Below are 144,179 nucleotides of genomic sequence, written 5' to 3' on the forward strand. Positions count from 1 at the left end.
TGGTTAACCCTTCTTAATAGGGAAAGCTTCACTGCCCTAGCTAGGCCTAGTATCAAGGTGTGTTCGAGATGTAGCTTCGTAATGATGTTCAGACATGTTTGCGATGAATACACTGCGTTTTCGTCGTTCTGTTTCCCATCAGGCTATTTCTAAGACTCGCCCTTGTACGAGCGACTAGAGCTGCATATTCTTCTTCCTGAAACGCACATGGCTCCGCTGAGCACGTAGCCTCCTGGCCTGTCTTTGTGGCGCGCGCTTATCGTGCGGCGGTGGCATCTTCGCCTTCCTCCACCAGGTGGCGACACGCGTGCCCCGCACGTGTCTTTTCCCTCCTGGCATATCTCTCCCCTGCCGCCTATCCTCCCCGCCATTGGGCCGCTGCTCCGTGCCCAGTGCTCCGACAGGTGGCGACATGGGTCCAGCGCACCTCTCCGTTCCCTCCTCGCCTATCTCTTCACCAGAAGGGTTGCAAGCTGGGTTAGTTGGAAAGACGTATTCTTGGATGATATAAGTGAGAATATTAACAACGATAAAAAATGTAGAAGGCAAGTTGTATTATTGTTCATTTGAGATGGCACGAATTGTCATTGAAGTGCTCCCATCCCATCTTTTTCACGGTGTGCTAGGCGCCGTGCATGTAAACGTAATTTTCCTGCCACTGACGTTGTATTTAGGCACCGTGAACAAACGCCAAGCGAAATTAGGGAACTGTTTCACATAGCAGAAAGAGTGGACAATTGTGTCAGCCAAGCAAGCGTGTGTCTTCATCCAAAAGAGATTGCATATCAGCGTGGACCTTGACTGTAGCAGGTGTCTATCTAGTTGCCTTATCACCATGGCTTTTGTAAACTTGTTTTGCTCAAGCTCAGTGTTTTTTATTGTTTTTTGTTAAGTGTTGATATTCACTCCCCTTTATATTAAACTTCAGTTTTTAGAATAGCGGCTCTCCTTGCGTTCCACTTCCTTTTTCTGAAAGCTCAAGCTGTTTTCATCCCACCATAAGCGCATCTCTTCCCTACCACCTTCTCTCCCAGCTGTGACGGGCACTGACGGCTCGTGCTCACCGAAAAGACTTCAGCAGCTAGTTGGCCTCAAGAAACTGCGCGTGGTGCCAAACTGGTATGGCCTCATACCACATTACCACCAATCCCGGGAACCGGCGCTAAAAGAGTATACCCTGGTTCTAATCTTGTGTAGGGCCAGTGTATGTGTGTGCGTGTGTGGGCATTGAAATTCTAAGAATCGGCGACAGGACACCCGTCTGTGACCCTTCGGAAAAAGGGTTCAGCGCGCCCCACGGTGACCATGTCGCAGGGCCAGCAATAGGAATTTCGAGAAGCGGCGGAGAGGTGAGTGCGTTGCGAAGCGCCAATGACTCACAGTGCAAAGGGCATCTTGGTACCGTCTTGGCGACTCCACTCCAACCCCCCGATAAGAACTCCTTTTGTGACAGCCTAAGTGGTTCGACATGTCCCAGCCGGACACGAGGGGACAGCGGTCCTTGACTGTGTGTGAGGAGGAGTGGAAGAACAACGAAAGGTATGAACACCGGAGGATGACCGCAGGGAGGGGGACTGAGGTCCGGGGGCGGACGAGACGAGTCGAGAGATGCGTTAGGCCGAATACAGGGGGGCGTCGGGCCCCGGTGTCTGGCCATTTCTCGGGTGCCACATCTGATGGGAGAGCCATCTGGGGACCGGACGAGACGAAGTCTGGACGAGACCGGACGAGACGAAAGAAGCGGTAGGCAGAAGGCAGGGGAGCTTTGGACTCCGTAGACTAGCCATCGCCTGAGTGCGACGTCTGACTACTTGTCTCCACACTTAGCCAACCGACATTCAGCCATCGTACGAGACCGAGTCAAAGCAGCCATCCTTTGTTCGAGCCCGAGCCGGAGAAGCCTCATCGCTGCCTACGCAGCCTCTTCGTTCGAGGCCGAGCCACCGCGGCGAACGTCAGGCCCTTCGTACAAGCCCGTGCCGCATCTAGCCGAAGCTGCCCAGCGACGGCAAACCGTAAGCGAGATCGAGCCTGTTGATTCTATTAAATTCCGTGTAAAAAAATCCCGCCATCTCAACGAAGTGAATGATGGTTAGAGGGGCGAAGCTAAAATGCTTATCGGTAAAACCGTGAAACATTCGCCCACATATCATATAAAGACTTCACATGTCAAGCTTACCACCACGCCGCTTACAAGCGCGTCCACGACGTCGATGTTTGTGGTGATTATGTAGGGCTTGTTTGGGACGATGAGAATCTCCATGGGTAAGTTGGCGAATTTAGTGTGCGACATTTTAGCCACCATGGCCGTCTCCTACTGCAGAGCGTCTTGTGTCGCGTACCCCTGTTACGTGTTTTCAGCTTGCAGGCGGCGAACGACAACCTCTTCTTCTTCCTCTCCTCCTGTTGGGTAGCTACGAACGCATTGAACGTTTTGACCTCTTCGGCCAATTTTTGGCTGGCAAATCCCTAGGGGGATCCTGCCACAATCATCATGATTCTGCCGTGTATATCACCAACGAGGGACGGGACAGGGCCCGAGCAAGAGCCTTCAGCTCGCAGGCGACGAACGACAACCCATTTTTCTTCCTCTCCTCCTTGTTGGGTAGATACGAACGCGTTAAACGTTTTGACCTCCTCGGCCAATCTTTGTTCGGCCAATCCCTATCGGATCCTCCCACCATCATCATTTATGTGCCGTGTACAGCAGCCACGAGAGACGGGACCGGGCCCGAGCAAGAGGAGCTTCGCCCCTAAATCTTCCCTGTGTCTGTGGCTCCATCTCCTCTTGCCCAGTGTGAATCAAGGGTCACGTTGAGAATCCCGACCATCACATTCGTGTCAGAAGTGGGGGTTTACACCTAATTATTGGGCAAAAGCTGTACTATACCAACAGCGAGAGGAGGTTGAGGCATTGACTAGGTTCTAATGTGGAAGGAGCCCGTTCGTCTTCACATCCCTTTGGGGCGGCAGTATTTGCAAAAGCCTGCACTACACCAGAACTAGTGCGGTTCAATTTAGAGTAGGGGACCACGCTTACCTAGAGTGCGTGCAGATAATGGCAGGACTAGCCCTTAAATTGACTTCCAAATGAAGAGGACCGTACCGCGTTGTAGGGCAGCTTTGACTGCTTAGTTTTCGAACGGGAAGGAAATACGTTGTTGGAATTCGTACAGCAGATGAGCGGAAGCCGAATGGCTAAGACAGAAGGAATGGTTCGAGCGGGAGATAGAGAAATATAAGGTGGAGATATACATAGTGAACAGTGCAGTAGGTTGGGACAGCTGGAACGAAAAGGACAGAGGAGGGAGGATGAGGCAGTAATAGAATGTGAGGTGCAGGCAAGGAGCCAAAAAGAGTTTCAGCTGGGGATCGACAGAAACGACTACGAGGCGCAGTTAAACAGCCAATGAGAGTTTGGGCAGAAATGTCGATTTCTTTTGTTTTTCTTTCCACATTGCCGTCGCTGTTGCAAATATGGAAATTTATTTTTTCTTGTTTGTTTGAAAAGTACATAGTGTGAATAATCCCAACATGTGCACTGGAGGAGTATTAACATTGATGAATCCTTTTGAAATTCTACCTCGGCTCGATGCTCGTGAGAAGCAATGGTGACATTCGTAAGATGCGTTTCTGGGCGGGCGGGGCGAGTGTGTGCGTGTATGTGAACAGACTAAACCCTAATGTTCGGTGAACATTCTTTTTAAGGAAGGAGCGGATGTGAGGGCTCGTGTTCGCCGAAAAGACTTCGGCAGGTGGTTAGCCTCAAGAAACCGGCGCTAAATGAGACTATTCCTTGTTCTAATCCTGTATAGGGCCAGTGTATGTGTGTGCGATTGCGTGCATTGAACTTCGAAGGATCGGCGACGGGACACCCGCCTGTGAACCTTCAGAAAAAGGGTCCAGCACGCCCCACGGTGACCGCGTCACAGTGCCAGAAATAGGAATTTCGAGAAGCGGCGGAGAGGTGAGTGTGTTTGGAAGCGCCAATGACTCACAATGCAAAGGGCATCTTGGTACGGTCTTGGAGACGCCACTCGAACCCGCCAAAAAAACTCCTTTTGTGACAGCCTAATACCTGTGACACACGGCAACCCCAGATCTTCTTTAAACTAAACCCTTTTTGCCACGTCAAAAGTCATTTTGTGTAAAGGAGTGGCGCTCCTGACACACATCAACCCACGGTCTCCGTTACGTAGCTCCGGTTACTGACGCACCAATAAAGTGGATCTTGCAGTCTATGGAAAAAGCATATACAAAAGCAAAAACAAGGTGCGGCTAATAGGTCCTCTTTATTATTTTAGAGAGGAACCGTGCGTTTTATTGTTGTTTATAAAAATAAATGAGTAATTTCACATATTTGTAATACACAGCAATGAGGTAGTGCTTTTATAGCCTATATTCCGTGCCTAATGTGGCAACAGTGGGCAGATGTTTACAAAAATACATTACGATGGGGCTTGCTTGGTGCAGTTATTTTATTGCGATTTGAACAATTTATGAAAGTATAATGAAATCGCATTTGGTCTCATTAAGTTCTTAGAAGCTTATGACTTGCAAGCGCCTACTTACGAGGCTGCGCCGCTAGCTGGTCCTTTTCGTCCGGGAAAAGACATAGGCGAGCACCCCTTACGGAAAATGCCCGCTGCGGTAAAAGAGATTACGCAGTTTTAGGATATCGTTACCGTGTTTGCGTTACCGTTTACCGGGTTTCCAGGAGTCGACTGCGCATGCGCGACAGTTACCGTGAACGGTAACTTACCGGCATGGAATTTTGCGTCGAAACGACTTTACCGTGGTCACACGATATCCCGGGACGTCGAGAACGCGCGAGAAGAGCCAGTAGCCAAGCAAAGTCATTTTTCCCAGCGGAGGTTGAGGAGAAAAGAGCAATGGCGGCTGCGCACATCCACAACCACGATACGAACATGCAGCGGCGTTACAAAATCCGCTACTCTGTGGCGGACGACATTGCGCTTTTGCAAGAGGTCGTGAACCTGAACCCATTCACTGACCAGCATTTATGGGCTGAGGTCACCGAAAATCTCGTCGCGCTCACGGGTAAGCCATTCACCCATTCACGGAGAGAAGCGCTAAGGAGCGCGTTGACTTGGTCCTCACCCGCTTCCTGAACGAAGAACGGGCGTGCATCAGGAGGTAAGTGTTTTTTATTGCACATTTTTTGTGCGAAAAGCATTCAGGCTCCTTGCAAAATATACGTCTTGTAACCAGGTCGGGGACCGAAGAGGACTTTTCGGCAATGGATCAGCTCCTGCAGCAGGTTGCCGACCTCTGCAAGGAGTTTGGACATAAACTTTGCCGGGTTGCACTCCGCCAGAGCCGCGGGAGGATGGAGAACAGTAGGCGGGTTGGGGCTACAGCCCGTTGTACCGCTCGAGACCCTGCGACAGACGGCACGGTCTTGGTAGCCCTGGACGGTCATGCCGAGTGGCTAGCAGCGGGGCTCAGCCAAAGTAGGGATGAAGGTAGGCAGCTAGCAGGGCCTCGTGTATACTCCTTTGCAGACTGTGTGCGAGCTGTTGATTTTGTTCGTGTGTTTGTTCAGTGCTGCCCATCATGGTCCTGTGTCGGGCTACAGCCACTGACATCACGTGCACGCTACGTGGAATGGTTTTTATGCGACGCCGTACATGTTGCGAATTGGACAAGAGAGTATGATTATCTCGTTCATTTCCTTGGGTGGAAACCGCTAGTTGCCTCTTGCAGTACACAACATTAGTTTCTGTGGCCCTGCATCGAGCCAGAACTGTAGTTGAGACTTGCTGCTGATTACACTGAGGATATGAAGTTAGTCCCTGCTATTCAGCTACAGCTGACATTGTTTGGACTTGACCCTAAATGCTTACTTTCTTACACAAATCAAATAAGTGGGTACACTGCTGGCATTCCACATTTCCACACAGCTTGCCGACACTGCTGCACACTCCCTACTTGCTGAATGTGTCGTTACTTTCTCAGTGGGACCAGTACGTACTTTTACACAGACACTTGGCTTCACCATTGTGGCACAGTGTGCCGTGTAATATTTTGTGTATTTTAAACAGGGGAATCAAAGTCATAATTGGTGTTCCAAGATCATTTAATGCATTGTAACTTTGTTGTGTACAAAAATCACAAATTGTCAGCCAATACACACAAGAAGTTAAAATTGCTTGGCTACTGTGATGCTTTTGAACAGCCATAACCTTTCTACTCGTTCTTTCGGGTTTGTCAAAGATGCGCAGGCACTGTCACCAGCGGAAATTCTGCTCGAAGGCGTTTACGTGGATGCCGAGACGCCTCCTGGCTGTTCGAGCGACCAGCAGAGCCCACCGCCCCCACAGAGTTCTGACGGCAGCACTCCTGGCTGTTCGAGCGACCAGCGGAGCCCACCGCCGCCAAAGAGTTTTGCCGGCTGCACTCGCAGTCCTGATGGCGAAACAAGCCTGGTTTTAACCGGCATGAGCTGTCAGGAAGCACGTGTGGTGCACAGCCGCTGTAGCCCACAAAAAACTCCTCGACAAAGGCCACCTCTGCAGGTCATCCACCCGGGCAACAGCCGAACCACTCCAGCACGAGGTGAGGAGGAAGGATGTCAGCCCCTTGACTCTCTGCAGTTAGCTTTGTTCACATAACTCCTAGCAGATAACATTTGCACCCAGCACAAGTATTGTAAACTGCGGGTGAAAAAAGAAGGTACTGACTACAGTGACGGGGCCCGTCGCTTTAAAATCTGCACTACAGTGACGGGGCCCCCTCAATATAACAAAATCAAAACCAGTCGATTAGCCGCTCATTTTCGTTCTGGAATTTGGTGTAGTGGTTCAGCCGCTGAAGAAGGACGTATTAGTCCGTTGTTTCGATTCTGGCACCGTATTTTTTTTCTTTTGTGTGTGTGTGTGTGTGTGGCCGCATGGTTAGCGTTTTTTAACAGCAAAACAATTCACGCGGTGAGAGCAGTCGGTCGTGGTTTTTTACTCAAGCGGCCGAACCGCTCCTACTCCCTGGAGCCAAGGCCGACGTAGCCATCGCCAGTTACGCCCGATCTTCTGTAATTATTACCAGTGAATAATAATTAACACTCACTCTGGCTAGTCAGTGAGCGGAAGCGGTTCGGCCGGTTAGGTAAAAATCAAGACCGACTGCTCTCGCTGAAATATTGTGAAGCGGGCGTCGGGTTGCAGCTTGGAGATCTCTTCGGATAGAGCTAGAGTTAGTCCGACCATCTGTAATTATTGATAATGATTAATAATTATCAGTGATTCTGGCTAGTCAGTGAGCGGTAGTGGTTTGTCTGGTTGGGTAAAAATCAAGAGAGACTGCTCTTAACGCGAGTTGTGTTTCCTCTGGATGGAACTTTAGGGGGCCCCGTCACTGTAGTGCAGATTTTAAAGTGACGGGGCCCCGTTACTGTAGTCAGTACCAAAAAAGAAATGGTACGAAGCATAGTGTAACTGCGTGGTGATGCACGTACCGCGCTGTCACAGTCCACGTGTGCGGGTTTTACAAAGTCCAGCGAAAGCAAATCACGACGGCCTCATCTGCCAATCGTAATGAGGTTCTCTCCACGTGTCACCAGTTTACACAGCCCACCATACGGAGGCTGGAGTAGATGAATTCTTATTTCTTAGGCACTGGCGTGTGCTTTGGAATGCATTGTAGCACCAGATTGTTGACATGCCCTGGTGCTTCCCAGTCACTATGCTGTTCTGCACTTCCGTTCAAACTTTCAGTAATTTGCACTTAGGTTCCCCTTGTGGCTCACATTAGTTAGCATGTACTATTTTTTAATTTTTTTTATTCTACAGCTGACTTTTGTTTACTTTTCAGTTGAAAAATACTCATTGCATGTATGAGTATTTATTCTTGTCTATTCTGCTCAGGTATGCAAAGGCACGGTACCACCCGCGACTTTCTGGATGAACGAGACAAGAGAGAGCAGGAGACCAAATGCAGGCGGCTCGCGCTGGAGGAGCGCCGACTTGACTTGGAGATGTTGAAACACTCAGAAAACATGCGTGAACGCGAAAAGGAGTGGGAAGCACTAGCGGAGGAGCGCCGCCTTAGTGCTGAAGAGCGGCGCTCGCACATCGCGTACCAAGAAGCGCAGCTGAGGCTCATCGAGAGCCTTATTGGAAAGATTCAAAAGTAAACGCCTAAACAACTATAGCTCTGTATTCCATCTCGTGCTTGCTTGCCACCATGACAAGATGCAGGCTAAGATTTGGTGAAGAAGGCCCCTCTACAGGTGTTTAAGATGATGCCGGGAGGGGGACGGGGTTAATCAGCCGTGGCCAGACTTTATTTCGCTAAAATTGGCAGAACGACGATGGTTAAAGTGCGATGCAGCTGCACTGATGTAATTATGCCGTGTCACTGGCACGTTGAGTGCATGTTCCGCTATCCCATACTCGCTTGTCATTAAGTCTGGCCTGCATGGCCTGGAACAAGTAGGGTGCTCTAGAAGTGCCAAATTCTTGTGGCTAGTGGTGAGCAATGTTGATCAGCTATGAACATTTTAGTGGGCAAAATAGAAAAAAAAGATTCAAAACGAGGTACGAGCAATTTTATTTTTTGCTGATACACAATACAGCACACATAGAAAGAGCATAAGAAAAAAACAAGCACAATGTCACAGAATTGCTGTGTAAAGGAGTACAGAAGGTATTTTCAAAATGCCCTTGTAAATGCTTAAAGGGGCCTTGTAGACAAAACAAGACTTGTCCACTCAAAAAATTGCCTCGTTAAAATCCTACTAACACCACTTCGCACAAATAAGCTCTGTGATTAGGAAAAAAAACCTTGGGCCATCTCCACTAACGTCAAATTTGGTGATGGGCGAAGCATGCAGTGGGAGTAAGAGGTATACAGCTTTGCTGGAAAAGTCTTTGAAGACGGATCGTATTTAGCGCGAGGCATTAGAAAACAAGTGTCCCGGTGTTTTAGTACCATGACTACATGAGACGACGCTGCTAAGAGGCTTCGCTCCTACAAGGGAAGGGCCCACTCGCTCATTTCCCACGAGAACCTGTGATGTCATTTGTGCCAGCTCTGCAATTGGCTTAGAGTATCAAAAGCAAACGTAAATTAGGCAGGGCTTTTTATAAGTTTGCCGAACGAGCTATTTGCGCTTAAAATTAGGACACATTCTTTTTACAGCAATAAGAATGGTGGGGTAAACAGCGGAAGGTACGAAATTACATGTAAACCCAGCAGTACTGATTCCTACTGCTGTTGGTACCGCGCGCACCATGCATGTTTTAGCTGCAGAGCACTGTGGCTATTTGGGGTTGTCTCAGATGACACTCGCCGAGTGGCGTAAGCAACTGTGTCTTACGTGACCGTATTTGTCGAGTGAACACCATGTTTCATGAAACGATTATGTTCTACCTTAACAAAAACAAGGCAGGTACAAATACGGTCAAAATAAAGCAAAGGCACAAAACGGCAACCGTTTTGTTCCTTCTGCCTAGATGGTAGTGGTATCTAGGTTGACTAACGGGAAGCAAAAAAACAGTAACTTGAAGACCAATGCACGTGATGTCATTACAGATGTCATGAAAACGCATGATTTGCAGGGAGAATAAAAATTTTCACCTAAATTGGCTAACTTCTCTGTGAATAAATCATTGTTTGCTTACGGACAAGCACTGGGGCCACGGTAAAACATAAAATCTTTCAAATAAACAAAAACTATTATTTTTCAGCATGGCCCCTTCATGTCCTTTTATAAGGAAGATGTTGAAACGCGCTGAGCTTGGGACCCCTTGACAACCTACACGGAGCTCTGGTACGGGCAACTACACATTTGAAGGCGAGAATGGAACAAGGTATTCGTCAAGGGCAGGTGGGCCCAAATTAAAGTACATGCTAACTTGGCTGTCGTACAAGCATGTATGTGCATTTTCCAGGGGCGTGGCGACCTTGTACAAGCGCCCCACATTTTGCCTGCTCATTTTTTGATTCTTGTGAAAATCAACAAATGCAAACTCTGCTGCCACCTTCCCAAATCCCCATTTCACCGCCAGGCGCACAGCACTCATGCTCCTATTAAACCAGGCTTCATGGGGCTCCAGCCTGGCACCTCCAAAGGGCTTGTACAGCAGCTGTCGGAGAGGTTATGCGGGATCCCCATAAATGACATATGGGTGACCCATCGTCACCTGTTCCAGTTTATCATAGAGGCGGGTCTCCCTAAAGATTCCTGAAATACAGAAGCAACTCACACAAAGGCGAGTAACACAAACGCAAGCACAATGCAAAATCGTGTTAAGATGTAGTTTGGTCGGCTTGTACCTGTCCTGAATGGCTTTATGAACGGTGCGTATTAACGTTTGTATCTAAAATGCTTTTCTTGTCACAACTTGCATCTTAAGGTACCTAACACACGGGCTCAGACAAAATGTGGAGCTGTTTTTTTTTTTTGCCTTTACCAATAAACTTGGTCGAAGCCTGCTTTCTGTTTTTCATGAACTAGTGCATGTGCAGTGTATTGGCCCGAAATGAACAGCTCTTATATTTTTTCACTACCTGAATGGCGTAGCTGCTCACTGCCAGACTTCACGAAGTAGTACTTATCATTCGTTGATGCACCTTTCGGCTACTGACAAGCCTTCCCGACTTCAAGCCTGCCACGCAGGAATTTTTTTCCTTAGCAAAAGCTGCAATAAGGAGGGGTAGCTTTAATCTTAAAAGTAAACTAAAATGGAGCGTCGAGCTAGTTGGTGAACATGCATCGTTGAAAATTAAGTACGTGCTTAATTTTCAACGATGCATGTACACCAAGTAGCAAACATTGCTTAGCCCCCCCCCCCATCTGCTTGCCAGCTAGTGGAAACAGCAGTACTGTGCAAATTGGGAGGAGGAAATACTGATTTTGTACGGTTGAAAATATGTATCTTGTAGGTGTATTGGAGATAAGTGAGTTACTAAAGGCTAGTAAGATGAACAAAGTTAGTTTGTTTTCATGGTCCCTGTAACGAAAGTCCCAACCATGCTCACCCACGTCATGTCACCGCCCCCTGACGGGTCCATCCAGTTGACAAATTATGCCGTTCGGGCACATCACTACCTGGTACTTGTGCACATGGCACCTCTTCTGGCCTAAAAAGCGTTCTTGTTGCTCCTCCGTTGGCCCACAAATTCGGTGGGCTGTTCCCTCGACAAATCCCCAGCAGTTCTTGAGGGGGGCACCTTTGGCATGCCCAGCCTGGAAATAGCAATGATAGCGATTGTCTGAGGCGCCCCATTTTCAATCACAATAATTCTTGCATCTGCTCGCCTGGGTGTGGATCCGCAACTTGCCAGTTCATTTTAAGCAGAATAAGCCATGAGCACGCTTGCAGTAATTTCATCTAAAATGCATGCATATCGGCTGGCAAAGCGTGGCACTTTGGTAAAAGCACTTGGTACTTTGGTAAAGTTACTCTGTTGTAATGGGGGTTTACTCTAGCTTCTGTTGTCTCAAAGGCTTTCCTACGCAGGAGCCTGAGAAAACTCTAACAGATTTCACAAAATTTAGTGCATAAATTTGTTAGATCAGTATTTTGTGTGATCTACCAACAAGCATTGCGTGAAGTGAAATTAGACAAGATGGTAAACTATCTGTGCCATATGCTTTTGAAAGTAATACAAGACGACAAATCATGCTTAGTTTAGAACAGCAATTAGGCTGGCACACGCTACAGCCAAGAAAAAAAAATTATGGAGAATACTGTTCGACAATATTTACTTACAAATTATGCTACGTCGTGACAAATATTTGTTTTGTCACATTACATGCCACTGTGACCCGACCACAATCACAAAGTGCATGGATATAGCTCCACTGATTTGCTAGAGTTATCTTTTATCGCAAGACGTCCAGAATAGAACGGTCAAGCTTCTTCTTTGGCTTTTGGGGTTCGTGAAGACATTGTAAAAACTGTCCAGGTGGAGATTGAAAAGTGCTGTCTAGTTTGTGCGGGCACTATATTTTTTTTATGCACCTCTCTACTGTAATGCCACAGACAGTGATGTAATTGTAATGCACGTTTCTCTTTGCACTCCTTGTTTTTTTTATATGCGCTCCTCTTTTATATGCAATATATATATTCTTACCTCAGAAAATCTCTCCACGCTGTCAAAAAGCAACCACGTGTGTGTAGTCAGGTCGTAAAGCAGGTGCCCGAAGTGGTATTCCACGTGTGCCAGAACTTGGTTCACCACACTCGAAATGACAGAAAGATGCCGGTTAAACATCATCTCCAGGTCGGCCAGTCGGTTCGGGTAGGCAAGACGTCTCAATGTCATACACAACGCCTCGCGTCCTGGCACCAGCACACGCTGCGCGCTCAAGACCTTGTCAGGCATCATGAGGCAGGAATATAAATACTCAAAGTCCACTTTCTTAAACCTGAACATGCGTTCAAATTCGGGGCTGTCTAGCCTTGCTACGTTGAGCAGTCTACGTGCTGCTAGATTGCGGCGCGGCTCCGGTTCCAGTTCCCACAAGTACGCATCCTCGATATGGCGCCAAGATACGCACCGCATCAACAGCGGATCTGAAAGGACGCTGCTGTATTGAACCATAGCAGAAGGTGAACTCTAAACTGGAGCACAGCAGCTTAGCTAAAACACTCTGCTACAAGGCACTGCCATGACGTACTCGACGGCAGGAGATTGGCTTGGCTTGTGATAGGCTAGTCTGGCCTAATCAGGAAACCGCCAACGGCTTCCTGGGCCTCAATTCACTATAAATAATGACGGAAAAAGCAAGCACTGCGAGAAATAAATGCTATTGATGAAATTCAACATATATTCGACAAAAAAATGCTGCTATCATCATCATTTTGTGTATGTTACGTTAAACTTTCCGCACGCTAACCAGCGAAAAACAGTACGCTAAAATGCGTCTTACCGTTTTCACTGGTAAACGGAAACTCCCGCTCCCGGTAACACGGTAAACGGTAACGCAAACACGGTAACGATATGTTAAAACTGCCTAATATGTGAGTATGCGTATGGAGGGCGGTAGAGGTGGGTCACAGTCAAAGGCGATGGCTGACACTACTTTGTTAATAGCGTACAGCTCTGCAAAAATACGGAAGACCTGTCGCCAACTATACGGGCGGCGTCTTTCGGAACAAACGAGTTTTTTGAAACGTCACAATGACATAGCGGGGCTTTTGGAGCATTTTTTTCGCGTAAAATAATTCTGAATTTACACGCTTGAGATTCTCGCGCGCTGAACTTTGGATGAGTCGATTAAACACCATGCCTTTGTTCCCTGTCGCTCACCTTGTCCTGCAGGTGTAAGGAGCACTGCGCAGCAGAAATAGACTGACAGACGGTAATACGCTTGTCAAAACTGCGGAAGGGCGAAAACGAAAGGATTTTAACTGGCGAGCACGGGTCCGCTACGGGCTATTCTAATTCGGAGGCTTAATCACGAAAAAACGTTGCGTCGCAACAGTGTTGTCTAAGGAATTTCAAACGCAATCTCTGAGCCGAGTATGTTACAGCATTCAGAATGTAAATTTACGGGTATATATCTGAACAACGCTACCAAAACCCAATATTGCTCAGGACAGGGTTTAATGCTGTTAATGTAGAGATGCAATCACCGGCAAAAGTGCGAGCGACTCGAAGGGGCTCTAAAAGTTGAAAGATCCTACATTTTACCCATCCCCTGGCACCCTATACCACCTGGTATGGGAATGCCACCAATCCCCGTCTTTATCTCCAATCCCCAACCCTACTTACGAGCAGTGGGCGGACCGGCTGACCAGCTCGGACCTTGCGGCGCAACATGAAGTCGTCGCTAGAGCCCGGGCAGCCAGCCAGGACCAGGGCATCCCGGACTAAGGTTGCCCCCCACAGGGCTGGTGCCCCTGCCATCTAGCACCAAATTTGCTCGTTTTTATTAAACGTTTATTTCTCTCTCTCTCCTACATTTTATTAGTGCTCCGGGATAATTACTGAAAATATTATAGGGGTAACCGCAAGACGCGATGAGAACACCCACTGTTCTTGACTGCTCTCTAAAGATTGCTTGGTCGTACTAGTAATACGATGATGTAAAGGATTCGTAAGGTTTTGGCAAACTCGAGCTACGTTACCCTTAGTTAACAAGTTGTGCTGCATTTTGGATTGTCATGTGCACACGCACTTCCTACAGTAAATTATAAATTGTGGAAGACCGACCATTTCCACAAATAAAAACAACATGTACAAAGCGAGGTTCATATGACAAAAAAGAACGGTTATTTATTCATTCACATATAATTTTGCAGGATCTGTGCCTTTTTACAAACAGCTTCATTACGGAGTTCAGTTCCTCCAGCGACTTCTGACGACAGAAAGAGGAAAGAATCTTCGAAGGGTTCTGAAAGCCCCTGCATACACATGCCTGAAGGAACTCTCGATTGTAATAAATAAAGGAAGAGCAACAAACTCGATTCTTTTTCTCTGTAAGGTGTATCTTTTAGGGGCGAAGCTCCTTTTTCTCGGGCCCTGTCCCATCCCTTGTTGCTGCTCTACGCGGCACCACGATGACCATTGTGGCGGGATCCCCCTAGGGATTGGCCAACCAAAGATTGACCGAAGAGGTCAAAACGTTCAGCGCATTGGTTGCTACTCAACAAGGAGGAGTGGAAGAAGAGGTTGTCGTTCGTCGCGTGTTTGCGTGCGGGCGTGTGTGTTTGCGTGTGTGCACGCGCGCATGTGTGTGCGTGTATGTGTGTGTGCGTGCATGCGTTCGCGCACGCCGTGCATGTATGGGCGTATTTGTCTGTATGAGAGACGGAACTATTTTTACATTGTGGCGAGGTGGAGACGGCAGGCGATCTGTATTTACACTATGTTAACCGGCTGCGGAGCAGCCGGAACAAGGCGAGGACGATTTGTTTCCGAGGCCACTTGGAACCGTCTTCTTCCCACATCGCATGTCATCATGCGACCCAGTTACCCGACAGGAACCGGCGCAAAGAACGCCGGCACGGCGCCTGTTCAAGTGCGTTTGGAGGCGTGTTGTTGCCAAGATTGGGTCAACACGCGTGCGCAATGTCGCTGGCGGGGAGAGCCGTGGATGTGTTACCCAAATTTGTGACATGAGTCACCTGGCGCAGCACACAATAAGAAGTGGCATGGAGGAGCACCAGTAAATTTGGCCGACAAACCAACGCATCCATTTTGGAGACGGGCGCAAGATCTAGAGGTTGGTGACGGTCATCGTGGCAAATTTTGTTGTGAGCTTGAGGGGCATTGATCCACATACGGGCAAGTTGGCTTGCGTAGTCAGCGCCTGCAATAGCTTTGTCAGCACATTCCGTGGACGCTTTCGAATGATGTGCGTCGAGAGGAGAACTTCGTACTGTAGAAAAGGTCCTCGACGAATCGCTAGTACCTTTGAATGGCCCCTAATAGGCATGGGCTGTGGGTCCGAGTGTTGAGGAGGGACTAGTGGTGCCAAGGCTTCTTAGATTTCATTTGTCTGTGAAGGTATATTCTCAGCAAGCAGCTCCTGTGTGAGCTGTAACAACGTTGCAGGGGCCGTACAATTGCCATATTGGCATAATCGGTAGCCGTAACTGAAGTGAGAGATCAGGCCTGAAAAAAAATCAGATACTCTTAGATTAGAACAAACACCCAGAGTCCCCATTACCTTCCCTTTTCCATAGCCCATTCTCTTCTCGGTCTTCCGTTTAACCCAACCCTTTCTCTTACATCTTAGAGGAGATCAGGAGGGTCGCTTCCACGTCCACAATCGGGTAGTCACAATTCGACTTGCCATTTCGTCTACTCCTTTGGTTTACCACTCCATAGTAAGCTCTTATACTTGCGTGGTACCGCGAACCGATTGCCTAGTTTACTCCATGTAGGATGGGGTTGCGGCCATAGAAAAGGTAAAATTCGGCCTGGGACATTGTTTCGGAAGCAGTTATAGCGATTGTCACAAATTGCGGAATAGCGTACAAGTCTAGGTAGATGGGAGAAACTTGCACTGAGAACATACCGGTCACCGTTCATTTAAGTCTCTCCGTAAGCCCATTCAGTTACCGATGATAAGACGTTGTGAAGTGGAGCTTCTTTGAACAAGGATGAAAGATGTCAATGACACTACCCAAGAAACGAGGGTCCCATGGTGAAGGTTTGTATCACGTAGGAGGGAGCCAGCGGGGTCAGTTGTGCATCTTGTTTGTGGGGACGCGCGGGATTGCGTGGCAAGTCGCATAGCCGTTGGTGATGGCGACCCATTTGTTGCCAGATCTGAACGTCTCAAATGGTCCGAGTAGATCCAACACAAGGAGGTAGATTACTTTTATAGATAAGCTGACTCCTTTCAGTTAGACAGGAGCAGGTAAACTGGCTTCTTGGTACGTTAACAGGAATCACAGGCAGACGTGGTCATACATACGGGCTCGGCCGAGGCGACCGGCAGTTGGTGATTATGCGACGTTGGAGAACATGGGTGCGCAGGTGCTTTGCCATGATAACCAGAAGCCCCTTGCCGTCAGGATAAAGTTGTTGGCAGTACAAAAAGAAAATCCCGGGACATCTCCCTTAAAGTGAAACCAGGGGAGAAGCGAAGCATGCACGGTATCCGTGTATTCAAGCATAGCAAGTCGCTCTCTTACCACACGGCGCGCGCTGGTTGGGGGCCGGAGGAGCGTCGGTGGGAGGAACATTCGCGCGCTTGCTTATGTGGTTGCGCCTTCTCTTACGTTGAACCGGCTTTAAGCAATTTGCATGCCCCATCTGCCCCAGATTTGGGTAGGGGCAGGGGTCAACACGAGCGCAGTGCAATGCCAGCGACTCGCCTTGGGGGTTCGCCTTCGGTGATGATCGTGGCCCGGCACCTGGTAAGCATTTCTATTCTCGCTTCGACCGACCGTTCGACTCAATCAGGCTTAGCGTCGACAGCCGGTGGGGATTTGCTGGGTAACACAAATTGTAACACAAATTGTAGTACGTCCATAAAATAGCTTCTACGTGGGCTTTAGATTTGGTGAAGAGGACACGGAGCGTGCTACAAATCTTTAAATCATGTTAGTTTATATTGGACACCTTTATTTATTATACGCTTTTCTTTTATTACGCGTTAGGATTACCACGAGGCATTAGAAAACTAGTGTCCTGGTGTTTTAGTACGGGCAATACATGGGACGACGACGACAGGAGAATCCGATAGCTCAAGCTCATAAGGTGCTTCACCCCAGAAACCCTCCTGAAGAGGGATTTAGGTAACCGAAGGATCATTGGAGCCGGACTCAATACTGTTCATGATGGTGTCTGATGTTCATGGCATAAATTCTGATGGTGGGAGACAGGATACAAGCAATTATCGACATCATGGCAGGTCGCAATGTGGCCTTCCGCAGGATAACAGAACAGGCGGTGGGCATCATGGTTCGGGCAGCCAGATGTCTACGCAATCGCGAATGTGTAGTCTTGTAGTGAGCACGCCTACGTGTCAGGTCGTTTATAGTAGACAGCCAGCAGAGGCCTGGATGGTCGGTAACAGCTACAAAATGGTTTATTGAACGGTTAGGACGCAATTTGGCTACAGTAAAAGGAAGGATTCACGCTCAGTAATCTCCAAAATCTGCTCAGCAGGAGAAAAAACATGGCTTGCCTACGCAGTTAATTTGTCGTGAGTGCCTTCACTAAGAGGTCACACAGCGCCAATTCAGTGACAACTAGCAGCCATGGGTATTGATGTAGAGGCTGTTAAGCCGGATAAACGCTCTCGCGTGGTTTGTGCAAGAGTTTCTTTAATTTCGCGCTTTGCTAACGTTACTACGAAAAGTGAAGACTTTTTCCAGCTCTTTAAGCGGACCGGCCATGTCGGCAAATGCTTTCACAAAGTGAGCGAAGTAGAAACATAGGTCAATGAGGCTTAGGACTTTCTTTTGGGAGCATGGCACAGAAAAGTGTGTGACAATTCGAATTTCCAGTTAAACGCCGTTGGCATCGCTACGAAACCCCAGTATGGGGGTTTGACAGCGGCAAATGTCGCATGTCAATGAATTCAGCTTCCGGCCGACTCTAGCAAAAACAGCAACTACCAATGAAAGACGCTGGTGGTGATTCTCGAAGACAGAATAGAAAAAAATTACGCCGGCCACCAAATCAAGTCAAGTGGATCATTTGATTCCGTGCAGCAGGAAATAAATCGTACCCTCAAACCTGTGCGGAGCACTACACAACCCAAATGACATCACTTTAAATTGGGAAAAGCATCCGCTGTTAGACAAGCTGTTTTCTTCCTGTCCGTGTTGTTAACATCAATCTCGGAATATCATCAGCGCAGGAAAATCCAAGAAAAAAATTTCACAGCATATTCACGGGGTGAATGATGATGAGTGGGCGAAGCTCCTGAGGGGAAATCATCGGTAAAACCGTGACTCTTCAGTGAAAGTTCGCCCACTACATCTGTGTCCGAACGTAACGTCTAAAAAGTCTCGCTTAAACCGCGCGTCGGCACCTTGGGGCTGAGCTCGCCTGATGCGTTTTGCAGACGCCTCACGAGCTCTCACTGCATCGGGGTCTGCCTGGCTATACGCGCTCTTTCTCGCAGCTTCCCGTTCTCTGACGTTTTCGAGATCCTCTTCGCGCCGCAGCCGTGCCGCTTCGCGTACGGCAGGGTCCTCGCGCCGTTGCCGTGACGCTTGGGCCTCTCGTTTTCGAACGCTGGGATCTTGGCGGCGTCGTCGCGCAGCCAGACGACACGCTTCGGCCTCCCGCTCTCGTACGGCAGGATCTTGGCGGCGGCGTCGCGCAGCTTCACGGAGCGCTTCTGCCTCGCGGGCTCGCACGTCTGCAGCCTTATCCATCGGGCGACTCCGAGCGCGAGCCAACAGCGAACGGATTTTATTACAACGCTTCCCGCCATCTAGTAAACAATCCAAGAACTAAACTAGAGGTAGCCATGCCATCTAGTAAACAATCCAAGCGCATCTTTTCATCATATACAAGTACCGCCATCTAGTAAACAATCCAAGAACTAAACTAGAGGTAGCCCCGCCATCTAGTAAACAATTCAAGAACTAAACTAGAGATGGCTACATACATACGTCGAGGATGGACAGACCCAAGACCTAAGCAGCTTCGCCCCTAATACTGAGCACCTCGGGTACAGCGTGGGGAATCATCAATGCGCGGCCACAGATATACATCTTCTTTGGTGACTAAGCTGAGGTCCCGATAGGTAGAAGGAGATGCTAAGGAAAGGGCAAATTATAAAAGAAGGTTAAGGTGTCGAGGTATATTAGAAGAGGGGAGAGAAAGATCGGTCGCGGTTAATCCAGCGCTACGTCCGCTTCCGCAGTGAAATTATCGAAACGCTAGTTCTTTCTGATGGGAGAAGTGTGGAGAGAGACTCAGGAAAAGCGTAAGGGCGCCCGCCATCCCTAAAAATGCCGACGTGATCCGTGAATTTTACTTCAGATTGAAAAAATTCCCGTGGGACATTGTGGCCTCTGGCTTCCTGTTTTTACGCCTTAGCACGCTCCTATCACCGGCTGCCCGTTTATGCATGAGCAGGTTGTGGGTGGAATTAACTGGTCGTGCATGCACTGCTAGGCTTCATGTCGCTGCCGATAACATCACCGTTGCGATTGGGGGAGATTTAAAGCGTAGAATTCTGACGGCTCATTGCGGTTTATACTCTGTCCTCCATGGTCGAGGGCTTTGGATTCGGATGGATGTTTCACACAGAGTGTAAGATGCTTATGAAACGAAGGGAAACCCACAGCCACGTTTTCGTCCGCTAAAATAGAGCTCTAGTACTTACAAGTTTTATTTCGCTGTGTGACGTACGCATGTTATTTCTTCGGAGGAAAAAAAATGGGAAATGAAGGAGCATCGGGCCGAACAGGAGCTCGAATGAGTGCGAAAGAACCGAAAGACGCTGCCAACGCGGTTGCCGCAGCTAGTTTCGGCTCGTCCAGTAGCTACGATTTCCTGCCTGTTGAACAGCAACTTTTTCGTTCGGAACGCCGATGGGAACCGCTATTTCTTTTTCATCTTGAGGGTCTTTCAGAGCGGCCATTTCTAAAGTACTTTTCACTTAAGCACGTGCACATCACCGGTCGCCCCGTGATGCATGCTCGAGTGGGGAGGGAAGTGAAGGGAGTGGGGGCGTGCACGTGCAGTCTAGGTTTGACACATGTCCATTGTGCTGGCGGGAGTTTTAAACGTAGAAGTCTAGTGGCCCACTGCGGCCTGTCCGGTATTGTCAGTGGTCGAACGGTTTGGGTCGGTTTGTCCAGAAACATTAAGATTCCTACGACACGGGAGCGAAACAGATGTATGGTTCGGGCAGCTGGTCAACCAGCGCCTCGAAGTAAGAGCTCGAAAGTGAAATATCAGGAGGAATGTATATGGAGCATACCATTATCAACCTATTAAATATTATTCTTCGAATTGCTACAGCCTCAAGGACAGTGTTCAAAGTGACAGGGTGGCATGCTAAGGATTTCCGGGCGATTATGGCCACACCCCCAGAAGAGTGTGTGCAGCCATCGCTGTCCTTTCTGCATACCAGGTAACTATTCAAGAAATTTGTGTGTTTAGAATTCAAATGTGTTTCCTGAACACACATTACACTTGGATGATTGGCATTCAGTATTTTGTTTACATTGTCAAGATTTTTAAAGAGGCCTCTGCAGTTTTATTGTACTATGTTTTCTCTTCCCATTATGAAGTGTTCGGAGCTACTGGACTGTGTTGTTTATGTGTCGTCTTTCGGGGCTGTGACTCTCGTCTTTTATGGCTTGTCGGGAGGCTTTGGCGTCTAGACGCGCTGCTTGCGGTGCACCGCAGACAAGAACGAACCGACGACGATTTCATCCTCGGATGTCCTCGGAGCGCCTGAGGGATCAGGCTCCTTGGACCGCAAACCCTTTCGAGCGCGCTTTTCCTTGCCCGCAACCGCCGAGGGCTTCAAAAGCGCCTCAGGTGGCTCTGCCGGTGCGGTGGGGATGGGAGCTGCCGCTGGCTCCCCCATTTCTATCTCCGGGCCCTCGCATGTGGTTTGGGACGGTGAAGAGGAAGTGGAGGATGCAGCATCACTCCCACCAGACGTGATTGCCACCACAGCCGCTGCTGGCTCAGCGAGCTATGCGGAGGCGGGTTGGGCCGCCAGAGGCAACCCAGAGGGGAAAGGAGGGGGGGCGGGCGCGGGAACAAATCGCACTCGCGGTACTGGGTCCACGCTGAAACCAGACGCCACTCCGCCCCCCGGCGAGCTGCGTCGGCGTACCTCGCCAGAGGGAAAGAGGCGAACCTCTTCCGCGCCTCTGGGAAGGTGATGTTTTCTGTTACCTTGAGATTGATTATTTTCTTTTCTATTTGGAACTTTTCGCATTTCCTGGAGAAGGTCGCATGTGGGCCCCTGCAGTTTGCACAAGTGAGGATGTCAGAATTACAGTTTTCGGTGGGGTGGTCCTGCGCGGCGCATTTCGAACACGTTGTTTTGCCGCGGGAAGAGGTTGTACTGTGCCCGAACCGCTGGCACTTGAAAGGAGCCATGAAGAGAAATTGCAAGTTGGTTTTATTCGAAAGATTTCGTGTTTTATAGTGCCCCCAGCGCTTGTCCGGATACAAACGGTGCTTTATTCACTGAGAAATTAAACACTTTAGGTTAAAATTTTGATTTTCCCGCTCAATCGTGCGTTTTCGTGGTCCCAAGTGACATCACGGGAACCGACCGCTCTGCAGCCTAGAGTACCTTCATTCACGCATCCGCCGTACAGGGTAGAGACACGTAACGCTGGCGCCGCCATGTTCGGTTGCTCGCTCGCCGCCGAAGCAAGTCATTGTGTCAAAACCACGCTAAAATTATCGCCGCAACGCGGTTTACTGAAGAAGTTTGAATCATATTGTCTGTTTCGCGTTGCTAGGTCTCGTGGGAAACGAAAAGAATAACGCGTTGAGCCCGTTGGCCCAATTGCGGTGGCACGGGACCGTTCAAAGGTTGTCTCCACCCTGTAGCGGTGTTGGTTTGTTCCCGCGTTTCTTTACGTTCCGTAACCTAGATGGCACCACCATACCGTGGCAAGCGTTTGGTTTGTTTTTGCCCGCATTTAAACCTGGCTTGTTTTTGTTCTGGGAAAAAATATTCGTTCCCTGAAACAGTGCTCGCTCGACAAATGGGGTCACGTAAGACACCGTTGCTTGCGTCAATCGGCCAGTGTCGTCTGAGACAACCCCAAGCCCCATAGTGCTGTGCAGCTAAACCAAAGCAAGCTGTGCGCAGTACGAACAGCAGAACGCATCAGTACTTCTATGTTTACATGTGCTTTCGTAACTTCCACTGTGTGTCCCATCATTCCTATTGCTTTGTAAAGAATGTGCCCTAAATTTAAGCGCAAATCGCTCGTTCGTCTAGTTTGTAAGCTCTACCTAATTTGCGTCTGCTTCTGCCAGCCTCCGCCAATCGCAGAGCTTAGCCCATGTGTCATCACAGGTTCTGTTGCGGGAAATTAGCTGGTGGGTCGCATGCCCATTCCCGTTTTTCCGAATTATGTAGCTTATTTGAGCGAAGTTTACGTTAAAAGTGGTGTCAGTATGATTCTAACGAGACAATCTTTTGAATGAACCAAACTTTTGTTTTCTCTTCATGGCTCCTTGAAGCAACGGCGCGGGTTCGGAATGTAAGGACGAAGGGAGCATCGAATGAAGCCTGCGTTGATATGTTCAGGAAGTGAGGACCGGTTAAAGGTCAGGATAATATGTTTCGTGGGGATTATGTTATCATCCCTGCGTATCGTGATGCGGCGCACAGCTCTGACACCCTGATCCTTTAAACCTTCAAGCAGGTCGGCATCTGTTTCCGTAAGAAGATCTGCCTCAGAAATCACACCCTGGGAGCTGTTGAGGCTCCTGTGGGGTGTGACACTGATGTCCCGATCTTGGATGCGGGTTTGTTCAAGAAGAGTGCGGGCTTGTTGTTCGGAATGGAGTTCTATAAGCATTTCTCCCGTCCTAAACTTTTTAGCTTGATATTTTCCACCTATTGGGTTTTGCAGGAATTTCAAAACCAGGAATACAGACAGGGAAGCTACAGGTCTTGCTGAGTCAGCTGACTCTATCACAAGAAAACGAGCATAGTTATTCACAGTTGTTGGAAGAGGTGGGAATGAAACTTCGGTGCGGCCCCTTTTCAGGGACCGATCACGTTTTGGGGGGGGGGTTGAAAATGTCATATAGCATAGTATAATAGCAGGGAGACGGGGGTACTTTCTCCTTTGACCTTACCCTGGTAGTCAAAGAGGTCCCGGAGCTCCCTGCGTGGTAGACAGGCAGGGAGCCCATCGGCCGGAGCTTGACTAAGGCTCCGACGACCACCGTTTACGACTTCTACCCTTCACCTTTAAACATCTCGCCACGGTTCGACACGGCTTATGTATGGGAGCTCGGGGTCCGCGGTGTCGCTGCTCACCGTCACCATGAATACTCAAGGTGCCCCGTGCGCGGCTATGGTTATCCTTCTTATTATCTCTGCCGCTTGTTGGGATCCGGTGTCAGAAACTGGCCTAAGTAGATTTATTCGTTTACAACTTCCGCTGCCTCGTTACCTATCTCAAACCGCTGTGCTGTCCCGGGGTTGTTGTTCATTACTTTGGTTTTCTGCATATTAATTTTTGCCCCATGGTTCTACTCTGTTTGTTCAGTGAGGATAGCATGCTTTGGTATTTGTCCCACGAATTAGCAAGGAAGCATCAGCAGCAAATCTGAGGTTACTGAGGTATTCTCCATTAGCCCTTACTCCCACCTGTGCCAATTCAATGGTATGAATACTTCTTGTAAACATTCTTTGAATAAAATTGGAGAGAGCGTGTCTTCTTGTCTGACGCGCTTCCTTGTAGGTATCTTACGGCTCTCTTTAGGGAAGATGATAGTAGCTGTGGGCCCATTGTAGATACCCTCTACCATTGTTACATAATGCTCATCTACCCCCTGGTTTCGAAATGCCAGAATGACTGCTGAGATTTCCACCGAGTCAAATGCTTTCTCATAATATATGAAGGAATTCTCTATCACCTGATTGATGAAGATGTATCGCCAATCTAGGTTAGGTATCGCCAACGGGGCCTCCACAATTCCTTTCTCCCGATCTAGTGAAGCGAATGTGCCACCAAGGTTTGTTGTCAGCTTTTCTGCCGGCGACTCCCCTTGGTACAAGCATTGGATGGAGCTGCGTTATTAATTTGCTTCCCCGCTATGCCTAAGTTCCTTGCATTGTGCTTCCGTCCGCTGCATCGTGAATATGATCGGTGGGCGTTATCCTTTTCCTCGCTTGCTTTTAACTACTGAAGGGGAAGCGTCGCCGTGATGCTTTTGTCGGTGAATGGTCAGCCGCCACCACTTCACACCGGAAACAGGTCATCGCGGCTCGCCGATACACGCAAGGTTATTTTGCAGCGCAGAAAGTCGGGGCATGAAAGAAAGCGCATATAAGAGTCGTCGAAAGAATGCGCATATAAGCGTGCAGGTATTTACCGCCCGTGACTCCTTCTCGCCAAACGCGCAACGCCGAAGGCGGAATGAAACAGGTTTTTCAAATCCGGTGGAAGCGGAAATAGTAGGCGGCACTCTTCCAAGAATCGTGCAATCTAAGAATGTGACCGTGGCCGTCCCGAAGCGGGCACGTCACTGCAGCCGGCGCTGTCACGCGGAATGCTAGGATGGCTGCCCCCAGCGAGACGAGAGATGCTTCGAACCCCCTTGCTTTAGTGAAGAGATAAAAGCAGAAGGTTCTTTTCAATAGGCAAAAATATCACACAACTCCACAAGGTTTAGAACGCTAGCAGAAAAAGTCACCGGAAGTGTGAACCTACGTATGTTACTCACAGGAAACAGGCTTTGCCATGGCTATTCCAACGTGCGGAAGCGTCTCGTAAAATAATTATGCCTATTATAACGTTCCAGCGACTGCATAGCATAAAAGGGAGATATAATAAAATAAACACAGCATTTTGTTTCATTTAGAAACCAAAATATCAATTTTTATTTGTCCTTTAGACAAAGTTCTTGGTTACATAGGCAAAGGGCACCACCACAGAATTGAGTACTTTCCGTTCGAGGGAAATACATGAATCACGTGCTATGAACTTTTTCCGTTCCTCAAGCTCCATTTGAGCGTTGCGGCCTGCCGGGAAATGAGCGGACCATCAAAACAGCCACGTAAAACTCCTCAGGGAGTTAAACCTTTTAAGAAACGTCAAGCATATAAGTTTTGAGCAACATGCATTGAAACCAAGTGACGCGGAGTGGAACTTGCAAATGAAAGACGAATTGACATTTGGTCGTCCTCATCAGTACAATAAGTACAATTTAAAATGGCCTCATGAAATGTTTGTGCAGCGTTCCCAGGTTCAAAGAGCGTTATAAAGGAAACTTTCTCATAAGAACGGTGTATATCAAACTCAAGAAGAAATAATTTTATTGTTCTGGATATCATATAGATCACACAATGTGAATGTCGAATTTCGTAGAATATAAGCAAGGTTACAGGTAAACTTTCTGCTTCATCTACCTATCAAAGCCTCCTGCTGATCTGGTGGCAAATCTCGTTGTGGTAATTCTGGGGCACATCTTTCAGCCTTTACTTACGGATATTTAATCCGTAAATATTTAATTTAATATTTACGGATATTTTTATAACGTCGGTAAATCAGACATCGTTTTTGGGGAATAACGGTTTCAGGTGGCAGTTCTGACACATATGGGCTAACATCACGCGAAATTGTTCTAGCCTTTTCTTGGATTATCTGACCATTTACAGAAGAGGCGAAAATGCCTGGCACGGTGTTTGTCAGCAAAATATTTCTAGACGCTATTCTCTGAGAACTCTGCATCCGACTATTGTAATGGAGTGAGATAGTGCCTGCTGTGCATGTGTCTTTAAACAGAGAGCTCGAGTTCTGGGCAGTTAAAGTTGAACGGTATCACGCTTTTACAGCGTTTCCTCTCCCTACTATAACAACAAAAACCTTCCGTGTAACTGTCGCTTTAAAATAATTCTAAATTAGAAACCTGTTTTCGGTAAACTGTCTTTGTATCATGTACCTAGTGTGGCAAAAGGAATGCTGAATTGATTTACTGGTATACGATAGAATAAATGCGTAAATTAGGCTGGACCTTTTGCTGTATTCTCCTCCAAGATCATGCATACATTTTGTCAATGGAGCTTTTATTGAATACTGGCTTTAAATTTTGAGTAGGAAATATATTTGACAACATACATCCGGTGAACACCTTTGCCCATAGTTCGGATTCTAGTTCGCCATGACGTTCGACGGCATTGCCTATAATTACTGAACCAAAAACGATAATATTACGTCCAGCGCATCATCATCATGACCAGCCTATCTACGCCCACTGCAGGGTAATGACCTCTCCCAGTTTGGATTCTAGTTCGCCATGACGTTTGACAGCATTGCCTATAATTACTGAACCAAAAACGATATTATTACGTCCAGCGCATCATCATCATGACCAGCCTATCTACGCCCACTGCAGGTAATGACCTCTCCCATTTATCTCGAATTATCCCGGTCCCGTGATAACTGCGACCAATTTATCCTTGAGAACTTCTTGATCTCATCTGCCCATCTAACGTTATGCCACCCCCCGCCACGATTGCCTTCTATAGGTATCCACTCTATCACCTTTCCTGACCAACGGTTATCTTGCCTTCGCATTACATGCCGTTCCCACGTCTATTTCCTCTCCTTAATTTCTACTAATATGTCCTTAACACGCATTGGTTCCCTGACCCACTCCGCTCACTTCGACTGTCCCTAAACGTTGCACCTATAATATTCCGTTTCATTGCTCGCTGAGTTGTCCTCAATTTGAGTTGAACCCTTTTAGTGACCCTCCAAGTTTCAGCCCCGTAGGTTAATACCCATAACATACAGCTTTCATACACTTTCATCTTCAGGGACAATGGTAGGCTGCCATTCATGATCTGGGAATGCCGGCCAAATGCACTCCACTCCATCCTTTTCCTTCTAATTAGCTCTACCTAATGGTTGGGATCCAGGTTCAAAACTTGACCTAAGTAGATATATTCGTTTACCAATTCCACTGCCTTGCCACCTATCTCAAACCACTGTGCTGTGACAAGGGTGTTGATCATTGCTTTAGTTTTCTGCATATTAATTTCAGGTCCACGGTTCTGCTCTGCTTGTCCAGTGCGTAAGCATGCTTTGAATTTCGTCCCCCGAGTTACTAAAAAATGCAACGTCATCAGCACATATGATGTTATTTATGTATCCTTTATTAACCCTTACTCCCACCTGTTCCCAATTCAATGCTCTGAATACTTCTGGTAAACATGCAGTGAATATTATTGGAGAGATTCAGTCTCCTTGCCTTGCGCCCTTTTTGAAGGCATTTTACTCCTCTCCTTATGAAGGATGAACGTAGCTGTGGACCAATTGCAAATATTTTTACGAAATTCTCGTCTAAACCCTGGTTCCGTAATGCCTGAATAACTCCTGATGTTTGACCGAGTCAAATGCTTTCTCATAATCTGTGGAGGCTATATTTAGGGGTTCAGTATACTTCGCGCACTTGGTTATCACCTGGTTGATCCTGTGAATATGTTTCATTGTTCAATAGAATTTACGAAATCCTGCCTGTTCTTGAGGTTGACGGAAATCTAAGGTGGCAGAAATTCTGTTAGCGATTACCTTCGTAACTGCCATGTAGAAGACGACGTAAACTAATCGGCTTGTAATTTTTCAAGTCCTTCATGTCACCTTTCTTATGTATGAGGATGATGTTCACGTTCTTGCAAGATTCCGGTACATTCGCGGTGATTAGGCATTGCGTATACAGGTTTGCCAGTTTTGCAAGTACAATTTTTCCGCCATTCTGCAAGAGGTCTGCTGCTATCTGATCTTCTCCAGGTGCTTTTCTCCCGTTGATTTCTTTCAAAGCATTCCTTACTTCTTCTGTCGTTACTGGTGGGATGTCTATCTCCTCTGAACTACTTTCTCGATCGGCATTATCCTGGATGTCCCGGCTACTGTAGATATCTCTATGTAACTCCTCACTACTATGAATATTTTATCCCTATTTGTGATGACATGGCCTGTTTTGTCTTTAGGTGCACATAAATAATTTTTCCGTACGCCTAAACACCTCCTCACGGCTTTCCCGTTGCATACGTTCTTTACAGCATATTCGAACCTCTCCATATTATACTTCCGTATGTCAGCTGTCTTACGCTTATTGAATATGTTCGAAAGCTCCGCTAGTTCTATTCTGTCAGCTGAGGCGCGGATTGTCATGGCTTGCAGTTTCCTGATTAGATCTTTTGTCTCCTGGGAAAGTTTACCAGTATCCTGTCTAGCCATCCTGCCCCCGACTTCTACTGCACACTCTGTGATAATGCGTGTAAGATTGTTGCTGGCTTCCTGTGTCGTAAACTCTGCTGCCTCAGTAAGAGCTGAATATCTGTTTTGCAGCGCGATCCTGCATTCTTCAATTTACGTCTTAGAGTTATGTATTTGATCGGCTTCTTTCATACAAGCTTGCTACGGTCCCTCCTCAATTACAGCCTAATTTGAGAGCTTAACATACGATGGTCACTACACCTTACCCTTCCGAGCACTTCCGCATACTGCACGACGCCAGGGTTATTGCATAATATGAAGTCTATTTCATTTTTATGCTACCCTATCGAGCTCCTCCACGTCCACTTTCGGCTCCCCCGTTTGCTGAAGAAGGCGTTCATAATGCTTAGATAATTCCGTTCTGCGAACTCGACTAGTAGGCCCCCACTGCTATTTCTACAGCCTAGACCATATTTTCCAAATTCCTTGCCTCCAGCCTCATTCTTGCCTACTTTAGCATTGAAGTCTTCCATAACTACGCAATACTGTGTTTTTACATTAGCCATAGCCGCTTCCAAATATCTTCGTAGAAGCGATCAACTAGCTTGTCGTCGTGACTGGATGTATGCGCGTAGCCCTCTGCTACCTTGAGTGTACATTTCAACGCCGGCGGCTCGTCCCAGACCAAAGGTTACCACCTATATTTACCATACCTTGACCAAGAGCGACAAAAATATGAACGAAAAGAATGCAAAATGTACTTACGGCAATGTAACGTGCGGTCAGTTTGACGTGTTAACGGCCGCTATCGCCATCTCGAGGATGCATGCAAGGTGGCGACAGCCGTAGCCTTAGGCTGCGACCGGCGGTGAGCACACTTCCATATTCTAGTCACTGTACTACTACCATTGTTTTTGTTACAAGCCATGGGGGCAACTGGTTTATAGATGGGTGCACCATGTTTGAGTGCGCCGCTGGTGACGCCTCTGTGCGTCACCAGAAAGGCCGTCCATCGCGACTGATTAAGCGGTCCAAGCCATAAAATTTCTTAATATATAAAGTAGAGAGGAATTTTGCGCTAGTGTCTCTGCGCCTCATATGAAGGCCGTTTATGTCATCATGGGCCGCCATTGTACCGTGCGCTCATCCTTAGATTGTTCATTTGATTGGATTGAAACGTTTTAGTCGCGTTTATTCAAACACAGTGCCACACAAGCGCAAACAATGGTGAGGTATTGTGTACGCAAAAAATAAAACAGGCTGTTTTAAAGCTAAGCAAAAGGAAGTGAAGCGTATTTTTGGCCGGAACGGTTGTTCGTACACTTCTGCAGGTCAAGGAGGTAGTTAACAGTTATAGACTCTTATTTTATGAATTGTAGCATCACTTCAAATAATGAGTTGTTTGAAAACCTTGGAAATGTTTTAGGTTGCCTATGAAAACGTCGCTTTTGTGGTGAACCGGTGCACTGACCGCCAGCTACAGTTTAACAAAAGTTGGTTCAGAGCGAGTGAATTCCTACTTTAAGAACAAAGAAAACGTGTCGTTAAACAGTCGTGGTCGAAGACAGGACATACAGGCACCCCTAACTGTCATATCTTGTCTTCGTCGAAGTACATTTGGTTTTTTTATTCGTCAGATACAATTTTCGGGGCGCCGTATTACCCGCTTAGTTATTCATTCTTTCGACTCCGGCATGACCAGCGCTAGTTACGATCACGCACTGCCTTCTCTTTCATCAAACACGCGGTTGCCACGGCTCACGATGACCACATAAGAAGGAGGACACTGGGTATTTCATAGCTCGTAGGCGTTGATTGATTGATTGTAGGGTTTAACGCGCCAACGCAAAGCAGGCGATGAGGCACGTCGTAGTGGATGGCTCCGGAATAGTTTTGAACACCTGGGGATCTTTAACGTACGCCGAAATCTCGTACGCATGGGCGTTTTTGCTTTTCGCCTCCATCAGAAAAGCGGCCGCCGCGGCCGGGAATCGAACTTGCGTAGTCGTGCACAGCAAGCTCGTAGGTATGTTAATGCAAGTGATGAAAGCAAACCCCAAAAAAACCGCTTAACAATTCAATTGTCATGACAAGCCCAAGCCAGAAGCTGTGGTCTTTCCGTAACCCCCCACGGCGACATGAATCCCCACGAGCAGTTTCCTCTTCAGTATACTTACTAAGAAACTCTGTGTTCCAAAGCAGCGTGTTTCGACCATGGTGGCTCTACCGCTTTCAAATGTATTTTTGATATGCCGCAGGCAGGAATTCCCCCACCACCACAAAATCAGGGCTGCATCGGCGGGGCGGTAAGCGAGACGGCGCTTTTAAGATAAACACGGCGCGCGTTGTGGGAGAGAGAAGAAGACACGATAGATCCTCCCCAGCACGGCTGTTAATGCATTCCTAGCCGCTGCATTCGTCGTCATCGCTTTAAAACGTCGTTTCGAATTGCCGCCTGTAGCAGCAACGGCGGACATGGAGTCAGCGGAGTACAAAATTGGAAATTGCTGCAGACGCGACCTCTGTAGAGCGAAGCATTATGGGGGGGAACGCTTGAGTGACGTCAGTAGCGCTGACAGCTATGTGAAGAGAAGTAAACGTGACGTGGTGACAACGGGCACTTTTAAAGACGGTAGTGTTTCTTGAGCTGCTTAAACGCAGAAATTTTGGTCTGTCGGTATGTCTGTCTGTCTCTCTGTGACTCGATTCAGGATGCCGTCCAAAGCGAAAGAGAAACTGCGCAATAGTCTTAAATACCCACAGCCAAATCTAAACGTATTAGTCAGGTGTTTCGGTTCATACTTGCCAACATTGTCGAAAAAGAACAAGACATTAAGCAAATATTAGGCGGAAAATCAATACATGACTGATATTTACTGTGTCCCTTTATTAAAAAAAACACAGATGTTTCGTTTTATGCGACAGGACATACAATACCACATCACAGCAGAAAACCGTCGCCTGCTGTTTCCCGTGCTACTTAGCGGTATTTAAAAAATAAAAGGTGACCGTAACGAAAAGTTCTACTAGGTGGGTTACATGCTCTGCTTTGAATGCTCATGGAGTTGAAGAACGTTTTTCTATAAACGTTTTAGTAGAGTGTCTCGGTTCACGCACGTCTCCGCCGCACGGCAAAGCTGTTATCTGAGCACCCGACTTGAAAAAATGAAACTCGGTAATTTTAAATTGACTTGAGCAAAACTCTAGCGTGTTATCTTGGGCGGAACGAGACGGGACATTTACAGCATGATAGGTGAGCGGGAAACAGAAAGAAGGCATTTACTGGACAGGGGGGCGAGTTGACTATCGTCTTTCGTAGGCATTTCCAACATAAGGAGTAGATACACGGCCATTTTTAATTTACAAATATTTAGCTAATACTCATCACTCCCACAATATTTTTGCAAGACATGATTGCTAATAGAGTGCTCCATTTGGTTATATGTACGTCCATGTATTGGCGGAGAGCATTTTAGGACCTTCTGTACTATAAGCGGCTTTGTTCTCCATTTCCGCGAACGAAAGCCCGAACGCGCGTGTACCATTTGTCGGAAGCATATACACTTTTTTGCAATGACATTCCTCCAGGTGTCAGTGTTGGTTGAGTTTTGGGCTATACAGATGCGATGCGGACAAGAGTTTTTTTTTGTTTCGAACATTCGCCCGCTGCAGGTATCTAACATAATTGAGGCCTGAAAACCCAACATGTTAGAATCCACCTGCGGCCATATGTCCCAGCAAGCTATTTTTTTCGTAAGTATTTATGCGCTTTTTTCTTTGGGTCCCGAGACCGCAGCTGTTACCCTTGACGCAGTGAGTTCTACAACATCGAATATTCGTGGCATCGGTGTACTTGTCTGTTCGGCGAGCGGTGCTCATGGTGACACAAACATTTCTGTCATCGCAGCCAGGTGAGTGAAGCTTGTTTAGTGCAACGTGGATTGAGTTCTTTTATAGTCGAAGCAACAGAACACGTTCCTTGAAAGCTACGGGTAACAATGTGTTTTGGGTAAGTTGTCGTTCCAGCTCAAGTTCTAGTTTTTACAAATCAACGCCTACATTGCCGAAAGATCATTCGAGAATATTGAGCACAGATTAAACAGAAACAAAATGTGACAACACGCGCCGCATCATTACCGCTGTTTTAAATTTCGAGCAAGTGGAGATTCTTGCACATATCTTCAACTAAGTCTTGCTTGAAGACCCATTGAAGACTCCTAAAAATTAACTTCATAATGCTAGCAACTGAGGCTCATAGTGGGATTTAAACTGGGTCTGCTTTTGGAACTAAGGCTGGGTACTTTATTGATTCGTCATACCAAGGAGTGGTAACTTGAGAACAATATATATGCGCACCTCATTTTCAGATGGAAGGTTACTAAATAAAACGCGAAAGCATTGACCGTAATAAAGGGTAACAGCCATATAAGACAATCTATCTTATGTCCGAGCTCCCTCAACATCCCCATTCTTCTCGCTACGTAACTGAGGCTCTTCGTATAACCGAGTGGCAGGAGTAGGATGCCAGATTTGGGGCGAAAACGCCGGAATGAGGGTAAATTAAATTACGACGCCTTGGAACCAGATGGATCAGATTCATGGAAGAACGGATAGGAACAAAGATCATAGTGGCTCAGAGATTCATCCAGGATGGGGGAGAATGAGGAATACATCTTATTGAGGCCATAAGAGACTGCTTGCTATGGTCATCCTTTGCTGGTCAGTGCGTCCGGGGACCCATTGGTCTTACAGGTCTCATCCGTTAAGCATATCAGCCAGCTCTATCACTCCACGTCCCAGGCAGAAATAGCTCTCTCCCGGGGTTGGGGCGGTCTCGCTGTTATATGGTGTCTTCAGGTGCCGGATGGTTGGCACAGGCCGGGACAACGCTGAAGATGGTGCCGCGGGCCTGTTGGTGGCTGGGGCGGCTGGATGAGTGGTAGAGCTGGGGACGGATCATGGTCCTTCTGGGTGATGTTGGGTGGGTTTTGCTCAGGAGCAGGCGCCACTGGTCGGTTTCCCCCTCGTCAAGCAAATGATGAAGTGGGGGTAGGGTAGCTCATTGCTCCAGATTCTACTTTTGAGATTCCGTCGTAGGTTGTGAGTGGGGTGGGTGGGCCCAGTGGCTGTTCCGGATCTTGGTCCCCCGTAACCATGTCGTAGGCGTCAGCGTCTTCGTGGGCCCAGTGATGGGCTCGGGCGTTAGCCCTCACCTTGGCCTTTTTTCAATCAGCGAAATTACTAATACTCGCAATGTATATAATGCATGGAAGGCTACAGTAGACAGCGCGAAATTGATTCCCTTCGTCTATTCTTAAGCGACATTTTGTGTACAAATCATCAGCAGTTCCTACTAAAAGTGCTGAAGTAACCCAGAAATTCGTAGATGCGCGTAATGAAAGCCTCCGTGATATTTTTGGCCACCAGGGATGTTTAACGTACCCTGAAATCTCAACACGCAGGTATCCCACAATACTACGTTAAATGAAAATGTCACTCCTTTTATGTTGTAATCTTACTATAAACTATTAGTTTAAGACCGAAGTTGTGTTTATTTTGTTTAACCGAGAAACTTGAAGTATTTAGTTCAGAAGTGGAATTCACGGATACGTCAGTATTTTCTAGCTTCCAAGACAGTATCTTTATAAAAATCCCGAAACAACGCAAATTCTTAAAGAATCATTCGAATATTGGAAAGCATTAGCGAAATCATCCCATTGACGAAGACACAACCATCCGTTCTTGTGGTCGGCAAGGCCAATTCATGTGGCCTTTTTTTGGCGAACTATCCGTACGAATATTTACTATCGATTTTTATTGGTTTACATCTAAAAGAAAGGCTAATTTTATACGTAGTGCAAAAAGAACCCGGCCCCAATCCGCGCTGTTTTTGTGAGCGTACTACAAAGACTACTCTATTTCTTCAGTTATCCGGAGATGTTGTGGTAAAGGAGGAGTCGATACCATTTTCTACCGTAATGCTAAACTTTTGGAAGGTGTCCAGGTACGCCTAGTAATACTCTTCCTACGAGGAAAATTTATGATCTCCACATATGCTGCCTGGTAATAGGTGAAGTGGACCGGCAATGCAGGCGATAAAATTAGAAATTTTTATGTTGATTGAAACGTGGAGTCATTTCAATGCAAGTTACGTTCAAATAGTAGCCACCCAGCCATTACTCTCTTAGTGAACACTGTGACTACTGCACTGCAGAAGCAGCACTCGTTAAACATGGACAAAGAATGCATCATTGTCGAGGATAGCATTGTGAAGTCCAGCGTGCAGAGCTTGGAGATTCCGGATGTAGACTTCGCTACCTTCCTGAGAAACACCTGCAGTCGCTACAGGGCAAATGTTGCATTGGTAAGTACTACTTAGTAGCTAAACCGCTCACAAAAACTTTGCAATCGCAATCACCTACACAGAAAATACATTGCAATTACCGGTTGAGGTTTTCGTAATATTTCTGTGCAATATATCTACGATAGTCTTCACTTTTATTATGGGGTTTTGTGCATTTAGGAATCAGATGATTGTCGATAATAACAGTGCTTCGGTTTTACAAAACAACCATCAATGTTTGGCAGGAATACACCAAATGAAGAAAACAAGTAAAAAATTGACAACAGTAAAAACGAACAACTTGGTCCTTATTCCTGCATCTAGTCACAACTCGTGCAGCGAGTACTGCGTATCTATGTACTACTATGGGGCGTAATTAAACTCTTCTACAGGCCCAACAGACACCTCATGCAGTCTATCTCGGCTTCTTTGACAAATTTTTATGGTTCGCACATACTTTTTAACATATTAGTCGTAATTTTGATCTCTAATAGTAAAAAACGAGGTGTCTCTGTGGCAAGAATGCAGAGCGCGGCTAAGTCAGATCGAATTAGTGACATAGAAAAGAAAGTTTCATTGATTAGAGAGTTTACCTACAACCAAAACCGTACCCGGCTTCTCTAAACTTTGGATTAATGAAGTGACACAATGGCTGTTATGAAACCTTTTAGTCGGAAAAATTACATTTGAAAGGACAACAGCTGGAGGTTACATCTGATCACAGTCAACTACTCGCTACGAATAGTACACACTTTTCATAGAGCATTCATTTGCAAATAACACACATGTATCTCTACCCAACAAGTATATTCAACGTTTTATTACTACCTAGGATATAGTACATATACGCTTTATACAATCACACACTAACAATTCAAAATTTTCATGATACAATACCGACATGTACACCCCTATACACTACAGAAAGTCGCAACGTATGTTTCTATGCAAGTCCTTAGAAATTTGCACGCATTAGTAGGGTTCGCACATCTGCGGCGTTTGAAATATCTCCCGAAGGGAGAGGATGGCGTGTATTGGGCTACTTTTACTGCCCCACCTACCTAATAGTTTTCACCGAGATAGAGGTGTCCGAGTTTACAGGTTAAGCTTGTTTATTATTTATTCTCAATCTTATAAATAGGGCCTAGAAGCGGGAATTGCATAAATATGGTTGTAAACAACTCACTTTATAGGCAACTGGCATAAATACTGCGCATTAGTACACAATTCTCTGACTTTCTGCAGACTTTACTTCTTAACTTGAAGTTGCAAATATGTTTTCGGGGTCCATCTTTGCAACACCTAAAACCTCAGGCTGTTCTCAAAGCATTTACTGTATTAGGTGCTTCCCTTAAGAACATCAAGATGTGCGGTCTCAGCTGTTACAAAAAATATGCAAAGCCCACGTGTAACCACTCCGCTCCTGGTCATCAGATGCGCTATAGATGGATTCATTCATTACAGTAAATACTATTGTACAATCTACGACCATGTACATGGAACTATGGCGATGTTCTTGAACAAGTAGGTATACAATCAATTCCTGCGCTGAAATAAACAGCCACCACATAAATCCTGTTTTATAGAACGGCGTTTGGTACAAGGAGGAATCTGTCAAGACGTTTCGTCGAATTCAATCGCATACAGGGAAATAATTTCTTCGTCATGGGTGTACGACAGATATGCGAGGTCATTTTATTGGCGCTCTCCTGTACATCCAGGCTTTCGGAGGGCACCACTGGCCTCGCCTAGACTCCCGTGTGCGCTCGAAGCTGGGCATGTATTGAGTTTCAGTGCGATTTTTCTGCTGTATCGGCGCATATCATTTCCACGACCTCTTTCGTAACATTACGTGAAACTCCTCAGCAAGTGTTAGGGTTCTCTGCCGAAAATTGGTGAAGTTACGGCGTTCTTTTTGTGGACCACGTTGGGGTAGGCCTAGACCGTTAGGCCTAGCAACCACCTCGTCTGGACCCGTACAGCTTCGCCAATCAGCAAAGCAACGAGACTCTCACAACCTTCAAGATGAAAGGTTTCACTCCTCAACAAGATGGCTGGTTCCACAAAACTTCCAAAACAAGGGTGGGCGATCCGAGATATCTCAAACTCATACTTCGCTACCAGAACGGTTTCCCGAGTCGGTCTTTCTTACCCAGCGACCTTTGTCACGACCTCTGCCTTCGACCCCTACTCACCACGAACGAAGCCGCCTAGCTCAGAATAAGCATTTTACCTATCCATAAAATTGCTGTCTTGCTTGCTCAAGAGCTAAACGCAGTCTCCAAACTCAAAAAGTGTTCCTTCGTCGCGCTTAAAGAAAAGCAACAACGCATCAGGGTCTATGAAGCCGCCTGCCGGGAATCATGCACAGGAGTGATTCATGGTGCGGGCGCCAACACGTCTCCCGAATTTCTGCTTAAACACCTTAAAGCTGTTGAATACAAAATTCTCCAGACGGAATGATGGGCTCCACCCATACTGCGATCATCGCGTTCTCCGGCACATACGTGCCTTTAGACGTAGACTACCACGGCAACCTACATAGGCGTACTCCACACAAACCACGCGCCCAATACTGCACTGAGTGCCTTAAGATCGGGCACCGAGCTGGCGTTTCCGCGGAAGTTTCCACCCTCTTTGCCCTAAATGCGCATCAGCAATGAAAGATGAAAAACATGAAGGCATCACAAAGTGCTCCCTTTGTGGCAGCCCGCACCCATACGAAGACAAACAATGCAACGCCCAACGTGAAGCAGACGCCGTGACAAGGCTTCGAGCCTAGCAAAACAGGCTTGCCATCCGGAAGGTGACGGAGTCACCAAAACGATCCATGACCTGACCAGAACCAACGGCCAAGAATGACAACGCATAAACAGAGCAGGCATCACGAGAACCCCAACCCAAGAATTCCAAATTGTCAACAGAGCAGGCATCGAACCAACGTCGAGTATTCACCAGCATCGGGCTCATTCACGTGTTGAAGCCCCCTCAAGACCACCGAACTGGTCAGGTGAGTCAGCGACTCCCTGCTGTAAAAAATCGTAGAGAAACTAATGCCATGTACGCATCGTGTGCACATGCACTCAAACGCAAGCACACTCAGGACGCTAAACCAGACAACATGCCTGAACACCCCACAATAAATCTCTGAGGAGATACTCAGGAAGACATGACTTCAGAATGTGCCGACTTGGACGCGGAGAGTGAGAACAATGCGCACGATACTGAACAAGCGGCTCTCGCCAACAGAAACAGATCGCAAACCACAAGCAGGGCATTGTTTACCCTATCACACCAACTCAGCAAAAGGATGGAGGCTCTCGAAAAGCAAATCGCCGAAAATGAGATGCAAGTACAGCTCCTACTAGGCAACACCCAAAAATTTGCAAACTGGCCGATACCTCACAAGCCACTTGCTTGACTTAGCAGCGAAATTTCGAAGCGCAAGCATACTCAGTAGCTGTACTACCAACCTGATTATTCAGCAAAGGCAAACATTTGAGGTACGTATCCTGAAGGCGATAAGGCCTCGCTTTACCAGGTTAGAACAAATAGCATGCCACATTCAGCTCTCCGCCCCCCTCTCATCCTCAGCTACGACGAAGATACACAGCAATTAGGATATTAGGATCCTACACTGGACCTGCCGTGGCTTCAGAGGAAAACAGGCAGCATTCTTCCACTTGATCACATCCTTACCCCTCACTCCGGACATGATCCTACTACAAAAAGCCGGCAAGAACCCGAAAATTCCAGGCTACATGACGTATCAGAGATACCACCACATCGGCACTCTGGTCAGCAAACCTATACCCGCAAACATTGAACATGACACAGAAGCAAGCCTCACAATACCTGTGTCTAAACAGCAACGCCCCCTTCACGTTACAAATGTAACGCCAAAAAACAAGCCACAGGAAATAAAGGAACTACTCAAACCCGACGACTCATCTGCAGAATATGAACACGTATTGGCATGCGACTTCAACGTCCGGCACACGGCTTGCGGCTATCACAAAAACACTACCAAGGGCAGCAGATTACTTTGACTGTTCTACGAAGCCGATGACACGGTGCATCATGCCTTTAGCAATTATACGAGATTGGGAAATTTCCAAATGTCACAGTGTGCGGCGAACCACCGATTGCCGGTGTAGTATACAAGATTTATTTGCGCCGAGTGCTTTTCCTCGGGGATTGGTGGGTGAAAACTCCACCGGAAAAAATCAAGCAGCATGAGAACGACGTCCGGATACCACACTAATAGTGTAGCGCCGTCGGCCAATACTGCAACAAATCACACCGCAAAATAGACCGGTTGAACCTCCATAGTAAAAAACGTGGCCAACTGGAGGAAATGACAGCTACGTAGTTTGAACGTATTCACAAAGCAGCAAGAAGGATAAGTCGTTCCTCTCCAACTCGCCCGCTCGTGTATACGTGCTAGAGTTTGTGAGTGAGATGCTACGTCGTGACCCCTGTCACACCTGAGGAGGGGGCCGAGCTGGTTCCCTAAACTTGGGGTAATAGGTTAGTGGTTTCATTTGTAGATCGCGATTTCGTTTCATTGCGATTTCACATCCCAGGTAATAAAAGATTTATTTCCCTAAGTTCTCGGAAAACTGACCTTATTGAACTTTTCACGCGCGCCATGCTGATGGTGTTAGCAGGTGTCGCTGCACACACAGACCGGCTCGTTGGTTTCTAGCAGCCGTGTTGTGGCTATGGTGATCTACCGCCGCGCTAGAGTGCGTGGGGTTTATTCCAGCCGGCGTGGCTGATTTTCTGAACAAGGCGAAAAGAAACCTGAAGGAACCCCAGGTTTTTATATTTACCTGGAGCCTTTCGCTAGGGAGTGCCTTTTAGCCGAAGTGTAGCGTTCTGGGAGTTAAGACTCAAACATTTCAAAGAAATAACACGTTTTCGGTGTCTCTTCCGTGGAGTCCACGCTGTGAAGTTGAAACAAAATCCGCAAGGCAAGATGTTCCTGTGTGCGCTTTAACGAGCGCGCCCGGCGCTCGTGTTTACGGCGAAACATGCCTCGATAACGCCAGCGCTAATCTTCACTCAAGTGCAGCCGTCGACAGACGCGAACGGTATCCTTGGGATTGTCTTCCGACGTGGTGAGACCGGAGTCTGTGGTGAAGGGGTGCGGCAAATCAGGAAAGCAGAAGTGCCACGAGAACGACATTTACTGCGATGCGTTGTGACTGCAAGCTAGATAATGTATTGGTGAGCGCTTTGGTTTTGTCGGCAAAAGGGCTTCTGAAAGTAATCTGCAGATATGCTTCCTCTACACGCGCTATAATGCTCGTTGCGAGGTGAAAGGGAAAGGGAAAATAGAACTGCGGGAATTACGCAGCCAGTTGCAGGTTTCCACAAAGTTGAACTGAACAAACCGGACACAAACTACAATATTTATGAAAGGCTACGGGTAATATTTGCTACTATTCCACCGCCTAACAAAGGGCCCTTTATCCCCGCATCCCTTTGTGAGAGCTACAAAATACAACAAATAACATAAATAGAAATGGGGGCCTGCTCGAAGGCCTCGCCTTTCTTACTACACCAGAGAGGAAGCGCGGCAAAGACCTATGGGCCCTGGGTGCCATACTACCTAGCTACGCCAATGCCCCCAACTGTTTCAGCGCTTTGATCTTGTGCCGTGTGCCTTTGCCGCGTGTGGTTTTTTTTTTTTTTTTGCTGTGCTCTTCTGTCGAGTGCTATTCTGCCGGTATACCCAACAGAATTCTGCTAGAGATGATTCTCATGCATTTCGGCCTAACAAAATAAAACTACGTGCTCCAGAATTTCTTTTAGACGCGAATACTCTGAGTTATTCAGTGCAGTGCAATGAATTTTCACATACAGTAGAATCTCGATGAACGGAACTTCAAGGGACTGAAAAAATAATACCGTTTATCAGGAGTTCTGTTTACTGAGATATATGTCTGAAAAGAGAAATTTATGTGCTCACACACTGTAAATACCATTTCGTGAAACTGTAAGCACTACAAGGTGAATGTAGCTGATTGTTTTCCAGAAAGCAAGAAAACTACAAGAGTTTTAGGCACAGCATTAACAAAGATGATTTGGCAAAAAGTCGCTGTTCACTACAAAATGCACCAATTATTTTTGTTTGAGTCCTTGCCGCTGCATATTCACGGAGGCTAGAGTCCTCGATTTCGCGAGCGCTTAGGAGCCACCGAATTTAGAAGAGAACAACGCTGTAATGAAGCGGAAATAGCACCACGATGGCACGAACGAGGCCGCAAAAGCTGAGCCCTGTACCCTCGGCGTCTTGAATCGAGACTGAACGACTGGAACAAGAACTGCGGTGTTGCATTTGTTGCGCTAACACGGCTCACCACTAACAAGGCGAGGCTTACGAAGCTAACGAGGCTAAACAAAACATGGAAGAAGAAAAACAAAACAAACACGAAACAGTCGGAACCGTGAAAAGCTATTTCTCATGACAATGGGTTTCAAAGGAAGTTCCATTTCTAGTTCCGTTTCTACGGGGACGCGAAAATTTTTGTTAGATTTTACCTTATCTGAATACAGAACCAACCAGCTTACCGGCTACTATTCCGCATAATCGGCAATTCTGTTTAAGTGATTTGCGTTTATCGAGAGTCTACATTATAATATTGACAACGCGACCCTCCTTGGTGCATAGTTTCAAGTTTAGCACATTGCCCTGCCAGATTATATAAATATAGCAATTATCGCATTTAAATGTGGGAGCGGTACGTTTCCACAATAGGCCGACAACAATACAATGTTTTTGCTGGGCACCTTAGTCGTAAGAGTTTTGAGCAGGAAAGCTGGGGCTATTTTCTGCGCGCAATTTTTATGCATTCTTTTCATGGCCATGTTCTGTTGCTTACATCTCACCTTAGAGCTTACAATCGGTTTGAGGTACTTTTGCAAAAAGGTGGTGCCTTCCCCGGTTTCGCGCCTTTTCACGGAGCAGGCGATGCGATTTATCTTGTGCTACATGGAAACATTACCGCGTACTCCACTGGGAGCTGTGCCGCAACCATTGTCCCCACGTTGCTTCTTGTCCTGCGTTTAGGGTGGGGCAGGCCTAGAGAGTGCATCTTGTATCTCAGACTTTATTGGGATGTCCATAAATGAATGCAGGTGTGACGTTCTCAAGATCTTCCTTATCTTTTTTAACCCTTGTATCATGTATTTTCTGTTCGGCGCAAGACAACACCTTTTTTTTTTACACGAGCCACAAGACTTATTCTCAACAGAGGGATTGCAGTGAAGATAACTTGAATGTTTCATCACATTGTATAGATTCTGCACTTGTTATTCGTACTGAATCCAAGTCAATCGAGAAGTAAGTTCTTCGAGCTCAAGTGATATTTCTAGTCTTCAAGGATAAAAAGCTCCAAAAAGGCTTATGTACGGCCGTGTTTTGCTACGGAATGGTCGAAGTTTGCTGTCGGCTCGCCTACATACATTCATATTACGTAGTTTACAACAAAAATTTCGCCGTTCGACAGACTAGAGATTATTTTTGAAAGTTACTTTTGATCAGTTGCCCCGCTTTTCTCCGTAAAATATTCCCAAAGAATTCCTCCAAGCGCGTACCTCAAGATATAAGGAGAACATGCAGACGCAGGAAACCTGTACCATCCCATTCTGTTTCTGCAACTAAATTTAAATGAAGTGTTGGTTTACGGTATTAGCAGCAGTAGTCTCTAGACGCCGAGCTGCTCCAGTCACTTTTGTATGCCCGCGCAGAATATATTGAGGCTAACTACAAACAAATACATCAACTCAAACCGGCCTAAAAATTGTTTCCGCAAAGTACGCCTAATTACATTTAACATGCACAAAAGGTATTTCTGTTTCCGTACAAGGATGTGTGAGCAGATGAAACAAAGCAAAATGGCTCATAATTTTCACATCCGCTAGAGGAAGTACGTCAGTGCATGTCAATGTACGTCAATGTCAATGTACGCCCTGTGTGAGCAGCTGCAACAAAGCAAGATTGCTCATAATTTTCACATCCGCTAGGGGAAGTACGTCAATGTTCATGGAGGTTAGATCAGCGCTATGTTACCTAGGATTTCCGTTGCAGGGGGCTCTACAGGTATCTTCCGAATAATAAGTGCCGTTATCAAGGTTTAAAATGGCGCCAAGAAATTTTCGCAGACAGCCATGTGATGAATAGGGAGACGCGCCGAGAAGCATATCGAGCCTGCCATTTCCGCGCTCCCACATCTTTATACCTTAAAAAGCACCGAGTAAACAGCTACATTTACTAGACTCTTCTAAGGTGGCGTTACAATTTTTTTCTCTTCGGATTCACTTCTGGGACACGAATGTAAACCAAACAAGACCAGACATTTTTGGGAGTGGCAGTGTTCGTGTAAACGTGGCCCCTGCTCAGATTCAAGAGCTTTTTGGTGTACTGCTTCATCACCCACAATAGGGAGAAAAAAGGAGAGAGAAACCCTAGCTTTTTTAACATGCAGGGCGTAGTTGGCTATCGAAAACATTCTAACGCGGCTACGAAACGCACTTTTTTTAGATAAACAAAATGAAATGTTCAGACGTTAGTGTGTCTTTTCACTTATCTTCCTGCTCCTGAATTCCTTTTGCGTGCAGTGGCCGTAAGACCGCCAGAGCATGACACCTATGATCATTACGTTGGCTCTTCAGAAAATATAGAGCAACGCCCAATCGGTTTTTTGACACCATTTTAACTTTAGAAAGGCGCGGAATGGCTGCACAGATGCGTTCTTGTACACGCATGTTACTACATGTTTCAGAAAGCCCTCCACACAGCAGGTGATATCGTGACTGACTAAACTTTTGCTTGGAAATAGAGAAGACCTTAGTGCTTTCATAACTACAAACTTCATATTTGTAGAATCATTCTCGCCTCCAGACTGGTCGCCGACTGGACGCTGATCTAGCATCAATTTCGCGTTCCGTCAACCATAATTAGCGGGCGTATGGCACTATGGCGGGCCTTGAGCTTTCGCTATAATTATGACTTGATACGTGGAAGCATAGGTACTTCATTTTTTGATGAGTATTTATTATAATTAAAGATTTCCACACCGCGCCAACAGAGCCTCCCTTTTCTCTTAGAACCAATTCCGCTAGAACAAATGTAGTTACCCAAGGCAGATAAATCGTGGATTGAACTAGCCGGTAAGATGTATTTCTGTAGTTGCCTTTTCGTTCGTCTATTCCAGCCGATAAGCTTATCCTAAGAAATGGTCTTCACTCCTTAGTTGCACGTTGCTTTTACTGGACAATACAGCATCTACCGCGCCCCAGAACTGCTTTTAAACGCAACGTGGTCAGACAGACAGAGATAGAGAGCAAGAAAGAGAGGGAGAGCAAGAAAGAGAGAGAGAGAGAGAGAGAGAGAGAGAGAGAGAGAGAGTAAAAGCGGTAGATTGTTTATGCCTCTCTTTATAGTCTAGCTGGATGCCCTATAGTGCGTTTAGAGCAGCAATTGTGGCTTTTTTTCATGACGCCTGTTTGTTTGTTTCAAAACAACCCAGAGTTTGTTTTCTGGTGCTCTTTTGAACATCGGCAGGTGGACGGAGACGTAAGCTACAGCTTTGCGGAACTCGAGGACGAATCCAGGACAGTTGCTACAGGCCTTCGCTTGAAGTTTGGCTTTGGTCCAGGCTATGTTGCTGCCTTCTTTTCCGACAACAACATCGAACTCGTGTTCGCACTATTCGGCGCGACTTTCGCAGGGGGTGCATTGAGCTTCATCAAAACCAGCCTCACTGACGGTGAGTATACGATGATCGACAACCCAAACGTTTAAACTCACGACCGTGGTTCTGCCACTTGGAGACCGCAATAATTTGGGGGAAAAGCTCGGTTGGTGATGTTTGTGCTATCTGTGGCACGTACCGTAAACAGAATTGCTTGTTTTAAAGCCAAGCTGAAGCGCTTCGAAAAAAAATTGAGTCAGAGGAACGGTTATATAGTTTCTTGCGCGCTGACTCTGAATATCACATTAAATTTTATCGCAAAAGAGTCCAACTAGCATTTATCTTGCAAAACGCGCGGTCCCCTTTGAAGACGCGCGCTCTTTGTCTTTAACGCCTCTGATTGGTTGCACCCGTCATGACGTCAAAGGAGGACACCCTTTGGCAGCGGGGGTTGTCGAAAGAATTGGAAACGATCGCACGGCAGCGGCGCTTCCCTTTTCGGCAATTTAGCCCGCAGTTTAGTGTTCGCACATGACTGCTAGTTTATTTTCCAACTTCCGGTGATGCTGGTTCATGTATCTTAGAGCATGAATTTGCTTTACACGACCGAGAACCTCAAAGCAGTGACTGTGGAGTCGGCTAGAGGTTCTGTCAAAATACTTCTGAACTGGGCAACGAGCATAGGGCGTTTCTTATTCTTATGTTAATATCAAGTACTGCCTGAAGTGTTTGTTACTTGATACGAAACCATTTATGCCCAAGATTAGGCCGGGTTTTATAAACAACGTACCAGCGAAAAGCATGTACGTGCACTGCGCGAAAATATAGCGTTCATGCGCTGTAAACGTATATGCGAGACATACGTTGCCGTTGCACGCATAAACCAACAAGCGGACTCTGCTTCTGAATTTTCTTTGTTCGTTGCCGCCCACCCCACCCCCCTTACCCATCCCTATATACACACACCCACACGAGTGCGCGCGCAATTTGGGCAGCGAGCTAGGGTGCCTCCCCGATCGCTAGCTGCACTTCGATGAGTGGCGTCTTACTGCTTCACTTGCATTTATTCTTAAAACATTATAGCATACTGGCGCCTCGCAGCATTATCGGCTCTAGTAGGGCTCGATTTTGGCGTGTGCGTTGCGCATTCTGCTACAATATTACGGCCACCTCGTTATAATTAACAGACCAGTCGGACAAGGCCGTTAGGTTGTAGCTAAGTTACTTTAGGTAACAATCACCAAACGTTTGTGATAATATATCATTGGCCTGTTTCAGCATTTCTAGATTTAAGCATTTGCCGCTCTAGTCGCACAAAGGCCGTATATGTACTATTCGCTCCTATTTTTTTAGTCATCGTTATATATACGTATAAACGACTATAACTGGAGCACACGTGAGGCTGAGCAGCAACAACTGCTTGCCAGGTTATAATAAATAGGCACACAGAATCTTGGGCATAGAATTAAGCCCCCGCCGTCGCTCACAAATCATGGTACGGTGGTGGTTCGGAGCCGTATTTTTTTATTCGAGACAAATATTGCCTTCTCATGGCATGGATACTTGCAAAATAAGTATTGTGGTGGTCTTGGTTCTTTTACTTTGTTGTAATACTGCTTACCTATTAGCCAGAAGAGAACTTTCATCAGGATTGGCACTTTGTTTTAGTTTCGCCAAAAATTGGGTTTTTGAACACTGTTCTCAGCTCATCAGGGAAAGAAAACCGACGCGTTTAACGAAACAGGTATTTCCTGAACAAATGTCACTTTGTTTCTTGACCTGAACTAAACAACCAAGGCCGCAGTACAGCAGTATTCACCTTCCTTCCTAAACCTAGCATCTAATGTGGACATCCATGTCCATCGCATCAAAACAAGGAAAAACGCATTGGAGCGTTTTACAAAGTGTCTAACGTGGTGCAGTTTATTTTCTGCCATCAAGCACAGCCTCTGCTGCTGTCGCTTCCGCATGTTATAAAACATTCCGGCGATGTGTTATCCTGCTTAGAAATACGGCATTGTAAAATATGCCTCGTTTCCCATTCGTGCAATCTTTTTGAACACGAAAATTGCACAAATGAGTGCTATCAACAACAAGTGTAATTCTTCCTGTGGCGAGAATCTAGGGAAAATACGGCGAAAAGAGCATGGCAGAGGCGGGCGATGCGGCTGGAAGTCCAGGTATGACGTATTCCGGCCGGTTTTCGCCTCCACTTTTCGGTCTTCCGGTATCGCGCGCTGGGATGGGGGCAGGGCATCAGGCGCCTTATGTTTGCGTATTGCGCCGCTTCTATTGCATGTATTGCGAAAATATTTTGTACACTGCAAGTATTAAATGTGTACTTGCTGCTGGCAACTTTTCTTTTATTTCTAAAAGCGCTTCACCTCCCCTTTAACGAAACCATCAAGAAAAGGCAAAATACGACAGCATAGCGCGAAGAAAAACAGTCTCTGATAGCACTTCGTTGCAACAATTGTGATTTGTGAAGATGATAAAGATATTTTTGGGTCGAATAATGGCAATGGTGATGGCCATGACGTAGCTTGCACTGAGAGTGGATGAAAAATTTCTCTTTCTTCGCTGATTATAATTATGCAGAAATTGGCAATTCGTGTAATCAACAGGCCACAAATACCCATTAGTTGCTCCTAGGTTACAAAAAGAAGTACCACTTCAAGATTTTCACTCCAGCATTGCAGTCCCTCGCCTTTTTGTTGATCCACTTGAATTTTCACCGATAAATGTTTTGCCAATGCTTGACGTGCCCTAATAACATTATTTTAAACTTCTAGTCTACATAACAGGTTTTACGCACCAAAGGTACACTCTTAGGAAAAAAAGACTAAAATAGAGACTAAAATACAGCCGTTAGTCTTCGCGGGCGACCGTTCATCTTCAAGGGGAGTATCTGCGGCAGAGCACGTGCCGTGTGCATAGATGCGGACTAACTGTTCGTCCCCGCCCATTTATAAGGAGTAACGGGAAGACGAAACTCATGCAGTTAGTCTCTTTGCTGCGTCGTTAATCACCTAATGGCGTCGTCGTTGCCCTTTCGCGCATCTGTCTGCGAACAGTTTTATATATCCAAAACACAAGCCATTGCAGTCACTGGCTGCTTTAGATGGTGCCACGGGAGAAAATATTGATGTTAGTTAAAAGAAAATCGGCTAGGGTTAGTAGAGCGGCGGGTAATGGCAAGGAGCGGCGAAGCGCGATTGCCATACTCTTCTCGGCGAGGTTATGATGATACGCTGTGTTGCATACGATTCGTGCGAGGTAATAACGGCCAATGAAAGCTTTCAAGCGCCTTAACAGTAACGCACAAATTAGTGACAATAGCAAAAGTGGATTTCTGAGCGTAATGAATATGTATATGTTTAACAGACGAGAAAAAACGCATGTTGCTGATGACAACTGAAAAACAAAAATGCGCGCTACAGGTAAGTGTCTCGAAGTTATCTTTTACACTCGGTACATAATTGCCTTGGGCACCAAAGCTATGACAATGCTGCAACTGCTGTAAAACCCGTTTGTATTTCCCAGTCGCAATCGTCTAGCGACGCGAATTTGAAGAATTCAGGCTAAGCAACACCGAATTCGCTTTCGCCGATGCAGGAAAATATGGCATGTTTCCTTATTTTGACACTCACACAGACGACACCTTTCACATACGTCACATAGAGCACTTAACATATGTATCGAACACTAAGAAAGCACTCGGCGTGCGCTAATTTGTGCGGAAATAAATGAGTCGTCCGATCGCCCAGCTATCTATCTCAACTAGGCGACGACGAGTTCGTCCGATGGTCCAGCTATCTATCTCAACTAGGCGACGACGACTTAATTGTTATTTACGAGAAAAACTGTGGTTGTGAGGCTCTACTTCGAATCGAACTGAGGAATAGTCCCTAAACCTAGCAAAGCGCTAAGCGCAAGGCGCAAAACGCGGTCACGTTCGCTTGCACAGATAGAAATTCGGGCACCAGTTGCAATGTACCTGTTGCGTTATGCACAGAACTACACGCTGTACACTTGAATATTATCTACGGCTCCTACCACCCGGTGGCGTGGTCCAGCGGATAGCGCGTCGAGTTCCTTGTGTATATTTCCGGGCGCCAGGGGTTCGATCCCTGCTGGTGCCGAAGTTTTTTTCTTTTTTCTGCACTCTACGCAGTTCGTCCTTGGGGAGTATCGGAACGGACCATCCGGGTGGGGGACTAACCGTTCGTCCCTTCGCAGTTAGTCTCCAAAGGGATTAATGATTGTGGCAGAGGCCGTTAGTCCCCGAAAAGACGAACTTTTAGTCCTTTTTGCCTGAGAGTGTACGCCATGGCCACGCGATGTTATGACGCCGCAGTGGGTAGCTTAAGAAGAATTCAGACAAGCTGGAGGTCATTAAGGCTCGTCGAAACGTCCACACACGGGCATTTTTGGTTTCTTTTCCGCCACAAAACACCCGTCTCCACTGTGTAAACTGTACGCACCGCATCACTGCCACTTCAATGTTCCTACTACACCTCCTCACACCTGATGGCCTTGAGTAGTTAATCTGCCATTGTCACAACTCCAGCCGCTATAAAACCAAACTCCTCCGACCGATTCCCCCTCGTCATATGGGAACGCTGTAAACTTTATTCTCCGCGCTGTCGGTCGTTGCACGCTATTGCATCCAAAGCAGTCTCGTGCCAGCACTATACGATCGTGCGAGTGCGGTCTTATCCTAAGCACCTGCTCACACGACAAATTTCGCATCCCCCAGTGACCAGCAGGCTTCTTCCTATAATACCCACAGATTTGAACATGCGCCCGACCTGACACATACGCTTCTTTCTTTACACTTAAAGTCATCGTTTTTTCAAATCTCACGTGAAGTATTCTTACCAATTTTGCTTGTTTTTGTGACCTTTCGTGTGTATCTGGCTTCCTCCGACACTTACACAAATTAGGGGTTTTCAAAGTTCACCCATAGCCACGAGGTTTCAAAAATTAGCATATGAACATAATAACCCTCTTAAATGCTAGTTTTTCTTTGTAGAGTTCTTTAATGGATTCCAGGTAATAGGTGCTTTAAATATTATTGAAGGTTTTTAACTTGTACAAAATGCGATTACAAAAAAAAAACGATTGATTCGCTTCTGTACCGAAACCCGAAGATCAAAACGCTTAGTGGGAAATCCCCAACTAACAGAAAATTCAAATAAAACGCGAACAGAAATAACGGCCTTCAAAACATTGTATGTGTCCACACCTCCAACTCTAGGTTCGGTGAGAATAAAACCATTGTAGCTATCGAAAAATTTCCCACTCGATTTTTTAAAAATATCAGTCACTCGATGTTTCGAATGTTTTTGTTAAATTTCAGTGTTAACGGCGAGTGCAAGCTTTATGCACTAGTAGATCTGGGGGCGTAAGGGCTAACGGGGAATTTTTTACAGGCCCGCGTAAAGTGCAGAACACTATAGCGGCCCGCTTTGTCGGCGTAGCTCGTTCGCGGTCACATTACCTATCACCGCACTCACGCGGTGTAACTTACCCAAACAGAGTCCTACGGCGTGACGCACCCGAACAGAGGATTCGGAACGATACCCTCTTGTTTATCGAATCAGCCTTCCAGCTAAAATTTAAGCAAATACTTGAACAAAAGGTTTATACACGCACAACCGTTCGAAACTCGTAGAACCGTATGCGCTAGTCATACATTTCCTCATTACTTAGCGCAAAGAAGACTGCAGGTAGATGTGAGGCGAAATATATGCACTTAACCGGCAGTCCCCGCGTTTCATTTAGTTAGGGGTGCTCGTACGGTTGGTTTGTACGATAGTACGCGATAACATGTGGCCGAGGATGAAAAACAATCGACACGTTCAAAGCGGCACCCCAAGTCAGCAAGGGTGAATTGAAAACCACTAAAAAACAACTGAACTCCTTCTCACTCTTGTCCAGGGAGAACAAGACGCAAAAGATAAAAAAAGGAATCGAGCTGTCCTGGGAGAAGGCGCGTGAGCACTACGAAGGCAGAAAAATTGCATTGCATTGAACAGACCTCTTTTCAATTCATCCAGAGAAGAGTGAAGCAGAGAGGGGAAGAGCTTGAGGAGTTGTAGCAAAGAGCGGAGAAGGCCGCTACAGCCCCTATGGCGAATCAGTGGTCTGAACTTCCGGGAGCCTTCACGTTGAGTGAAAGTGCTTGACTTTTTTTTAGAAAAAGCGCACACTACATGGGTTCACGATTTCTTTCTGGGACGTATAATTTGCTCCTCCATGCTGCCTCAGTTTAAAAGATTAAAACAAAGATGTCAGGGATACAATGAATTTAGTAAGTAGTGGGAGATCGAGGTCCTGATGTTACAGAACACTTCATTTTTAGTTATTAAGCTCTCTGTAATTAGCACTGCACGCCCAAATAGCTCTCGTACATATTCCCGACAATGCCGCTTGGCATGCTTACTGCTTGAACTATCCTTATGGTTCCACCTGTTTCGTGTACAACCAAAGATAAACACAGTGTTTCCATTTTATTCGAATAACAATTACAGGCCACAATTCTCACTTTTATTATGTTTACGCCTATTTTTACTGAATTATGCTCATGAGCAAATACTTTGCTTAGTGAGTGGGGATACACACAATATATTTGTGGATCTCTGACTTCCCAGTATAGAAGGTGGTCATCCACCTTCTACACTGTGAGGTGGATGACTAGAAAAGCTTTCTAGCCTACAAAATATAGTTTAGGCAGCATTTGTGAAATAGGTGTAGGAAAATTTTATTTCGTTGAGCGTACGGCGGTCATCCCTAAGGAAGACACATGAAGTTACACATCTTTTGTTGAGCATTCTCGATAAACGAGGCGTAGTTTTTTTAAGTAATTAAGGGTATAAATTCAGATGTGCTCTTACAGAGTGACACTTGTTTGTAATAGAACCTAGGCAGCAGATCAACCTAATTTTCTTTATCATATCTATTTAAAAAACTGGCATTTATCCTGACATCTTTCTGTTTACCCCATATTTTGTACTAGATGGCGTTACCGTAGCTGAAAAATTTGTGAAATACCTTGCCGTACAAATGTTTTCAGAGATTCGTTCTTTCCTTACACCATTAGTTTGGGGAATATGTTGCCAAGTGCTATAGTTGATTGTACCACTGTGGCGCTTTTTAAAAAGTAAGTATCTGTTAGGCTTGTAGTTGAGTTTTTTTTGTATATTTGTAACAATGTGCAGCAATGTGTTTTAGCTTGCCTCCCACATGTTAATGACCACATGTTCATTTTCCCCCCTGCTATATTGCCATCTTGGCGCTGCAGGACGCTAAATGAATAAATAAAAAAATAAAGAATGCTGGTAAATCGAACAGTACGCCCTGCTCCTGATATAGTTGCATCACTTATTTTACGATGATCTAACAGATTCTGCAGTGCGCTGGAAAGTCAGCTTTCGATTCCACAACAGAGTATTGAGGTGTTCGAGATTTATTGCTTTACTCACGATGCAAAAAGCGTCTATTTGCTCGGTGAGCCATCTCTTACTTTAGACTAATGCCAAAAGTTTGGTTGATTTCTAAGGATTCGGCGCCAGGATAGGCAGCGCTCTATGAATTGTTGTTATCGTTTGCAGTTCAATGGTGGTAAGCAAAGGCTAGTCTTCAACTAAAACACTCCAAAAATACCGATGGCACCAGAGCAATATGATATTTTTTTGGCAAAAGCTATCGAGTTAGCAGACCTCCAACATCGCTTCAACCGTTCCCTAGCCTTTCGCGTGGTATATCACCGCGCTACCCTATTGTCAGGGGCGTTGACGTGGCATTTGCGCATTCTGGTGTCCTTAAATTCGCGTCCCACAGCATTGCTCTCTGGTACTTTGAATTGCGCTTTAATCGAAATAAAAAGACAAAAATAATATCGCCGCTAAAAAAACTTTCACAAAATGGGGTATGAATACATAACCGTAATTTAAAAACACATACGACCTTCTTACTGCCGGTGGCGACGGTATTACCGCAGATATTTTCTAGGGCGGAGGATATATTGCTGCGGAAAAGCTTTCTGTACTATTTTGGGAAGGCTTGAAGACTCAAAAAGTGCACAAAACCTGCAAAAACGGGAACATTATTCTGATTCATAAGAAGGCAGATAACGAGCATCGAAACAATTTCAGACCCGTCCTCCTACTCTCAATTGTTAACAGGCTGTTTACGAAACTTACAGTTATCTGCCTGAATTCCTGACAACCCAGAGGGCAGGGTAGGTTTGAAAAAAAGCATTTAATCATGGCTCGTGTCCATGTCGCCAATCAAGTGATAGAAAAATTCGCAGACTACACTGAACCACTTTGCTTGGCATTTATAGACTATAACAAAGCGTTTGATTCCATACTCACCACAACTGTGCAAGAAACCCTATAAAACAAGGGAATAAAGGAGGCCTACATATGACTTCTAGAAGACGTGCAAGGTGTTTCTGGGAAGACTTTAAGTAATTTTGAAAAATAGGTAAAATTGTTTTTTCTTGCGCGAAGTGATCAGGGGCCATGGCGGACGCAATAAACCAGGTTTGAATTGCTATGAAAAGTATCAAGTAATTATTACTTGTTAGTTACTTCTTAAATATTGCAGTTTGGCATGACACTGTCATGTGAAAATTGTAGAGGATCATCAGTCAATCTGATATACGGCATTTTGTTTGCAAAAATGTAATTGCGCGCAGAACTATTGGTTGCGTGCTTCACTCCTGCAGATCGAAAGCTGCAAAGCGCCAGAGAGCGATGCGCCCGTGTTGACGTCAGACGTGAAACGTAGCCGCGATTCATCAGAGCGGAAGCACGCACTCGCGCAGCTCTGTTATAGCCAGATGGCGATGAACTGCGGCGTACGTTTGACCTGTGACTTCAAGCGTAAAAGGTCAAACGTGTGATATATGCCATTCAAAATATTGAAGTAAACGATGAATAAGGAAACTGCCAAACGAAATGCAGGCTGGCGAGATGGGAAATATACACATGACTAGTTTCTACTAATATATTTAATAAAGCGAAAGGTTTGTTAGAGGGCCCGGTGGCGTCCTGTCAAAAAAGGTAATACATTTCGCCATAAACCGGTTGGTCGACCACAATGCTCTGATAAGATTACTGGAAACACGTCCCGGGATTCAATTGTGTGAAAGCGGTTACCTGATAATCGCCAAAAAAGAACGACTCCAGATGAAAGAGAATGCAATAATATACCTTTATCTCACAAACCACGTATCGGTGTAGATTTAGATCATTAGTAAATAGGTTTACTGTGTGCTCGAAAAATCGTCGGATGTGTTCGTGCTTCATTTGCGGTTTGGGAGTTTGAACGTTTGACGATCGATTGGACGCACTTTCGGCGAAGGATGGACGCAGTTTTAACGAAGGTTGTGATGTACGTTGGAAGAAATTTTGTTGGGAGAACGATTTCGCGCTTCTCTCAACGTTCTTCAGCAAGTAACGGCAAATCGTTTACTTCTACCTTTCTGTTGAAAGGGAAATATTCTGTCAAGAACCATTGGTAACATCCACTTCGGGCGTAATTATAGTAGTCGGTGCCGAATCAGTTACGCTTTCACTCCATCAAAATCAGGGAAATTTTATAGTGTCTTCGGCGTAGCACCATGTACCAATCACACAAATCCAGGAGAGCGATAATGTCCCAACCCTGATGATTGTCACTCAATTTTCGTGAATATAACGTCTCCGCGAATGTCAGCCCCCCGCCATCAAGTTTAATTTCTTACTGTTTTAACCGATACGTTGCTCTTTTGCGATATGTTGACGACCGCCAAGTAAGGGTAGTAAAGGCACTATTACCGTAGCGAAGAGTGATTGGTTTCAGCAAGCCACATTATTCCAACATGCGGTTCAGTACCCACACATTGTATTACATTAACATTTGTCGGAACTGCAGTGCTGCGTAGACACGAGGACCAAACGGCGCGATAACTCCTTGAGAGTTCGTAATCAGTGCGCAAGATTTTCAATCACCGCGCATAAAGCAGCAAGAAGTTATTTATCAAATGTGTTGAAAACATTATCAAAGCAGGTGGGGCATTGTTCTTGCGTGTAAAGAACTTCATCATGGAGAACAATTGCCTGTTTTCAAATGATTCAAGCATGTGTGAAAGTTATCGATGACCTAGCAATAGGTACTCGCATGTGAGTTCTGCTAGTGTTTGTGATATTACAGGAAAGCTCGGGTTGTATTAGGCTATTTTTTTTTATTTTCCGGTGTCTGTCAGTCGCCCGCTACCAGTCGCGCTCATCAAGGGTCCCCGAAAGTAAGTCATCGATTCCAACCAACAAACACTTCTGCTGCAGCCAGACACGAGGGCTCGCCCGAACCTCGAGTAGGGCCGAGCGGCACCTGGAATGTGAAAGGAGGAAAACAATACTGCAGCGGAGACGAAAGAAAAGATGTGGGATTTTACTGCACAGGCGACGCGTTTGCGCAATAAAATGTGTTCCATGTCCCGTCAGTAGTGCCATCCCCCGGAATATACGGGGTACAGTTGCTCGCTGAATCTGCGCCACTCTCGCAAAGCGCCGCTGCCACCGCATCTAATGCCGCACGCAACATTGTTTCACGGAACTGAAAAATGTGATTAACGGCACCCTCTCAAACACACACGAAGGCCTACAGTAACTTTGAAAGTTAAGTAAATTATGTCCTAATAATAAATGAAACCCGGGATACGGCCTGTCGTTATTCAATTTATACATTTTTTTTACCTTTTACTGCCCTGTCACTTGTTTAAGCCCTGTATAGACAACAGTGGATTACGCCACGCGGAAAATTCAAATATCTTTTTTAAAATTCATCCAGATGTCTCCCACGAGTGTGGTCACAATAAAACCCGCGTCATGCCTCTACAGAGGAGCGGCAGAAGCGATCTTCCAATCAGTGAGAGAGAGAGAGAGAGAGTAAACTTTATTCAGTTTTCCAGCTGTGTTGCTTGGTCTTCGGCCATGAGCCCTTCGGCTCTGGCAGCGTCCTCAGCCAGATGGATGGCCCAGAGTTGATCTTCTGGGATGGAGCTGAGCAGTGCGGTCTCCCACTGCTCTCTGTTAATGGTTTTCTGGCCATTTGTGATCGGCTGCGGACATTGCCATAACATGTGCGCTAGGTGTACTTGTTCCTGACATCTATCACACTCAGGGGAGCAGCGCCCTGGGTAGCAATAGCTATACACAAGTAAGTTTGGATACGAGTGGGTCTGTAGGATTCGCCAGACCACCGAATGCCGCTTACTGAGGGATGGGTGCGTGGGTGCGAAGCGGGCCTGGCCTAACCGATAACCACCGGTGATGTCCCTGCACGACAAGAGATTGTCCCTGCCTGACATGGGGACGAGTTCCGCTCCGGAAGTGCCATCCGCTCTGTCGGTAAAGCCTCCAGCGGCGTCGTGCGCAGACACGTTCCCTACAAGGCTGCAGTGGGCGGGGGTCCAAATTACGTTCTGCACAATCGGTGAGAAAAAATATTTTACCCCTTTTGCCCGCATTGTCACACACCTAATCAATGAAAGAGCATCAACGACAAGAAAAAATACAAGATTTACGCAGTCACTCATTACAAGACGGATATCGTACAGCTGTCCTTTCGAAACATGTCCTGGGACAGAAAAAAACGAAATAAATACCATCGTTAAGTCAGCATATAAGCAAGCCTCTAAACACCTAAATTGTTGCCATCACCGAAACGGTTGGTGATCTTCCTATTGCAACTTGCTAATATCAGCCTAAGCATGACTACTCACAATGAAAACGCCATAATACTTGCCTGCAGACAGGATACCTAAACGCTTGAGAAAGAGTCTTCAATCTAAATTGACATCACACTGACCTCACACAGTTCACCTCACACTGATAGCCGTACATGACGGTCCGGAAGGTTACACAAGAGCCGACCAATCATCACCCGAGCTGGCATACCACACACCCTAAAGCCGGGAGTACTACACTCCAGTCCCTCCAATTAATGCAGAACCTCGGTTTATCCTACTCCAAGGAAATGCTCCGTCGCCCCCGCGAAATGGGGATTTTAGCGCGAAACTTTGCAATTTCCCCGCAGGATAGAATCTAACTCATATATACGCAAGACTGGTTGATCGAACATTGTTGTAAGGAAATGCCCGACGTTGCCATGAAACCGCTAAATATGTGAAAAACTCCAACCTACGCCATAAAACCTGGCTATATTTAAAGATATTATCAAGAAAAAACAACTCAAACAATACATACTTCACTTCAGTTAAAACATGGAAGGCAGTCCTGACCACCTCATCACCAGGATATCAGCGTGAGCTTGTCCAAAAAGCAGCTGCAGCTGGGGTCCGCCACTTCGGGTTCCACCCATCAGCTCCCTAGCATTAGGTTGGGCCATTTTCTTGACCTGTCGCCATATCTTACTCAATAGAAGTCTTTTCTCTGTCCCTGTCCCTTTTATGCAGAAAACACGAAGTTCACGTCAGCCAGAACGCTAGAGAAAAAACTAAAAACACTGATACTGACACCCTTTATATGAACACTTCGCAGCCCAAACCTTTCACGCCGGCTACAGATGGCCTCTGTCTTTCGTGCGCCACGCCGAATAAGAGCTGTCTCAGCTAGTTTTCTCTCTTCAATGAAGGTATGGGAAAGCATACAAAGCAAATGGCGCAGCTCGTTCGAGCACGCTACATCAACGTCGAAATGTGGCTATCGCGTGGTACATCTTAGGACCTAAACCTAAATGTCATCTGCAACTTTTCTACTTCCACTAATTTATGTATGGGTCACATCGTCATTTGTCGACATACCAGCGTGTATATATAGTTAAATTGGCACGTTGAGTACTCAGTCGCTAAGAAAAGCATGACTGGTGCCATTCCAACACAAAATCTGATTGACCAGTATTAAGATTTGTTGCCTTTCCCTCCCTCCCTAAAAAAAGTTGGCACATCTTCCACTAGTGGTGTACGGCTGGAGAAACAAGGAAACTGGCAGTGCCTCTCATTTCTTCGGAGATGCAGCTGTTGCACGGAACATGCATTTCCGAACTTGCAGCTGAAAGGTCTCTATGATTATCATGCCCGGATGGATTTGTTCGCTGGCTTTCACATCCCTCACCAAGTCGGCCGCGTTAGCACGTGCTAAATTGGCGACAACCGACTTTGCAAACTCGGTGTGTGTACCGGGACCTTGTTTGTGCTTCCGACTTTAGCGCGAACGCGCGTGACCTGGCGAAGAAAAGAGCACGCAACAAATTACGCCACCAACACTAGCCTGATTGTTCTCGAATGTATAGTTGGATGGTGCCGGGCGATCGTGACGAGGCGCACCCTTACGTGTGTCTTGTATTTTTTTTTTGTTTCGGCGAACTGCCAACGTGCGCGAGCCAACGCGCAAGCATGGACGACGCCGAGCGCTCGTCACGAGTCGAATGCTCACGTGCGCTCTGTGTTTTCTTCACTTGATATTCGTTTTGTATTTTTGCGAGCCCCCCGCGTGGTGCAAGTCCAGGCGCAAGGACGGACGATGCACGCCCACGTGAGCTCGGTATTTTCTCGATATTTTTTTTTCTGTTCATGGACGGTGCAACAAACATCCTAAAGAGCTGTGCTGTTAACCTTCATTGTCCTTCCCCTATGTGAATAAGGAAGCCCAACAAAGCTGTACACAGCCTCAGGAGGGCGCGAAACAAAACATACTTGTTTGTAATTTGCAATTAAGTGCACTTCTAAGTCATTAGCAGGATGAAACCTGAAAGTACGTGAATAATATTTGTGCGCACAAATGTGTATCTGTGGGTCCTCCTGGAGAAAAAGCCATTGTAATGAGCGCAGACAGGAGCTGAAAAATGATTACTTCACTGTGAATCGCGTAATAACAAAACGTAGATGAAACTCAGCGTAAAATAAAAACTAGCTCCAAATTTTGCATGTCTTAGCGACGAATACCTCCTCAACCCGACCTCGCCAACCACAGAATCATTGTCTCAACGTGGCAAGGAACTCGGTGAGACCACAAACAAGTATCTGGACCGCATCAAACCTTGTTACAGGCCGTACAAGGTGGGTTTCATCCCCCCGCTTCGCTGAGCCTAAGCGAGGCGGTGCCGCTGCCAGCTCCGGCATGCTGGAGCAAGCACGTGCGCCAGCAGCTCCACGGGACCATGGTGGCACGGAAGCCACATCGGCAGTGGTGGCCAGCATGCCAGGCGATGCTTCCACGTCGCAGAAAGTAATCGGAGCAGCTCTAATGCTGGTACCCATGGTGACTGGTGAATCCATCTCACAAAAAGAATGTAAAGACACCACTGGCTGGTTCCAATGTTACGGGTGCAACCATGGCCGCGGTCCGCCGATCAAAGAAGCGCACACTCTGCTACGTAAAAAACCCACGAGGAAAAGGCGGAGCACCAGAATTGCCCTACTCAACGTCCGCGATGCCGACGCCTACCCAAAGACGGCATCAAAGTCGTGATTCGGCGGCCGGACGACCTCAATGTTGCGCGCATCAGCGAAGCTACCCAGAGAAACATCATGTTATGGGCTGCCGGCCTAGACCACGAACTGGCCTCGACGGACATTTTCCGAGCTAACCACACTCAAAACATTGGGGCTTTGAGCACAGCGCCTCTAGAAAGAGCGGTGAGATACACTCGCATTGACGAAGTCTAGATCGGCGAAACAACTTACGCGACCCAAGCCTACGTGACTCCTCTAGGAGATTCGGTATTGGGGTCATCTACAACATTCTCCCTTATGACTCACCCGAAGACATACCAAGAAGTGTTGTGTATTCCGGAACACCACAGCCCTCTACGCCAGAAGCATGGGCAGGGGCACAAACTACTAGAGCAGGGGCACAAACACAAGGTATCCACATGTGTGCAAAAAAAGATAACAGGAAGATTAACGGAGCATTACGGTTATACTGGACCATGTTCTAGCCGATAGTAGACAACTCAAAGCCGAGCTCGCGCAGATCAAACGTAGCTGTACCCCGGCAACCTCGTCAGCCCGAACACCAGCCTCACACCCTTTTGACCAACACCATCCGCGTAGCAAAAGGCAGAATGAGGACGCGGTTGATCACCCACCGCAGGAAAACTATCAAATGGAACGACTGAGTCAGTGCTTCAGGCAGGGATTTGAGGAGCTTGAGTGCACAGTGAATTCTCAAAGCACTGCGTTGGCGAATATCGGGGAGACTCATGACCTCAGGGTCACCGTTCCCGAATTTAAGGTACCTCCACTCCCTTGGGCGTGTACATCGTCGCCAACACCACCTCCGCAAGTCGGACCTATCCGCCCCTCTCGTTTCCCAAAGGGACACGGTGCACCTTCCTATGCCGATGCCGTACAATTGACTGCCTTTCAACCAGCCTATGATCAAAATTCACAAGAACAGGCAAGCAACGATAGCCACTCTTACTGCACCTTGCAGTGGAACTGCAGAGGATACAGGTCCAAACTGGGAATCCTATAACAGCATATGAACCACATACGGCCAAATCACCAGACTACACCAGATATCATAGCATTACAAAAGACAGAGGTCCCAGCTAAACTCTCGGTATTCACGTGTTACCACTACGTTTGGACAGACACCGGTGTACCCTCGCCAAGATGGATCACTACCCCTGTGCATCGAAATATTCGAGCAAAGGAAATATCGCTGGAGTGCCAGGGGCCGGACTTTGTTTTTTTTAAATCCTGCGCGCTACCGCCAAGACGAAGCAAACGTTTTACGCCCTCATTGTATACAGGGCCCCAAGACTATACAGTAATGTCGGGTCCCTGCTCCAGATGTCTCACCAAGTATTCCATGGCCATTATTTGGTTACCTTTGGGGATTTTAATGCGCCCCACACAGCTTGGGGGATACCGGAGACCCACAAAAAAGATCAGCATGTATTTGATACCCCGCAACAGCTCAATCTCAGCCTATGAACGAATCCGGCGCACAAAACCAGACAGTGCAACAGCGTCCAGCGGAATACCACGCCGGATCTGAGTATAGTAAAGAACTTCAACACCGCACAATAGAGAAACACGCTTTCGACATAGGCAGCGATTATTATATCGTGAAAGCACTCCTCGTGGCAGGGCTTACCAAATCAGTGGGGCGCAAACACACAGTGATTGACTGGAACCTCCTCAGGGAAATCTAAACAAACGCAAGACCTCCTAATATTGAAGATGTAGAGGAGTGGGTCAAAATCTTGTTTGAGCACATCGACATGGCCACTAAAACCGTTCCTGAAGAAGCAAATCTCGAGAAAGTGGGCTCGGGCATGGTTCGTGTGTTGGAGGCGAAGGAAAGCATACAGAACCGCCTTCAGAGAAACAGACACAACCACATCCGGCGGCGAAGGCTTGCTCGACTAAACAAGGATGTAGAAAAGCATGCTGCATGTTTAAGCACTTAGCACTGAAATGCCGTGTGTGATCTCATGGAGAGACAACTGAGCACACCACGCAAGTGGCACACAATCTGCAGCCTGCTAAATCCCGAAGGAAAGTGCATCGTTCAACGCAACGATATGCTAACCGTGCTGCATTCCCAAAAACCTTATTCGCAAACACTGCTGGAAAAACTAGAGCATCTGCGCATGCCCCAGTGTTCTGAAGAACTTCCACGACCCTACACGGGGAAGGCAAACTCAGCGCTCAGCAGCCCTATTAGTAAAGCTGAGGTGTATGTGGCATCAGGTAGCTCAATACACGATCCGCGCCTGGTTCCGATGGCATCCCTAATTAGGTCATCGCAAACCACGACGACTCATCCATTGCCACGCTCACCGACCACATGAACAGGATGTTGGATAGAGGTAAGCTCCCTTCGGCTTGGAAACATGCCTCGGTCACCATCATCCCGACGGCGGGCAAAGAGCTCAAGTTGGAAATCTCAGTCCCATCTCCCTAACATCATGCCTTGACAGGCTACTTGAGCCTGTAATTCTCAGTCGACTGCTCCAGCACATAGAAGAACGACAGTTGTTTCCTCACACCAACTTAAGACTACGGCTCGGCTCATCTACCCAGGATGTGATGCTGAAGCTGCAGTATGAGATATTCGACAACCCTGACGCACCCCCTCTCGACGCGTGGGTCATTATGGGCCTGGAGCTTACGAAGGCGTTTGATTGCGTGAGCCATGCGGCCATGCTAATGATCTCAACGACCTCAACGTTGAGGCCACGACATATCCCTAAATTGCGGACTTCGTTTCGCAACGTACCACTCAACTCAACATCCAGGGTCTCAAAGCGGACTCCACAAGCCTCAGCAGCAGGGGGACACCACAAGGCTCCGTGCTCTCCGCCTTCCTTTTCAATTCGTCCAAGCTTGGGCTGAATCCTTTGCTCGACCAGATCCCTAACATTCGCCATAGCTTGTAGGCCGATGACATTACGGTGTTGACAGTAAGTTGTAATGATGCCGAGATAAAGAAACGCCTGCAAGCAGCCGCTTATGTACTAACATACGTACACGATAGTGATTTGGTCGGTTCCCCCCAGAAATCAGAAATCCTTCTGTACAACCCCACAAGACCACGTAGGTGACCATCATCTGCTCAAGACATTCAAGTGTTCCACAAAGGAAACGCCATCCCCAAGACTGACTGCATTCGCATTCTGGGTCTGCGGATCCACGAGAAAGGCACCAACACATGAACCATTCAAGCATTGCACAATGCAGCTGCCCAGATTACCACCTTAATAACCATGATCGCAAACAGTATGGCCTCAAGGAGCCCAACCACCTCCGCCTTCTGCAGACCTTCAGCATCAGTGAAATTACGTACGTCGGCCCCAATGTCAAGCTTAGGAGAGCAGAAACAGAAAAAAGTAATCGAATTACTCGAAAAGCCACTAAGGCAGCGTTGGCATCCCTATCAGCGCCGCTACGGACCGGCTGCTAGAGATGGTCATTCATAACACACTGGACCAGCTCATTGAATACTATCTACCATCACCGGGAGAAACATCCTAAAATCCTTGCGCATTTCTTACACCCATCAACACGAACACAAGACCACCCTACAGCGGGAACTATGGGAGCACATCAGTGTGTCCCCGATCCTACGCAACATGCATCCATCGTATCACCAGGGGCGCAGACAAGCAAGGGCTTTGGCACTGCACGAGCAGTACCACTATACCCCAGAGGTCTGCTACCTAGACACTGCGAGCTACCCTGGCCAAAGCGCGGTAATGACAGAGCTGGTTGACCACCATGGTAATGCGGTATTCTCGTGTTCGGTCAACACGTCCCGTCTAGATGCGGGAGAAGAAGTGTCCATCGCACTCGCCATCACGGGTACAGCATAGTCATATAAGATTCTAATACCGCCCTGCGGAACTACGCAAGAGGGGGGGGGGGGGTTCTACGGAAGTGGCGCATATACTACGGACCCGGTCTGAGACAGCAGCAAGAGAAGTTCGTCTCGTTTGGACACCAGCGCACTGGTTCCTCCCGGCGGACGAGATGGACCACGAGGCAGCCCGAGGATTCTGCAACCAGGCTGACCCCCAGTCCGAAGAGGTGCCGTCTGACACGGAGGGAAGCAATATGCTGTGGACATATCAGGAAACTACACAGCTCTATGGGATGAGTGGTCTTAAACTTTTGGCAGCTCACAGATCCCTCACAAGAAGGACAATCGGTAGCGTGGCGTAGGCTGCAGACATTCCCTCTCCCCCCCGAGCTATGCCATCGGCAGTACCCAGAAAGGTACCAGGACACCTGCAAATGGTGTGGACTGTCAGCTGCTTTACTCACCAGCATGGTTTGCGCCTTCCGCCTCAAACGCCAGCCCGCCAACCCCGGATTCCGCACCAGTAATTCCGAGCAGCACGGGCCGCGCTGCTCAGCTGCATTCCTGAAGTTCAAGTTGCGGTCGTCCAGCTCGGGGAAGACGCTGCCAGGGGTCATGACCTTCTGGCCACCGTCTGAAGAAGCGCCCATCCGGAACCTCGCTCTCGGATAACTACGCTAAGCAAAGATGACAAATAAACTTTTATCTCTATCTATCTCTCTTTCTCTCTTTGGGAGTTTTGATTAAACAGCCACCATAACCCTGTCACAATACCTCTCCGTAGACAGCTGTGTGTTCAGAGCAGGTCCGAATCCTGTAATGTTGACAAATATTCTTCAAAATGTCTATTGTTAACAAATAGCGCTCGGCGTGTGGATAGAGGCGTCTTAGGGGGAAGTTTTGTAATGTAGTTTTGCGATAGTTTCGATAAAACAAGAGTAGTAGTGGTAGCAGTGAACATTTATTGGAACGAAACGAAAAGGGAAAAGGGTGGTGCTGAAGCGTCCGTAGTTCAGAATGCCTCTTGACCGGGCCGACTGGATAGCCAGAGAAACCAAGGCCCTCGGCCGTGTGCGGGCTGGTAAGCTAACAAGACAGAGTTTTTTGTAACCATAGTCCATCTGCATGCAGCCATGTGTTGACAGCAGATGGAAATTCTCTAGATTTACTACTTCACTCTCATCAACTAAATATGCGAAGTGACTAAAACTTGGCGTAACTATGAAGTTGTCATAGCAGCTATAGTTTTTCACTTTACTTTTTAAGACGTCTACAATAATTGTAAAACAACAGAGCGCGTTGCACTACTATTTGAGCCTGCGCGTGTCTTTGAAGCCAGCGCATACGATTTTTCGTTGACGTGACTCAGATGTAGGAACACTATATTAGTCAAAACGACACATATACAGCTCGGATGCAGAGACATCTAGTCAGCATTTCAATTTTGTACGACATACAAGACAGCTACAATTTTGAGGAAACAGGTGAGGGTGATTGCGTTATTTCGCTTAGAGCGAAAAGTATCCGCAATTTCACGCTACAGGTGGTATGATTGCGTAGCGGGCTTTGCCCAGCGGCGAACAAAACGGCTGAAACGTGGCCGTGCTGTCAGGCCTGTCCGGCGTGTGCAGGCCATTGAAGTAAGCAGAAAACGTACACTAGCGAAAGGCACCCACTTACCGTTGTGTTCTGGCTATCCATCGTATAAACCAGCTGCTCCGTAAGTGCACGCGCGAAAGCAAGAGAAAAAGGCAACAGGATTTCATGTACTGCTGCGAAAGTATCGTGCTTCTTTTTCTTGATGGGCCGGGTTACGCGAAAAATTAAAACTCTGACATATTTGCAAAAAGGTTGATTCCGAGAGAAACTTTTTCGGTTGTAATAGGGTAGCACACATTTGCGGAACAATGAGTTTGACAACAGGTTGCATGGGTTCTGGAAAACACAACCTGAATGTCAACCTGACGGGAGAAGACTCCTTGCTTCTTGCTCACACAGTTGAAGGGCTTGCTAATCTTGCCTTTGAGACTAGAAACTTTGCGATCTCCATGAAGGATTTGAATGGCTTGAACCTTTGTTCCTACGCGTTGTGCCGTTGCTCGCTCCGGCCGCCACGTAACGGCAGAGTGGACTGCTTGTCGGTGCTTCTCCGTTCCCTCTTTCGGATGTGTCCTGCCGCTCTCACGACCGCCGTTGTACCAGCGTCGACGTTCACAGCTCGCGTCTGACCAGTTTAAGGGGGGATGGATAGCAAAACCGACCAAAATTGAATTTTGTTTTCATAGTCCCCAAATCTTCTAACACTTCTCGACAACGTTTCGATGAAGTGGCGTCCTGACATGCGCACCAGAAGTCATTTCAAGATGGCCCCAAACATGCCCAAGTGATCCCGCCTTGTCACTGTAAGTTTCGTGTGATGCACAGTGGTGTTAACATCGTTGTCTTTCTTTAAAAACATGTGAAAACGTCTATTTTTAGAAATACTTACAAATATAGCGCGTAGTTAGTTGAATGATTGTGTAGTTCACTCTAAGCCGCAATGTCAGTGCGTTACTTTAAATAGCCTTGCGCATGCATTGTGAAACGTTTGTTTACGCCATGTCGGTCGCCCAATATTCTGTTTCCACATGTAATTGTTTTCCTTTTCGACATATTACAGCGATCGTTTAAGCCTGAAATCCACTGTGCTGCTAGCATAGCCTAGCCTTTTTACAATCCTGTTGCAAAGCGAAAATTTGAAAAAAATGAAAAGACAACGTTCGAGTGCGATTACTCAAAATACCAATTTTGCTGAGAAAATGAACATTTTCTGGTCAACAATTCGAGTTGTCCAAACGATTTTGTGTGAGTTGTTTATCAATGCTGAATAGTCATTCCGATCCACAATGAGCACATTCTCACCAAATTTACTTTTTTATTCATAGCTTTCTCTCTCATAAATCATAAAAATCTGTGTTTGTGCTATCCATATATATTTTTTAAAATAAATTTTTATGCTCACTATTATTATTTTCGTTCATAAAAAAGCCTGAGGCAATTATCACACATATAGAATGTTTCAGCCCTGTGGCTCTAAAACATTTCTGTAAATGTTTCTTAAGCTGTGAAAAAAATGTCAAAACTCGCAATTTCTATTTTAAGAGATATCAAGTATTTGTAATAAAATTTTGCGCGTGGTTAGTAGACATCTATTATACATATCCTTCAAATATTCAAGTCGATAGCTCAAAAACCACCGAAGTTAGCTGGATACGTATTTGGACACCCACGTTCACTATCCATCCCCTCTTAAAGTGGTCCGATGTAACGCCTTGCGCTGTACGTGCTTTTATTTATAAAGCCTTCTGATTGTACCCTCTCTGCATACAACAATTAGGGTACAGTCATGGTCAAATGAAATTCGATCAGGAAAATATGAACCAGAATACCCAAATAGACAATTTTTTTCTGCGCAAGTCTAATTCTCCCGCCGCTTTATGGCAGGAACGAAGGTTGGAAAATGATTCATTCCAAATGAAGCTCTATATGGCCGTTGTTTGATGTCCACAAGCAGTATTGTCTTGTTTTGCCTATTCTGGTACATATCTTTGTGTTCGCTGTTCATTTTTCCCTGACTGTACACGGCAATTGCTCAGCTGGTGCACACCCTAGAGAACGCTCGCGCGGCATAAATAGAGAAGGTGGAGGTAAAACGTTTTGCGGTGAAAAATACACCTTACGGCACCCGATAAGCCCCTGTTTTCTTTCTCTCACGCTCTGTTAAGTAGCGCCTTGTAGAGCCATGTGTGGTGATCTGTGTGGCAGCCATGGCATGTCACCCATTGCATTCACTTTTTATAGTCGGACGCTGCTCGCATGGCTGGTAGAGCTCTACGGAGAGAAAGGAGAAGGAAATGAATTGGGAGAAGGCCTTCTAGAAAAAGGCACAGTCGGGTGACTTCTGAGCAGCGCTGTAAAACCTGGCGCCAAAGCGCAAGTGGTGCATTTGTGCCGGAGCGTCTCTACGCAACATCCCATGTGTGAACGTAAAACCTGAGCAAGAACGGGTCAATAAGAAAGCCTCTTAACTGGCACACGTCACTTCAAATTAACCCAAAGCTGAGACACTAGCTCCGCATTAAGGTCCGTTTAATAGCTATACTCAGTAAGAAGTTGAGAACGCCAATACCTCATCTTGTATCAATCAGCCAAAGTGACCGGACCGGATACCAACGCGGGCGCGCGCTTTGCAAGCACATTGCGCCTATTAGGTGTCGCCGCCTGCTTTCTTCGCCTAATATATTTGTCGTCACTGCAGTAATTGATAAGCGGAATGATTCTTAAAAATTATGAAAACGAATCCCCGTCACATTCCAAATGCAAGAATTAATAGACTATGTGCACAGCACGCAGGTATAACCGGCTGCAGTGTCGAGTGGCATGGGCGCTTTCTGTTTTTGTTCCCAATTTGCACTCACGTATAATCGCTCATAACATTATCCGCAGTCAAATGATATCACATGACTACAGAATTGTTGTAGGGAGTTAAGGTCCTGACAAAACTAGGGAACGGTGGCAAAAGTTTAGCAACACTTTTTCGGCGAGGCCGGTCCCAGCGCTGTGAAATGAAGCACTAGTTAGAAGAAAACGTAAGATGTGTACTCTTGACACGAAACATAAGGTTTGGCATTTTATAGTTTTCACAAAACCAATGCCTTCCTGCGTGTTACGTCCAGTTGCTCGGTTACCCAGAGGAGAAGTTGTTACGCCGAAATTATTCATGTTTAAAACGGCATTTAAAAAGCAGCGGAAACGTTCAACACTAAGTTGCCTTTGGTGATTATTCGCATTACAAGAACTCTCAAGTCCACATGTTCTTTACTCAAGGCAAGCCACGTACTGGGCACTACACTGAAATACAATTGAATTACCGTCAGTGTAAACGAGTTGAAATCTTTTGGAGTATAATCACACGTGTCGAAATGTCAGCGTAGTAGAGGGAGTGCAGAGTGTGCAAGAGCAGACATGAATACACAGAAAGTGAGTAATATTCAGTACAGATTCAATACGAAATGAAGTACGTGTAGATGGGGCACAAGTACAAGTGAATACAGAATAAATACGGATACAAGTTTGTACAAAGCGCAATTACGAGAGTGTAGATATAGGTCGGTTCAATACAGGTGAGTAGAGATGAAGTAAGATTGCAATTGAGTGCGTGTGAGCAGAGTGCATATGGATGCATACTGACAATGAGGAAAGATGAGCAAATATCGCCTAAATAAGATTGACCACAATTGAAGCACGAGCACAAAGTCAGCCGCAGTGAATTGAGTTTGAGTGAGCACGTATTCAATGTGAGCTCTCTTCGGTAAATATATGTGTTAGTACGCGTGAGTAGAATTGCGAAATAAAATGTGTTGAGTACTAATGATTTTATTTGTCGCCCAATGTTCTGACTCTCCGTTGGAGCTCAGGCCAAGCGCATACCACAAAAACACTTGTTCGTTTCCCAGGTTTTTCAGTTTTGCATGCTATGGTGCTATCACATTTGGTAAGGTTTTATTGGTATGCCAATTTAGAACTTTCAGTAGCATGGCGGTGCAGTATGGCTAAGACCTCCAAATATATCTGTATCTGTAGCACTTTAACTACGCATCGACATTTTTCCTAAAAAGAACACTTCATGTATAGACAGAGTTTATGAGAACAAGAATGCGTACAGCCACAGCCCACGAAGTGCAGGGTACAAGCGTCACAATTGCTCACACAAACTTTTTACCATGAATAGCACGTCACAATGGTAACCGTCTCTTGAACTAAACGCACGTGCCAAGACGCATTTATCATATCGCTAAAACAAGCTTTATATTTACCGCAACCAAAGGTAGCTAGCTATACGACAAATCAAGGGCGATGGCTCGTTGATAATTCAGCTAGAATGCATTCCTAATATACCAAGCTGGACTTTATAAAACTGTTCTTCCATTAACATATATTATTGCTGTAAAAGATGTATACTGGCGGTATTGGGCGACATTTACGTCAACCCAACTGCCATCAGGCTCTCAAAGTTACAAAGCTGCTTAAATACAACAATATTGTAATGATGAGGTAGCGGGGTTCTGTGTGGCGTTTTTTGCCCTTTGTGGTCAATTAAAACTAATTCTCGCGGTCATCTCCACGACTCAACCGCGTTCCCAGATAGCCTTAGGATTCTAAAGTAAAAAGAAGTCATGCAAAATTATTATTAAGCCAATAGAGTTTCACCCATTTTTTTTTCATCTTGAACTCTGTTACAATCAGGAGAAGTACGCCAGCTGCTTCAACAGTCGCAACCGAGTGTCGTCTTTTGTGATTTGAAAAATGCGGAAAAAGCGAAGAAAGCCTGCGCGAAACTGACTTGTGTAAAGGTGAGAAAAACACGCCCAACATTGTATAAGAGAAAGCAATGAAGATGAAAATTCCAATTTCCGGGCAATTGTGCTAATTGGCGGGGTACATATCTATTAAACGGGTATTTCGCACATCGAGAACTACGTATTGGAAACACTATTGTTCTGTGCTCCGTAACGTGACGGCAAGCCGAGCGAACTAGCTAAAGATCTAAGCGAGAGTTTTTATTTTAGCAGCAAAGGAACGCACGGGTTCACCATTGTACCATAAATGACTATTGAACTGTAAGATATAAATTGAAGCAAAGGGCAATAAAACCTTGAGCCGTAAACTAAGGGCGCAAACAAAAATGCGCTTCAAGAGGACTGTGATTTGGGCGAGTTGGTGAATGTTTATGATTGACAATCCAGCGCGCGAAAACACGGCACAAAAAAGAACGAGAGTTAGACAGGACAGCGCTGCACTCACAACTGATTTATTTTGAAGAAAACATTGGTCAAATATACAGATCAGTCTCCCACGTGGCGGTAAAATATTGCACCCGATAACAAAAAAAAACGCAATCATTAATCGGTTTGCACATGGGTAGTCTTTGGTTTACTTGGTCATGCAAAGGCGTCACTCAGATACGCGTATTCCCGGTCATGCAGCACTATTGAGGGCACACTTATACAACGGTCAGCAGCTCGTCTGATTTGAAAGGCCTCGATAATTTTCCGCGTTTTTTTTTTTTGTGGTTATCGGGTGCAATAATTTACCGCCACGTGGGAGACTGATCTGTATATATGACCAATGTTTTCTTCAAAATAAATCAGTTGTGAGTGCAGCGCTGTCCTGTCTAACTCTCGTTCTTTTTTGTGCCGTGTTTTCGCGCGCTGGATTGTCAATCATGAAAAATGCGCTTCGCTACGCAATGTGCAGCACCTCTACTGCTTAAAACCAGAGCGTGTTTACCCCGCTCCCTTCGTAAATCAAGATAGAACTCATTCTCATTTTACCTATTCTCGATAGAACCCTACTGCATTGTTTTTCTCCGCACACACTTGACAACGTTTTCCCCTATCAGGCTTATTATATCCCTTCCTGTACAACATTTAGGAAAAAGCATGCAACTAGATGATTGACAGAGAACACACTATGTGGTTATGCGACTGTGCACAACTGTTTCAAGGATGCAGCAAATTCGGAGTGTTATTTCCAATAGAGTCCCCGTAGCTGCATCAGACAAGAAAAAAATTATAAAGGATGAACGCTGCTTTCCTGTGCAGCGAACGAACAAGCTGTGCGAACCTTTCACGTGAGATGAATGAAGTCAACAAGTGCATCCTTTCGAATGACCTAAACGGAGATTACTAGTTCATGAGAATTGTAATATCGTAATCATTATTATATTATTTATATATATAGCATAAACATAGCATGGTTATAATATTCTTACACTCCCATGGTGGTAGAGGCTCCTTGTGAAATATAGTGCTGTGTACTTCAGTGGTTACGTTGTGTTGAAAAAGCGCATCCTGGCTTCAACAAAATGCGCCACTGAGACTTAAACGGTAAACAGTTGTCGGAATGTTCGTATACACGAAATTCTAAAGGAATAATCTATCTCAGGGTGTAAAGCAATACGAGGCATGGATTTAGAGGCATTTCGTCACACAAGTAGGTAACCTTCTACACTTTGACGCAATGGTAACGCACTGTTTAATGTCCGCTCTAACTGTTACCTTGTAACGGGTCGCCCTTCTTTCTGCCAGGTAATATGTACGTAATATACAATAAAATGGGTTCGTTTTCGTGCCGTAGATAGAGACGTTAGGCTCAAAGATACCAAGCGAATGCTTCATGTCCTGAAGGTAGTAGACCTCGCGTGTATTATAGATATGAATAGAATTGTCGACAAAAAGACGAGTTTTCCTAATCCGATCTACAGCTATTACCAAAGTTAGGGTTGTCAATGTGGTGCGTTATATTATGCGGTAAGCAGATCCTGGTATACAAAGAACATTTCACCCATGAAGTATTTATGATTGTTAACGTCGTGTACAACTGAGGGGTCACATACCCCTGTTTTTAAATAAATAATGCCATGGTTTTGCCTATTCTTTGGTTCCGTCCGGTTATCTGCTGCTTGACTGCATTGCGCCAGCTGCCAATATTTCACCACTCTGTTACTCTGTCGCGAACTTGAGGAACCAACGAAAGCCGAGCTTGGCGGTATGGTTCCATTGCAAAAGAGGGTACCAAAAAGACAGGGACAAGCCAAGACGCACTGATCGTTCGTTTTGCTACGAGCACCCACCTCTTTTACGCTGTTCTACAATGGGGTTGCGAGGTTTCAGTTTGTGAATATGAAATTGCTCTTTGTATTCTGATATTCGTTTGCTGGATGTTGGATCAGGGGTCCTGCTAATGGCAAGCGCTTTCAAAAGGAAAAAATAAGGTAAAGAACGCGAAGGACAAAGACTGGCCACTGTCCTTGTTCTGGTCGTTCTTTTATATTTTTTCCGCACCTAAAGGTAATGGCTATAACAAACCAAATAGCTCAAACCCACACGTTGTTAGGTTGCTGATGGTGAAGGTTCACAGACAATATCATTTCACAGAATCATTGCCCGCACAGACATTAGGTCCTCTGGGTCCAACATTGATATCTGCCCTTCCAAATAATGACGTGCCCACAGTTTCATCTCCTGCCTTCCTAGAGCACTGTTCATTATTCCTGCAAGCACTAGCTCCTTCAGTTTGAAGGGATTCCGATTTCACCCCCAATATTAGCAGCGCAAAAGAACTTTAAGTTACGCTAAATACCTACAGAGTAATCGCTCTTGAAAGGACTGCCATGAGCGGGAAAGCTGCACATGTCCTAAATACTCTCCTTCGTACGAATTGGCGTATTTTCATTTCACCTGTATAGGGTAAGTTGTACACCGCAGTTATAGGACATAATAGATGTGCATCCTGCAGTGTCTGGTCTCCTTCGGCGAGTGCGAAGCAATGGTGACTTTTTCAACTCTCAAGCGCATTGCTCGACCGTCACCATATCCAGACGTTCCCGATTGTGTGGGCAGCAACGAGAATAGACTGCTGGCTATTTTCTACACCAGTGGTTCGACAGGCGAACCCAAGGGAGTGCAGCTGTCGCACAAGAACTTCATCTCGTCGCTTGTATGCTTTTCGTAAGTAACAGAACAACAAGACACCCAGTACAGTGCAACCGGTAATTAGGTTATGCCAAATGTCAGCCTTCAAAGGTAGTTCATTCCGCTGTGACTATAAAAAACGTTTACCTTGTGCCTGGCAAGGTACGTGGCATACAGAGGCCATTTTGCTCAGTGATAAATGCCCCTCTAAAAGTTGGGCAACAAAACAGTCATACAAAAACCTGGCGAAAGAAGAGAATTCACCGAACGTAGTACAGCAAGCTTACCATAGTTTTGTTTGGAAGAATCTGAAACTCTATAATAACGTAAACCAGTCTACGAAATGATCAAACCGGCCAAAAATGAAGCACGAAAGGGCGGGCACAAGTACCATCTCTGTCAGGGTACACTAAGCATTACATTTATTCCAGTCAAATCAAATGCGTGCTTATCCAGCATACCAGGACAGTAACCTAGAACACCTTTAAAGTTATTTTCCTAACGCTACTTTTTCATCCACACCAATAGAGAAAATGATTGTGTTATAAGGCACTTGCCTGTCCTCCACATGACCGTGAGCCATACGAAAATATTAGCCTGACACACTTTTCTTTTGTTGAACCCAAATTACCGATCCTTCAGGTATAATAGAGAAGTAAACGGGTATTTTTCAAAATTTTATTTTTAAACAATTGTAAAAAGCGATGCTCACACGCTTTATTGAATTTCCAAGTTTAAATTAATTCGTCAAAAGTGTTCAGAATGCCTTTTATTCATAAATGCAGGGGAGTTGCAGCGGAGCGCTTATGATTCCCATTTCTTAGTTCGCCCACTGTTTCTACCAAGTGCGCTTTGTGTGTGAAACATTATAAGCTTATCGGGTGCTCTGAGCTTTGCGCTGGGATGGACCTTTTCGGTTAAGCTAGAGCAAATGAAGCTTTCAGTGAAGGAAACAAAAATTACAAGAAAGCACGCCGTACATTGCTTTTTAATCTAATTTAGGATGTGACCTTGGAAAAAAGTCAGACTAAGAAAGGAGGTTTCTCATTCCTTGTTTACACGAAATTTTCTAGGGCAAAGGCACACCTGCTGAGCAGAAAACAATGGTAACGGGGAGAATTCGGCGACTGTATTTTATTTACGCCCTCGCTTTTTGTCGTATGTCATTTGAGTTTTATTAGGAGATCACTTTTTTGGCAACCTTTTTGATCCCACATTGCTAATTAGCGATTCTTCGTGCAGAAAAGTAGTGTTTGCACTTAAAATGTTAATTTTTGCATACAGGGACTCTGGTTTTTTGTGCACTTATTATTAAAAATAAACCGCGATTTGCTACACTGAATAACTCAAGGACTTCTTTCTTCCGATTTCATTTTCGGAATAGAAGCGTATGTAGCTACAATGTTTCTCTTGAGGGCAAAGAAACTCCGTGAACGCCGGATTATTAATGAACAGTAAATGCAAAAGCGTAATTCGAAAAGAAATGGCAAAGTGGAAGAGAAATCGCATGGCAAAATTGTAAGTTCAGCTAATCAGGTGGCATTGTCGAGCTCGAAAAGTTACAATTATTCCGAAAACATAAGCAGCAGGCTAATGAAACTGGCTTTTGTTTGGGCAGCGTGAAAGTCAGTATTTTAAACAGGTTCATCCCCCTAATATAGAGTGAGATGACATTCCGCTGGGGCCGGCACAATATATCAGCACCACGTTCGCTAAGTGTTCAAGTTCCGGCGCTTTATTTAAGTTGCGCCCCATTTAAAAGCCTTAAAATGAAGTAAACACAAAGATTTCTGTCAAACATAATGCGTGTGTTCTTTTCCTGTGATGGAGCGTTATGTCTCTACGCGTTCGAGATACTTTAGTTCCCTCACCGGAGCTTTTCCGCTGCACTCGTCTCAAACGTTTTTGATGCAGGCACGGCAACAGCGCAGTGACTGAGAGCAAGACACTTCTCGCCTACACGCCATTTATGCACATTGGTGGGTTCTGGACCCTCTGCCTGATGCTGTCGCTGGGTGCGAAGGCAGTCGTACTTGCGCCATTTGATCTCGGCGTTGCACTGACAGCTGCATTTGGACACAAGGTACGAGTCATAGCACACATTATGGGTGATATGTATATCTGGGCACACACTAACTTAGGCGTCTCTTTGCGTTTTTTTTCTGTCTATGGTGTCAGGGATCCCTCCAAAAATATTCTGCAAAAGTTAGTAAAAACCGGTTATTATTTCGGGTACGTTGAGCTATGTCAACCCCGCATACTTAATAAGGGGACGACTGCGATGTAACTCAAATGCAAAAACAAAACTTTTGGATAGCCTTAGTAACTATTTGTGGAACCAGCCGTGACGTTTAGGATGGGGTTCTTCTCTATCCGTTTTAGCAATACACCTACTGTTAATTGCCAATGCCTATCTATCTAGCCATCTATCTCTACATATATATTTATATATATATATATATATATATATATATATATATATATATATATATATATATAAAGTAGTGTCCGACGCACGTCTCAAAAAAACAAAAACAAACATGTTTACTAACGTTTCGACTGGAGGTCCAGTCTTCATCGGACTCTACTTTTTGATATTTCTTCTGGACCATTGGGGACTTCATTTTTTTGTCCGTAGATATATATATATATATATATATATATATATATATATAGATATATATATAAATATAAAGTATAAGTAAAGAGTCGGATACACAGCAAGAACAATAACAAACAAGGTTCACTGACGTAGCGGCAACGGGACTTGCCTTCATCAGAGTAAAGAGACATATTTTGCTGTCGCAAACATTTGGAACACATTTCTTATATAGGTTTGCAGAAAACTGTGAGAAGGAGCGGAAAATGTTTCGGAAAAGGAGAGTGTGCATACAGTCGGGCTACGCCTATGTTACAACAACAACAAAAAAAGAAAAGGGGGGAGGAGCGAGAGAGAGAAAGGGGTCGTGTTACCAAAGCAGCGTTCAAGGTTGCACCATGACGGGTCGACGTATGCCGCATGAGCTGCAAGTTCAGACAATGCGGAAAACTGGACAACCGCGGTTTCAAAAGAAAGGGAAGAGTATACAGTAAGGTATTCAGTGGCTGGGGAGGCTGGTTGGGGCCGTGTCTGGTGCTCACACAAGGGACAGTTGGGAGAGGAAAAGAGGTGAGGGTACGTATGCACTAATCGAGTGCGGTGAGGAAACGAATGTGTCTGCAGAAGGCGCCACATGGTGGCAGCCTCAGCTCTGAGGGAGGGGTGGGAAGGGTGAAGTTGTTTGCGAAGGAGGCGGTAATATTGGGTGATGTCCCGGTATGTGAGCACTACCGAATGGGTCATCTCGGTAACGCCGTGTTTAGGAGTAAGAGAATCGCCTGCCCGGTGTGTCAAAGCTCGGTATTGGTGGTGCGTAGCCTCATTACCACCTATGCCGGTGTGGGCCAGGGTTTACAGCAGCGTCACGGGTTCGGAAGGGGGTCGAGTGCGAAGAATTCGGAAGACCATTGATGAAATGGTGCCCCTGAGGTAATTTGAAATTGCGGGTTCCAAATCGGTTATTATTACGGAGGGGTGGGTGTTTGGGTAAGAGCGAGGACAATTGCCACGTCCTCCGCGGTGACTGAAGGCGAGGTGAGCACCGTAGCTGAAGCTTGCGGGTAGGCGCCATGTGCTCCTGTGACCCCAATGGCAAGAGAGGGCCTGCTCGGATACTCAGCCGCGGCTACATATAGGACGTTGCGGGACAGCGGGTAGCATTTGAGATGGTCCCGGGCACGGGCTAAACGGCGACCAAAGTGGAAGGTGATATTCATATTGCGAGGAAGGGGTTTAATGTGGATGCTGAAGCGGATTAAGAGAGGGATGGTAGCCATCGGATCGAGTAGAATGCGTGGGTTGAGATGCGCTCCTTCAAGAATGCAGCGGCCGGTGGGCGTTTGGGATAGGCGAGCGATTTGGGCAGTGCGGTGCGCTTTGACTGGCTCCGTCACCGTGTTGCGCAGACCTAGGGCTAGAAGTGGTTCGGTAGGGGCGCATGTAACCAAAGAAGCGCTGCACGATAGCTGCGTCTTTAAGAGCGTCCAAGGACAGGTGCTGAGTGAGGATGAGGGTGGCGTACGGTATGAGGTATCAGAAGCGAAATATGATGAAGCTATAAAGGAGGGGAAGGCACTCAGATTCAAGAGGCCATTTTTACCTGTCGTGATACAATTACTGAGGCCAATGATATGCGTTGTGTACGTGTGAAGCTGTGCGATGGTGTGCGTGCTGCGGCGAGTTGAGTGCAGGATAAAGCTAAGGATGCGGACTGGTGTGAAATTGGGAATAATGGTGCCATCGAGCGAGAGCTGTATGGATATAGCTGCACCTTGAAGGAGGGGGGCCGGAATTGTCGGGGAGGTAATATAGTAATTCTTGGGTACGATACAGGCTCCTTGATTGAGGGTCTTTTCGATCATGGCACCACTACCGCTGGGAACACATAGTGCGATGTCGTCAGCATAGATCACACATCGGAAGTTGGGAGTGTGTTCATGAGTGCGAGCGAGAGGCGTCATAGCTCGGTTAAAGAGGGGCGGGGAAAGGACGGCACCCGGGGGCGTACCGCGAGGGGGCATAGCGAAAGTTGTGGAGAGGAGTGAGCGAAGGCGCAGTGTAGCGGTGCGGTTAGAACGGAAGTTTGTTATGTAGGGGTGTATGTGACTGCCAAGAGTGTGGCGGCTGACGGAGTCGAGGATGGCGTGGTGGGAGACATAATCGAAAACTTTATGTAGATCAAGTGCGAGGATGGCGGCGTTGCGGATTTAGGTGGCTGGGCGAGGAAGTCAGCGTGAATCTGGAGGATAGCATCCAGGGTCGGAACGCCAGGACGAAAACCAGTCATAGTGGTTAGGAGTAGCTGGTTCTCTTCAAGGTAGGCAGTAAGGCGGGTTTGACAACATGCTCTAAGAATTTGCCTACGCAGGGAGTGAGCGAAATAGGGCGGAGATGTTCAAGTACAAGAGCTTTGCTGGTTTTCGGAAGTAGAGACATATTTGCGTGTTTCCACGAGCTGGAAGAGTGCCGTGCTCCCAGTGGTAGTAAACAAAGTGGTGATAAGATCAATTCAAGTATCGTCAAGATGTCGAAGAAGCTCGTTAGTGATGGCGTACGCGCCTGCGGCGGTTTGGCGGCGCAGGAAAAGGATGGCCTGTATGATTTTCTCGTGAGAAATTTCAGCATCCAGGGTGAAGTAGGGAGCTCCGGCGTAGCGTGTAATGAGTGGCTCGGAGTAATTAGAGGTCCCTATGTATAGGGCTTTAAGGCGAGTAATGATATCTTGTTTGGTGCCATCCTGCTTGTGGAGAAGCTGTGTGATACGTAAGGACTGGATGGATTTCGATTTGGGAGGGTCAAGCAGGTGTCTTGAGAGAGCCCAGGTGTAGCGCCTGTTGAGGGTACCCGCATTTTGTCACAGAGTTGGTGTCAGTTGGCCCGCGTATAGTATTTTGCGTGTCGTGTAATTTCAGTGCGGAGGAGTTCCAGTCGGCGGCGCAGGGCTCGGCGGTGCTTGCGTTTGCGCCACCGTCGCTCGAGGCTTCTGTAAGCGTCCCATTAATGCATTATTGTGGAGGCCACGTAGGCGGAGGGCATTTTCGGGTCTACGAGTTTCTCGTGTTGTTTAGCTTGCAACAGGTTCGACCAACTGCTCGAGGTCAGTGTCTTTGTCATGGTCAGGTGGAGCGATATGTTGACTGTATAAGAGAAATGCATCCCAGTCCATTATATGCGTGTGCTGTGCGTGCTCGTGTGAAGAGATGTGTATCGTGCTGTGCAACTCGGTGATGAAGTGGTCGCTTCCCAAGTTATGTGGAAGGGGGTGCCAAGTGTCAGGACCGAGACGAAGTGAGCAAGTGATATCGGGGACTGTGTTGGGCTTTATACTGTTTTCTATGCACGTAGCGTGGTCGCGGTCGTTGTGAGTCATGAGATGGAGTTGTTGGATCGCCTTCCACAGCAGGCGCCCTTTACGAGTTGTGTGGGAGTTGCCCCACGCAATATGCGGGGCACTAAAATCACCGATAATCAGGAGGGGTTGGTGGCCTGCGTGCTGGGGAGCCGATTCGAAGATGTCATGGAATGTGTGTTTCGTGTTACGGGGAGAGCTGTAAATCTTAAGTATGTTAAGTTGTGTGTCCTATACGTTTGGGTATGACGGTCATGAATATTTCTGTAAGGTCGAAAGTCGGGCTGCGTTTCTCTACACTGTAATTACGGTGTAATGGAGTTGCCAGCAGAAGAATATCAGAGTGTCAGTAAGCTTTGTAATGGAACAGTTTAACACTTGGGGGCCAGGCTCCGGAAGTGCAATAACTGTAGGCGTGTGAGACAGTGGTGATGAAAGCTGGAAGTGATGCCCGCTTCAGCTTGAAGCTGCGGCATTTCCATTGTCAGGCTATAACGTCTTTAGAGGTCACTGTCGGCATCTGTAGGTATGGGGGCGTCCGCAGGAGTTAGGTTTGTGGAGGGCAGTGGGTTCTGAGTGTTCGAGCGCATCCATTCTAGCATTTCCGAATCTAATTTTTGTGTGTGGACAGTTCTAGTGCCGTCAATTGGCCCTGAAGCGACGCGAACATATCGTGACATTCAGCGCGGAGTTAATGTGGAGTAAGGGGGCGTCCGTAGAGGCTGGCTGAGTATCGCTTACCGCTTCGCGTTTCACGGGGGGGGGGTGCGGTTTGGTGTGATTAGGAGTGGATGACTGAGTAGGTGAGGGCGCTGCGGTGGGGGTGGAGGGGATTCCGGGGGAGTTGGTAAGACGTTGGCGCTGCATTTGGTTTTCTTGCACTATGTGGGCGTTTTCTTGTTGGAGGTGAATGACTGTTTACTGCAGGACTTTCATTTCACAAATTTCGTGATCATAGGTGGTGCTGGGTGAGGTGTGCCAGTTTGTGAGAGGGGAGGGTTAGGTCACTGGGATGCTCTGGGGGCTCAGCTGGGGGCTCAGACGTGTGGTCGTCGGGGAAGTCCTTCAGCCAATTTGCTCTAGGAAGGAGGGCCGACATGGGTGACATCAGCTTATGTTGTGGCGGAAGTGTGGTGCAGGTGGTGGTCAGGTAGAGTGGTCGACATCAGTGAATGTCCATGGGGCAAAAGGGCATTTAGGTGCTGTCGAGTCATGGCAGGTGTGCTAGTCTTCCACCAAGGCAAGAATCAATTGCGACAACCACCAACTCCGGTGAGGAGGGCCGCCCTGCATAAGATGCAGGATGGGGTGCAGGGATGGTTGGGTTGTGGTGATTTGGAGCCGCAGGTGGTGCAGCGGTCGGTGGTGGTTGGGTGCGGGCAGACATCCTTGCGGTGTCCAGGCCGCCGACCACCGTAGCAGGCCTCTTGCTTCCTCTAAACGGGCAGCATCTCTTGGTTGCGGATCGGTTACGGCACTTTGGCACCTTCAAATAGGATCTGCACTATCATGGAGCCATGAAGTCTTTGGGCGCCGATGATCCTTAACGAGGGATTGTATTGTATGATACTTTGGAGGATGGTGTCGGCGTGTTCCTCGGGGGCCACTCTGAATAGAGTGCTGACTGCTGTGGCGCTTGGTGGGGAGATGTGGTTAGCAAGTATGGACACAAGGCCTTTCCAGTTTAGTGCAGGGAGCTCCAGGAAGCGTTGGGCTCGGTTTTCATTAGGGGTGCTCAGAACAATAAAGTTGAACTGATAATGGAGACGAACCTGGCATCCAGCATGGTGAGGAAGCTTGGCTTGGTCCTGAAGTACGTCTGCAAGTGTCGCTTGGCGTCGACTGTGGTGATGTCAAGGTGGTCCTCTTCCCTCAATACTGCCTTAACTATGTGGTTGTAAGGTGATGCTGGGCGTGTTCGTTTTACAGGATATCATTTGTGCGGTATATCCCACCTACGTAGGCCCCTTTCTGGAGAATCCCTTGCTATCGGAAATTGATCTGAGAAGATTTCGTGCTATCCTCAGTGCTGGCAGCTCAACGGCTGGTGTCATTCTTCAGCGCCTTGCTGCTAAGTTCAAGTACACCACCATTCTTCATAGTAAGTGACATTAAAATTTATGAATACGAGTGCTTGCTTCACACAATATTTTGGTGACAGAGAGACAGTCTTGCAGGATCAGCAGCTCTGTTTATGGGCAAGCAGCGCACCGACTAAGGAGGCAACAGCATTAGGACCTTTTCGTTCAAAGAGGGTCATTCGGCCTACAGATGGCCCTGCCAACTTTCGCGTTAGTTCGCGCATACCCCAGCGGGTAATTGTGTTCATAGTGTGGGAATATACATAATAATAACAAAAGTTTGAATTTTTATTTCCGCAGAAAGATTTTATGTAACGTCAAAATAACACTTGCTGGTGAGCCATGTACATTGAGTATGTACAGTAATGAACAGCCAAAGTTAAAACGACAAAAAGCCGAAAGAGTCAAAGACCAATATTGCACTCCGAGATATATCCGTTCGTGGAACAGGAGGACATGTATTTTGTTCGTGTTCTCGTATTTTCTCCTGTCCATAAACAAACTAAAATATCTCTACGCTGCGCAATTCATTGTCCAGCTTAGGCTATTCATGACTACATAATTTGTCTCTAGAAGTATGATTCCAAGTAAGCACCAACATAAAGTCTTTACAGGGGCACAAAAGCACACCTGCTGCTGAGACACCGTCTCCACGGACTATTTTACTCCATGCATCTTCTTTTGCTCGCACGAGTGGGTAGGCTTTTTGCAAGCAGAACAAACAACCCGGGCCAGTACGGCCACTCATGTCCAAAGCCTTTTTATGCGGTCACTGTGAGCGACAAATTCGAGCTAACTGCAGAATGTTCTGCTAATTAAGAGCGCCTTAACCGGCTGTGGTTTTGTTTTCCTACAACGGAGCAGTTGTACGGTAATGTCGTTGAGGACGATGCGTGCATATGGCATGACCGTAGACCAAAAAACCTTGTACGTTCCAAACAGCTCAAGATTGCTAAGGTGTACCCTCTTCACGCCCCATATCTGCGTCGTCGGCACTCGTCTCATAACTACTGACCACTATCGCCTCTCATCGCGTGTGTGTCATTGGGACGCTCTTCACGGCTACGGTGTCGACTCTTCCCATGCCGTCGATCTGGCGTCCATAGATGGCGCTATAGCTAAGTCTGGGTACAAGCAAAATAATGAAATACACATAAAAATATAAAAATCAAATGTCTGTCTTCGCATGTCCATGGCTCGTGACGTGATGCACTGCATTAGGCAAGCTATCTCGCGGCTTCGCGGCCGTACAGTGGCCAGGTATCATTATGTACACGTCCGCTCGTGATGCACCTTCACACAGGGTATTGGTGCTTATTTGTTGTCTTTTAAGCACGTTTTTTTTCACACATAGCCGCAATATGTGACTGGAATGTAAACCACTACATACTCCGGCCTGGTTTAAATTAAAAATGTATTGGGTTCAGATTATAAATAACAAAAAAGCATCCGATCAACGCACACTGATCAAAAATTTCACAGGTAATTAAGCGCGCTCAAAAAAGGCGTTACGAATAACCGGCTGCAGCAGTTCCGTTGGGTATGTCGATCCAGCAAGACCCTATTGCTTAGTGCGAGGGAAAAAGCATACGTACAGCTAAACTAGGACACGCAGTCAGTCCCACGGCCGCAGACGGGGTCTCGCGGGATTCGCTTCAATGGCTTCCGGCCGTTCGTTATTGAAATCCGGTCTTTTCTCCAACCAGGTTACAAGTATGTACTTGAAGCTCGAGGCACGCATATCTAATTGTTTTTGTTATCCTTTTTGCGCGTTTCTGAGTCTTTTCAATGATGAGTATTCCATCAAAAAATCTATGCAGTGAGTTTTATAGCAACATTAGGGCGAGTCGCGCTTATGAACTCCTTTATCTAGAGGCTTACTACTAGTAATTCTGATTTACGGAGCATGAGGCAGAGGTAAGGAAGTATGATCACTCTCCCATGTGCTAACTGCCGCACGTACGCACTGATTCCAGTGCTTGGGTCACAAGAACCTGTTTCTTCAAGTGGTTCCTCCACATATCCTAGCAAGTCGAACATAGCTTACAGTGGTGTGTAATGAGCTTAGGTGCTTTGCAATATTCACGTAGATAACGTGCGGTCAATCAAAGCGGAAAGATGTGCAAGTTGGTACTAGAATAATTTATACGTAACTTGGCGCGCATCAAAGAAGATAGCACAGCAGAAGAATGCATAAGGGACGAGTACAAGATATCAACTCAGGATCGGAATGCAAAGCAAGCAATCGTAAAGCTGTTGCAACCCAAATGCAGATGGTGCTGTGCAGATCACATTACATTAATCAATTATTTTTGAGAGAATGAACTTGCTCTTCAGACAGTGCCCGTGAAGAGGTGCTTATATATATTGCAGCCTGATTGTTATTTTTGTGCAGTTTGATTTTATATGTTACCCGCGGGTGATTTTCGTAGGATTTTTTGAGGCGGTGCACTCAAGTTTCTCTACTGCTCTTGTCGTAAGGGGTGGGTGTATAATGGTGCAACAGTGAGACAATTGTGGATGTTGAGCCCGATAACTTCATGAACTTAGCTGATGTCTTGTACATCTATCCTGCTTGCCTGAGCCACGGGGAGGGATTGGGACTTAAAGTCGCGTTGTGTCTTGATAATTTCGAAAACCATGTTATGAAGTCCTTGTTGGTGTTCTTCGTTAGAGGTCTGTGCAAGTAGACCACGGGCTTCCAACAAGACTTTCGGGATTAGTGCATCAAGCCTTGAGTGTTTCCTTGAATTTAGGGCAATAAAACGGGTGATGTAGAACAGAAAAGCATGGCTTGGACGTGTTCTCCGGAAGAGCCCTTGATGCCGTGTTTTTGAGCAAAGATTTAACGCGTCAGTTTGTCTTTTTCAATATCGAGGCATCTAAAAAAAACCACCTAGCTTGAGACCATTTCACAAAAAGGTGGGAACACGTGTAAACGACATCAATGGCAATCCTACGTCTGCTCATGAGAGAAAGGTGTAAAAAAAAGCGCGTAAAAGTTTTTGTATGCAAAGGGCGTAGGTCATTTCACTAATGCCATTGTTCATTTTCCGAGAAAAAGACAGATATCAGTGTTGCAAGCAGACCGACAGGATTATATTTCAAGAGCCTAGTAAAAAGTTCAGCATTTATTTCCTCCGAATTTTTATTAGTTTATTTCCTGAGATTCTATCTCTGCCCGGTTCGTTGATTCGAAAGCAATGCTTTCACTTTACAGCGTACGGTTTAACTGAGAGTTCCTGTCTGGTCACATTCCCAAGGGAATCAACTAAAGATGTGAAGAGCGTTGGTGCACCAATGCCCATGACAGAAATAAAGGTAAACTTTCAAACTCAAAACACCCAGGTCCGTACGATGTATGATGTTACAGAGCGCATATTATACTGCTAGCAGGCATAGAAACCATTTCTGCTATTGCCTAATTGTCGCGCTCAGAGTGCTTGTTTATTTATTGTGTATGCGTATGCCCGCTAGCAACGGTGTGAAAATGCAAATTCCCAAAAACTAAAACCTTGAAAAACAGACTTGTCATATGTTTCCAGTTACTTTTTCTGAGGCTCAATATAAGTAGCGAGGTTGCAAAAAAGAGCTTTTTAATTTGAGTTTGCCTATAACGCATATGACAGAAGTAATGAGCGCATAACACAACTCGTACAGGATGTGACGTTCTTTTATACGGGTCACTTTTTTCTCTGTAATAGATTCAACAAAGTGTCAAAATATTCGCACTTCCCTGCCTGAACACTATTAAAACATTGGCTAAAATACCGCTCTAAATAAAGCTTTTATGGGTCTTCGCGCGTTTCACTCACCATTCGTCGCGCTTTGCATTCCAGCACATTGTCGTATTCTCTCTGAACATGTGACTTGCATAAACTGCACTAGGCATACAACAAAAAACAGCGCACACCAATTCATTAGAAAGGGTTTCGCTTTTGTTGCACTGAGCTGCAAAATTTCATTTTTTTCTAGTGTTCTGTGGGGTGTGGGCACTGATCCATACGGTAGTGACCACCTCCTCACCTCACTAACATATATAGGTAAGGGCCCGAGCAGTCCATCTTCTCAGAACAGGTTCAATGAAGCAAAAGCAAACTGGAATACATTTACAGATTCATCTAAACTACACTACACGTCCATAAAACAACTACACGTTCAGCAGGCAACCCAACTACTCACGGCGCACATCCTCGACGCCGCCGAAAAGTCCATACCCCACGCCTCTGTTGCCCCGCGCGACCAGCGGAGACCGTGGTGGAATGAGGACAGCAGGCGGGCGCGAGAGGCCCAGAACAAGGCGTGGGGTATCCTTCGTGGGTACCCCACGTCGCGTAACCTCCTCTTGTTCAAACGGGCCAAGGCGTTTGGAAAACGTGTGCGCCGTGAGGCAAAACGCGATAGTTGGCGTACATTCATAACATTAAATTACTGCTACACAGACACCCGGAAAGTATGGTAACGAACACGCAAACTCAAGGGACAACAAACACACAGCCTGCCTCTGGTCAGCACAACAGGGATACACTCGAAAACCAGGCTGACACACTCGCACAACACTTCCAACACGTTTCCAGTTCAGCACACTACACAAACACTTTCATTAAACACAAACTCGTGGCCGAAAAGAAGCCTTTGCATGACACTGACAGGTCAGCCACTTCTTATAACTCTGAGTTCACACTTAATGAGCTGAGGGGTTCTCTGAGCACGTGTAAACCCTCAGCTCCAGGCCCAGACAACATTACATATACAATGATACAGAACTTACACACAGACACTCCTGTAACACTTCTTCACCTTTTCAACAAGATATGACTTTCGGCGCACATTCCAAAGTCTTGGAGGGATGCCGTAGTTGTGGCATTCTTGAAAGAAGTGAAGGACCCTTCTTCTCCCGTTAGCTATCGACCCTTTGCCCTGACCAGCTGCCTGTGCAAGCTTCTCGACAACATGATAAACCGGAGGCTTGTGTACTTTTTGGGTTACAACGATCTCATCGAGAGCTGCCAGGCAGGCTTCAAGGCAGGGAGATCCACAAACGATCAACTTCTGGCACTAGAGTCATATATTAAGGATGCCTTCATTCACAAACAGTTCTGTTTAATTGTGTTTTTCGACCTAGAAAAGGCCTATGACACCGCTTGGCGTTATGGGATCCTTATTGTCTCAAGTCATTCGGTGTTTCTGGTAATATATTTAACACCCTTGCTAGTTATTTATCGGAGAGAACCTTTCGCGTCAGAGTTGGTTCTGCACTGTCAAAGGTACACGTGCAAGAAAATGGCGTGCTGCAAGACGGAGTTCTAATCTGCACTCTCTTCGTAGTAAAAATGAACTCCCTTAGGAAGGCACTGCCGCCTAAAATTTCTTACTCCATGTATGTAGATGACGTGCAGCTATCTGTTAAATCATGTAATATGTCAAGATGCGAACGCCAAGTCCAGCTCGGCGTCAAGAAACTTTCGAGGTGGGCAGACAAGAATGGTTTTCAATTGAATCTTGTAAAAAGCTCCTGCGTTGTGTTCTCTAGGAAGCTCGGGGTTTATATGGACCCAGACATTACTCTTAATGGCTTGTCGCTTCCTGTGAACAAGGAGCACGAGTTTTTAGGTGCTGTGTTTGACCGCTAACTCACATTCATCCCACATATCAAGAAACTTAATCATAAATGTATGAAAACAATGAATATCCTTAAGTTTCTCTCCCACCAATCCTATGGGGCTGACAAAGAACTCCTACTACGGCTCTATAATGCTGTTGTTGGTTCTCGTTTAGACTATGGCAGTGGGGTATATGGGTCGGCGACTAAAACAGCGTTGCGAATGCTTGACCCAGTGCTACACTTGGCGTTACGGCTTGCGTCGGGTGCTTTTCGCACTAGCCCTGTCGAGAGTCTGTATGTCGAATGTAATAAGTGGAGCCTTGAGAACAAGCGAACGTACATGGACACACTTTAGCTTTTAAATTTTTATCGCTGAATAACCATCTTTTTTATCCTGTCTTTAACGATACATCCACATCTGTGCTGTTTGTAAATCGCCCTTCCATTCCTCTGTCCTTTTCACTTCGAGTGAGGGAGCGAGCCTCGGATCTCAGCGCTTCGTTTTTAGATGTGTACAGGTCATCCTTATTAATCATTTTACCGCCTTGGCAAGTTCGCCCTGTCTCCTGTGACCTTTCTTTTATAAAACTTTACAAAAATCGGGTACCGCGACCTGTAATACTGCAGCGCTTTCTTTTTTTGCAGTTTAAATACCCACGTGCAGAATTCTGCAGTGACGCTTCTAAAACCTCCACTATGGTGTCGTGCGCTGCTCATAGTCCAAATTTCAATGCAGCCAGAACCATGAGCGTGCACATAACAATTTTTTCAGCAGAAGCGTATGAAATTTTACTGATTGTACGACACATTCTTGAAAATCAAATTCCCCATTCCATCATCTACACAGATTCTTTGAGTGTTGTTCGCGCACTATCATCGCATACAGCCCCCCAAAACCACATAGTTAATCTTGTATTCAACACTATCATGACGGTGTATGCGCAGAAGCATCACCTGCTCCTCTGCTGGGTCCCAGGACACGCTGGGATCGCTGGGAACTAGTTGGCAGACGAGAGGGCCGCTGCTGCTGCACTCAGGAACGCTGTAGATATTACAACCGTACCATATACAGACCTCAAGCCACACATAGGGCAACACTTGCGTAGAACATGGCAAACACACTGGAATGAGCAGACAGATAACAAGCTACATGTAATAAAGCCACACTTGGGACGGTACAAAGCTGATTCACACAACAGAAACACAGAAGTTGCCTTAGCTAGGCTACGGATAGGGCACACGCATGCAACTCACTCGTATCTGGTGACGGGATCCCCTAGACCCCAGTGCAGCAGGTGCGGAGAGGCCCTATCCGTAGTGCACATACTAATAACATGTAAAGCATTTTACACAACATGACAAAACCACTTCAGAGAACTCTACAGACAACATATCCCCCTACATCCATCGCTGTTTTTAGGCACGATGCCATGGTTTCCGTGAAACGTGTATTTGAGTATTTGTCAGAGATTAAGTTTTTAAACCTCATTTCTTATCACGCATAATCAAATCCGACCCTATGCACCAGCCACCACCATTTTCTTTAACTGATTTTACTATGTTCGGCTGACACGTTTTTTTTACCTACCTTTTTGTGGCAACCACTTCACTTCATTAAATAACCTTTTCTCTGGCGCTCTTTGCCCTTAGTCGGCCTTGCGCCATAAAAACCCAACCATCATCATCATCATCAGAAAACACCAAGTCTACGACCAATCACCAGTCCTTCTATTCAACACTGGACGGTGCGGTTGGCCAACTTGACCTGCTGAACAGGCACCGCGCAGCCATCCGCCGCCAGAGCATCACGGACTTAGGGTCCACTCAACCGGGCGGGCGCCCAACACCTGTTGTTAAAGAATCGTTTTATTCATTCGTTCTTTACCACTGGACTCAAGTGGGCTTGCATGTTCAGGACTCTTTTATTGGCACTGCTTTTGAAAAGGAAGCTGTTCACCTCCGGTTAGTTCGCCTGTTCTGAGTAACTTCGTGGGCAGCAACGATTACAAAGTGAAGAGAGTGAACGCGACGTGTAACTCACGTTCCCACCAATACAAGAAAACAAGAGAAAAATTGCCCTTGCATCTGTTCGCCTGGCTGAAAATGCCATCGAAGGAGGATAGCCTTCTGCCAACCCTGCCAAGTAACTGCCTCTTCTTCCTCATCCGCACACCTCTCATGCTGCTACCCTCCTGTCTCGGTCCACCGATTGGAGGTTTGCGCAGAACAATTTTGTCGCGGTCGCAATGCTGCGCGCCATCTGTTGGCATTGCTGTGACTATGCGCTCGACCCAGGGCACGAGGCTTGAGCCCTTGTAGCTCGACTACAAACACCAGTTATCTATTGACATTGTTCTGGACACTGCAAACACGAGTCATATGTTGGTGTTCTTCCTCAAAATACGTAATACTATGTTGGGGGAACAGTGCTGACCAATATTAGGCATATTTCGAAACTTATTAAACTTAAAATGTTTCGCCTGTATAAACGTCTCCCTGAAATAATAGTGCTATTTTGGCGTGACGGCATAGTCAAGGGAGCAACACCGAGACACAGGCAAAAATACCGACAGACCGACCTAAATATACAAATTACAGTAGCCCAAGAAACTATTGTATTTAAAAATGGCCATGAAGAAAATTAGGATAACACAGCGGTTCACGCGCCAGTCAAGGCAAAGAGCGGCTCTTTCCATTGGCGTGCGTGCAGTGAAACTAGAAAATTACAAGAAGTCATCACGTCTGCTTGTTCACCCAGCAGGCAGTTATTTGGGCAATGCAGCTGTAGTCCAAGCACCAGAGGTACCACAATATTTTTACGCGCGGAAGCTACACCTGAGGTATGAGACGCGCCGCAGTGGAGGGCTCCGGAATATTTTGACCACCTGCATGGGTCCTTAACGTGCGCCGAAATCTCGACACAACGGCGTTTTCCCTCTTCACCTCCTCGGGAAAAGCACTATCGCGGCTTGGTGGAACCCGCGTACTTAGGTTCAGCAGCACTACGCCTTGGCCACTAAGCTACGGCAGGGGGTAGCAGAAAATTTAATAGAAGGCTCTCAAGTAGAACTGGAGATGAAAGGCGTAGAACGGGTGGCTTCCTGTCATAGAATGGTCTGGTTACAACGACCGTCATCGGCCCCGGCGGGCATCTTTCAAAGCCATGCGCAATGTAGGCCAAGGGGTTCGCTTGAAAATCACTTTTGTGCTGTTAAACGCTGTTGTATGAAAACCGTGCATTTGTATTAAATCCTTGTATTCTGAACTGCCTCAGCTGTTCATCCACTTCCGTAAGAGAGGGTGACTCAGAATTTTTGTTCCTGAAATTCCCGCAACAAGCGTGTACTTTTCTATAGTAAACAGAGCAGAAACGGAACAATGTCTGCTAAAAGTGGCCTAAAACTGACCAAACTGGTCAGTTTTCTTGAAACACCAAAAGGTGTTTCAAGGAAACTACCTTTTGTAAGGAGCTATTTTCTGTTTTCAGATAGGTTTCGGTATGTTTTCTTTATTTCCTCAAGTGAACGCCTGTCGGTAAAGCCTGCTTTGACGTCGTACATTTTAAGCGTGATGGTGTCCACGCACCCAGACGTTTGTGTGTTTGTACTAGTCGGGGTTTATGCTTGTTTCAATGCTTGCCTGCTTCAAGTGGACTAAAACTGCCAAAGCCGCATGTGCTATTTGAAGCAAGGGGGTTCCCATAGCGCGAGGCATTCTGTAGAGCGAAGGCTCACGTGGACGTGTTGGCATTGTATGGGGTTGTTGGCATTGGCTCTACGTCGCGTCAGAAGGGCTCTGCCTAGCTGGCGCACGAAGTGTTCTGTCATTAGCTATCGGTTCTTCTATGGTTGGTATGTCGTCGCACAAAACGTCAAGCTATTTTAGCGCACTGTGGCGCCTCTCGTGCACCGGGTCAGCCCTACCTCGAACAACTGATGCAATACGTGTGCAGACAGCATCTACAGTTCGTTGTAAAACTCCTGCCTCCTGAAGTGGTTAGTGAATGTCCTGATGCAAAACAAGCAACACGTAACAAAGAGATTGACGCTGACGTTTGTTTTAATATTTGATGGCTTGTTCGGGTGCTTTGCCGTGAAGTTTTATATGCCTTGGCGAAACAGTCGCACGTGCCTGGAAGGACCCCCTGAAAAAACCTGTGCACATACGGGAAAAAAAGAACAAAATGGAGCTCGAAAAAAATCCAAAGGATGTATCTGGGTCTCTGACTAGTAGCACCTGTTTCTGTATATTCACTCTTGCGGAGTCATCGAGGAGTGCCCACGGGGAGCGTTTTTGACAAGAAAAGTAAAATGAAGGTCTGAATACTTTGCATCGTGGTGTGACGGAGCACCAGCCAACAGAAGTTCCACGCGCCATGTGTGAGAGAACAAAGGGACAGCGAACGTCAGATACGAGGAATTGCGCGGCTACAGCGCCAAGAGTGCGCCTGGCGTTGCCGTGCTGCTAACACTGCCGAACGTCGAGCCCATGACGTCGATTGCAAGCATCACCGTTGGAGCAACTTTTAACATGTCAATTGATGTCGGTCCTGCAAAGCCGCATGGGTGGCATTTAAATACCAATGTGGTATTCCTATTACAAATGCGTCCGTACCTTCATTGATCGGCATTGATGGGCACATAACTCGACACCTTATTTTGTACACACGACACAAACGCTTTCATATACCTGAGTGATAAACCTTACCATAAACAGCGTGGCCGCCCCTTTTGAGACGCCGCTTGTGAACCACCTTTGCATGATGTAATGAGGCCGAACAGGCTGTTATGGAATGCTGTCTACTAAGATGCATTTTTGTGGTCATCTGCTGGTCCAGGTTGTTGACTTGGAAACTTGCAAGAAGCTTGGTCCTGGCGAGTGCGGGGAAATTTGCATTCGCGGACCGATGTGCTTCAAGGGATACCACGGAATATCACGACCTGCTAGTTCCATATATGATGACAGCGGTTTTCTGAGAACAGGTGGGCCATTACATTTTCTGGGTACGAGTGAAATTGTTTTAGGCTTTTACAAATTCATTTATCTTTGACTTAAAGGCAGATAACTACACAAGCTCCCACGAGAGAAGGCATTAAGGCCACCATTGAAGATGTGTATTTTTGCAGCCTATTTATGCGTAAGCGAGTGCAATGGTAAGCTGTTTTAAAACAGGTTCACATATGACAAAAAGATTCCAGTGCCCGTCCGGTACCACCAGCTGGTTCGGGTGGTCGTTATTACCCCATTTAGATCTAACCACAATGAATGGGCGAAGGGACGAGCCAAGCGCCAGAACATGCACACTACAGATTAGCAGGGTGCCCCAGATATCACGCAATCTAATTTTGAAAAAGAGCAATGACGTTGCTTGAATAATACTTAGTGCATAATGTTTCAGTACGCTAAAGTGTCGTTCCGTATTTCGTCAGTAAATGAGATCGAAATATTTGTAATTACTTATCTAAGTCGACAAGTTCTCATTACATTACAGTGTCTCACATTACATGCTATTACAGTGTCATAGCAGTATCATTAGTGTCAATGAGGCACTTGTAGGCACCCATGAGGGGCATCTAACGGCGGTATTTTCAGTGACAAAATAATTTCGTACTCATTTATTGAAACTCATTAAGAAACCCCGCAAAGTATAAAATACAACGTGGCGGCAGTCCCGCGAGCATCGTAAAGCAATGCTCTCGAACAGGCTCGCTGTTACTAAGCCAAAAAAAAGTGGGCAGACATCTACGCTTGTATCCTAGGATGTATGGCACGGTAGCGGTACTTCGACTACTACGAAGCGGTTTTGTCCGCACTGGCTGCATCTCTCACTTGTGATTCACGATCGCAGAGAAAAAAACTAGCAACGAGGGCATCTAAATCACTGTGGCTCAGGAAAGACAAAGGCTCTGTGCGCTTCTGTGGCTTAAAAAGTGAGCCTTAAAGGTTGCGGAGGCGAAATGGTGGTCAGTTTGAGCGGGAGGTGTCAGTGTGAGCGTTTGCGATTGGTAATTCTGTAATTTCGAGGCCGCGCTGAACAATTGTGCTTTTTGCGAAGAGAGAGATAGTTAGAGAGAGAGAGAGAGAGAGAGAGACAGAGGGAAGATCTTTGTTCAAGAATAAATAGTTGGAGTTGAGCAACATGTGCTAACGAGACAGCAAACTTCACACTGGAGTAAACTGAAAGCTAGGGCACATAATGCAGAAGCTTCTTCCCTTGTTCTTCCACTCATTTCGCGCTAATGTTTAAGGCAAGGGGCTGGTCAAAGCTACCTTTGATGTTTCGAAGCAGTGGAACATGTAATGTTCTTGTTGATCTCCCCTGATCATACCCTTGCACATTGCTATATTCCGTGCAAGAGGGTGCGTGTTTCCTCACATTATGCGGAGTGTTAAGTTAATGTTTGATGTTCGCACCCAAGACGTCCACGCACATAGGTTCGCATATACTTGTGTTGGTTTTCATTCACAGAGTTTCTGATTCGTTGGCGTTGAGACTTTGTTCCAGCAAGGGGAGAGATCGCGTTCCTGGGCATAGGATAACGATTAGTGCTTTACGTTTTTTTGACGAGGGCAGTGTGGTAACCGTCGTCGCAAGAAGCGCAGTATGCAAGTTTATGTGCCTCTTGGTCAATGCGTCGTTCTCTGCCACACCACTGTATCCGGCTATCCAGGAGACGTTGTTAATTTTTCACTGCGGCTGGGAATATACCATCCAAGCACTTAGGTATTCTGTCTGCAGGAAACACTATAATGACATTTCATAATATATACTGATATTCACGCTTCTCTTCTATACTTCCCCTTGTCGGATTGCAGAGAGGATGTGTCCAACTTCCATCGCTTTGTTTTTGTATGTAGGAGGGACATGCAGTGACAGAGATTGCGAGAGTAGTCAACTACTACAGTGTACGACCTCGTGCTTTCGTACATCCCAGAGTCGGCGTACATCTCATGCTTCTGAAACATTGCCCGAATGAATTTGATACTACGATATTACTTCCCCCGCACGGGGCACCCTGAGCAATCTTGGTGACGGTACCGGAGACACCGCGGACCCCGAGCCCCCACACTCACGCTGTGACCAACTGTGGCAATAAGTCGAAAGGTGGAGGGACAGAAGCCTCTAACGGTGGCCGTAGGAGCATTGGTCAAGATCGTGCCGATGGACTCTCTGTCCGTTCAGCGGGCGGGGAGCTCCGGGACCTCTCTTGTTATCAGGGTAAGGGTAGAGAAGAAAGCACCCCGGTTCCCTGCTATATACTGCTTCGCATGGTATTTTCTAAACGCTTTCCTAAACGTGACCGGGCCCAGAAGAGGACCCGCACCGAAGCCATCTTCAAGCCAGTTTGAAACCTTTTGTTCCCAAACCCGGAGAACTTCCCACAATTTTTGGTCATGCAATTAGTGGGCAAAGAAACACCAATCACGACCAAATCCGTGTTCCTGATCGCAAAATTTATCGAAAGTGTTGTTGGACAAAACTACGAGGAAAAAAAGCTAGCCTCTGGTGACATGCTGATTGAAGTCAAGAGTAAAGAACAGTCTTGTAACTTACTAAAGCAAACAAACATGGAAGATCTACCGATCACTGTGACACCCCACCGTACTCTCAATAGCTGCCAAGGAGTTATCTCATCTGTTGAACTTCTCAATGAAAGTGATTCTGATATCCTCGAAGGCAGCGTGAGCAAGGTGTTACGGCAGTCAGACGTATCACAATGAGGCGCGATGAAAAAGAGATAAGAACCAAACATATAATCCTGGCATTTTACTGTAGCACCCTACCAGAGTCCGTAAAATCAGATTTCCTTCACTGCCAGACGAGACCATACATCCCGAATCCGCGCTGCTGCTTTAAGTGACAACGGTACGGGCATGGTATTAACAACTGTCGAGGCCAAGAAAGAAGTCCAAAATGCTCAGAGCACGATCAAAAGACGGGCGATTGCCGCACCGCACAGTTCCAATGTTGTAACTATGATGGGACTCACGCCGCTTACTCTCGGTCATTCCAGAAGTTCAAAAACGAGAAGGAAATAATAAACCTTAAAGTAACTGAAAACACCTCGTACCCAGAGGATCGGAAAAAACACGCAATGCTTCCTTCAGGAAGCTACGCCGACGCTGCTCGCCGGGAGATTGGGTGGAGTGAGGTTTCGGTGGGAACCCAGTACAGCACTGCTGACTTGGTACCGCCAGCGCCTCCCATCGTGCTGCCCTGGGCAGCCCACGCCGCCACAGTACCTCCGGAGTCAGCAGTAACAGTGGCGACAAACACACTCGGAGGTGGCGTCGCCTATCCTGGGCCTGTTCGAATGCCTATCTGTGGCTGTAGAGGTACGGCGAACACTGACATGAGAGCAGCGGCTGCTGCTGCGTCACCCGCCCCACCGCGGTCTGCACATGGGCCTCGGCCACCAAGCGTGCTTCGTGGCGCCCGTGCGAAGAAACGTGAGCTATTGGAAACTCCAAAGGCATCAAATGATGAAATGAATTTCACGCCATCCTCACCGGCATCGCACACGTCGAAGGAGAGACGGCACTCGGTTGAGCGCCAAAACAAGCAACTGCCCAGGGTAACAGCACCTACAAAGAACACATAATACGCACATAAAAGACCACTTTAAAAATAGAACTACTCTACTAGCACCATCAATTTTTTTGTCGACTTTTATGGCAGTTCACAACATTGTCCATTGGAACTGTAGTAGCCTAATAAGGAACCTCGATGACGTCTATGAAATTCTGCACAAACACCAGCCAAGTATCATGTGCCTACAAGAAACACAATTAAAACCCACACAAACTAACTTCCTCACTCGAACCAAAATTCGAACCACTTTGGTTCGAATGAACCAAACTTGTGTTTTTGTCTACATGGTCCCTTTGAGGATTCCATTACTTTGGCGGTGTCTACCATACATATAATTAATTGTGAGCACCCTTGGGAACGCTCATACGCGCTAGCCCGCCAAACCGAAATTTGATACCGCCATGCTAGCCTCTTACTTCTATCAACTGACAAGAATAATGACGCCATGGGTTCACCGTCAGCTGTTTTGCCTGCCCAAGGCAGTTATATCCTCAGAACTTCCTGTTTCTCATAATCATTACTCTAGGCAGAGTACAATCAAACTTAACACCCAGTGTAATTTAACAGTACAACTCTAAAATGAGAAAATAATTTTGCTGTGCTAGAACTGGAGCTAACGCATTGTGTTTGCGGACTCACTATTGAGGGAATAGGCAGATCAGAATTTTAAAGTGCTAAACAACGACCACATTAGTGTTTCCAAGACCATTATGAATGTAGAAACCGTTCGATAGCACTCTTGATTCTTCCGTAGGAAGGAATATCGACGACATTTTCAGCACTAACGCATCCGCCGTGATTAATCTGGAGATGCAAGCTAAAAGTTCTGCTGACCTTAAGTTAGCTCTTGCAGGGTTTTACTCATATAAAGATATGTTTACTTTCCACAACACTGAAAGAAACCGTATAGTAAAGCCGGTTGAGAAAAAATAGCACGGTGCGGACCGCGTCCTGCATCCCACCTACATAGACCGGCAACAGGACTTGGAACAATGTGCGTAGACGCTGCTTAGGGCAACACTGCGAAGAGTCGGGCTGCTCACACGTAAGTTAAAGAAGAGTGCACATACACAACTAGATATTCACACAGAAAAAGATCTTCGAGACTTCGACACGAAACACCGAATCACCGCATGCATCTTCCTTGCTTCTGGGGGGACACAAATTAGGCCCAATTAGTGTTTGTCGCATACTGAGTCGTACTTGGAGATCAATACAACAGTTGTATTGGTGTCATTTTAGAAAACGTGCTTAGAAAGCACAGAGCCGCATGCATCAGGTATTTCTTTATTGGAATTTTATACGTGTAACCTTCTTGACCCTGTATTTTTCTATTACAGCACAAAAAAAGATACCTTTTGACCGACAAATATTACTGTAACAGATTTACGATAATAGGCTGGGTCCAAAGAGCTGAATAAAACAATTTTAGGAACCCACACCCACATGTTTGACATTAATAGTCGGAGTAACCAAGGTAATGTATGGGTAGGTTTAGGAGAAAAATGGACCTGACGGTCATAAACACCGCTTCCATAATCAAAACAACCAAGCAACCTCATGCAGACACCCTGGTTCTAAAACTAAGCATAAGTTCTTAATTTTTCCGGTTGCGAAATCGTGTGTCTGCCCTCTGCTGAGAAAGTAACAAATATTTAAAATGGCAGCAGAGAAACTGTTCAGGGCCGTAAAATCAATTGTATTGGCGAATATACAGGAGAATGCGCCGGCAGCTAAGAAACCTCTTAATACCGAGCGCAGCGCGGCCCCGAAGAGCTCCTTGAGTCCCCGTCTTCCTGTGATATACTGACCTGGTTTGTAATCAGCGCCCTGAATGGTGACCGTATAAGAAGGGCTGCCCATGGCTTAACAGCTGGCTACTCTGCAATGTATCGTAGAGATCCTTCGCCAAGGTAAGAGCTCTTAACATAACCGCCGTGGTGAAAGCACCATCCTCGTGCAAATGACGGAGCAAGCTCAGGGGCAAGCTCGTTCGTGAAAGTGGTAAGGCTTCAGATGGTAGACGCGAACAAGTTGCGATGCTGGATGGGGTGATGCATGCGAGGGTGTCAGCCGACAAATTTCGAGGGTCACAGGAGTTACCATACGTATGATTTCAGATAGCCCAGCCGGCGCAATTGGATCCACAGGAGAGTAAAAGAAATAAAATGAAATTCTTTAAAAGTGGAAATCTTACCAATGCAAAAAAGGGTTCACATTTTTTTCTCGAGGGTGCACCAAGTACGCACCCCTTCGCCATAAACAGCAGAATATTTTCTCAATAAAATACTATCATACCCCACAGCGTACTTACGATGTCATCGTATGGTGGAATAGAATCGGTTTACTGAAAAAGACTGCTTGTTTACCTCAAAAATGTTTTGTGCATTGTAGTTTAAGGTGTAAAGCCATACAAGAACCAACACTTAACTTGGTAACCCCTGCGAAGGGAAGTTGAAGCGCGTTCATATACCGCAGGTGACACCGGCTGCTACACGGAGGAAGGTGACATATACGTTCTCGGCCGAATAAAAGACCGGTTCAAGTGCAAGGACCAGCAGGTGGCGCCTTCAGTGCTTGAAGAAGTTATCCTTCAGCATCCGGATGTGTGCGAGGCCGTGGTTGCTGGAGTGCCTCACGCTGACCTGGGCGAGGCGGCACGTGCGTTCATCGTCTTACGAGACGGGGTCCACCCAGACAACGCAGTGGCTCTGCGGATAAAGGAGTTTGTAAAAGGTGACCAAGTAGTGCATGCAACTCTTGCCTTGCGGAGAGCGTTTGCTCTCTAAACAAATAACGGTTCATTTTAAGAAGTTTTGTGACACAATCAAGAAGCGTGCTTTAAAGAGATGCGAACTTTTTTTATATATTAATAAGTGCCGACTACATAACAAAGAAATGTTTGAGTAAATCTAAAGTTTTACGCGCAGCGTGGCTCAGTGGTTAGGCGTTGTGCTGCGGATCCCAAGGACGTTCGTTGGATCTCGGCCGCGGTTGCTGACTTTCCCATGGTGGCGAAAAGCAAAATAAACCGGCGTGACGCTATCTTGATGCGCGCTAAGGACCTCCGTATGGTCAAAATCACACCCGACCTCACCACTACATCCCGCATCAGATGCCAGCTGTAGCGTTTTGCATTTATTAAGGCAACCCTTACACTCGACAGTGGCGGATAACAAGTTGCTTCTGAGATTCGTTCATGGACTGTTTTCAAAGCAAGCCTAAGTAACAATGAACTGTAGAAATATATTTGCATAAATATAAAAAATGTGTCAGTCTTGTAGCTATAAACAAAGACACTGTCCTTGATACTGAAGTTTAAGCTAACTGTTGAGATAAGTAGCCAACACAGTAATTTACGGGGCTTGCTATTCTACCTCCCATAGAAACCAAACTAACGAGCTCCCTATAGTGATGTCAGTCAAAATGGGCGTCGAGGCTTTTGCGGCATAACAACGCAATATCGACCCAAAGCGCTTTGTAATCGCTATACGTCATTGGCCAATCAACTACTTTGGTGATGCACGGCTGAGTGCCTCTGTACAAAATTGCTGGACTAATACATGACTGTCTTGTATGTGAGGAAGTTCAGGCGTAATATTTCTCCTTGACTTATGTTCATATACAATACGCCAATGCAGTTTCTGCCGCGTTGATGGTGGGTGCCCATTCGCAAGAATGTATCAGACACAAAGCTGTGACGGAGTAAAAAAAATTATTTGAGGAGAGATGAATGGCTCCCTTGTTCGGAACTTCTTTGTCAATAATAGCGTGCAAAGGAGCCTCCGCGCTCCCGAAACGACATTCTTATATTTCGTTATAGGTAGTACCGGCAATGCCCGGGTGGTCCACTTTACGAATGACACTATTGTGCGTAAAAACTGTTAAGTTATTTCTGGGCATAAGTGAGGTAGTTCACCGTGAAAATGTGCATAATTAGGAACTCCCATGTGCTGTCATTACATGTGCTCCAACGGGAGGCGTGTGGTAATGGGAAAACGCTGAAACTCGTGTTTTATTGAAACTCTTTTGAAAGAAATTGTAGCAAGAAGGTGCTGGCGTAGCACGACGAACTCCTTCAAGTTGGGTTCGTGTATTTGTTTTAGCAATATTTATTAGCAAAGACAAATTGGATAAATCAATCAGTGAAACATCTATTGGGTGATTTGTTTACAACACCCATTTTTTGCCTAAATTTATAATCGCCCCTACAATTTCGGTTAAAGGGAAGCTGAAGCGCTTTCCAAAAAAATTGAGTTAGATTAATAGTTGTATAGTTTCTTTCGCGCTGATTCCGAATATCACATTGAAATTTATTGTACATGAGTCCAGGTGGCACTTATCTTCAAAAAGCGCGGCCCCGTTTGAAAGACGCGCGCTTTTCGTCTTTTGACGCCCCTGATTGGCTGCGCCCGTCATGACGTCAGAGGAGGACACCCTTAGGCCGCGCGGGTTGTCGGAAGCATTGCGAACGATCGCTTGGTTGCCTTTGCGGCAATTTAGCTTGCAGTTTAATTTTCGCACATGACCGGAAGTTTGTTTTATAATTTTCCGTGCTGTTGGTTCAATCATCTTGCAGCTTAAATTTGCTTTAAACGACAGAGAACCCCAAAGCAGTGACTGTGACGTCGACTAGTGGGTTCCATCAAAATGTTTTTGAATTAGGCAACCAGCATAAGGGGATTTTATACCTTATGTTAATATTAGGTACTGCCTTAACTGTTTCTTATTATACACAAAACCATTTATGCCGAAGATTAATGGGCGTTTTATAAACAATCTACCAGCGAAAAGCACGTACGTGCACTGCGCGAAAAAATAGCGTTCATGCGCTGTAAACGTATATGCGAGACACATCTTGCCGGTACAAGCATAAACCGACAAGCAGACTCTGCTTCCGCATTTCCTTTGTTCGTTGTCGCCCACCCCATCCCCGTACACAGACCCACACGCGCGCGCCATTTCGGCAGCGGCGCTACGGCGCCTCCGCGATTGCTAGCTGCACTTCGATGGGTGGCGTCTTACTGCTTCACATGCATTTATTCTGAAAACACTGCAGCATACTAGTGCCTGCTCAGCATTATTGGTTGTAGTAGGGCTTGATTTTCGCTTGTGCGTTGCGCATTCTGCTACAATATTACGGCCACCTCGTTATAATTACAGACCAGTCGGACAAGGCAATTACGTTGTAGTTACGTTACTTTAGGTAACAATCACCAAACGTTTGTGATAATGAATCGTTGGCCTGTTTCAGCATTTCTAGATTTAAGCATTTACCGCGCTAGTCGGACAGAGGCCGTATATTTACTCTTCGCTCCTAATTTTTTTAGTATCATCATTATATATATCACCGACTATCACTGGAGCACACATGAGGTTCAGTGACAACAAGTGCTTGCCAGGTTATAATATGCAGCCACACGGAATCTTGGGCAAAAAATTAGGCCCCCGCAGTGAACACAAATTATGGCACGGCGGTGGTTCGGAGTGGTGTTTTTTTTTTTAATTCCAGACAAACATCACCTTACCGTGACATGTATACTTCTAAAATAAGTAATCTGGTTGTCTTGGTTCTTTTACTTTGTAGGAATAATGTTTACCTCTCAGCCGGGAGAGAACTTCTATCAGGATTGGCCCCTTGTTTTAGTTTCGCCAAAAAATTGTTTTTTTGAACACTGTCCTGAGCCCATAGGGAAAGAAGACCTACGCGTTTAACGAAACAAGTATTTCCTGAACAAATGTTACTTGGTTTCTGGAATGGAACGAAACGTCCCCGGCCAAAGTACAGCAGTATTCCCCATCCTTCCTAAATCTAGAATCGAATGTGAACATTCACGTCCGTCGCATCAAAAAAAAAAACGCATTGGGGCGGTGTACAAAGTATTTAACGTAGTGTAGTATATTCTCTGTCATCAAGCACAGCCACCTCGGCTGTCGCTTCCGTATGTTATCAAGCATCCCGGCATGGCATTATTCTGCTTAGGAATACGGCATGATAACGTATGCCTTGTTTGGCGTTCGTGCATACTTTTTGAACACGAAAATTGTACAAATGAGTGCTATCAACCACAACAACAACAAGTATCATTCACAAGGAAACACGGCGAAAAGAGCATGGCCGAGGCGGCCGATCCGGCCGGAAGTCCAGGTGTGACGTTTTTCAGCCGGTTTTCGCCCGCGCTCTTCGGTCTTCCGGCATCGCGCGGCGAGATGGGGGCGGGGCATCGGGCCACTTTTGTTTGCTCATTGCGCCGCTTCTATTGCATGTATTGCGAAAATATTTCGTAGACATGAACTATTCAATGTGTACTTGCTGCTAGTCAACTTTTCTTTTAATTCTAAACCCGCTTCACCTTCCCTTTAAGAGAAACCGTAAAACTATTTTTCAGATATTCCAAAGGGCTACACATATTAGCAAGAAGCACTTAAATATGTGATTGGGTGAGCGAGGTGATGATGAATGTTCGAAATGACAATTTCCGCTTTTTTTCGCTTAGGAGTACAATTTTGAAAAATCACGCCGTTGTACGCCCCTAAATCATGACACAAACGTACTTCAAAAATTTCAAGTCTCTAGATATAGCAGTTTTCGCCGGGTGTTGATGAAACAGTGAATCAGTCATTGAGTCGAGTGCGCCTCTTTATAAACATTGATTTGGTCAGTGACCAGTGCTTTGTCTTATGCATTTAGTTAACTCAACACACCGTATGCCGTGGAACCACCGACGTTAATACAAATATTGCACCAACACCAACACCAGGGTATGCGACGGGGGCTAGGCGTAACTTCACAGCTTTCTGACTCTGGACGTGAAGCATTGCTATTGGATTGTGACCCAATAAGTAGAAGAAGTGCGTGTTTCAAATATGTACAACTTGACGAAATTAAACCCTGAAGCAGTGGGTCTGGCCCAACATCATTATTTTAGGCCTAACTTTATTTCACCTTCAGGCCAACTTAGCGAATGTAATGAACATCATAGTTAATATGAGCCGTGCTGCGAATGTTGGTCGACGGCGCTAAACCTGAAGGCGTGACATCAGGCTTATCAAGTGCTATCACCTTTTCTTCCTATTTGCGGATCGGCATTTGCGCATGCAATCTCTCAAAGCTAGGCTTCGCAAGCACGGTTTTCTAAATAATCTGCACAAAAGTTTTGAAAAGGAAAAGACATCAATAACAAATCGCAGACATATTCCTTACCTATGGCGGATGGGTATATGCATCAGTATGGCTTTTAAGTTGGATATATAGGACCATACATATTATAATCACTCATTCAGGCATGTTACGCTGTACCTTAACAACTGGTAATACAGTATGGCCAATTCAAAACCATCTGGAATTGCTAAAACTGCCTATGCAATAGCATCCAAATCACAGCCTGCTCCGTTTGCAGTCAGCATTCGACGCGGGTAAGCCTGTAGATAGAACACGTTTTTTTAAGTTGTTCTTCAACTTCTATAACGTAAACACGCCGGCCCCATCGCACCTGTAAACAATCACAGGGATATATTTGGCCCTCGTTCATACGCATCTTTTTTTATATCTGTATGTAGGTTTGTAGAAAAACATGTAAATTACTTATTGGGTAATTAACGTGTCTCATCCGTTTATGCACCGTAAGGGACTGTGGAGCACTTCGGATAAACGCTTTTGCCCTTTCCATCCAATCCAGAAGCTCTGCGAAAGCTATACGTATCGCCAGGACGGAGCGGCACTGCGTAATTTGCTCGTCGCAGAAGATACGTCTTTCGTTTGTTCGCTGCTTTTGTGGGTTTCTTTTTATAGTGCCCATTGGATGCGTTTATTGCTGCAACTTAGGGTTGGTTAGTTGATTGATTGATTTATTTATTTATTTGAATATTTGATTGATTGATTGATTAATTGATTGATTGATTGATTGATTGATTGATTGATTGATTGATTGATTGATTGATTGATTGATTGATTGATTGATTGATTGATTGATTGTAGAATTTAACGCACCGATGCAACGCAGGTGATGAGGTGCGCCGTAGGGGAGGGCTCCGGAGTAATTTTGACCACCTGGGTCTTTACCGTGCGCCGAGATCTCGTACACACGGGAATTTTCGCTTTTCGCCTCCACCAGAAAAGCGGCCGCTGCAGCAGGCAATCGAACCATCACTGCGAGTGAGGAAAATCCGGCGAGTAGTTCTACATCACTGTGAGGACGTAACTGCAGCCGTCCAAAAACCCCAAGACCGAGAAAAAAATTTTTGAGCAAGTGTAAAGGTTATTTGATGGGCATATAGCCCTACATTTTGGCTGAGGTACTTTTGACGTACTAGATGAATTGGTTTACTCCGTCCTCCAAGCATTTAAGACTTCAAAAACATTTTAAAAAGTGTTGCAGGGTCTCGGTAATCAAGACGTCTTTCCCATTCATGGAGCATCTTTTTGATTAAGTGGAGATGGTGATACAGGCTTTTAGAAGCTGAAAGAATAAGCGGTAAAACAGCATAGATATGGTTTTCCACGAAAACGCTGACAGTGGTTCCAACGCTGGGAATAAAAAAAGGACCGCTTATCTACTCCTTTTGTTGGAAATGTCGCCGAAAAACGATTGTCGACTAGCGCCGCTGCCAAGAAAACGACTCCCTCCATTTTCCATCTTACCTCTCATGCTGTTCTCTCATTCCTCGCAAAATAAAAGGCTAGAGTTTTGCTCAAGATAGTTTAAATGTACCGCGTCCCACTTCTCCAGGCCGGGTGCCTCGATGCTAGCATGTCCGTACGGTGGAGACGCGTGTGAATTGAGGCACCCTGCTACAGTAAATATAAAACCACGATTCTCTACTGCATGAGCGTTACAAGAGGGACGTGGATACCATCTAGTGGAACCTTTTCTTAATATGCCTGTCGATTTCTTAAATGCCGGTAGGAAGTAGCGCTGGCAACAGCAGGCGACGGTTTTTTGGCTTTGATGTCAGGTATGAACACTGGCACCGGTATTAAACGTTAAGATTTGGCTGTGCGTATACAAGACTATTCTGCAGATTTGATTTCAGTTTGACCGGGTGGCTGAATGGAGTCACAGACAGACAGACCGGCAGACAAAAATTTCGATGTTTGAGCACCCCAAGAAAGAATATCGTCTTTAAAAAGCCACAATTTAGCGAAGGACCATGTCTTAAATTTAGGAACTAACGTAGTCCTTACACACTTCATTTTGAACCAACGTCACTGTGAAACGGGGGTACCTGACGGAAAGGCCAACAAAATAACTGAACGGAAATAACACAGGGAATGTAGAGACAAGCGACTCTAACTAGACTGCACGCGTAAATATCTGGGTGGCTTTACCTAAGTAACGGATACAACTTCACATTTTTTTTTACTAAGAGCCGATAAAAAAGACGGTATTGGGGGCGCGGTGGGCTTTATACATTGGGTAAGAACTGAATACAAGATGTTAAAAGTTAGGGTTACACGAAGTCGACACTTCAGTTCGCAGAGTTCGGTCTTGAAGGGACAGGTAGTGGAAAGTAGGAGCCTTGGGGGGAAGGGTGGGGGTAGCGTTTTGGAGGGATAAGGTCTTGTTCTGGCCTTGTCCTGGACAACTGCAGATTATTAATTGCCACATCTGGTTTAAGATGCGTTACACATTGTAACTTGCTTACACATATACAAATTTACACCTGGCGTGGAAAATTGTACTGTTATTTGTACACACTTTTTTTATTTATACTTTTGTAGTGTCCAAAACAGTTTTCCAAAAACAAGAAGAGAACCGAAAATGTCGACCTGATAGCAAAAAGATGTGTAGAAAAGTAGAAATGTAATCCAAACTTTTACAGGTTCTCAACCATTTTACCGGCAGCTTCATGGTGGTGTTGAGTTCCTTCAGCGGCTTCCCACAACAGAAACAGGCAAGAATCTTCGTCGGGCCCTCAGAGACGCCTATATGCAAACGTCTGAAAAAACGTACAGTTGTTGTAAATAAAGCTACCACAAAATTTCGCAATATTTTCGCTTCTATTACTGTAACCATGTACTACGCAAACAAGATATTTTGAGTACTCTACGTGCGTTTGATGCTTCTGAGTGAAGCCAGGTATTGGGTGGGCTATTTTAACTGAGTTATTCATTCATTTCTTCCAAAATAAGTGCGTGCATTCACGGAAGCTATATATATATATATATATATATATATATATATATATATATATATATATATATATATATATATATCGAAAGGCGTGGGTTCGGTCCCCACTCTGGGCGCATGTTTTTCTTTCTTTCTTTCTCACGTAATTAATAAAAAGTTAATAATCATGTAACATCACTAACGGTAAAAAAATAGTCTAACCTTCCCCTATGCCTTCTTTAGCGTTGTAGACTGCCGGCATTTCTTTCTGTATTTCCTAACGAGCCCCTCATTTCCAAACCCTATTATAGCGCGAAAGCTTAGCGAGGGCCTCGGTTCTGGCAGCCTTGATGCCAAGGTAGCATAAGAGGGTTTCTCACCAGTTGACCGCTCATGACAGGCTGTAGACGTTCGCGTCACGCCCCGGGGGTTCAAAAAGAAGGTCCCCTTCTCCCCGTGTAGTGTAAAGTGGCGCTGGCTACCACCCTCAAGCGTCAGATACAGCGTAAATATAAATACCCCAGAAAGTGAAGCAGAACACAGTCGCCCAGATAGCCGAGTTGGTAAGGCATTCGAGATTTAATCGAAAGGCGTGGGTTCGGTCCCCACTCTGGGCGCGTGTTTTTCTTTCTTTCTTTGTCACGTAATTAATAAAAAGTTAATAATAATGTAACATCACTAACGGTAAAAAAATAGTCTAACCTTCCCCTATGCCTTCTTTGGCGTTGTAGACTGCCGGCATTTCTTTCTGTATTTCCTAACGAGCCCCTCATTTCCAAACCCTATTATCGCGCGAAAGCTTAGCGAGGGCCTCGGTTCTGCAGCCTTGATGCCAAGGTAGCATAAGAGGGTTTCTCGCCAGTTGACCGCTCATGACAGGCTGTAGACGTTCGCGTCACGCCCCGGGGGTTGAAAAAGAAGGTCCCCTTCTCCCCGTGTAGTCTGAAGTGGCGCTGGCTACCACCCTCAAGCGTCAGATACAGCGTAAATATAAATACCCCAGAAAGTGAAGCAGAACACAGTCGCCCAGATAGCCGAGTTGGTAAGGCATTCGAGATCTAATCGAAAGGCGTGGGTTCAGTCCCCACTCTGGGCGCGTGTTTTTCTTTCTTTCTTTCTCACGTAATTAATAAAAAGTTAATAATAATGTAACATCACTAACGGTAAAAAAAAAGTCTAACCTTCCCCTATGCCTTCTTTGGCGTTGTAGACTGCCGGCGTTTCTTTCTGTATATATATATATATATATATATATATATATATATATATATATATATATATATATATATATAGGTTGTTACAACACGACGACAAGGATGCGAACAGCGAAACGTGGTGCAACGTCCGAAGAAGAAGCTGGGCAGGCGCGTAGCCAGCGATGGTTCTGTCTCATAACCGACATCTTGTAAATAGTGAGAAAACATCGTTCGCCCCTCTCATCGTTCACGTCCTTTGTCCTGCTACCACGTAACATTTGGTGCAGTGTGCGGGACGATGATCTTCATGCCGCTCCTTCCCCCGTATCGCATCGTCTTGGCTAATGAAGAGATCTTCTCCAGGCTCTGGGCCTCCGTCGGCATGCCCGAGCCTTAGAGAACCATCACGACATCTGTTCCCCAGCCCATGCCCCCAGCCTACGACGATCCTAAATCAGCCGAGACGTGAAAAGCCGCGAGCAGGCAAGACTATGATGCCGCCCCCCTGGCGGCGCGTCTTCTCAAGGGCTTTAGACGTTGCTTCATGACGTCGGCGGGCATGGCTGTTTCGGGACCAGTGCTCACCAAGCTCATCATGCTTATCCGTGGTGCCAAGGACATCTTCACTGTGTATTATTATGTCATCGTTCATACTCACTACACTCGTTGACCTACTAAGGCCTCGACCGGAACGGTCTCCCTCGACGGCATGGTTGTGTAACAACACGACGACGAGGATGCGAACACGGAAACGTGGTGCAACTTCCGAAGAAGAAGCTGGGCAAGTGCGCAGGCATATATATATATATATATATATATATATATATATATATATATATATATATATATATATATATATATATATATATATATATATGTATAATTACATATTTATACATATATATATATATATATAAGGTAAGTAGATACAGACAGACGCACACGAGAAAACATTAAAAATAAAAATAAAAGTTTGCTGACGTTTCAAGAGGAGGACTTCCTTTCTTCAGAGTACAGAATAAGTTGGTTTCAAGGTTATATGTACAGGTAATGTAGCAAAGGCGAGGCCGGGCAAGGGAAGGAGAGTTTGTACACTGGGATCATGGTGGTGCGTAGCGAAAGTATGAGAGAAGTGGAAGAGGGGAAAGAAACCCAAACTTTAAAGCCAGTGTACTAAAAATGTATATAGAAGATATATTCATACTAAGGCATCATGTTGAAATGGAACTTCTGACGTTTAGTGAGGCTTTTAGCCTTGCGCATCCTACTATCTCCCTCTCTCATTCCTACTCTAGGCACAGCTTAAATTTCCAAGATGTCACACTCACAGTTTCTCAGGGCAGGCTTCAGACAAACCTCTGTAGGAAACCTACGAACACGCGCCAGTATTTGCACTTCCACAGCAGCCATGTCAGGCACTGCAAGACTGCAATACCTTATACCCAATCTCACCATTTTAGGCGAATCTGCAGAAGCCAAGCGGATTTCGATTCTACCTGCAGAGAACTAATACCGCTCTCTTTAATCAAAAATACCCGGTGCAGGTGATCGATCACGCGATTACCCGAGCTAACCGCAACGAAATTCTCCGCAAAAAAAAAACTTTAAAACACAATCCACAAACAAACCTCCTTTTCACCCATTCGGCCTCTTCTCCGAAAGTTGCATCCGTACTGAAGAAACATCACAATATTCTTGTTCAAAGTTAAAGCCTAAAAAGAATATTTCCCGATCTACCACGCGTAGTTTATAGACGCGGCAAACGTTTTGGCGACGTTCTCACCAAATCCGGCATCAGCCGACCACAGACTACTGGTTGCCCACAAATAAACACCACACAGCCCGCCGCCAGGACAGCTTCAAATAATTATGTTAATGTAAACGGGAGCTTTAACTGTGATTCCGCCAACGTGTTATACCTGCTAGAATGCACACTCTGCGGCAAACAATACACTGGCCAGACTAAAACACCCTTTCGTTATAGATTTAACTTTCACAGCTTTCATGCAAAAACCTTGCCTTTTTTGCCTCTGTCAATACATGTTAACAATCCTGGTCATTACTTTAAACAACTGAAGGCCGCGATTCTTGAATCTAGGTTTAAAACGTGTCACGGTCGCGAGGGTCGTGGGTCCTACCTCATCTATAAGTTTATGTCAGCTTCGTTTGGCATCAATGAAAGTTGTGGGAAATTGACGTGTCTTTCCAACAAAGAAAATTTCAGCTCCATTTTTTCAGGATAGTGTTATGCCTGTTCATTTCTTTCAATCAATAATATTATCTCATCAGTTGGTGACCCCCGGTAGACGGTTATAGTTTCCTGCTAGCACCGCGTTTTTAGCACCGTGGCTTTACTAAACCAAATTTGGCAAGCAAGCCTGGACATTATGTTCTGAGTAGAAGGCTGCGGTACCATTGTTAGGTTTAATACTTTCACCTAGTAATCAATTTGTGCACGCGAGCGTGTGTGATTGCTTTCCTCTCCTCTTTCTGTTCTGTATTGTTTTTTTCTAATATTCGTTGCTGACCGCCTCGGCGTTTCCTGAACTGGTACCATGTGCCGACCAGATGTGTACCGCCCGGTGCGCGTCATACGCGTGCACCTGCCTTCTGTTATATTTTCTTTCATGACTTGTTTGACCCTGTCCTTTTTTGTACTTGCTCCTTTTCCTATTTCCGGCTTTTTTCTGCTCTTTTTATACGAAAGTACACTCAGGTTTTCTCGCAACTGCCTGTCTTAGTGTTTTTGGGCGCGACCCTTGCCTCCCACCAACACAAGCCAAGTACAGTACTCTCATGTTTCAAACACCTAACTCTGATTCCTAAAACGAATATCTATGGGCAGATGTTCGCCTTTTGCGTGCATCGGCATACCTTTTTTGGACCCCTCTCTTGCCGCAAGTTACCACGGGACACTGAAAATACCAATTATCTTGTTAATCTCTCTTTCGTCGTACTTCTTTATCATGTTCCAGACATCATGTTCCTTCTTTATCATGTTATCAGACCAGGCCTGTGCCAATTCGACCCGCAGCGTGATGTCGTGAGGCTATATGGTATACCGGACTCCCGTTCGCGCCAGCGCTTCCGCGACCCCACTTACGACGAGATTTAACAGGAACGGCAAGACGACCAATTCTTGCGGCATGCCTGTGCTGCCGAGCATCTTTTCTTTGAGCTGTAGGTTCCCTGCGTGAAGTTGTAGAGTTATACCGTACGTCCTTTAAGGAAGTCCTTGACGTAGTTAGAGCTGGTATCGCCCATGTTCAACTTGGGGAATTTTGACGAGACCGCCTTGTCGAACCCACTCTGGAGGTCCAGGCAAAGGATTGCCCCTTTAACAGTCCTGCCTTCTTGTCAGTTGCATGGCGTCTTGCGTGCTCAGTTTGCGTCGAAACCCTATCATGTCTGGATATAAGCCTTTCTTTTCGAGGTAGTCTTTCCATCGGCAAGTGACCACGTGCTGCAGCACCTTGCTCACACAGGACGTGAGCGAGGCGGGACGGAGGTTGCTCGTGCCTGGCGGCTTGCGCAGTTTCTGGATCAGGGGGATCTGGGCACATTTCGACTGGCAAAGTAGTCTGCCAGATCACCAGCACTCCTTGTAGTATTGAGTAAGGGCCTCTATCCATGCGTCGTCTAGGTCTTGTTTGTAAAGAGGTACAGGCCGGCTGCTGATAGGTTGTTTATCTCGTGCAGCGCAGCTCGCACCTCCGCTGTCGTCACATCCCCATCAAGCCACGCGTTGGGTAACCCTCCGTACGGTAGGTGGCGTCCGTGAGAGTAGTGGGTAGGTATTTGTCCTCCAGCTTCTCGAGAACGGCTTGCTTACCTTGCTGCTGCACACCCTAGTGCTTCAGTCTGCCGAGATGGTCCCGTTAGTGCGACTTAGTTTTAGCCTCGGCAAGTAGGTGACGTAGGAGGCTCTACGTTATCCCGCAATTTAATTGTCCGTCATCCTTCCAACAGATCTAGTTCAACTGCTGTATGGACAGTACTGCAGTGCATCTCGATGGCCCGATTAGGCTCGGTCACTTTCTTCCGCAGTTTACGGTTCAGTCGCTGTTTCTACCAGCGCTCCACGAAGGAGTGTTTGGCGTCGATGAGGGGGGCAAGGCCGCTATCCAGACTTACAACGTTTTCGTTGGTCTCTAAGGTTTTGGTGGCTGATCCCCAGTCGAAAAACACAACAGAAAAATACGACAGAATGATCCTGGGAGGGAATGGGACATTCTGTAGTCTGTAGTAAATCCTGTCCTGTAGTCTGTAGTAAATCCTGTTCTGTATCCTGTAGTAAATCCTGTCATGTCTGTTTTCGTAGTAAATCCTGTCATGTCTCGAATTTCAACTTGTTTTGCATAAGAAATTTACCTCCCGTGATGTTTTTTTCTAATAGTGCCTGAAGTATGCAGGATATGCATAACAATTTGAATAAAAATATGACCAACAAACATAAGCATTTGGGGGAATTCTTGCCTTTCTGGAACAAGCTTAAAATTGTTTTCAGTGAATAACTGATTTCAGAAAGCTGTACCAAAAGGCAATGTAAGCAATGCAACAAGCGGTACATTCATGCATGCAATACAAAAGTTTGATGTTACGCAGATTGCACATGCCTGATGCATGTGCAGTCTCGGAAACTCGTGCACACGCACACGCGGAAACTGGTGGATCCGGCAGCCGCTGGAACGTAACGCTGGAACACGCCGGAGACCATGCGGTCGCCAGCAAATAGCGTGGCCGATGCTCGCGCTAGGCCTTTTTTCTTTAATAGCCGTGTAATTACAAACCCGCGTAGCTGTTAACAAGAAATACAGAACTCCTTCCTTCAGGGACATCTAAGTAGCGCTACAAAATTTAGCTATACTCATTTGGGCACTTTTCAGCTGATTTGGCCGTGCTTCTGAAGCAGGGCCAAATCGCGTCCCATCATCGCGTTCCGTCAATGACGCTCAATCTGTTCATGAAAGCAAATTTATTCTCCCGGGTAGAAAAAACAACTATTCAACAAACATGGACAATAACCGTTCGAAAATTCACTCCTTATATTAGTTAGGACCATTAAACACAAGCAAACAAATATTTCTTGAACCTGATTTATTTAAAGAGCAAAACGCGAGAGAACGTGAGAGAATTAAAATGGGAAGTCAATATTTAGCTGGGATGCTTGCCTTGGTGAACCTTGATCCGTTGACAATGCATTTGCACAGCAAAACGTGGAAGGGTATCCTGTGGCGAAAAGCGCACGTCTCTGTGGTGCTGCACTATCAAGTATGCACGCACGATACCTACAGAAGTCACGCAGGGGTCATTGCAAGTTCAGTCGATTGTCGAAGCACATCGCACGTATTCGAAATCACACTGCCTGCGAAATTCGTCGTATTCACTCCCGTCAATGTGCTAATAATCCCAAGCACCACGGTTAGTCGTCGCTAGAGGAGTCCTCACTTCGAGATGCTTGAAATCCGCACCACTGATCTTGCTTTTACCACAGCTTCCGAAGCTTCAAATGTTGCTGCTGATACTTCGCGGAGACATACGATGCACGTTTTTACAAAAAGTTACGCGTAACTTCAGCTAGGCAAAGCGCGGATGCTAAATGTGAACGAGCCACTAGGCCACGCAGCCACCGCCAAATTTTGACCGAAAGACGAAAAGCAGGAGGGAACAAAATAAGGGTAAGGAGGGAACCGGCCGATCACGAGAACTTGTTTAGCGACCCCTCCCCACCCTTCCCATTTCTTCGTATTGTGGCCTCCCCAACCCGTGAGTGCTGTCGCGCGACATGCCTTCAGGGGTCACGATGCTTCCCCGAACTTCTTCCGAAGCGCCGGGCTAGAGCGAGGGCGTGCGTTTTCTTCTTTCTACATTTATTTTTTTTACACATCTTGGTAATGCAACCGGTTCACTGGCGCCGTTTCTTTTTTTTTTTTTCACACATGTAGCGGCAACTGGTTAGCTGGTTTTAAAATCTTATTTTAACTATTTAGGCTTGATTGGACACATGGTTCGCGTTAAAATAATCAAATTGCTCGCTAAAAAAATTAAACAACAGGACGCAGATTGAAACAATGGGGCTCTCAAGGAGACCCCGAAATACATGTCAGAATGTGCACTGCAATTATTACACCACGTCTTCAAAAAGCACGTCTTGCTTGTCCTTTATGCGTCCGTTTTGCCGACGGGCTACCCTGATTGCCTCATTGTTTTATCACAGATTGTCCACAGTACAATATATGCAATTGCAATTCACTCAAAAAAGCCAAGGAATTTGCGAAGTTCTTTATGTATTCATTTCTTTGGTTATGGGGCGACGCTTATATGTTCCAACATTAGAGTGATTTGTGCTAAGTTGCGTTGTTGCGTTGCGACGCAGATGCTGCGAAACTTGGTGTTTGCGGCCCGTGCGGTGCCGCAAATTCCCAATTTTTTTAACGTGCGCTGCACGGAAACAATGGTGCCTGCAAGTGACGGTCATCTCGTTCAATTGCATTGCAAGCGTCTGTTGTAATGAACGTTTGTTTTATTGCTGCCAGTAGCGTTCTGGCCGTGCTTAAAAAAAACCTCGAATACAACCAGGCCACCCCTTAACCGGCGCGCGGCATTCCCGTGTCCAGCCAAGCAGCGGCACCACACTATCCTGTTCATGTTATCCCGTTCGTCCTGGCTGAAGCCCTGTCCCCAAAGGCAATGTCCCAGTGTTATTCGATGCTCTCCAGCAACCTCCCCGCATTTCTGTCGTTCAGTGCGGCGTTTTCCAGTGTTTTCCGTTGTCTCACGCGTATTCCATCGCTCTCCTAATTCTGTAAAATGCGGTCCCCGCGTTGCTGTTGTCTAGCTCGGCGTTTTCCAGTGTATTCCGTTCTTTCTGGCGTATTTCATCGTTCTCCTAATGCTGGAAAACGTGGAGTTTTCCGACAGGGTAAGCAAGAGATTTTGTAGCAGTACTGAACGGTCTGTGATGTGACACTTTTGCATTGAATCTAAAATTATCTTTCAAACAATGAAAATATGCAGGGACTACAAAATGGTCTGTCGCACGGCAGATAATAATAGTAATTACGGAATGCTAGATGTAGCGGCTAAAGGACATTTTGTGGTGCAACAGGTAATTTGTGTATTGCCTACAGGGTGTTGCACAACAGAAATTTCTGTAGTACAACAGAAATGTCTCATGCGACCGACATTTTATAGTTCTTCTACAAAGGTTTTTGTAGTGGGACTACAGAATGTCTGTCGCATGTAGATATGTGTGTTGTACTGCATGAATTTCTGTCGTACGACAGACATTCTGTCGTGATACTACAGAGATTCTTGTCTCACAACAGACCATCCTGCATTCCCAACAGAAATTCCTGTTGTGCGACGGAAATGCCTGTAGCACGACATTTTTTCTGTAGTTGTACTACAGAAATTTCTGTCGCACGACAGACCATCCTGAAGTCTCAACAGAAATCCCTGTAGTGCGACAGAAATGCCTGTCGTACGACAGATTTTCTGTAGTTGTACTACAGAAATTCCTGTCGCACGACAGACCACCCTGTAGTCCCAACAGAAACCCCTGTCGTGCGACAGAAAACTCTGTCGTGCGACAGAAATTTCTGTTGTGCGACAGAAATTCCTGTTGTGTTTTTCGACTGGGTCGTATGGCTTTACAAAGCTCGGCGGTTCATTCACCTGTCTCGGATGACCGGACAATCATTTTGTTTGTTCTGTCGGAGCCCGCCCCTATCCGCCCATATGTTTTGCACGGTGGTACCACCAATTTGGCCGGGTATCGTAATCGCGATAATGTAGTGGCCACTGCCAAGATCCACTCCGGTGTTTGCCCTTGCGATGTTGCCCATACGGTTGTGTTTGACAAAAGTGAGGCCTGGTGTGCCACAGGCCTCACAGGGTTGCCACAGGGTTGCCTTGCCCTTGCCACAGGGTTGCCATTCCTGGTGGGACTGGCGGTGTCTGTGATGGGTACATAGTTGTTGTCCAGGGTGCTTTACAGCAGGGTGCTTTACAGCCCCACGCTGTGTGCCGCGCGTTAAAGTCGCCACCGATCTCGAGCACGCTGCTTATGGCGCTTGTACTAGCCTGGTGGAGGAGCGAGCGGAAGTTTTGACGTATGTGCTTGGGGTTGCTGTAGACGTTGAGTGGGAACAGGCTGCCCTTGCGTTGCTTGCTCGGTATGACATCTGCAAAGGTGTAATGAGTCGTCTTGTGTTTTTGCTTGTTAAAGCGTCTCATAAACGTGAGACCTTTGCTGACGAAAGTGCACACGCCACGGCCATGGGTGGGGCTAACGTGTGCTTTGTAGACGGGGAGAGACAGGGCAGTCAAAACCGTCTCTTAAAGCATGATCACGGCTGGTTTCCTGGTAACCGTCGTTATGTGCTGTTGCATTACCGCCTTTTTGTGATAAAAGCTGCGGAAATTCCACTGCCAGATCGTCAGATGCTACCGCGGCTTTACTGCTGCTGTTGGGTTGGCGGCCACGATTGCGTTAGGATGAAAGGTTGCTGTTGTTCTTGGCTCTTAGGGCGGTTCACAAACATTGGTGCAAAGGTCGGGTGGCTTACGATTGGTCATAAGGTCTACTCGACGAACTCGAACTTTCCTTTCATTTTTTGAACGACGTGATGATGGGCTCCTCCAGCTTGTTGAACCTTTCGCCAAATATGTCTTCTAGCTTGGCCCCAAGCGGTACTTGTAACTGTTCGTCTTTTTTTGCAGAATTTTCGCGACTCGAGCACCCGTTTCTTGGGTGCGGGCTCGGTCGCCATTTCGTCGTGGAGTTCGGTGGTTATCATTTCATCCTCGGGCACAATTTGCGGCCTTGGCTCTGTGAACGGCTGTGTGGTTGGCGCTTGAGTCGGGGATGGCGTCGTTGCGGGGGTGGGGTCCGCAGCGGCACGTTTCGATATACGCAGTACCTTGCCTATCTCGGCGATTTCTTTGGTCAAGTTGTTGATCGAAGCTTCCAGTTCCATGTTTCGTTTTCATAGCGAGTTATCTGCTGCCTTACAACGGTGCATTGCTTCATAATTTTGCTTCGCTGCGGCGGGGTCGGCCTGCTTCTACTGTGGCTGCTCTTAGGTACGTCGGCCGTGAGCAGCTTCAAAAGAAATCATCGAAAATTAGTTACTCCAGGCGTTTACTGTGCCCGTGAGCATGCGCCCAACGAGGAGTGCCCCGTGTCGTCCAGGCTTGCTCGTGGCGCTTGCATAAAATACCAAGAAACCACTTCCAGCGCATGCGTACCTCAAGGGTGCATCACGAGACAACTCGTAAAACCAGTTGCCAACGGATCTAGTTTCAGCTGACGTGTCCCACTTTTTCAGATATGTGAAAGTCTGCGGACAAAACAATCCATGTGCGCGAGTCATGCATGAGGAAAACGACCATATAAAAGGACGTAGCGATGACTACCACTACCATAGTGAAAAGCGGTGACAGAACATGTAAATAAAGAATTTCAAACCCTGTTTAATCCGTGGCGGGGTATCGTTCAGTGCTTATATGGAACGAAATCCCCCAGCTTCGCTATGGTTCAAGCCTCTCGCGACATAGTGGAGGATTCACCCATTGTTTGGTCATCTTCCGCCGAGAAACTGGTTGCATCCTGAAGAGAGTCGCCTGCCCGGCCAACGTGTGCCGAAATTCTGATAGGTGTCCGCTGTAACACCGCTGCAGATATGCCAGTTACATCTACATTGACTACACTCGCAATAGCCACGATATGAGAGGTTTTACTATCGACGACCCCTCCTATTGCCCGGAGATAACCGGAGCGAGATCGACAGATACGTGTTCTATTATAGTCGACGACGGGTGTGCTTCTGCCCTTACCTATAGCCCTACGCGTACGAATAGGAAAGGAAAGGTCTTCCTAGCAATGCGCAGAGAGTGAAAGCAGCAGCTTCTCGCAGTCAAGTTGATCTATGCAAAACAAACACTGAAACAAACAGCGATGCAACGACGCACAGAAGACCAACACCCATGACACCCTCATTGGCTGATGCCCACGCGTAGTCCTTCCGTGAAGCCCGAACACATCAATAGCCACTAGCGGTAACGCCAACCTGACGTCTCATAGCTTCCCGACCAAGACGACGAGCGGCAATGCACCACTACGCGCACCAGAGATAATAAAGTGCCTAGTGGCACCCCAAATGAGAAGCCAACAGCTTAACATATAGTTACGTACTGGTGACGTAATGTCGTTAATAAACATGGTAGCCCAATGCTCAGTGATGAGCAGATCGTTTTCTTTCCATCCGGTATGAAAAACGTTGCGATCAGTTGGGACTGTACACTCCTCCGTCGAATCAAGGGGTAATGGCTTTCGCCATAGTGAAACGTCCACATCGTGCGTTACCATGAATGAAGCCACGTACCCTGCAGCGTAATCATGCTCTTCCACTGCTCTCCCGAAGTGTATTTACGCATGGACGTTTTGATTCAAAACAGTGCGACAATTGACCTGCAGGCCAAGTGAGTAAGCTTTCCCGCCGACCCCGTTCGATGATGTGGAAACAACATCGAACCATGCAATGCTATGAGGATTACCGGTTACCATGTCTCCGTGCCGACCCGGCAGGCCTAATGATTCCTTGGATTCTTATTTTGGTGCTTCTGACGCCGACAGCATCGCGGAAAGTGTCGAGAGCTAGCTGCTCGGCTTCTCTCTCGCCATCGGAAGAAGCATTGCGCGCTTGAATGGAAAGAAATCGCATGTCTTGGTAACATATTTATTATTTGAATATTCGCATTTACACGAGGGCAGATTTACTTCGCTCCCCAGTGAAGTAAATTGACGAAGCAATTGATGTGATCAGTGTTACCAACTTTCACCGCATATACTATGACGACTCCAAGCCTGAGCTATGGTACCTGGTGAAGACCAAACTCCCACTCCTCCGTCCTAACCAATCAGCTTGATTTAGGGTTTAAGGACCGTGACCCATTCATGGCTTTGCATAAAGAGATATTTTAAACTCTTTAACGTGAAGGGTGCACAGATGATGTCTTCTAGTATTCACCACTTCGCCCTGATAGAAGTCCTGGAGAAGATCTAGTCCAAACGCCACTTTCTAGTTCAAGTGCCATCTTTACGTGTATGGTGACGCGCTATATGCGCCCTTAAACCCCTTCATGCCAGCACGTCTACGCCATACATTTTGCTACTCACATAAGATACCTAAGCTTACAATGATCCCACACTATTTATCTTGTCATTCCTTGGAACTTGTCATTCTTGCGCCTCTAAACACGTAATCAGCAGTATCTCTGAAGCAATATTTACATATCCATAAATTGCGTTCAAAGTGTATTTGGTGTCACAATAGAATCCTTAAGGCGAAGCTATCGAAAAGATGTTACCGTGTATCCCACTATATTCGCTCGCTGTCCTAGGATTAAAATTGAATTTTTATTGCTCAAGCAGTTTTTCGCATATACGCATGCCAAACAACGTAATCATTTTGTCATTTTGTCATGTTTGTTCATGCGGTCGTGCTAGTGTGTCTTCATAGCAGACGACAGCAAATCAATAGTAATGGCTCCTAGTATAAATCTGCATTATAAAACTCAACCAAATATTCAAGCCAAAAATCGTCTAAATCTACGGACCAAGCTAAAACATGTCTAACATACCCACAAAATTATTCGCTCTAGATAGTTTAGCTGTTCTTACAATTCTTTCACCCACTTTCGTGCAGTGAGCTTTTAGGCGTCTTTGTTGTGTGTACTGTCCTTTATGTAGATAAATTAGAGCAATGTTTCCGCATTTACCCAGGTACCAACTAGTCCCAAATGCAGGCAATAGTCTTACAACTCCCTTCAGTGCCTGTTTATAATTATACACAAAATTGAAGTAGCGGAATACTCACAATTGGCAAAATGTTTTGCAACAGCTTATGAGAGCAAGTAATGCTGTTCAATCAATATGTCCGACCCACGGGAAACTTAGACGCGCCATCAATAGCCCTGCAGCCACGAGGAATGTGAAGAAAAGACATGGGCACTTGATAAAGTCCGAGGCTAAAAAACATGTTAACAGCTGTCGAACACAAAGTGGTCGAAGTCGACAACGCCCCATAAGTGTTTTATTTTACACTATGTGCTTACGCCTGTTGCAAACAATACAAACTTAAGGGCTGTTTAATTAAAGCGGTGATAACAGTACGACTGCACTGTCATGCTTTTTTAGTTTTTTGATTCAGTGTTTCTGAGCAAAGCATTACACGTCACAAACCAAGCTGCGTAGAAAATAGTTTAAATATATTGCCTGAAATTTAGCGTTTAAAAAGTCGCAAATACACATGATTTCGAATGTTCACGTTAATAGACACATTGGCTCATTTTTAAATCAATCAAACCATAATGTATCCCTGTTAGATCCTCCAATTTTGCCCTTCTATGTCGTATATTGCCTCTATTTTGGATGACTGAGAAAGTTGAATATCGCGAGAAGAGTATTTTTCTGCAGCTGCCCTAACCTATACATTTCAGCTGGTTTCACCGCTGCAACATCCGTTTCATAGCAAAAGTGCTGGGACAAGACCTATAAGGCCGTTTTGGGGGGCTTTTGCCGGGAGTTCTCGCGCTCCACCGTAAATACAGTGTTTTACTTTTACCAGAGTCCTTCAATGCTTTACTGGTCACGAAACTGCTCCGTAACTCAATGGGAGAGCTTGATATGCTGCGTTTGGCCGCCGCGCGGTGGCGCCACCCTCTCACTGAGGTCACTCCTCGGGCGGCGTTGCGCTGGCCCGAACGGCGGAGCCGCGGCGAGTTGTTTGTTTTGTGCGGGAAAACAAATGTAACGTGCATCTCGCGCTCTTGTGATGCGACTTAAGTAGTGCAACGATGATGCCTAACATGTGTTGCGTCCCGGGATGTCGTTCCTTGTACAACGATACCACAGAAAATGTTTCCTTGTTCTGTTGACCAAGCGACGGGCAGCTGCGAGAGAAATGGAGGCGCGCCATCCCAAGGCAAGAAACGGGAGATTTCAGCTTCGATTATAAGTGTGTGACAGTGCGTGGAAATGCACTGTGTGGGAGAATGGAAAAAGCAATGTACCCTTTTGAGAGCATTGTGGACCTAGAACTGTACAAGGCTAACTTAAAGCCGGATTTTTGTCATATCAGTCAGGTTGTAGCGGTGCTTCTTTACGTGTTTTCAAACTTGTATTACCTTGCGCTCAGGCTCGCGTGTAAAAAAGCTTTGGGACGTCCTTGTGCTTTTGCTTTTCATATTTCCGCGAATTATCCCATAGGGTTCGTCTTGTTTGTTTAGTAACCGCACGTGGCCGATTCCGGTTTCTTGTCTGGCGTTTCAACCGGAGAGCCCGTTTGCTCTCTTTGTCGTATGTCCCGTCGGGCAGTATTGTTTGATATGAAAAGGGTGCCACCTTGTCGCCAACTTGATTTTTTGTTTCTTCGACAATGTTCTCGATCCCATTTCCATGGGTCTGAAATTAATAACGTTCCGAGAATAATGCTTGCATAGCAAACGCCGCGCCACTCACTTTATTGACGGTCATCTGTGCACGTCACACTGCGGACTGCTTCTTCGACGTTTGTGTTTCATTCTAGTCTTTAGAACAGGAGCTCGCTAGCTCGCTGCGTTCAGAGAAGCTTTGCGTCGTTCTTGGCTACGTGGCAATAATCTGTTTTCTCCGTGTGCTCCACATCGCACCGCGAAAAAATAAATTTTTGTACGCTGGACCACGCTCTTTTGTCTCCCTTCGTAACATTGAATTTTTGTTGCGTGTGATAAAATCAGTTTTATTGTTCTTTTTTCGCTTCCTGTTTTTGCAAATTGCAAAGCGTGGAAGCGGAAAGACACATGGTGCAACATTCTCTTCGTGTTTTGATCCTTCGCGTTTCTGCAGGGTTTTAGATGTTCTCAAGTATGTACCCACCAATTGAAACGACAATACTATTGGGCTATCTCTTTTAGTGTTCTGTGCATTCCAGAGCAATCAACGGATTCATTAAGCGTAGTCTGAACGACGCGTACTTGATTTCTTTCAGTTTTTTTATTGTATTACCGATAGGCCCGCAGCAGTCCGTGACTACGCAGCTACCGTATGTGTGGTATTTACAACATTTGCTTCAAAAAAAGAAGAAATAGAGATAGAAAAATCGGAAAACACGATGGCGCAGCGCTTGTGCCAGAGCACGCAGAAGCCGTTGCCGTTCGCGGCCGAAGTCTACGGTAATTTACTACGAAAAATAAAACCCCATTGAACGCAGGTGATGACTTGACTATTCATTGCTAACTACTACGAAAATAACACACTTAATCAGCGCACAGACACCAAAAGCAGCGAGCGTTTGCACGCCAAGAGCAGGCCAATACATACCAATACGCCGCGAAAGCGGCGGCTGGATGACCTTCGTGCGGCGGTGGCGCCTGTAGTGGCGCGTGAGGTCCCTATATGAAACTAGCGCCGAAGTTTCGTGACCAGTAAAGCATTGAAGGACTCTGCTTTTACCTAGAATCAGGTCACAATTAAAGAGGCCGACAGAGTTTTAACGACGCACAACCTGCGGAGATCAGTGACTGTGTGCGCACACTCCGGTGTTGTAGTCATTCTTGTCGGAATAAAGAGCTTAGTCTTGCAATAAGGCATCTTCGCCAACTACCATGGGGCCACTTTGCGAGTCTTCACACCAAATACAGGTTTCATCAACGGCTAATTTAACAAAGGCTGAGGTGGTATGTAATACTCATTTCTTTGCAACCCGAAGGTTTAAACTGCTCTGAAGGATCCCTCCCGCTCCCCTATCTCCAAAGAGGAATGTACCCCGAGAGATACGAAAAAGAGTGTAGCTTCAGTGGGCAATTGGGAACGCTCAGGCACGTCATCAGAGAGTGCGAGTTCACCGAGACCATCCCCCGACCCCTTACCCAACCCTCCACCACCAGTCCCACACTCCTTAAGGAGCGATGGGAGACCTTGCTAACCAGGAACGCTGTAAGGTCCACTTATGAGATCAGTGCCCAGACGCCAGGGCTGCCTTTGAGAACCCGCCACTCTGCCTGGGGGCTCAGCACTGTTTACTCTACGCCGCAGCCGTCGCCACTTCGTCACGGCGCGCCCGGGAGACGGATTGTCTGGCCCACCGAATGCCACAGGGATAATCCCCAATTGAGAAAGCAGACGGCGCCGCCGGATTCCGAGAACCATCGGCGTGACGGGCGGAGGTGGTGAAATTACCGGCGTCGAAGTGCGCGCCGCGCGAGACACCATTGTTTACGCGCCCCGTGCGGATCACTGCACTGTCGCCGCCTTTCGCTCTCACCCCGCGGGGTCGCACGCACCTGCTCGTCCGCGAGCGTGCCGTTGACCCAAAGATGATGGTTGCCCATTGAATATTCCGTAGCGCGCTGAGTGACAGCTGTCTACGTGAATGCGGGCACTCCCTTACGCGTGTGCGAACGCTACAGGGGCGTTCCCGAGAGGGTGTGATCTCGAGGTGTTATAAGGAAGACCGAACTTTGCCGTTAGAAATCGTTCTTGTCTGAGCGCCGAGTTGGGCAGTTCCTGGCGGGACAACGAGTCTCGACCATTAAAGCTAAGTTGGGATTTGAGAGCCCCTAGGCTAGAGGTTAAGATCGCGTCAGAGGTTTAGGGTACAGCGCCGTACCGGGCAACTGGACGGATATTGCGGCGCGAGACAGAGTCTCGGCCGTCGTTTCTCGAGCGGTTTGTGTACGCTCCGAGGATAAGAGAGTTAGACGAAGTTGAGAAGCTCAGGTGATTTGTGCGCACTTGGAGCTGGCGTTTACCTGAAATTTGAATTTTTTCTTTTATTACTCATGTACCCAGTTGTCCTGCTGTAAATAGCTGTATATAAACCTTCGTTTCACTTATTAAACCTCAACTACTCGAGTTCGTCGATTTGACCGCCATCTCTAAGAACTTCAACACCATCGCCCTGCCAGCCTCCTGCCAAATCAACCGGAGCGAGGGCGATTGGGTTCCTGATCGACACCGAACTTCGGGGAAACAAACCAAAACCATCTTTACTCCAGCCTTGGATGACCAGCTCGTCCTCATCTCCAGGGGCCAGGCATCTGAGGAAGCATATGGGTCCCGTGAAGGGGGAACCACCCCATCCGGCCCGTAGTCGCCGCAATTTTGTTTGGTTAAATAAGGTTGCTCTCTCTCTCTCTCTCTCTCTCTCTCTCTCTCTCTCTCTCTCTCTCTCTCTCTCTCTCTCTCTCTCCCTCTCTCTTCATTCACGTCTAATAGAATTGTTGCGGAATAATCATCAGCGCCACCGACCCATCACCATCAGTTCTTCAGATGATGACGCAAAACAAAACATCCTGGCCTCGGTGCTGCTCGGCAGCACTCCACGGGCGCTCCCTGATTCTCGGGCCCATGTTGTCGCCATTGGATCCGGCTGTACAGGTGATGTTTTAACTCTCTGCATTATGGAAATATCTTGCCAAAGCGCTTGGTATTCTGCCTCCGGAAAACTGTATAATGTCATTTGTGAGTCTGCAATAATGTTACACTTCTGTTTGATACTTCCGCTATTCGTATTGCCGAGAGGATGGCCCCAACTTCAACTTCTTTCTTCCTTCATGTTGTAGGCTCATGCAGTCACAACGATTGCTCATTGTAGTCAACTAAGACACTTCGGCCCTCGTGCTTTCCTACCCCCCGGTGTGGGTTTATACTCTAGTCTCATGATACTGGAACTTTAACCGAATAAACTTGAGCCTTCCATACCGCACCTTCTTGGGTAGGATTGCTGATATATTTATTTATTTATTTATTTATTTATTTATTTATTTATTTATTTATTTATTTATTTATTTATTTATTTATTTATTTATTTATTTATTTATTTATGTATTTATTGTAGAGTTTAACGCGCGGTCGCAACGCTGGTAATGACGCCCGCCGTAGTGGAGAGCTCCGGATTATTTTTGACCACCTAGGGATCTTTACGTGCGTCGAAATCTCGTACACACGGGCGTTTTTGCTTTTCGCCTCCATTAAAAACCGGCCGCCGTGGTCTGGTATCGAACCCGAGTCGAAGTGCTGAGCAGCGCAACACCTTATCCACTGAACCACCGCGGCGGGTTCGTGTAGGATTGTATGTATATTTTTGGTAGAGTGAGTTTTTGTGTAGTCGCTGTATAAGTGCCATGTCTATCAGGGTGCGCAGTGGGTTTCTTGAAAAGGCGTTGGGGTGGGGGGAGGGCTGTCTTTTTTTTGCTGTCTGGGGGTGCCGGTTTCTTTTTAAAGGGGGTACGATGGCTCATCCGATATTCTTTTTAGATCAACATTTTGGGTGCAAGGAGAGTAGTTTCTCTATTTTCTTGAAATGCGTAGGAAAACCCAAGTTGAGGTCCTATTCATCATCATTATCACTAACATCCTGTTGTCCTGCGCTTCCCGTGTCCATTCCTTTATGCGAATATTGTTATTTTATCCCTCCATCAAGTAAACTGCCGTCCCTTTCTTCTAGACCCCTTTATACAAGGGCATTCCGTTACCCTGATGAACCGCCCTTTGTTAGTTCGTCTCACAGTCAAAATTCCGAGGTTGATAACTAGCCTATATGCTGTCTTTATGATGGTGTTTCTTTCGCTTTCTTTGGTGCGAGTAAATTTGTGGTTCAGTAGACTCCGCAATATTCTAGCCATGATCATTGGTTGCATGCGTCTTACATATTCTTCTTTCTCTTTCCGGTTCTTCTCTTGGTTAAACGGTTTATTTGTGGGCAATAATTGGTTACGAATTTAATGTTTTTTGGCAATTGTGAGTCTGGAACAACTACTTTGTCTAGAACCCCGCCGAGCATTCGTACGTGGCGGTTTCCGGGAGGGATACTCTTACCTACTTCGAGGAGGATGTTTAACTTGGCCGCGTGACGCCATCTGTCGTTTACGAAACCGAGCTTCCAGCGGAGACATGCCTGTGGGAATATTGAAAAGTGTTTTGAAAATTTATGTGATTAGACGATTTATAGTCAGCTTTATTTTAGATAATCTCGGCTTATCTACTGTGCTTTTTTTATTGATGAGGGACCTGCGTTAATTCTTTGTCACCGGTTTTTGTTAGGTCACCCGCTGTTGGTGCCCGCATACGTCCCTGTAGAAAACACAGCGCGGTGGCTCAGTGGGAAAGGCGTTGCGCTACTGAGCCCGAGGACGCTGTCGCAATTCCCGGATGCGGCGGTCGCTTTTCTGATTTAACCAGAAAAAAAAAACATAATTTTGTCGAGATTTCGGCGCACGTTAAAGAGCCTAAAGTGGTCGAAATTCTTTCGGAGGCTTCTCCTACGTCCTTCATGCACCGGGTAGCACCGGTGCATGAATTACCGGAAAAATAAATTTTTGATCTCTTGGTGGAAACACGCTTTGGTGTGGTGGCGTAACGTGCGGTCATGACTGGAGACCGTGTCTGCCGTGCATGTTACCACCGACTAGGCATATAACTAACTTCGTCGCACAGACGAGGCGCCTGGTGAAACGCGGGTCCTTTCTTTTGTATCTGACGTTGTATCATCGTCCTCGTTTCCTAACTTCTGATGCCGTAGCGCCACAATACAGGTTCAGCGGAGCCATCGAATTTGGCTGCCTCATTTGTAGCTTCCGGGAGGCAGCGTTGACGTATTTCCGAAGACGCCTGATGAGCACGGCAGATAGCGGACGGCTAGGAGCCTCGGGGGAATCGAAAAATCAGCCTAATACCGCTATCGCGTTGAAATGTACAGACCTTATACAGATATCTGGCGCATAAAGAAACGCTACCTTTTGCGCACTGCATGTCACGAAGGGGATTCCGTTTTTTAAATTGGTGAATTCTATTTCGGTTGTGTTTTAAGAAGTAATAAAAAGGTGAAAGGAGCAGCTGGTTCTGATAAATTGCGGTTAATGATGTTTCCTCCGCTTTTGCGAAATTCTCAAACCTATAAACTAGCTTGTTTAAAACGACACATGGGAATCACTAAGCTCACATGCCGAATTGTTTCGGTGTCTGCGCTTGTGTCACGCGGTGGCCCAGCCCCGAGCTACCACATCAGGATGGCTAGGTTTTCTTTCCGCCTACTCACGACCGAGCTACAGCGGCGGCATCCGCGGCTCTATCCCGACCATGGCCGACGCTGCTGCGTTCGGGACGGCGCCCCTACAAATTCCAGCTAACGGCCGGCAGAATTTCTCATTTCACTCTTCGTAGAGCCATACGTTTGAATTCAAGTGAAGTCGCATGGAAAATTGCTGTGGGCGTCGTTTCAAGCTTTTATTTCTAACCCCACTTACAGCATCGATTGGAGCCAATTTTTTTAACAAATTGTCCCCGATCGATACGCTGCTTCCGCAGCACCCGTTGCTCCATCATTACAACAGCAGAAATATTCTACACCGAGATCGTTTACATTATCTAGCTTCAGCAAGCTCGCTTCTCTGTGTGTAGTTTCTGTCACTTAGGGTATTTTTTTCCTTTCATTTACTTTATTCTCTTCTGCCTGTAAAAGTGACGGCTTCACGCCAGGTAATTACTGGACGCTATCTTCCCTTCCCCCAGCCATAACGACCACTTTCTTCCCTCTTCATCTTCTGCGTCACCGACACCGCGGCGACCGTCGCATTTCCGCTTTTACACGTATCGTCGTTCCTCGTATCAAAGCGTCACCTGCTACGATTGTAGATAATTTAAAAGGACAGACAACCGATTTCTGTCGCGTATATGTTCTCTAGCACATATGAAAGCCAGCGTTTTATATAGCCCGGTAACCACCAGCAATTTCTAAACAAACCGGCGGAAATAATTTTAATTTGGCAGCAAACTTTCTGAAATCGGAAGGGTGGCGGTTCGTAGTGTCGAAACTTGACACTACAATATGTGTCCCTGTCACGTGGCCTGCAAATCTAGTAGCTACTGTAACTCCTGAAACATTTATTTACGTATTGAAAACCTTTTAACACAAGTATTTGTACATGGTTAAATAGTATATGTATTTTTAAACATTACTTTGAAAATTCTAAAGACACGCCGCCCGCCGCCGCTGGGTTGCTCTCAGTGTGGCTAACTGAGCCACCGTGCCCAGAATCAACGGCAGTGCTCAGTAAACAGACCTAGCGAAGGCGCTTTGACGATTCTGTCTGAGTCAGGGGCGTTTGTTCTGCCAAAATATTTGATTTCAGTTTCCAAATACACCAACGGCAGCTTAAAAAAAAAACTTCGCGCCCGGGGAAAATCGAACTTCCCGCCTCCACAACGTGAAGCCAGATTCTACCTATCGTCCATCCCGACAGATGGCGCATTCGTGCAAAATAGCCTGTTGCATTAAAAACCACATAAAAAGGAACAGAAAAGCCTGCGATTCAAACTTTTTTAGCTGGGAACAAGTTTTTAAATATCGTTTTTTATTTCGCATACAGACAAAAGTATGTTGCCGAGCTACTCTATGTCATGGTTGCCACCATTAGTTTTGGGAGGGACACATACGGCTCGTAGATCAAAAAATTCGATTTAAAAAGTTCTAGAGCGTTATCAGCAAAACCGTTTCTCGTCAAGATGCTATAAGTGATGCCCTTTCAATCGGGATAGAGAATATATACTCGACAAAAATCGGTTGTCGGTCCCTTTAAGCATAGCGGCTAACACACGCTACGCTAGCGACGGCGGGTATCCCGACCCGCCTGCACATGTGTGTCCCGGCAATGGCAGGCGGGCCGCCCATAACTACAGGAAGTGCGTGGGCACGCCAACAGGAGGCCAACGTCACCGGAACGAATGAGCGCATGCGTAGTAGGGTCCCCGCAACCGCTGGCGCTAGCGTAGCGTGTGCTAGCCGCTATGCCAAAATTCGGCATACTCGGTGACAACTTAAGAACGGCACCGGAAGTTGCCGCTGTGCCTTACCACCGTAGCTGAATGTTTCTCCGCGTGGCGCAAGTAGGGTGTTACTAAGAATATTTTAAACATGCCGTGAGCGGTTCTCATGATTTTGTGTACTTAATATGCTTATAAACGACTCCAGTAACGACAAACAAACTGCGTGAGACAAGGCAGACAATATCACGCATTCACAGCAAACCCCTTTCAAAACGCGCGCGCACTGATGTCACGGGTCCGGTGCTTTGGCGGAGTGATACACTACATGAGCTGGTGCCGTTCTTGAATTGTAACCGAGTATAGTATTCTTTGTTGTATGGCTGGCCAAGTACGTCATAAGGACGTAACCATGGCGCCTTTGCTGAGAACCTGACGTTTCCTTACCTTTCATGGCTTAAAGGGGGCCTGAGATGGATTTCAAAGTGTTTTCGTTTGTGTCAGAAATCTACTCTATAGTTCTTGTAGAAACAAGTCCCAAAATAGTAAGCATATTCGCTCACGCTAACAAAAGTTATTACCCCGACGAGACAGAACTATTTGTTGGCTCGGTGGCTTGCGATGACGACATAGTCCGACCTCGTCCGAAGCGAAGCACTCATTTCATGGTTGGCCGCCGGAATGTCCACGATTTTTGACGGCGGCGGTTTGGTTTAGAGCGTCGTCGTTACCATGGTTACTTCAGCAAGTGGGTCGCACATGAGACGACGACGTCCTTTTTTTTTAAGCTACGTTTTCAGTCTTTACGGACTTTGAGCAGGAAATACTGGTGATTGCTGAAGTCGACCTTGCATGCGCGAAAGTTTCCGTGAACGGTAACTTATTTTTACCGTCGCTACATAGCGAGGCTAGAATTTCTAACGACTGTAGTAGTGAGCCCCCTGCGCCGGCGAAATGTACGCTCGCGTTTTGATTAGATTACCGGAAAGTTCCGAGTGAACGCCCTCCCCCGAAACATCGCCCACCCCCTTTTACGGGTGAAATATTCAATTTACTGAAAGTCGTGCGCCCCCCCCCCCCCCGTAAAATCCATGGCTTTAGCGCCGATGAGTGAACAAAACAAACCCGAATCATCTCTTCATGTGTAGATACGGTCACTTATTCGTCCTTTCCGCGCTTGACCCGAAATTTCGCCAATCTCGTATTTTTCACTAATTGATATCACTGTACTTAAATTTGGGTGGGCGTTCTTCCGGAACTTTACGGTACAGCAAATGCGCTGTGCTCTGCGCTTCATGCCAGCAATCTTAGTTGATGTTGTTTACTACATTCTTGCTAAATGATGATCAGGAGCACAATAAATGACAATTTTTTTTAGAATGAGCGAGCAAAATTTCCGCCCCTACTCCAGCTTCCCACGCTTCCAATGGTTCAGATGCCTTTATGAACTAGCATAGCTCTTTTATGCTTTCAAAATCGTCTTGGGCAAGGTAATATAGGTAACTGCGGAATCATTACAATATATCTTACTCATTTTATATCGAAATATTTAGCGGTGGCGTGAATTCTGGTTAATGCAATACTTGGTCCTAATTATTCCCACTAGATGGCGGCGTCAACGTCATGTTTTCGATTTTTTAAGCTCTACAGTAGAAGTATACGGCTCTTTTAAAAAAATTATTGTATTGTGAGAGTTCAATCTAAGACGTCGAAGATTCAAGCCATTTCAAGCGTAAGCGAACAGTTCTGGGCAACAAACGTTTGTGTCATTTGCTTTGCGACAAATTCGCCAGATGTCGCTACTCGGCAGAGCCGGTAAGCCGGAAGGCAGAAACCGCAGAGTGCAATCCTTTCGTTTTCAGCGGCAAACGGCTACTCTTGCTTCATTTAACACGGTAAACGGTAAAGCGCGCTAAGGACACTAGGCAACAGGTTCATTCAGAAGGCCGGTGCAGCAAACCACACTTTCCTGCGATCATGACTTGAAGCAATGAAATGAAACTCTTTGGCAGTTGTCGTTACGGGATGAGCATGCTCTTGCCGTTGTCGCGACCGTCGCAGAGAATCAGTTGCGACAGCGTTTGGGCTTGAACTGATTTATTCAGCCCGCGTGAGCGCACTTGAGCGTGCGCCTCGTGATCACGAGCAGTGCCCGGCGTCGTCCAAGCGCTGCTTGCGGAGCTCCTCCTTCGTCGTCGGCGCGGCGCTCCCTTGGCGCGCCGTTCGTTACCACCTCTGAAACAATGTCGAGGCTACGCTCGAAATACAGAAATACGCTCGAAATACAGCGTCCAAGAAAGCAAATGCAAAAAAAACTGATGATACTCTAACACCAGACACGGAGCGCTGAGCGATCACGCTGTCTGCAAGCGTCGTTGCTCCTGCGCTCACTGTATCCTTCCGCCGAGAACGGAGGAGCGTCAAGCCCGGTTTGCCCCGGTGTGTAAGTGCTTTACACTCCGGTATAAAACAAATATGTGTGACTGTGTAAAAGCACCCACACACAAAAGATGTTTTTTGTAGCTTTCTGATGTTTTTACGCTCGTAAAACATTGATTAAATCAAGAGCGCACAAACACGTCACGATTAGTTCAAGAAATAGCCGTTGCGCTCCGATACCATCGACCCCCAAAAAACCCCCATCTCAGGGGCCCTTTAACGCCCCTCGTACTCCCTTTCTTTCACGCGCGTGCACTTAAATTCTTCAGAGAGTTTTTTACCCTGAATCAGCAAATCCATTTTGCCTGATCGCAATCTGCTCTAACGGAACAAATAACGTTTCATTCACTACTTTAAATGTTTTGGTTCCTTGTATTTATTTAAACAGATGATCCTGGTTCGTGCAAGCTGCCCCGACGTCTCCTTTTTCCAGGCCAGAAATCTACCCAAGATGATGCGTCAGGTTGTAGAAATCATGTTGCCGATGCTGAACGGAGAGGATATCCGGATTACGTCGTTGAGGGAGCACAATTGAATGCGTTTCAGTTCACCTACCCCCCAGGCTACTCAGGCCTTCCTTCTTTCCAGTCGGTCTTCAAGCCCTACCTGCCATTTGGTCAGCATAGGACCAAAAATATCTAGAAGACATGCAGGAGTCGCAGTTACCAACTTCGCAGTCGGGTGATTAAATTGTTGAAAAAGCTAATTCTCAAAACTCTAACCTTTCTCCTACGCAACCTCAGTGAACGTTGATGTCCGAAACCCAAACTGCATTGACGATGTCGGACTGCTGCAATTTGGTGGACGTCAGCTTCATAACGCGAGGCACACACTTTCAAAACCCACCACGACAAGCGTTTATTTTTTTCCTTGAGGGGCCGTTTGCGTAAGTTGGCTTTTCTCAGGTGCGTGCCGCCAAACGATAGCACAAATGAAACATGAAACGCTATCCTTCAATACTACAATTCTGTCTTCGTACTCATTTCCAGCACACTGCTACTTTCACGAACATGCTACTACTTCCGGCCGGATGGACGGAAGGTTTGTACTGAACCCAGGCTGAACAAGAAAACAGGGGCAAAATGTGGCGGCGGCAAGTCTCAAATACGGAATTGTGGCGTTAAGAAGGGGTGGGTTTTGTAGTGAATAGTTCAGCAGAAAAAGGCCCGCACCAACTACCATCGGGGCTTACAATGCTCGGGTCCTCACATTTGCCCCCAAGGGCGCGAAAACTGAAATTTCTGTCTGAATCCACACCCTGCATACGGGGAAATGTCTTGCTTTGAAGTTTAGTCCGCCGGGACTTTCTCTGGCCCTGCTGCAAATTTTTCGGTTTATGCGCTGCGTGGGTGCGTCAGACCTACAATCAATCATGATAAACCGAAACATTTTCAGCGGGGCCTTTCTTCGGCCCCACTGCAATTTTTTCAGTTTATCATGATTGATTTATTGTAGGTCTGACGCGCCCACGCAGCGCAGGCGATTAGGCGCGCCGTAGTGGAGTGCCCCAGATACATTTTTACCACGTGGGGATCTTGAACATGGGCTGAAATCTCGTACACATGGGTGTTTTTGGTTTTCGCCGAAATCAGAAAATCCTTTCGGTTTATCCTACTGGCATCTGTTTACATGCACAGAGTCACGTCGGTAACGAATCGCCCGTCCTCATTCAGACATAGTGTCCAAATATTCCAGAGCTGTCGACCTAATGTATATACCGTATTGAAATCAGCTGATATAATGAATTGGATGCTATCAGGGATCTATCATAACACCGGTATTATTTCTACGTCATGACTGGATAGTTCCAAGGGAAGTTGTAAACTTTACCGAATTCCTGTCAGCTGTCTATTCAAGGCCATGTACGTATGCGTATGGTTACAGAAAACCGGTGAAAGTCTCGTTTTATTCAAACTATCCCAAACCTTTTAAATATGAATTATATTCGACTAAATTCTAACAAAGTTACGCGTATGTGACCTCATTCGCTCAATATCACCCGTTGGGACCCTTCAGACAAATTTCGCCCTTCTTATTTATTGCATACTTTCATGGCTTGGAAGTTTCTCGATTCGAGAAATGTTAGTACTATTGATTGTTACTTTCATTGTATTTTTCGATTGGTTCTGTTTGTATTTTGCGGGAGGGTGCAGGGTACCGTTGTTTTTCAATTTTTATCATTTTTGTTAATGCAAACAATGCCTTTTGCATTGCTCTTTTTCATTTTAAATTGATGAGGATCGATACGGTAGACGGTCCCGCATTTCGTAATTCATTTGGGTTTTACATTTCGTTTTCTAGATTTATTATGCTTAAATCACTGCAGTACAAACACCATTCTCATGTTGTTATTTCATTCTTTTGTGCTGTATTTATATTTACTTGCATTACAAATGTCTGATTTGCCTATTCATTGCCAAACTAGGTAAGTTTTCGTTTCTACGTATTATATTTTGGAATTGTTTCTTCCCATTATGTACATTCACCCTACAAAAGGAAATAAAAATTCATACGTTAAAATGACAGATTACTGAACAGATTTAATCAAATCTGCTGTTCGAGTTGGTGTACCATGCAAAGATGCCTACGCTCTAAACACGTTATGTTCTTGTATACTTCTACATGTGGAGCTTAACAAACTTCGCCAGCGTTGCATTGTGTAACATCTTTCTCCTGAGGTAGCTGTTCGCTAGTCCAGAAATGACAGATCCGGGTCCGTCACTGGTTCGTCCTGCGGCAACCCGTAGTCATCTGTGGATGTCGGGAATGGTGCCCCCATGACCGGGTAGCTGTCGTCGTCTTCATCGTCGCAGGAAAGCTCTTCCGGCTCATCGGCTTTATCTTCAGAAGCAGGGTGAGGGCTCGTCGAGCACAGAAGGCGGCGTCGCTTGGAAGGGTTCGCAGCATCTGCGAGATAAAAGCAAAAAAAATCCTTGTAAAATAACTTGCAACACACCACGAACAATGTCAGCCTACGTCGTGAAGCCGTCGAAGCTACTCAATGCGCTTAGCGAGAGAACGCAAGTACATGCGACAGCAGCAAAGTCGCCCTGGCGCAGCACTCACCATTTTCGGGGTCTCCAGAGCACTTCTGTGGGTAAGTGCTTCCCAGCTCCACTGCAGGCACGTTTTCCACTTTGACGGAATCCCCGTTGCTGCTCCCAGTGGGCGCATCACAGCAGCCGCTACTGGCAGGCCGGGCCCAGTCCCTCCACAGCTTCCGCAACAGCAGGCGCCGCCGAATCCCCGGGTCTCGACGGCTGCCATCCAGGACCTGGATCTTCTCCCTGGCTGCAGAGAAAACAGACTCAGCATTCGCTTCCATCATAAAGAACGATACAGAGGGATACTCAACCTCAAACAGGGCAGCGAACAAACACCGCTTACACGACAGCTAGAAGAGAAACGACTGAACTCACTGAGTGACTTGCTTCTTTCGCTTTTTGACCTTACCTCATTCCCTTTCCACTGAGAGAAGCGTGATTGGTGGGGCATAGCTTATTGCCCCACCCCCTTTTTCTTAGAAAACAAGCAGTCGGGCGACAAAAGTGTCCCGCCTTTATGACAAAGCTTCTTGTTCCAGGAACAAACCCAGCGAACACCTGGTACCGGCCCTCTTACCTTGAAGCGAACGCTCGTGCGGTCAAGGTCAACCAAGCGCACGTGCAGTTGTCGGCGCCCGGGATAGCGCCTCTGAACACCAATCCACAAATAAATAAAAAATGAAAATAGGGTGCACTGGGGCAAATATGTACTGATGAATCCTATTGCTAAAAATAACTGGCGCGAGTGGTAAAACCATCTGTTTAAAATTAGCTTCGCACACAGAGTTATACTTTTCAAATGTGTTCCGCATCGAGCTACAGGTTTTTACTTCTGTAATAAGTTGAATGGTTGTGACTGTGCGTTTTCTATACATTTACTCGTGCACGGTGGATAACCCTTGCAAAGACACGTAGGACGACGCGGTCAAAAGCCTTCATTTGCATTTTTTAGCGCGCTTCGGCTGCCGCTCCAGCTGCCTCGATAATCTCTCGGGTAAGTGCATGAGAAGACAGGTGTTGTTTAGAATAACCTATTGTTACGTAAGTTGGTGCATCTTGGTGAACAAACATGGGCTTTTCGGGAGAAATGCAACACATACGGCAAATACTGGACAAGCGCAAACGAAAGTCCTTCCTGTATGTGCTCTCTGTCTCGCGCAAAGCCCGGGTTTATTCACCAAGATGCAGAAACTGGCTCAACAATAGGTTCTTCTAAACAACAGCTATCTTGATGTCAGACGCCATTGTCATGCACTTAGCAGAGAGATTATCGAGGCAGGTGTAATAGGAAGCAAATGGGGATAATTGCATAAGTGTAGCGTCCATCCTATTGTCAACCAATGAGATTACTTATTTAGGCCATCAATTGGGAATTTTCCCATGACAGATCATCTCGTCTTTTTTCTTTGCTTCGATGTCTGCCGACCGTGGGTTTCAATCGGGTTTGTGCACGTGGGTGTTTTGCAGTTAGGGTATCTTCTATGACGTTGCGATAAAAGGTATATGTATATTCATGAGTGTTTTTTTTCTTTTATTAAAACTCGTTTGAAGTGAGATCTTGTTTATCGTCCCTCTTCTTGACGTCACTGGTCTGTTTTCGGGCTGTGAAGCACAAGAACGTTTTTACTTAACCTAAAGTGTGTCCACGAGTACTCCGGCGATCGCACTTATCGGGAACACAGGAACGCGTGGCTGCAGCTACTGCCAGAGTATGCTAACAGCGCGCATGCGCTTAGCGGTAGCAGGCCTACTACATAGCTCATCGCGCGCAAGCCGCCATCAGGATGCCAGAGTGTCGTCTTATGACTGGCGGATAAAGTTGCATGCAGCCCAAGTATTGTCCTTGAGCCAGCAGGAATATTTTGCCCGTTTTTTTTTTTTTTTACACTAATTTGGCAAGGCACATGCCAGCACCTACAATGGGGAGAGGCACCAACAAAGCACTTTTTGTTCGTAGTTTGGCTGCATATATTCAAAATATCAGAGCGAACATTGGTATTGAGCGGGCGGCGAGTGACGAGGTAAAATTAAATTTAGTCGAGCAAACCTCTAGCGTGTGCGAGACGGGAAAGGACCAGTATGAGAGGTGAGCGGGAAAGAGAAGGGAGGCATTTGCTTGGCAGGGGCGCCAGACGACTTCCGTCTTTCGTGGAGATTTGTGACGAAAGGAGCAGATGCGCGGTCATATTTTCCTTACCGGGTAGGGTTGCTTAAAGATATACCGTATTGATTGGGTACATTATTTATGTTCTCCTACGCGTTCGGCAGATGCCGTCTATTTAAACCAGTGAAATAATTAAATGTGTAAATGACGTTCCAAATGTTTCTTTTGAGAAGTTATAACCGGTTAGCCTGTTGTGATTAGTCGGGGATTTCTTCCATTTGTCTGTTTGTTTCTTTCATGTGTCATTTGCTGTAATGAAGCGAGGGCGGTGCGTACGATATAACTTTTTGATTTGGTGAGTCTGGGCAGCTTTATTTTAGCTTTAATGTTTTTTCTCGCACAAATAATTATTCTTTTATTCTGCACACCAGATCAACGCGCAAACATCGCCAAAGAAGCAATGTTTCAAAATACAAGGCAATATACCGTTGTTTTTCACAACCGTTGGCGTTGTTTTTCACAACCCGTGGCATCAGTTTCTTTAAAGCAACCTACGTCGGTAAGAACGTTTTATTTGAATTCTGGTAATTCGGGTAGGAATGCGACAACACTAATGAAGGTAAATGTCTGAACTGTCAACTGTGAATATAACCGTCTACGCTACATAATAATGAAAAGAGCAAAATAAACGCCGCTCATGCAGAAATCATGAATCGGTCTGTATTTGCAGCTGTTTCGAACAGTTCCGAAACTTTCTTAAATACAAGCATGCGATCCGTTATGTTGGAATAATAAGAACGAAGTCTCTACAATGCTGCACCTTTCAAGGCCATCATGGTGCTGCAAGGTACCTTCATCAGCTGGAACGTAAGCTGCTCTTTTCGTATAGCTTCGCTCGCTCAGAGCACCCCCGCCATGGTACCGTGTGTCTTGGTGAGGGTAATAAGGCGACTCACCTGCGTCTTACACATCAAAGCGGTGGTTGCGCCGTATCCGCTTGTGCTTCAGTGCAAGGGAACCATGTGCAAGGCGACTGTGCAACGGCTGCTTTACCGGCGCCCGGGCGCTTAGTCTTCCCATTGATTGCACGGCGGCTGTGCGAAAGGGTTCCCAGCTAAGGCGCCAAAGAGACAAATTGAAGGCTCTCGTTTCCATCGGGGTAGAAATTTTTCCTGGGCGGTTTGGCGAGTTTAAAGGTTTTCCACATGCACCACATTATGCAATATTTCAAGCTCAGCCAAGTATTCTGTTCACTTTCGAGGAGTTCTAACTAACATCTGTGTTTTGTTTGTGTCTTGTCTTGCCCTGCTGTGCTCTGCTCATTCACTCGCGCTCTAGTGTTGTAACCAAGCATGACCGACGCGCAGTCGTCTCTCTTAGGAGCAACCGTCGTTGAAACTCCAGAGAAATAACATTTGCACATACCTCGATGTCGTGAGCTAGAAAGCTAATTCTCACCCACCTGAACACAGTGGTATGGTTCGTAATGTTTTAGCAATAATCGATAAGGCAAGGTGGGCTTCGCGTTTGGGGACGTTGAGGTAGCCAAAATAAAATAAGACCTTGAACTCATCGCAAACATATCGCTTCCTTCCGGTCTTAGTTTGTTGCTCTAATCGGATCAGAAAAAAAGCTTTCTTATTGCCGTGGATGGAGACTTACTCAGGTGCCCTTCAGTCTTTCTGGCAACGGCGGGATTTATTAGGTCTTTGCCGTGTCTTCGCTAACCTAGGCTAGTGAGACATTGGACTGAGGGCCTGTTCTCATCCCTGCGGCGTCCCGCAGCTCCCCAACCATTACCTTAATGTAATGGGGTGCTTTGTGACAGTCTTGCGGGTTTCTCTTTGCAACCTAAAGTGAAAAAATTATCCAAGCGCAGTTTATCTCGCTCCTGAGGCAAAACGCAGCGCAATAAAATTAGAGTACACCTGATATCAGGCGTACTAGACAACAATCTAGGTTATTAGTATGGGCAGTAAATTATACAATTACATTCAAAACAGGGCACACTACAGAAAAAACCGCAGTTCAAACCTTCTTTAATATAAAATTATGCAACCATTCTTTTCTTTTTTGGCCACGAACGTGAGTAGACGAAGGTTGATTAAATACTGGTCAGCCTAAATTTAACTGGGGACGCAGGCAACGACGAAAGGCAAAGCACAAGCGCTGACACTACCAACTGAATGTTTATTACGCCTCGCCTTCTACATTTATACCCTCTAGCCACGTGGTCTCGCAGCAACAGTGCGCAGAAATAGTTTTTATTTATCGGTTTGGCCAACCGACGCAGTACTGACACAATCGTCGATGTCCTGTTTAATTTCCATAGCATCAATGATTTCGCGCGCCAGCCTATCGTTGCTTTATGCATGGTAATGACACCATGGAAGTCACATTCACACTTAGGGAAATCTCGTTGGTGCATGGCCAAATGTCATGAGGGGACATTCTTTGTTGAGGCCTTGTCCTCGCGAACTCGGTCGTTCATACAAAGGCCGGTGTGGCCAATGTAGCTTTTCCAGCACGATAACGGTAGCTTGTACACAACCTCCTGCACACATGCTGCGTACTTGGTACGGTGGTTAGTTGTGCACTGGCTCGCTATCAATGGTTGGTTAACGCGGCGGCACATGGCATACCCTTTGTTTGGGGCTGAGCACACAACTGTCGCCCCGTCTCTGGACGCTATGTTCTTAATGGTGTGTGTTAGTCCATGAAGATAGAGCACAACCGCTAACTTGCTCCTGTCAATGGCCTCTCTCGGACACTCTTGGAGATTTCTTTTTTTGTTGTTTTTATGTAATGACTCGCAGATCGACACCAGGACTGCTTTGGATAGCCTGCAATGCGCAGCTTCGAGATGTGGTCCTTGAAGCTCCTCTCCATTTTGTCGCAGCATGACAGGCTTAAAGCCGAGTTCAGGGCAGTGTTCGCCAAACTGCGCTTGACATTCTTCGAACCCGTCCCAGTGACGCCGCCTTCTGTGCTCGATGACCCCTTACCCTGCACCCAAAGAAGATGAATCCGAACAGCCCGAAGAATCTTCTTGCGACAATGAACACGACTACAGATACCCGGTCAGCAGCGCTGCGTTCCCGACATACACGGATGACTACGAGTTGCCTCAGGACGAACCAGTGACGAACCCGGACCTGTCATTTCTGGACTAGCAAACAGCTTCCTCGTGAGAGACATGTTTATACCGTGCAACTACAGTTACGTTTATTAAGCTCCATTTCTGGCAGTGTTTAAAGCGTAGGCCGTATTTGCAAAGTACCCCAACTCGAATGACGGAATTGAATAAGCAAGTTAAATAAGTCATCATGCCACTACGGCGGACAGTCGCGTTACGGCGAAGAGTGCATTAAGGCTGAGCGTGGCAACACGGCTGAGAGGCTGCCTACGGCGAAAAGTGAATTACGGCGGAGTGTCGCAACACGGCGTAGAGTATTACCACGGCGAATTATGCGTTATGGCTGAACGTCGCAACAAGGCGGAAGGGGGACAGTGCCAGTACTTCAGCCGTTCAAATTATCTGCAGCTAGTTTCATGCAACATTGTCGCAGATGTACGTTACGTGCAGGAGCCTGCATTTATATATGGACGTGTCTTTGCAGCATTTTTATTGTATTGGGACACTTGTTTTATTTCTTTGCGTGTTAATTGCGCGTCGTAATTACACGGAACAATATAAATCTTACTTCATGCTTACTTGGGTAAAGTTATTTGATACAATTTGTGGCGCTAGTTGAAGTTGTCCCCTTGTGTGCCATTACTCAGCGGGGACGAAAGTATGACCGCTTTCCTCCGATTACACTTGGAAGCTTCAATCGCACTCGAGAAACCAGACTTGAGTTCGAGCGGGATCGGGCTGGAACGTGATTTAAACTGCCATGTAGCAACGCCCGATCCGGATTGAGCTCATTCACAAATGAAAGTGCCCGTGTGACAGGGTATTACGCACAAGCTTTGAATTGATTGATTTCGGGGTGTAACGTGCCGAAGCAACACATTGGCTATGACAAACGCCGTACCTACAGCTCCGGAATAATTTTCTGCACCTGGGGATCTTTGTCGGGCACCGAAATAACCACACGGGCCTTTTGCATTTTGTCTCCATCCGAAAGCGGCCGCCGCGGCGGGCAATCGATGTAATGAGAGGCGGTCTGGCTCCGTGCCCGCAAGTGCTCCTCGGTTTGGCCGGTGTTTCGAGTTTGTCTTATACCCTACCTACACGGGCGGAGTTAACCACGCTTAAGCAAACCTCGGTTAGACAAAACCGCAGTTTGCTGCGTTACACTAGGGACGAAATTGCGGTTAGCCCGCTAACCATGGTTAACGGAAAGTGAGCTTGGCCAGCTCAGTTCGGTCACGCTAACCGCAGTTGCCGCACTCGCAGTGTTCAAAAACGCACTAGTCGTTCGGACGCAAGTGGCGGCACATCAGCGGAGACGAAAAAAAGGCCCCTGGCATTCGAAAGAGATGGAGGCCCTTAAAATAGAGCAGTGCACGGGCCGCAATTTCTATGCCAGACCCGGCCCGATAGAGACACGGCCCGGGCACGAGAAATTTATAAAAATTCAGCCAGGCCCGAGCCCAACGAATTATAAAAAGTCTGAGCCCGAGCCCAACAAACTTCTAAAATATGAGCAGTTTCCCACCAGAGTGTTGTTAAATATCATCCCTAGTAAGACAGGATATTCACATGAACTCGAAGAATTTTGCTGTTAACCTAAAACGCGTTAGCACGAAGCAATAAGGACTACTTTAGATTTATATTTCTTTTAATCTTGGACCCAACTTTGTACAACTTATCCTCACTAATAAGCCGTATTTTTGGTAGTCGTGTAACTTCATTTGCCCCTTCATTTGCCAGTCTTCACAATCAAGGCACACCTGAGGATACCTTAAATGATTTCGAGTAAGTGGATTTTTTTTATTATTGCAATTCTTCAACAGATATTGCACCTTTCGTTCTTCCATTCCTTTATGAAATTTGATCAGACGATGCGTCCGGTTTAACCATTTGATTTTTGTCTTTCGCTCTAGTTACGTTGGCAGCATGATTTTATCTGCGCTTCTGTTCTTTCTTGCCCTTAGTCATGCCTCTAAAAAAATTCTTGCGCGGAAAAATCATGGGCTCTGCTTAGACAATTGGTTCTTCAGACTCTGCACACACTGCGAAATCTAGGTCATGTTTGTTCTTTGTTTTGGTTTGCAAAGGAGAGAAAAAATACAATAATATTGTAGTCTGTGGCTGGAGTTTCCTCGTTTTCTGGCCCGCTCTCTCCCACTAAGCTGATGGGACCCAGCCGTTTCTTTTATTGATGTGATGGTTTTCTAAGTGCAATCGTCTTTTCATCATCTTTTTGACGGCGCAGTAGCGAATTAGCACTTCCTCTTTTTGTTTGCACTTTACCTGAAATATCCACAAGAAAACTTTGTCTTTCCAACAATTTAGAATTTGCTGCACAGGAATAGCCGGTCATGAGGAACTGCCTGAGCCGGATCGGACCGGCACGGCCGGACAAAATTTTGGTTCAAGCCCGAGCCCGCAGCCTGGGCTCGGGCTTTCGGGCCGGCCCGAGCCCATGCACTGCACTACCTCAAACAGCTGGCGCCCCAAAGCTGCACCCCAGACGCCCTTGCGTTCTTTGTGTCGCTCTCGCAGTCAGCGCGACTGCCCGTGAGCAGCAGCTTGTTTCCCGAACCACCCAATCAACTATGACAACAGCCGTGCTAAATTTGCAAATTCCCCTCGTCGTTCACCAAAAAATGGAAAAAGAAGGCAATCATGAAGCGTTTTCTGCACTCGGAAACCATCCGCGCGCAGCACGTCGGCCGTCCCCGCAAACACGCCAGCGCGAATGCCCGAACAGCCCTAGAAGCGGCTCGAACTGGCACAGACGACGGCAGCAACAGCTTGTCGCCGCTCTTCGCAGTCACTGATCACGGAAAAGAACTTCCGCACGCGAGAAAGTGTATGTTAGTAAGGTGTACTAATGGGCGAGTTGGCAGTTTATTGTAAAAGATGGTACAGCGCGAAATAAAACACGGTCAGAGAAAGACGACGGGACGAGCACTGACTTCCAACTAAATTTAATACGATGAACCTTGCTCCCTTTATACACATTTTCACGGTAGCATAGCTACAAAAAAATTCTAATTTTGAAGAGATTCGAATTTTTTTGTAGTTATGTTACCGTAGAGTAGTAGAGTAGAAAAGATCTTCATTCGGCCGTAGTTACAGGCCGAGCATGTCGACCGCCAGGGCGACCTGTCTGCGCTGTTCTTCTTCTCCTTCAGAGCCAAGCCAGTCGGTCCACGTGGGGATGGAAAGGGATGGGTGGGATACGAGTCGGATAGCTGAGTCACCGGGCAGTAAAATAGGCAATGAGGTAAATCAGCGTAGGCAGTGGGGCAGTTGGGACCAGAGGGGTCAGATCTAGAGGAATAGGCGGGTGGGAGTGATCAAGGCATTCATTTGGATGTGCCGGAGGAGTGAAGCCACCGTTACGGTGAGTGATGGGTGAGGAGGCGGGTAGAGGCGTTTGTAAAGACGGAGCTGAAGGTAGACCTCCTTGATGGTATGGCGTAGGAAGAGCCTTGCACCGTCCTCCGAGGGCCCGGGCCAGGGTCGAACGAGTGGTCTCCGCTCTACAGCCATCCATCGTTTTCCTCCGTTGGGTCCCTGGACATTCCGGGATTTACGGCAATGAGTTGGCGCATAAACCACAGAGAATGTGTATAAAAAGTGCATGTTTCATCGTATTAAATTCAGTTGGAAGTCAGCGCTCGTCCCGTGGTCTTTCTGTGTCCGTGTTTTATTTCGCGCTGTAGCATCTTTTGGATGTTAGTGTGGTGAAAAATTGTGCTGTGTATTGTAATTCGTAGTTGTAGAGATAGTGGCGGTCAAATATCCACCGCGATGCTAAGCCTAAAGTTCCCAACACCGAGAAAACTAACACGGTTGCGAGCTGTTGGGGAAACCCACTGTTGCCGCGCTCGAGTGCGTCGTGTTTGGGTCTGAAGCAACTGTCTAATCAATATTTTCTTTTGTCTACACTGCTTCAATAGTTTTTTATCGCAAGGTTAGAAGTTTTTAATTCATTTTGTTACGCTCACAACGAAGTGACCGCTGTAGACACACTTGGAATTTCGTGTGTAACAGCCAACACCGCAGTTCGCGGTAACCGCGGTTTAAGTTTAGTAACCGCGGTTAAACGTAACGCCGCTTACTTCCGCCGTGTAACTAGCGCATTAGAGGTTCGCATTGGTGTGTTTGGTTCTTCTGCTGTTCAGGTTGGCTCGTGATGATGTGTTACACTAACTTTCAGCGGCAGCGCACATTTACTCGTACCACCACCTTCAGCCGCAAAAAAAATGAACACGCGAAACACGCAAAATAGTAAAACAAGTCCCCGAAAACAATGAAAATGCGGGAAAGACGCGGCAACATATATATGCTGGCTCTTGATCGTAACGCACAGCACCGACAATGTTGCAGGGAACAATACTGGCAGATAATTTGAACGGCTGAAACTGTCCCCCTTCCGCCGTGATGCGACGTTCAGCTGTAACGCACTTTTCGCCGTAGTGAGACTCTCCGCCGTGTTGCGACGCTCAGCCGTAACGCACTTTTCGCCGTAGTGAGACTCTCCGCCGTGATGTGACGCTCAGCCGTAACGCACTTTTCGCCGTAGTGAGACTCTTCGCCGTGTTGCGACGCTCAGCCGTAATGCAGTTTTCGCCGTAACGCGACTGTCCGCCGTAGTGGGGAGATGGCCCACTACGGTGTGCTAGAAAACTTAATACAGGGTGATGGGTGTTTGCAAGTTGAAGTACTTCTAACTTTAATTAAACTCTAATGCCGAATCAAACTTACTTTGATATGGAAAGTACGAACTCGTAAAATTTAAGCAAGAATAGACCATCACACTCTTCCTGACCATCCCCCACCCACCCTCCAAAAAAACAACAAAAGTACTGCGGCGAATTTCTGCCTTGTCACCTGAAAACAAAAAGGACTGCAGGGCTAAAATTTTTCTTGAGGAAACTGAAAAGCAAAAAGCAAGTTTTAGGCACGTTAAGATAATTTCTCAAGGAGACACAATCGTTGGAAGGAAAACAAGTCTTCCTAGAGCATATGGATCAAGACGCAGGTATTTTGATGGCAGTTAAAGACGGTGATGCCGCGTACATTGAGTACGCATTGAGGAAGTAAAACAGAGGAAGATCATTTGTGAATATAAAAACACCAATGGGCCCAAGATTGAGCCTTGTGGAACTCCTCTATTAACTGTCACTGCGTATGATGTTGCTGCAGAAATTAAAACGGTCTGTTGCCTGATTAGTAGACGGCATCGTATCGAAGTTATGGCAGGACCTGTTATCCCATAACGCTCAAGCTATCAAATGAAGAGAACGTCATGGTTCCTGGTGTCGAATCGTGTCGATAAATTTATGAAAACGGCAGCAGAAACGTCACCGCGGACAATGGACGATTTAATGTTGTCTGTTAGACACACAGTCATATAGTTGTTAGATGATACAGCAAAAAAAAACAAACTGAGAAAGGGGGAGCAAGCGGAATTTTTGAGATGGTGGGAAAGACTGGTCTCAGGGAGTTTTTTTAACCTTATTTGAGAAGACAAGAATAGATATGGAGCGATAATTAACCATAAACCCCGCGAGACCTTTTTTTAAACACAGGAATATTATTCGCTACTTTCAGTGCCACTAGAAATAATACGTATTTAAGGATAAACGCTTATTTAGGCGTACTACTACCTTTAGCCGTACAAAATAAACATGCAAAAAACAAAACAAATGCCGGAAAACAATGAAAATGTAGGAAAGAGGCGTCAAAATATATATGCAGGCTCTGGCACGTAATGCACAGCTGCGACAATGCTGAATGAAACTAGCTGCCGATAATTTGAACGGGTGAAACTGTCCCCCCTTCCTCCGTTTCGCGACATTCAGCTGTAACGCACTTTTCGCCGTAGTGAGACTCTCCGCCATGTTGCGATGCTCAGCCGTAATGCACTCGTCGCCGCAATGGGACTGTCCGCCGTAGTGAGATAGAACCCCCCCGAATACCCTCTCTAGTGTCTGCATTCTTCATGCACGAAGTGCAATCTCGCATATGAGGGCGTGCTGCTGATTGCTGCGCGAGTTCACCCAGTAAAAAAAAGTGCTTCCTGTACCTTGGTTTACCTCTCTACAATGAAAGGTTAGCTCGATTTTAATTGCTTTGTACCTGTTTTAACTTCACTGACGCTTCCCTAGCGTTTACTGGCCTTACATTTTCTACTAGTGCACCATCCAGCGAAGCGTCGCATCTACGCGTGTGCGAAGCTAGTTTACTTCATGGACATTACTGAGCTTGATACGGTCTACGAACAAACAAAATAAAGTCACGTGGTTCCTGGCAGAAATCATGCCGTGGCTTAGTTTTACTGAGTGTAGGAATTGTGACGACGACTCGCCAGCGGCCGCTAACTGCATTTGTCGTAGGGTCGGCGAACCCCGCAGTAGCGCAGTGAAGCCAAAGCTCTGGTGAGCGTAGCAGAAATCGCCAAGGAGGATACAGAGAGGAGGACAGCACTTTCAAATTGATTTTTCTCATAGATAAAGTCGCGTAAATGCACTGTTGCGACTTTCGTGGTCAGATCTCACAGTTCCACCAGTTTTTGCAAATCCATGGTTCAGGAATCCATATCGGTAGCGTGACTGGTGACCGGAGACGTTGATCAAGAGACCAAGGCTTGCTGATAAAGGAGAAAACTTTATGTACGTATTCACATGATGAGTACAAGTTTGCATGCTATGTCAGCAACCGCAACAACCGGCGGCTCGCAACACCGCGATTTTGTTCACGCCAAAGTCCCTAGAGGTACCCTAGGGAATTCAACTTACAAATGGCTGGTCCAATCACAGACCCACAATCTCACGTAAATTGGCACCGCCATAGCGGGAAACCGTTCTGGTTACTTGCCCACATGACCACGTGGGAGAGGCTGC

The 144,179-nt window shown here is 46.3% G+C and overlaps 1 protein-coding gene, 2 non-coding genes and 1 pseudogene across 3 annotated transcripts; 3 read left to right on the forward strand and 1 right to left on the reverse strand.

Annotated features, from left to right (window-relative positions):
- Positions 1–9,800: 9,800 nt before the first annotated feature.
- LOC144146640 (uncharacterized) lies at positions 9,801–12,570 on the reverse strand (annotated as a pseudogene).
- Positions 12,571–32,151: 19,581 nt separating this feature from the next.
- LOC144145418 (luciferin 4-monooxygenase-like) lies at positions 32,152–104,418 on the forward strand. The gene is made up of 11 exons (XM_077677030.1): positions 32,152–32,245; positions 34,549–34,698; positions 44,252–44,456; positions 68,993–69,099; positions 72,047–72,258; positions 74,137–74,305; positions 80,100–80,271; positions 83,472–83,572; positions 90,694–90,838; positions 96,928–97,185; positions 104,272–104,418. The coding sequence occupies exons 2-11, from the start codon at positions 34,567–34,569 to the stop codon at positions 104,415–104,417; spliced, it is 1,647 nt and encodes a 548-aa protein (XP_077533156.1). The 5' UTR covers positions 32,152–32,245; positions 34,549–34,566; the 3' UTR covers position 104,418.
- Positions 104,419–105,106: 688 nt separating this feature from the next.
- Positions 105,107–105,178, forward strand: Trnak-uuu (transfer RNA lysine (anticodon UUU)). Its single transcript has one exon. It is a non-coding gene; the product is annotated as a tRNA-Lys (tRNA).
- Positions 105,179–105,585: 407 nt separating this feature from the next.
- On the forward strand, positions 105,586–105,657 carry Trnar-ucu (transfer RNA arginine (anticodon UCU)). Its single transcript has one exon. It is a non-coding gene; the product is annotated as a tRNA-Arg (tRNA).
- The last annotated feature ends 38,522 nt before the right edge of the window (positions 105,658–144,179 follow it).

Source organism: Haemaphysalis longicornis, unplaced genomic scaffold (assembly GCF_048455015.1).
Source record: "Haemaphysalis longicornis isolate Haplotype H1 unplaced genomic scaffold, Haemaphysalis longicornis Haplotype H1 scaffold_7, whole genome shotgun sequence".
NCBI classification, from domain to species: domain Eukaryota; kingdom Metazoa; phylum Arthropoda; class Arachnida; order Ixodida; family Ixodidae; genus Haemaphysalis; species Haemaphysalis longicornis.

What these genes read in the sequence shown, in the direction of transcription:
- LOC144145418 (XM_077677030.1), top strand. Translation starts at nt 34,567, where the DNA reads ATGGACAAAGAATGCATCATTGTCGAGGATAGCATTGTGAAGTCCAGC. An exon ending in CGAAACTGACTTGTGTAAAG is followed by an intron (nt 69,100 to 72,046) that starts GTGAGAAAAACA and finishes TGCATCCTGCAG; the next exon opens with TGTCTGGTCTCCTTCGGCGA. An exon ending in TGCCCATGACAGAAATAAAG is followed by an intron (nt 83,573 to 90,693) that starts GTAAACTTTCAA and finishes CTGCTGGTCCAG; the next exon opens with GTTGTTGACTTGGAAACTTG.